At 35.8% G+C, this 144,179-nt stretch overlaps 1 long non-coding RNA gene across 3 annotated transcripts; it reads left to right on the top strand.

Moving 5' to 3' along the window:
- The first annotated feature begins 50,523 nt into the window (after positions 1 to 50,523).
- On the top strand, positions 50,524 to 53,276 carry LOC139897867 (uncharacterized). Of its 3 annotated transcripts, XR_011776820.1 has the most exons (7): positions 50,524 to 50,631; positions 50,895 to 50,978; positions 51,150 to 51,683; positions 51,841 to 51,924; positions 52,007 to 52,161; positions 52,892 to 53,076; positions 53,159 to 53,276. It is a non-coding gene; the product is annotated as an uncharacterized lncRNA (long non-coding RNA). The 3 variants fall into 3 exon arrangements; XR_011776819.1 differs by lacking the exons at positions 52,892 to 53,076; positions 53,159 to 53,276 and having other exon boundaries at positions 51,150 to 51,251; positions 51,615 to 51,683; positions 52,007 to 52,880; XR_011776818.1 differs by lacking the exons at positions 52,892 to 53,076; positions 53,159 to 53,276 and having other exon boundaries at positions 52,007 to 52,880.
- Positions 53,277 to 144,179: the final 90,903 nt, after the last annotated feature.

Below are 144,179 nucleotides of genomic sequence, written 5' to 3'. Positions count from 1 at the left end.
AATGTCATAATCTAGTAAACTTAAAAGACAATGAAACATTAACACACATAGGTTTGCTTAAGTCTAAAATTAAGTTTATGAATAAGTTTAAACTTGATTAACTTGATGTCTTGTAACATGTTTAATTGTTATTACTTGCTTAATTTGTCAATACATCATTAATACGCTTAATTAATTATGAACAAGTTCAAATTTGAATACTAGCATGCTTTATGATTAAAGTAGGTTTGTGTCATCAATGACATGTTGATCAACCAATAGAGATTTAGCAAATGTGTTAATTACAAATAAATTATTATGACAAAACTTAGATTGCCTCAAATGCTTATCATGACTTGTATCTAAGAATGTTAAACTCTCCACTTTGAGCATGATAAGTCACTATCAAGGCAATACATCCAAGGCAAATGGACATTTAATGTATATAGTACTTGTATAGGATGTTGGGTATCTTTTGCACGTGTTAAATGAAGTAAAGTGTCCAAAGAGTGAAGTCCAAAACTGATTCAAATGACTATACAACAGATAGGTTATTTGGACTGCACCGCATGCGGTCGACCCATGGTCGATCGTGGTCCAAGCTGTAGAAGTGGCTGACTTTTTATCTCTCTATGTAAATAGCAAGGCTTAGAGAACTTTAAAGAATTGGACCTCTTGCATGCTAGAACTCAAAATCATCAGAAAATCACAAGAACATAACACATCTACATATGTTTGTGATTAACAAGAGAAGTTTTATAATCTCATAGATTATAAAAGGGGTCTTTGTAAACTTACTTTCAAATTCTTATCTTTGTGAGTTTACATAGTGTTGTATTAATCCTTAGAATTGTCTTAGGATTGTCATCAGTGAAAAAGGGAGAGTCTTTATACTTTGTAATTAGAAGCATATATTAGCTTAGCTATCATCTCCTTAAAGGGAACTAGGGAGTTGATTAATCTCATTGGGGTTTAATACTTGTCCAAGGTGAAGACAAGTTGATCTAAGTTAGAGGCAATCCTTCAAAGGGATAGAAGGGTTAGGTTTGTTGTCTAAGGAAAAGTACAAGGCTTGTAAATCAGATCTCCACCGGATTTGGAGAAAGGTGCTTAGTGAAGCAAAAATCCCGATTAGTGAATTGGGGAGTGGATTAAGGTGGATTAGTTAACATCCACCCGAACCACTATAAATACTTGTATTTATGTTATTTACTTTACATTTCGCATTTTTACAAACATAAACACACCACACATTAGTTTGAGTTGATTAAGGTGATCAAGTATTGTTCAAATCTTATTGATCACCGAAAAAGTTTTAAAAATCATATTAAGTAACTATTCATCCCCCCTTCCAGTTACTTACATTGTCTTTTTGACCATTCATTCCGGTAAGACTTAAAATTTTCTTTATCAAGTGTGATTTTTAACTCATAAAAACCTCATTTTATTAGCAATTCCTTAACAATTTTCAAAATAATTATCTTGGGTTTTTAATATAGTGAAAAATTCACCCCTCCCCCACACTTAAGATGGTGCAATTCCCTCACTTGCACGAAATCGGACTACAACAATAAAATAAAATAAGACAAAAGTAAAAGTAAAAGAGAGCGAAAACATCATCGGGCTGATGAGCAGTAAGCCAAAATTTGTAGAAGGTTGATCTCGAATATCCGTACATTTCAGTCGAAGACTTTATTAACGAATCATAAGCTTGACTCATCCCCATATTAACATTTTCTTAGTGAGGTCTAACTTCCCCCACACTTATCGAACGACATATAAAATCAGTGGAAAATGTTCCACGAATTAGTAAGGTTAACCAGTCATTAACACCTCGGGTTGAATATATGTAGTTCGAAAGTTCTCCTTTCTCTTTCGCGTAGAACCATGGTATAACCCTACTTTTGGAATTCGTAGTATACTACCGGGATACCCAAATGTACCCCTCAGTTATGCTAATATCAAATTGATCACTATAAACCATATTCTCTAAACTATATACCTTTGACGTCCACTCGCATACGAACAATCAATTATCTCAACATCGGGAACCTCAAAATGTACAGTTGAGCCGCTATGATTTTCTTTAATGTTGTTGGAGTCAACCTCTATCCTTAATTCAGCTAGTTCCTCAGTCGTAGGCTTATAACCATTAGCCATCAAAATAGCTAACAAATCCTCTTCTTTATCCATAACAACCTCATCTATACCATTAAGCGAGCAAGTTTGTAACTCGGGAAATTCTTCTAAATGTTCAGAAAGTGGATCTAAATGACTAGTTTCTTTAACAACCGGTGAATCTATCCTTAACATGGCAACAGTTTCCACTAACCTAGTGTTTTCTAGCAATCCGCACACCTCAAAATTAATATAAGAATCATCTTCTTCATCATCAGAAGAATCTGTGATGCCCCGTACAAAACCATCGTGTACGAATCATCATCAACAGGATCATTACAAGGTTAAGTACTATATGCTGTAATTAAAGAAGTTTCATTCACGATAAAAAGGTGATGTCATAACCGACATCAAATGTTTTACATTTCAAAAGCATGCTTCACTAAGTAGAAGCAAATAATAAGTGTATGTGACCACAATGGTCGTTACAAGTCATAGTTCAAAAGTACGAATGTTTGAATGCAAAATAAAGTAGTTCATGCGATGACAACTCTAAGCAGCGGGTGTCTACAGCACAACAAGTAAGACAGCGGAAGCAACCTCAAGCACCTGAGAAATACATGCTTAAAAACGTCAACACAAAGGTTGGTGAGATATAGTTTAAGTATAACAGTATGTAAGGGAGGCCACGAGATTTCAGTGCTACAAAGAGCGTTTCAAAACAGTATGATAAAGTATATGTTAACCGTGGGCACTTGGTAACTAACTTAACGTTTATACCCCCTGAAAGTACACTTGGCAAGTGCGTATATCTACGAAGTATTAAACACTCGTTAAATGCTAGCGCGACTAGCCCGAGTGAGGATGTCAAACCCTATGGATCCATATCTAAGATTCGCGTTCACGGTTCAAAAACCAATGATTAAACGTTACCGAGCTAAAGGGAATGTTTATGCCGTTGTATAACCCACACATATATAAGTTTAAGTACTCGTGCCTAGTATGTAAAACGTAAAATGCGCATGTATTCTCAGTTCCCAAAATAAGTTAAAGTAAAAAGGAAATGCTATAACTCACAATGATAATGTAGTCGTAAAGTCGGTCCGGTAAAGGTGTGCAAGTAAACGGTCCGAAAGTCCTCAACCTAAGTCAAATAGTACTAAGTCAGTAAATCGTCTTAATAGGTTTAAAAGTATGTATTTAAGGTCTTATGGGTCATCATCATTCATCATTAAACAAAAGGCGTAAGGTAGGTTTCGTTTATGAAAGTAGTTTAAAACAAAGTCTGACTTCAGTCAGTCACCACGGCTTCTACCCTTACTGAATTAAGGTGAGACCAGTGGCCATGGCTCCGTATATGAGTCCCTTAAGTGTGGTAAAGTTTACAAAAGCAAACTCATCTTCGTTTGACCGTGGCAACAGTCTAAGTGCGAGTAGGTCAGAAATTTCTGCACAACGTTAAAGGACATAGTAACGATCGGAGGGCCATAAATCCTAAACCGTAACTCGGATTAAGACGAGTCCTATATGAAAAGTTATCTACTCGAAAAGATCTATCTAAAAATCAAGGTTAGAATAGCCCAGGTCTACTGGACTGTTACAGTATCACCAGACCAGTAGCTTTTGGACAGAACATTGAGTTTAAAAGGGTTCCGGTGGTCTTGGTGTTTGATGTTCATCATGGTTCTCATCCTTGATGCATATAGCTTCAAGTGTACAACTCATTGATGTATCTACATCATCTTAACCAAGTCTTGACCATCATAACCCATGTGCAAGTCTAAGACATGAAGCACAACTCACTTAAGAGTTGTATGAAGTTTGATGAACCAAAGTTGCATCAGAGTCTTAGATCTAACACATACATGGACTTTAAAGCTAATAACAAGTTACAAACTTGAAAGTAAACTAACTAATCAAGATCATAAGTAGTAGAACATAGTTCTTAGTTTGATCTTGAAGATCCAAGACTCAAAAGTCTAGATCCAAAGTTATATTTAAAGAAAACTTATTTGTGTGTTCTTGAACTTTCAAAGTTAACTTAATTTGTTCAAGAGATATGAGATCAACACTAACTTGTAGTACTTGACCATATGAACTAACTACATGAAATTAAAGTGCATAAAATGAAGAAGTAAACTAAGTAAACAAGTGATTTGTTCATGGTTGTTCATACTTTAAAGATTCAAACCAAGGTTTGATCGTTAAGAAAGTAAACTTTTAAGTTTACTTCATGAATCACAAGTATGGTTTGCAACACATGAACTCTAAATCTTTCGAAACAATAAATGTAGAATCATAAACTAGTAAGTTTACGTTCTTGTGTTCTTGATAAATACAAGATATTATGGAGAATCAAACTAAAGAGTTTGATTCTTAAACATGTAAATAAGTAATAACAAGAACAAGTAACAAAGTAACAACAACTAGTAAGTCTTAAACAACAAACAAAGAACAAAAGATGATGATGATATGCATGTAAGTAATTTGGTTTTAAGACAAAAGAAAGAAGAAGAAAAACTTGAACAAGCTACTTACAAGTTGAGAGAAAAAGAGAGAAAACTTGGAAGTATTTTTGTGTGTGTGTTTGAAGGAGAGAATGCAAGTGAAGAGATGATACAAAAATGAATCAAACACTCCCACCATGGCCTTCTAGGCCACGGTTCTACAGCAAAAAAGGGAGGGGGGAGTAGTTCTTTGGTTACTAGCTTGTAAAGTTCATTAAAGTTGGATATTAAGGTGTTAGTTCATGGGGAAGATGTATAACTAGATTCCATGCAAGTTGACTAACTAGTTACAAATTAAAGTGATACTTACATGAAGTGGAATGGGCTAGTTAAGTCCATGTATGGTGTAGGGTGGGCTCTTTAAGTCCATGTACAAATATAAAGCCCAAGTTCCAAGTTATTAACAAATAAATCCAATTAAAGCCCAAGTAACTAACTAACAACTTTAGTTAATTAAAATGATTAATAAAACTTAATCATGAATGCAAATAATACTTGAAAATATTATTCGTGCAAGTTTCGTGTGTCACAAAGACGTTTCGGGCACTTAAAAGTCAAGTACGGGCAATCATGGTAACATGTAAATGTGATAACATACATTCGTTTAATCACACGTATTAATAATAATAATTATTAATAAATAAACGTTGGAAATTCCAGGGTCGTTACATTACCCACCTGTTAAAGAAAATTTCGTCCCGAAATTTAAGCTGAGGTAGATGGAGGAGTCGGGAAAAGGTGAGGATACTTCCGCATCATTTGATCCTCTCGCTCCCAAGTAAACTCGGGTCCTCATTTGGCATTCCATCGTACTCGTACAATCGGAATCTTGTTGCGTTTCAAAGTTTTGATCTCACGATCCATAATCTCAACTGGTTCCTCCACAAAGTGGAGTTTGTCGTCAATCGTAAGTTCCTCAAGTGGTATGATAAGTTCAGGTGCAGCAAGACACTTCTTCAAGTTTGACACATGGAAGGTAGTATGAACTGAGATCAATTGTGCTGGTAGATCCAAACGGTATGCAACGGGTCCAACACGTTCCAAGACTTCAAAAGGACCAATGTATCGTGGGTTCAACTTTCCACGTTTTCCAAAACGGATCACACCTTTCCAAGGTGCAACCTTCAACATTACACGATCACCAACATTAAATTCAAAGTCCTTACGTTTAAGATCAGCATAACTCTTTTGGCGATCACGGGCAGTCTTAAGTCTAGCTTGAATCTGAGCAATCTTCTCCGTCGTTTCGTGGACTACCTCGGGTCCGGTGATTTGCTTTTCGCCTACTTCGGCCCAACAAATAGGAGATCGGCACTTACGACCATACAATGCTTCAAAAGGTGCAGCATTAATGCTAGAGTGATACCAGTTGTTGTACGAGAATTCGGCGAGTGGCAAATGTCTTTCCCAAGCCTTTCCAAAATCAATGACACATGCACGCAACATGTCTTCCAAGGTCTGAATCGTTCGTTCACTTTGCCCGTCAGTCTGAGGATGATAAGCAGTACTCATGTCAAGACGAGTTCCCATGACTTCTTGCAAAGAACGCCAAAATCTAGAAGCAAAACGGGGATCGCGATCGGAGATGATCGATAAAGGTACATCATGACGAGATACAACCTCTTTGAATGGAAATGGGAGATGATCGCGATCAGAAACCATCAGGTCTACTTCAACAACCCGAAATCCCAGAATGGAAATGGGAAAACATTACCATGGATTTCATCACTAAATTGCCAAGGACTGCAAGTGGTTTTGATACTATTTGGGTAATAGTTGATCGTCTCACCAAATCAGCACACTTCCTGCCAATAAGAGAAGATGACAAGATGAAGAAGTTAGCACGACTGTATTTGAAGAAAGTCATCTCCAGACATGGAATACCAATCTCTATTATCTCTGATAGGGATGGCAGATTTATTTCAAGATTCTGGCAGACATTACAGCAAGCATTAGGAAATCGTCTAGACATGAGTACTGCCTATCATCCACAAACTGATGGGCAGAGCGAAAGGACGATACAAACGCTTGAAGACATGCTACGAGCATGTGTTATTGATTTCGGAAACAGTTGGGATCGACATCTACCGTTAGCAGAATTTTCCTACAACAACAGCTACCATTCAAGCATTGAGATGGCGCCGTTTGAAGCACTTTATGGTAGAAAGTGCAGGTCTCCGATTTGTTGGAGTGAAGTGGGGGATAGACAGATTACGGGTCCGGAGATTATACAAGAAACTACCGAGAAGATCATCCAAATTCAACAACGGTTGAAAACCGCCCAAAGTCGACAAAAGAGCTACGCTGACATTAAAAGAAAAGATATAGAATTTGAAATTGGAGAGATGGTCATGCTTAAAGTTGCACCTTGGAAAGGCGTTGTTCGATTTGGTAAACGAGGGAAATTAAATCCAAGGTATATTGGACCATTCAAGATTATTGATCGTTTCGGACCAGTAGCTTACCGACTTGAGTTACCTCAACAACTCGCGGCTGTACATAACACTTTCCACGTCTCGAATTTGAAGAAATGTTTTGCTAAAGAAGATCTCACTATTCCGTTAGATGAAATCCAAATCAACGAAAAACTCCAATTCATCGAAGAACCCGTCGAAATAATGGATCGTGAGGTTAAAAGACTTAAGCAAAACAAGATACCAATTGTTAAGGTTCGATGGAATGCTCGTAGAGGACCCGAGTTCACTTGGGAGCGTGAAGATCAGATGAAGAAGAAATACCCGCATCTATTTCCAGAAGATTCGTCAACACCTTCAACAGCTTAAAATTTCGGGACGAAATTTATTTAACGGGTAGGTACTGTAGTGACCCGAACTTTTCCATGTTTATATATATTAATTGAGATTGATATTTACATGATTAAATGTTTCCAACATGTTAAGCAATCAAACTTGTTAAGACTTGATTAATTGAAATATGTTTCATATAGACAATTGACCACCCAAGTTGACCGGCGATTCACGAACGTTAAAACTTGTAAAAACGACATGACGATATATATATGGATATACATATGGTTAACATGAGATTATGATAAGTAAGTATCTCCATAAGTATATTAACAATGAGTTATATACATATAAACAAGACTACTAACTTAAGGATTTCGAAACGAGACATATATGTAACGATTATAGTTGTAACGACATTTAAATGTATATATATCATATTAAGATATATTAATATATCATAATATCATGATAATATAATAATTTAACATCTCATTAGATATAATAAACAATGGGTTAACAACATTAATTGAGATCGTTAACTTAAAGGTTTCAAAACAACACTTACATGTAACGACTAACGATGACTTAACGACTCGGTTAAAATGTATATACATGTAGTGTATTTAGATGTATTAAAATACTTTTGGAAGACTTCAAGACATATATCAAAACACTCATACTTAACGAAAATGGTTACAGTTACTTTCCCATTCTTTTCTTTCATCAAGAATTCTAGTCGTATTCTTACCCGTATTATACACAGCTTCAAAACGTACTTACTATGGGTATATACCAATAGGAACTAGCATGGGATTCCACTCTTGATTATGTCATGTATGACTAATCAATTTTAACTTCTACCATGAGCTAGTCAACTAACTAGAACTCCTTTTAACCCCACTCACCACTCACCAATTACCACTCATCATTCACTCCATTTCACTTCCAATTCTCTTTCTAATTCTCTCTCAACACACACATACACTATTATGAACGTATTTTTCCAGTAGTTAATCATCATCTTCATCAAAAATCACTTCAAGAATCAAGCTATAATCATCATAGGAAGAACACTTCAAGAACACTTCAAAAATCCCTTCAAGTTTACTAATTTACTTCCAAGCTTTCTAATCCATTCCAAGTAATCATCTAAGATCAAGAAACCTTTGTTATATACATTAGGTTATCTTTCTTATTCAAGGTAATATTCATATTCAAACTTTGATTCAATTTCTATAACTATAAACTATCTTAATTCGAGTAAAAATCTTACTTGAACTTGTTTTTGTGTCATGATCCTACTTCAAGAACTTTCAAGCCATCCAAGATCCTTTGAAGCTAGATCATTTCTTGTCACTTCCAGTAGGTTTACCTACTAAACTTGAGGTAGTAATGATGTTCATAACATCATTCGATTCATATATATAAAACTATCTTATTCGAAGGTTTAAACTCGTAATCACTAGAACATAGTTTAGTAATTCTAAACTTGTTCGCAAACAAAAGTTAATCCTTCTAACTTGACTTTTAAAATTAACTAAACACATGTTCTATATCTATATGATATGCTAACTTAATGGTTTAAAACCTGGAAACACGAAAAACACCGTAAAACCGGATTTACGCCGTCGTAGTAACACCGCGGGCTGTTTTGGGTTAGTTAATTAAAAACTATGATAAACTTTGATTTAAAAGTTGTTATTCTGAGAAAATGATTTTTATTATGAACATGAAACTATATCCAAAAATTATGGTTAAACTCAAAGTGGAAGTATGTTTTCTAAAATGGTCATCTAGACGTCGTTCTTTCGACTGAAATGACTACCTTTACAAAAATGACTTGTAACTTATTTTTCCGACTATAAACCTATACTTTTTCTGTTTAGATTCATAAAATAGATTTCAATATGAAACCATAGCAATTTGATTCACTCAAAACGGATTTAAAATGAAGAAGTTATGGGTAAAACAAGATTGGATAATTTTTTTCATTTTAGCTACGTGAAAATTGGTAACAAATCTATTCCAACCATAACTTAATCAACTTGTATTGTATATTATGTAATCTTGAGATACCATAGACACGTATACAATGTTTCGACCTATCATGTCGACACATCTATATATATTTCGGAACAACCATAGACACTCTATATGTGAATGTTGGAGTTAGCTATACAGGGTTGAGGTTGATTCCAAAATATATATAGTTTGAGTTGTGATCAATACTGAGATACGTATACACTGGGTCGTGGATTGATTCAAGATAATATTTATCAATTTATTTCTGTACATCTAACTGTGGACAACTAGTTGTAGGTTACTAACTAGGACAGCTGACTTAATAAACTTAAAACATCAAAATATATTAAAAGTGTTGTAAATATATTTTGAACATACTTTAATATATATGTATATATTGTTATAGGTTCGTGAATCAACAGTGGCCAAGTCTTACTTCTCGACGAAGTAAAAATCTGTGAAAGTGAGTTATAGTCCCACTTTTAAAATCTAATATTTTGGGATGAGAATACATGCAGGTTTTATAAATGATTTACAAAATAGACACAAGTACGTGAAACTACATTCTATGGTTGAATTATCGAAATCGAATATGCCCCTTTTTATTAAGTCTGGTAATCTAAGAATTTGGGAACAGACACCCTAATTGACGCGAATCCTAAAGATAGATCTATTGGGCCTAACAAACCCCATCCAAAGTACCGAATGCTTTAGTACTTCGAAATTTATATCATATCCGAAGGGTGTCCCGGAATGATGGGGATATTCTTATATATGCATCTTGTTAATGTCGATTACCAGGTGTTCACCATATGAATGATTTTTATCTCTATGTATGGGATGTGTATTGAAATATGAAATCTTGTGGTCTATTGTTACGATTTGATATATATAGGTTAAACCTATAACTCACCAACATTTTTGTTGACGTTTAAAGCATGTTTATTCTCAGGTGAATATTAAGAGCTTCCGCTGTTGCATACTAAAATAAGGACAAGATTTGGAGTCCATGTTTGTATAATATTGTGTAAAAACTGCATTCAAGAAACTGATTTCGATGTAACATATTTGTATTGTAAACCATTATGTAATGGTCGTGTGTAAACAGGATATTTTAGATTATCATTATTTGATAATCTACGTAAAGCTTTTTAAACCTTTATTTATGAAATAAAGGTTATGGTTTGTTTTAAAAATGAATGCAGTCTTTGAAAAACGTCTCATATAGAGGTCAAAACCTCGCAACGAAATCAATTAATATGGAACGTTTTTAATCAATAAGAACGGGACATTTCAGTTGGTATCCGAGCGTTGGTCTTAGAGAACCAGAATTTTGCATTAGTGTGTCTTATCGAGTTTGTTAGGATGCATTAGTGAGTCTGGACTTCGACCGTGTTTACTTGAAAAATGATTGCTTAACAAATTTTGTTGGAAACTATATATTTTTAACATGTGAATATTATGTGATATATTAATCTCTTAACACGTTTGATATTATGTGATAGATGTCTACCTCTAGAACAAGTCCCATTGACTCACCTAATAATAATGAAGAGTCAAATGTAAATTGGAATGATTCGTGGACTGATTCACAAGTTCCCGAAGAGGAACCGGAAGAAGAGTCGGAACCAGAAGAAGAATCGGAACCGGAAGAAGAATCGAAACCGGATGAAGAAATAGAACCGGTGGGGGAAATAATAAAACGGTTAAGTAAAATAAAATCCTCAACCAACCGACCAAGGTTAATTATGGTCAATGGTGTTTCCGCTAAGGAAGCAAAATTTTGGGAGGATTACCAATTCTCCGATGAATCGGATTCTGACGAGAATTCCGATGATGTTATAGAAATTACCCCAACTGAATTTAAAAAGGCAAAAGAAAATAATAAGGGAAAGGGCATAAAAATAGAGAAATCTAATTCCAACCCCGATGAACTTTATATGTATCGTCAACCTCCGAAGTCCTTAAGTTGTAACAATGACCCGGGAACCTCTAAACCACCAGGTTTTTCTAAACCAATGTGGATAACGACGGCTCGTATTAGGGGAACATCATATATCCCTAGAAACTTGGCAAAACGAACCAAAACCGAAGAAGAAGAAACAAGCGAGTCGGAATAAGATAGTTGTATTCGTGTGGTGTAATATATGTAATATAGTGTGCTTATGCTTTATGATATATGTAAAAATTGCTGGTATTAATAAGTATTTTTTTATGAATCTAACTCTTGTCTATTTTACAGTATAAAAACACAAAATGGATAGACAACCCAATATTTTAAGAGACCTACCCGGAGACATGATTGATGAAATCTTGTCTAGAGTCGGTCAGAATTCTTCGGCACAACTATTTAAGGCGAGATCAGTTTGTAAGACATTCGAAGAACGTTCCAAGAATGCCTTGGTTTATAAAAGGCTTTCGTTCGAAAGATGGGGGATATCACATTGGGAAATCCATAAGTTACGATGTGTTTACTTTGACGCATATATTGCGGGGAACCCAAATGCTATTTTACGCAATGGGTTAAGAAATTATTTTGACTCAATATATCCGAATATTGGACTTCGTGATTTAGAAAAAGCGGCTAACATGCAACATAAAGAAGCATGTTATGCTTACGGATTAGTAATGTTTGCTTCTCACCAAAGTGAGAACAAGAACATTGGCCTACAACTATTAAACAAAACGTTCCCACAAGTGACGGAGTCGGTAATTGGGTTAAGAAATGAGGTTTTTAGATTATTACGGGACTGTTGGACATTACGTAACCCTCGTCCCTTTGACGACGTTACAACACACTGTCTTATCAATGGCCATAACGGTTATGTTCCACAAGACCAAGGATGGGAAGTAGTCCTAGTAAAACCAGAATGCATGACTTGTTTCTGGACGTATGAATTACGTGTCTTTATTGCCTTTGCTGAACGACTTGTGTACTAGCTAGAATTATCTTCACAACTATCTTGTATCAAAGTTATTGTGTGCTATATTTCATGCTTTATGTAAAATAAGCGGTATTGTAAGTTTGTAAAATATTGTATAAAAGTTTGAACGCGAAATATTATTATAATCAGTTTTTCATATAGAATTGTAGTAGTTGAATTGTATATTAGCTACTAAGTATGAACTTAACGGGTAGGTACTACCCTAATTTAAACTTATAAAACGCTAATATGAAGAAAAAGCTTTTATAAATGAGTTCATATTATGCTACGAAATACTATTAACTACTCTTAATATTCTGTATGATTAACTTGTTCCATTTGACTATTTTGAAGGAAATGGCACCGACTACTCGACACACCGTGAATATGAATGAAGAGGAATTCCGTACTTTTCTAGCTTCAAACATAGCCGCAGTACAGGCTGCGCTACATACCAACAATAACCTTGGATCTAGCAGTACAGGAAATCGTGTAGGATGCACCTACAAAGAATTCACTGCCTGCAAACCTTTGGAATTTGATGGAACCGAAGGACCGATCGGATTGAAACGGTGGACCGAGAAGGTCGAATCGGTGTTTGCCATAAGTAAGTGTACTGAAGAGGACAAAGTAAAGTACGCTACGCATACCTTCACAGGTTCTGCGTTAACATGGTGGAATACCTATCTAGAGCAAGTGGGACAAGACGATGCGTACGCACTACCGTGGTCAGCATTCAAGCACTTGATGAACGAGAAGTACCGTCCCAGAACCGAGGTCAATAAGCTCAAGACAGAACTTAGAGGGTTACGAACCCAAGGATTTGATATTACCACGTACGAAAGACGATTCACAGAATTGTGCCTATTGTGTCCGGGAGCATTCGAAGATGAGGAAGAGAAGATCGACGCGTTTGTGAAAGGATTACCGGAAAGAATCCAATAAGATATAAGTTCACACGAGCCCGCCTCCATACAACAGGCATGTAGAATGGCTCACAAACTAGTGAACCAGATTGAAGAAAGAATTAAAGAACAGACTGCAGAAGAGGCCAATGTGAAGCAAGTCAAAAGAAAGTGGGAGGAAAACGGTGATAAGAATCACCAATACAACAACAACAGCAATTACAATAATAATCGCAACAATTATCCCAACAATCGCAACATCAATCGTAACTACAACAAACGGCCCAACAACAACAACAACAACAACAACAGCAACTACAACAATCATCCCAACAACAATAATAACCGCAACAACAACAACAATCAGAAGCAGCTATGCCAAAGGTGTGAAAAGTATCACTCGGGGTTCTACACCAAATTTTGCAACAAGTGTAAAAGAAATGGTCATAGCGTGGCGAAGTGTGAGGTCTACGGACCAGGGGTTAATAGAACGAAAGGAACAAATGGTGTCGGAACGAGTAATGGCGGAGCAAGTAGTGTCGGAGCAAGTTATGCCAATGTAGTTTGTTATAAATGTGGAAAACCGGGCCACATTATTAGAAATTGCCCGAACCAGGAGAACACGAATGGACAAGGCCGCGGAAGAGTTTTCAATATTAATGCGGCAGAGGCACAGGAAGACCCGGAGCTTGTTACGGGTACGTTTCTTATTGACAATAAATCTGCTTACGTTTTATTTGATTCGGGTGCGGATAGAAGCTATATGAGTAGAGATTTTTGTGCTAAATTAAGTTGTCCATTGACGCCTTTGGATAGTAAATTTTTACTCGAATTAGCAAATGGTAAATTAATTTCAGCAGATAATATATGTCAGAATCGAGAAATTAAACTGGTTAGCGAAACATTTAAGATTGACTTGATACCAGTAGAGTTAGGGAGTTTTGATGTGATAATCGGTATGGACTGGTTGAAAGAAGTGAAAGCAGAGATCGTTTGTTACAAAAATGCAATTCGCATTATACGAGAAAAAGGAAAACCCTTAATGGTGTACGGAGAAAAGGGCAACACGAAGCTACATCTTATTAGTAATTTGAAGGCACAAAAACTAATAAGAAAAGGTTGCTATGCTGTTCTAGCACACGTCGAGAAAGTACAAACTGAAGAAAAGAGCATCAATGATGTTCCCGTCGCAAAAGAATTTCCCGATGTATTTCCGAAAGAATTACCGGGATTACCCCCACATCGATCCGTTGAATTTCAAATAGATCTTGTACCAGGAGCTGCACCAATAGCTCGTGCTCCTTACAGACTCGCACCCAGCGAGATGAAAGAACTGCAAAGCTAATTACAAGAACTTTTAGAGCATGGTTTCATTCGACCAAGCACATCACCGTGGGGAGCTCCTGTTTTGTTTGTCAAGAAGAAAGATGGTACATTCAGGTTGTGTATCAACTACCGAGAGTTGAACAAACTTACCATCAAGAACCGCTACCCACTACCGAGAATCGACGACTTATTTGATCAACTACAAGGCTCGTCTGTTTATTCAAAGATTGACTTACGTTCCGGGTATCATCAAATGCGGGTGAAAGAAGATGATATTCCAAAGACTGCTCTCAGAACACGTTACGGTCATTACGAGTTTATAGTCATGCCATTTGGTTTAACTAATGCACCAGCTGTGTTCATGGACCTTATGAACCGAGTGTGTGGACCATACCTTGACAAGTTTGTCATTGTTTTCATTGATGACATACTTATTTACTCAAAGAATGACCAAGAACACGGTGAACATTTGAGAAAGGTGTTAGAAGTATTGAGGAAGGAAGAATTGTACGCTAAATTTTCAAAGTGTGCATTTTGGTTGGAAGAAGTTCAATTCCTCGGTCACATAGTGAACAAAAAAGGTATTAAGGTGGATCCGGCAAAGATAGAAACTGTTGAAAAGTGGGAAACCCCGAAAACTCTGAAACACATACGCCAGTTTTTAGGACTAGCTGGTTACTACAGAAGGTTCATCCAAGACTTTTCCAGAATAGCAAAACCCTTGACTGCATTAACGCATAAAGGGAAGAAATTTGAATGGAAGGATGAACAAGAGAAAGCATTTCAGTTATTGAAGAAAAAGCTAACTACGGCACCTATATTGTCATTGCCTGAAGGGAATGATGATTTTGTGATTTATTGTGACGCATCAAAGCAAGGTCTCGGTTGTGTATTAATGCAACGAATGAAGGTGATTTCTTATGCGTCTAGACAATTGAAGATTCACGAGCAAAATTATACGACGCATGATTTGGAATTAGGCGCGGTTGTTTTTGCATTAAAGACTTGGAGGCACTACTTATATGAGGTCAAAAGTATTATATATACCGACCACAAAAGTCTTCAACACATATTTAATCAGAAACAACTGAATATGAGGCAGCGTAGGTGGATTGAATTGTTGAATGATTACGACTTTGAGATTCGTTACCACCCGGGGAAGGCAAATGTGGTAGCCGATGCCTTGAGCAGGAAGGACAGAGAACCCATTCGAGTAAAATCTATGAATATAATGATTCATAATAACCTTACTACTCAAATAAAGGAGGCGCAACAAGGAGTTTTAAAAGAAGGAAATTTAAAGGATGAAATACCCAAAGGATCGGAGCAGCATCTTAATATTCGGGAAGACGGAACCCGGTATAGGGCTGAAAGGATTTGGGTACCAAAATTTGGAGATATGAGAGAAATGGTACTTAGAGAAGCTCATAAAACCAGATACTCAATACATCCTGGAACGGGGAAGATGTACAAGGATCTCAAGAAACATTTTTGGTGGCCGGGTATGAAAGCCGATGTTGCTAAATACGTAGGAGAATGTTTGACGTGTTCTAAGGTCAAAGCTGAGCATCAGAAACCATCAGGTCTACTTCAACAACCCGAAATCCCGGAATGGAAATGGGAAAACATTACCATGGATTTCATCACTAAATTGCCAAGGACTGCAAGTGGTTTTGATACTATTTGGGTAATAGTTGATCGTCTCACCAAATCAGCACACTTCCTGCCAATAAGAGAATATGACAAGATGGAGAAGTTAGCACGACTGTATTTGAAGGAAGTCGTCTCCAGACATGGAATACCAATCTCTATTATCTCTGATAGGGATGGCAGATTTATTTTAAGATTCTGGCAGACATTACAGCAAGCATTAGGAACTCGTCTAGACATGAGTACTGCCTATCATCCACAAACTGATGGGCAGAGCGAAAGGACGATACAAACGCTTGAATACATGCTACGAGCATGTGTTATTGATTTCGGAAACAGTTAGGATCGACATCTACCGTTAGTAGAATTTTCCTACAACAACAGCTACCATTCAAGCATTGAGATGGTGCCATTTGAAGCACTTTATGGTAGAAAGTGCAGGTCTCCGATTTGTTGGAGTGAAGTGGGGGATAGACAGATTACGGGTCCGGAGATTATACAAGAAACTACCGAGAAGATCATCCAAATTCAACAACGGTTGAAAACCGCCCAAAGTCGACAAAAGAGCTACGCTGACATTAAAAGAAAAGATATAGAATTTGAAATTGGAGAGATGGTCATGCTTAAAGTTGCACCTTGGAAAGGCGTTGTTCGATTTGGTAAACGAGGGAAATTAAATCCAAGGTATATTGGACCATTCAAGATTATTGATCGTGTCGGACCAGTAGCTTACCGACTTGAGTTACCTCAACAACTCGCGGCTGTACATAACACTTTCCACGTCTCGAATTTGAAGAAATGTTTTGCTAAAGAAGATCTCACTATTCCGTTAGATGAAATCCAAATCAACGAAAAACTCCAATTCATCGAAGAACCCGTCGAAATAATGGATCGTGAGGTTAAAAGACTTAAGCAAAACAAGATACCAATTGTTAAGGTTCGATGGAATGCTCGTAGAGGACCCGAGTTCACCTGGGAGCGTGAAGGTCAGATGAAGAAGAAATACCCGCATCTATTTCCAGAAGATTCGTCAACACCTTCAACAGCTTAAAATTTCGGGACGAAATTTATTTAACGGGTAGGTACTGTAGTGACCCGAACTTTTCCATGTTTATATATATTAATTGAGATTGATATTTACATGATTAAATGTTTCCAACATGTTAAGCAATCAAACTTGTTAAGACTTGATTAATTGAAATATGTTTCATATAGACAATTGACCACCCAAGTTGACCGGCGATTCACGAACGTTAAAACTTGTAAAAACGACATGACGATATATATATATGGATATACATATGGTTAACATGAGATTATGATAAGTAAGTATCTCCATAAGTATATTAACAATGAGTTATATACATATAAACAAGACTACTAACTTAAGGATTTCGAAACGAGACATATATGTAACGATTATAGTTGTAACGACATTTAAATGTATATATATCATATTAAGATATATTAATATATCATAATATCATGATAATATAATAATTTAACATCTCATTAGATATAATAAACAATGGGTTAACAACATTAATTGAGATCGTTAACTTAAAGGTTTCAAAACAACACTTACATGTAACGACTAACGATGACTTAACGACTCAGTTAAAATGTATATACATGTAGTGTATTTAGATGTATTAAAATACTTTTGGAAGACTTCAAGACATATATCAAAACACTCATACTTAACGAAAATGGTTACAGTTACTTTCCCATTCTTTTCTTTCATCAAGAATTCTAGTCGTATTCTTACCCGTATTATACACAGCTTCAAAACGTACTTACTATGGGTATATACCAATAGGAACTAGCATGGGATTCCACTCTTGATTATGTCATGTATGACTAATCAATTTTAACTTCTACCATAAGCTAGTCAACTAACTAGAACTCCTTTTAACCCCACTCACCACTCACCAATTACCACTCATCATTCACTCCATTTCACTTCCAATTCTCTTTCTAATTCTCTCTCAACACACACACACTATTATGAACGTATTTTTCCAGTAGTTAATCATCATCTTCATCAAAAATCACTTCAAGAATCAAGCTATAATCATCATAGGAAGAACACTTCAAGAACACTTCAAAAATCCCTTCAAGTTTACTAATTTACTTCCAAGCTTTCTAATCCATTCCAAGTAATCATCTAAGATCAAGAAACTTTTGTTATATACAGTAGGTTATCTTTCTTATTCAAGGTAATATTCATATTCAAAATTTGTGTATGAAGAGGAAGAAAAAGATGATGAAATTTTGATCAGAATTCGGTTGGCTTTATAGCCAGAGTTGAATTTTGGGGCTCCGCGACTCGCGGCAAAATGCCCTTCAAAGGGAGGATTGTAACATCCGTGTTACATCCGTCCCACATCGGTTGGAGAGGGGAACGAAACATGCCTTATAAGGGTGTGGAGACCTTTCCTAGCATGACGCGTTTTGGGACCACAAGCACAGCAGATCCCATGAGAACTCTGCAGTTAAGCGTGCTCAGGCAAGAGCACTACCAGGATGGGTGACCTCCTGGGAAAGTGCTCGTCATGTTTGGTCGCCAAGAAAAATCCGTGAGCAACCTACGGGGGAGACAAGGGTACGTCCCTATCTCTGCAAAGCGGACAATATCATGCTACGGGGAACGTTTTACCTGGGGTGTTACAGATGGTATCAGAGCCAGGCCCCGGACCAAACGTGCACAGCGAGGACGCTGTGTCCCATTAGGGGGGAGGATTGTAACATCCGTGTTACATCCGTCCCACATCGGTTGGAGAGGGGAACGAAACATGCCTTATAAGGGTGTGGAGACCTTTCCTAGCATGACGCGTTTTGGGACCACAAGCACAGCAGATCCCATGAGAACTCTGCAGTTAAGCGTGCTCAGGCAAGAGCACTACCAGGATGGGTGACCTCCTGGGAAAGTGCTCGTCATGTTTGGTCGCCAAGAAAAATCCGTGAGCAACCTACGGGGGAGACAAGGGTACATCCCTATCTCTGCAAAGCGGACAATATCATGCTACGGGGAACGTTTTACCTGGGGTGTGTGAGAACTCATCCCACATCGGTGGGGGAGGAGAACGAAACACCCCTTATAAAGGGTGTGGATACCTCCTCTAGTGGACGCGTTTTGAGGGTGAGTCCCGAGAAACAAAACCGTGAGCCACCGTGCGTCGGGGCAAAGCGGACAATATCCACTACGGGTTGTACTCGGGCTGTTACAAGATGGTATCAGAGCTAGGGCCCGCATCGATGTGCACTGCGGGGACGCAGTGTCCTGAGTGGGGGAGAGTGTGAGAACTCATCCTGTAACATCTGTGTTACATCCGTCCCACATCGGTTGGAGAGGGGAACGAAGCATGCCTTATAAGGGTGTGGAGACCTTTCCTAGCATGACGCGTTTTGGGACCACAAGCGCAGCAGATCCCATGAGAACTCTGCAGTTAAGCGTGCTCAGGCGAGAGCACTACCAGGATGGGTGACCTCCTGGGAAAGTGCTCGTCGTGTTTGGTCGCCAAGAAAAATCCGTGCGCAACCTACGGGGGAGACAAGGGTACGTCCCTATCTCTGCAAAGCGGACAATATCATGCTACGGGGAACGTTTTACCTGGGGTGTTACAGAATGGTATCAGAGCCAGGCCCCGGACCAAACGTGCACAGCGAGGACGCTGTGTCCCATTAGGGGGGAGGATTGTAACATCCGTGTTACATCCGTCCCACATCGGTTGGAGAGGGGAACGAAGCATGCCTTATAAGGGTGTGGAGACCTTTCCTAGCATGACGCGTTTTGGGACCACAAGCGCAGCAGATCCCATGAGAACTCTGCAGTTAAGCGTGCTCAGGCGAGAGCACTACCAGGATGGGTGACCTCCTGGGAAAGTGCTCGTCGTGTTTGGTCGCCAAGAAAAATCCGTGCGCAACCTACGGGGGAGACAAGGGTACGTCCCTATCTCTACAAAGCGGACAATATCATGCTACGGGGAACGTTTTACCTGGGGTGTTACACATCCCACATCGGTGGGGGAGGAGAACGAAACACCCCTTATAAAGGGTGTGGATACCTCCTCTAGTGGACGCGTTTTGAGGGTGAGTCCCGAGAAACAAAACCGTGAGCCACCGTGCGTCGGGGCAAAGCGGACAATATCCACTACGGGTTGTACTCGGGCTGTTACAGTAGGTTATCTTTCTTATTCAAGGTAATATTCATATTCAAACTTTGATTCAATTTCTATAACTATAAACTATCTTAATTCGAGTAAAAATCTTACTTGAACTTGTTTTTGTGTCATGATCCTACTTCAAGAACTTTCAAGCCATCCAAGATCCTTTGAAGCTAGATCATTTCTTGTCACTTCCAGTAGGTTTACCTACTAAACTTGAGATAGTAATGATGTTCATAACATCATTCGATTCATATATATAAAACTATCTTATTCGAAGGTTTAAACTCGTAATCACTAGAACATAGTTTAGTAATTCTAAACTTGTTCGCAAACAAAAGTTAATCCTTCTAACTTGACTTTTAAAATTAACTAAACACATGTTCTATATCTATATGATATGCTAACTTAATGGTTTAAAACCTGGAAACACAAAAAACACCGTAAAACCGGATTTACGCCGTCGTAGTAACACCGCGGGCTGTTTTGGGTTAGTTAATTAAAAACTATGATAAATTTTGATTTAAAAGTTGTTATTCTGAGAAAATGATTTTTATTATGAACATGAAACTATATCCAAAAATTATGGTTAAACTCAAAGTGGAAGTATGTTTTCTAAAATGGTCATCTAGACGTCGTTCTTTCGACTGAAATGACTACCTTTACAAAAATGACTTGTAACTTATTTTTCTGACTATAAACCTATACTTTTTCTGTTTAGATTCATAAAATAGAGTTCAATATGAAACCATAGCAATTTGATTCACTCAAAACGGATTTAAAATGAATAAGTTATGGGTAAAACAAGATTGGATAATTTTTCTCATTTTAGCTACGTGAAAATTGGTAACAAATATATTCCAACCATAACTTAATCAACTTGTATTGTATATTATGTAATCTTGAGATACCATAGACACGTATACAATGTTTCGACCTATCATGTCGACACATCTATATATATTTCAGAACAACCATAGACACTCTATATGTGAATGTTGGAGTTAGCTATACAGGGTTGAGGTTGATTCCAAAATATATATAATTTGAGTTGTGATCAATACTGAGATACGTATACACTGGGTCGTGGATTGATTCAAGATAATATTTATCGATTTATTTCTGTACATCTAACTGTGGACAACTAGTTATAGGTTACTAACGAGGACAGCTGACTTAATAAACTTAAAACATCAAAATATATTAAAAGTGTTGTAAATATATTTTGAACATACTTTAATATATATGTATATATTGTTATAGGTTCGTGAATCAACAGTGGCCAAGTCTTACTTCTCGACGAAGTAAAAATCTGTGAAAGTGAGTTATAGTCCCACTTTTAAAATCTAATATTTTGGGATGAGAATACATGCAGGTTTTATAAATGATTTACAAAATAGACACAAGTACGTGAAACTACATTCTATGGTTGAATTATCGAAATCGAATATGCCCCTTTTTATTAAGTCTGGTAATCTAAGAATTTGGGAACAGACACCCTAATTGACGCGAATCCTAAAGATAGATCTATTGGGCCTAACAAACCCCATCCAAAGTACCGGATGCTTTAGTACTTCGAAATTTATATCATATCCGAAGGGTGTCCCGGAATGATGGGGATATTCTTATATATGCATCTTGTTAATGTCGATTACCAGGTGTTCACCATATGAATGATTTTTATCTCTATGTATGGGATGTGTATTGAAATATGAAATCTTGTGGTCTATTGTTACGATTTGATATATATAGGTTAAACCTATAACTCACCAACATTTTTGTTGACGTTTAAAGCATGTTTATTCTCAGGTGAATATTAAGAGCTTCCGCTGTTGCATACTAAAATAAGGACAAGATTTGGAGTCCATGTTTGTATAATATTGTGTAAAAACTGCATTCAAGAAACTGATTTCGATGTAACATATTTGTATTGTAAACCATTATGTAATGGTCGTGTGTAAACAGGATATTTTAGATTATCATTATTTGATAATCTACGTAAAGCTTTTTAAACCTTTATTTATGAAATAAAGGTTATGGTTTGTTTTAAAAACGAATGCAGTCTTTGAAAAACGTCTCATATAGAGGTCAAAACCTCCCAACGAAATCAATTAATATGGAACGTTTTTAATCAATAAGAACGGGACATTTCAATTGTGATCCTTTCCCACTTCCATTGTGGGATTTCCGGCTGTTGAAGTAACCCAGAAGGTCTCTGATGCTCGGCTTTAACCTTCGAGCAAGTCAAACACTTACCAACATAAGTCGCAATGTCCTTCTTAAGATTCGGCCACCAATACTGTTCTTTAAGGTCGTGGTACATTTTGCCCGCACCGGGGTGAATCGAATATCTCGATTTGTGTGCTTCATCAAGTATCAGGTTTCGTAGATCTCCATAATAAGGTACCCAAATTCTTCCGGCATAACATCGGAGTCCAGACTCCCTAACCTCGAATCGAGAGACAAGTATGTTCAAATGTTCGTGCGATATATTCTCCTCCTTGAGAGCCTCAACTTGGGCTACTCTGATCTGGCTGTTGAGGTTCGAATGGATGGTGATGTTCAGAGCCCTAACACGAAGAGGTGCCGTCCTCTCCTTTCGGTTTAAAGCGTCAGCTACAACATTGGCCTTGCCAGGGTGATAACGGAGTTCACAATCGTAGTCGTTGAGCATCTCGATCCATCGACGTTGTCTCATATTCAGTTGCTTCTGATCAAAGATGTGCTGGAGACTCTTGTGATCGGTGAAGATAGTGCTCTTAGTTCCATACAAATAATGTCTCCACAATTTAAGCGCAAAGACAACGGCTCCAAGTTCAAGATCGTGAGTAGTGTAGTTCTGCTCGTGAATCTTTAATTGGCGGGAAGCATAGGAAATAACCTTTGATCGTTGCATCAGTACACAACCAAAACCACTCTTCGATGCATCAAAATAAACAACGAAATCGTCACTGCCTTCGGGAAGCGATAGAATAGGTGCGGAGGTTAACTTCTTCTTCAAAGTTTGAAATGCTGATTCGTGTGCGGGTTCCCAAATGAACTTCTTGCCCTTGTGAGTCAGTGCGGTCAAAGGACGCGCAATCAGAGAAAATCCTTCGATGAATCTTCGGTAATAACCGGCGAGACCTAGGAATTGGCGAATGTGAGTTGGAGTAGTGGGGGTCTCCCACTTGCTGATGGCTTCAATCTTGGTGGGATCAACTTTGATACCCTGGTCGCTCACAACATGACCCAAAAACTGTACTTCCTTCAACCAAAATTCGCACTTGGAGAATTTGGCGTAAAGTTGCTCCTGTCTTAAGAGTTCAAGCACTAATCGGAGGTGTTGCTCATGTTCTTCTTCGCTCTTAGAGTAGATGAGGATATCATCTATGAAGACGATAACAAACTTTTCCAAGTAAGGCTTGCAGACACAATTCATGAGATCCATGAACACGGTAGGTGCATTTATCAAACCGAATGGCATCACGAGAAACTCATAATGACCAAAACGGGTTCTGAATGCAGTCTTCATCACGTCACTTTCCTTCACCCTCAACTGGTGATAGCCGGATCGCAAATCGATCTTTGAATAAATGCTCTATCCTTGTAGTTGATCAAAAAGATTGTCAATTCGTGGAAGAGGATACCGATTCTTGATTGTCAATTTGTTGAGCTCACGGTAGTCGATACACATACGAAAGGATCCATCCTTCTTCTTCACAAACAGAACAGGTGCGCCCCAAGGCGAGAAACTTGGTTGGATAAATCCTCGGTCAAGTAGCTCTTGTAGTTGACTCTGTAATTCTTGCATCTCGGAAGGTGCGAGTCTATAAGGTGCGCGAGCTACAGGTGCAGCTCCTGGCACTAAGTCAATCTGAAACTCTACTACTCTCTGCGGCGGCAATCCAGGCAATTCCTCTGGGAAGACATCGGAAAATTCTTTCACAATTCGAACGTCGTTCACGCTCTTCACCTCAGTTTCTACCGCTTTCACATGTGCTAGGAAAGCAAAACGTCCCTTCTTCATAATCTTTTGCGCTTTCACGCAACTAATGAGGTTTAACTTCGAGGTACATCTCTCTCCATAGATAACCAGTGGTTCGCCATCTCCTTGTGGTATGCGAAGTGCTTTATCTCCACAGATAATATCGGCCTTTATCTTGCTCAACCAATCCATACCAATTATCACGTCAAAGCTTCCCAGTTTGATAGGTATTAAATCAATTTCGAAATCTGCACCAGCTATGTTGATAATAGCTCCACGACTAATATGGTCAACCTTTTCAAGTTTTCCATTTGCGACCTCGACAAGCATACTATCTTTTAACGGGACTAATGACCAATTAATCTTATCGCAAAAATGTCTACATACATAACTTCTATCCGCACCAGTATCAAACAAGACAGAAGCTAAAAGATTGTTGATTGTGAATATACATGTCACCAAGTCGGGGTTATCGCGTGCATCCCTTGCATTAACATTGAAGGCTCTACCTCGGGGTGGTCCTCCGTCTTTTCGCTTGTTGGGGCATGCGTTTCTGAAATGGCCCGTCTGTCCACATTCGTAGCACTTGTTCGGCCCATTGGTGTTCAGCTTCCCATTCAATGTGGTGACCTTGCAGTCTTTTCCGATATGCCCAGCCCGTTGGCAATTCTCACAGACAACATTGCAATATCCAGTATGGTGTTTGTAACACCTCTTGCATTGTGGTAAGGTTCCTTTGTAGTTCGGGTTGGTGTTGGTGTTGTTGTTGGGATTAGGGTTTCCACCGTTGTTGTGCCTCTTGGCGGGGGTTTGATCGTAGTTTCTCCCCCTGTTGTTGTTGTTGTTGTTGTTGTTGTTGTTGTTGTTGTTGTTGTTGTGGTTGTTGTGGTTGTTGTGGTTGTTGTCCCATTTCCTCTTTTCGCTACTACCAGCCTCAAACTTAGCCTTCTCCGGCTCATCAGTAAGAATCTGATTCATGAGAGTATGCGCCATGCGCATTGCTTCGGGAACAGTCGGTGGTTTGGATGAGGTGACATTCCCCTTGATGGACTTAGGGAGTCCCGAGAAGTATTTCTCCATGCGCTTGAATTCGGGGGTGACCATGGTCGGACACATTAATGCTAACTCCAAAAATCTACGATTGTAACTGTTAAGATCGTTTCCCACGGCTTTCAACTGCATAAATTCGATCTCCATCTTTTGTATTTCGGTCCTTGGATAGTATTCCTCAATCATAGCACACTTAAACTCTTCCCAAGGCGTAGCATACGCCTCATCAATCCCTTTTGCTTGAGCTAATGTGTTCCACCATGTTAGCGCGCCGTCAGATAGCGTGCAAGATGCAAACTTGGTCTTATTGTCCTCCGAACAGTTGCTAACTCGGAATACTGATTCAAGTTTCTCGAACCATCTGGTGAGACCAACTGGTCCCTCGGTGCCGCTGAAGTTATGCGGTTTGCAGCTCTGAAATTCCTTGTATGTACACCCATTTCGAACGGGTGGAATAACCGGTGGTGGTGACGGTGGAGCTTCGAGATTTCTTTCTGCTAGGGCTGCAGCGACCCGTTCGTTGATCATGTCCTCAATCTGGGCGGCGGTAGGTGTGGATCTTCCGTTAGCCATGGTATTCTAAACAAAATTTTTGACTCAAGTCAAAATCTAGTATGCAAGTAGTAATAATACAGTATATAGTGACCAACATGGAATCAAAACATCACATGTTATTAAATAATGCATCTAGGTACAAATACCACAGAATCATCGTACAGCAATGTAAATAGAACATCGTGCAAGAATTAAATAACGCAAAGTTCCATTCATTAATAATAATAAGTTTCATACATCTGAATAAGTTCGTACAATACATATGAAATACATGAAACTACAACTAGATTACATCATGAAATCTAAATACAAGGTCCTACGGTGAAGGCGGGTGAACTGCTCCTCGAGCTCAGTGACTCGAGCTCGGAGAGTCTCAATCTCCCTCATCAGTTCCTCGTTAGAGGGAGCTGGTGGGGCAGGCGGTGCAGGTGGGGCGGGTGGTGCGGGTGGTGCCGGTGGTGCTGATGTAGATGGTGCGGCTCCGGATGTAGACGGTACGTCCCTAGATGTAAGTGGTCCGTATCTAAATCTAGGTGGTACGGTTCCAGGAATAGTCAATACATAACGGGGAACCTTACGTATCTGTGGGTCAGCAGGGTATGGCACAACTCGTTTACGAGCAGTAACCCTACGATGATGGCCAAATGCGTCAGTAAAAGCACGACCTCCATTCACCCCTGGAATGACGGTGCCGTCGAAATGGTACCGCTTCTTCGGCGGGGTGGAGGGTGCCTGAATAGGTCTATCAGCAGGATCCTCATCATCGCTGGAGTCGTCTGATGATGAAGAATCGGCGGATGATGAGTCATCTGAATCGTGTGGTGGTGACACTGGTGGCTGAGCTGGTAATCCGAAGCGTCCAAGGCGGCCAACATCTGTCTGTGTCTGCCTGGCGAAATCACGACTAAACGTCCATCGGGAGTGCGTCGGCAAGGCGTGCGCATGTGGTTACAAAACGGCCCTTCCCCGAACTCCGCGGGGATCTCAATACCACCAATACGGGGCTGTGACCTCGAGGGTCCGGGAGCAGACACTGGGGCAGGTGCACTAGTACCAGCTCCGGAAGTAGAAGCGCCGGGATCACTAGTGGGTGTCGGGGCCGGTGTATCGGCAGTAGCAGCAGCAGGTGTAGCAGTAGGTAGGGCGACGAGGTCTGAGTCTGTACTGCCCGAAATGCCAGCAGGTGGAACATCCGACATCTGAACACGGAAAAATAAATTGTATGTCATAAAGCAAGCAAATAATAGGCGAACAGTTTAAATCATGTATAACAGTAACTAGCATGGCAATAACAGCAATTCGTATGAAAGTAGCATGCAATCAAAAGCAAGTAGCATCATGCAGTAGTGATATCATGTAGTAGCATACGGCATATAGCGGTAAAAGTAAGCAGTAGCATGCAGTAAATTCAGCGGAAACAAGTAAACTAGCAAGTTGTAGATTAGTCCTATTAGTGAATCCTACTCGGGTCGGTCTTAGACTCACTAATGCAACCTAATTCCCTACAACCAATGTTCTGATACCAAATGTGATGCCCCGTACAAAACCATCGTGTACGAATCATCATCAACAGAATCATTACAAGGTTAAGTACTATATGCTGTAATTAAAGAAGTTGCATTCACGATAAAAAGGTTATGTCATAACCGACATCAAATGTTTTTCATTTCAAAAGCATGCTTCACTAAGTAGAAGCAAATAATAAGTGTATGTGACCACAATGGTAGTTACAAGTCATAGTTCAAAAGTACGAATGTTTGAATGCAAAATAAAGTAGTTCATGCGATGACAACTCTAAGCAGCGGGTGTCTACAGCACAACAAGTAAGACAGCGGAAGCAACCTCAAGCACCTGAGAAATACATGCTTAAAAACGTCAACACAAAGGTTGGTGAGCTATAGTTTAAGTATAACAGTATGTAAGGTAGGCCACGAGATTTCAGTGCTACAAAGAGCGTTTCAAAACAATATGATAAAGTATATGTTAACCGTGGGCACTTGGTAACTAACTTAACATTTATACCCCCTGAAAGTATACTTGGCAAGTGCGTATGTCTATGAAGTATTAAACACTCGTTAAATGCTAGCGCGACTAGCCCGAGTGGGGATGTCAAACCCTATGGATCCATATCTAAGATTCGCGTTCACGGTTCAAAAACTAATGATTAAACGTTACCGAGCTAAAGGGAATGTTTATGCCGTTGTATAACCCACACATATATAAGTTTAAGTACTCGTGCCTAGTATGTAAAACGTAAAATGTGCATGTATTCTCAGTTCCCAAAATAAGTTAAAGTAAAAAGGGAATGCTATAACTCACAATGATAATGTAGTCGTAAAGTCGGTCCGGTAAAGGTGTGCAAGTAAACGGTCCGAAAGTCCTCAACCTAAGTCAAATAGTACTAAGTCAGTAAATTGTCTTAATAGGTTTAAAAGTATGTATTTAAGGTCTTAAGGGTCATCATCATTCATCATTAAACAAAAGGCGTGAGGTAGTTTTCGTTTATGAAAGTAGTTTAAAACAAAGTCTGACTTCAGTCAGCCACCACGGCCTCTACCCTTACTGAATTAAGGTGAGACCAGTGGCAATGGCTCCGTATATGAGTCCCTTAAGTGTGATAAAATTTACAGAAGCAAACTCGTCTTCGTTTGACCGTGGCGACGGTCTAAGTGCGAGTAGGTCAGAAATTTCTGCACAACGTTAAAGGACATAGTAACGATCGGAGGGCCATAAATCCTAAACCGTAACTCGGATTAAGATGAGTCCTATATGAAAAGTTATCTACTCGAAAAGATCTATCAAAAAATCAAGGTTAGAACAGCCCAGGTCTACTGGTGTAGTGACCCGAACTTTTCCATGTTTATATATATTAATTGAGATTGATATTTACATGATTAAATGTTTCCAACATGTTAAGCAATCAAACTTGTTAAGACTTGATTAATTGAAATATGTTACATATAGACAATTGACCACCCAAGTTGATCGGTGATTCACGAACGTTAAAACTTGTAAAAACTATATGATGACATATATATGGATATATATATATAGTTAACATGATACTATGATAAGAAAACATATCATAAAGTATATTAACAATGAACTACATATGTAAAAACAAGACTACTAACTTAATGATTTTTAAACGAGACATATATGTAACGATTATCGTTGTAAAGACATTTAATGTATATATATCATATTAAGAGATTTTTATACATGATAATATCATGATAATATAATAATTTAAAATCTCATTTGATATTATAAACATTGGGTTAACAACATTTAACAAGATCGTTAACCTAAAGGTTTCAAAACAACACTTACATGTAACGACTAACGATGACTTAACGACTCAGTTAAAATGTATATACATGTAGTGTTTTAATATGTATTTATACACTTTTGAAAGACTTCAATACACTTATCAAAATACTTCTACTTAACAAAAATGCTTACAATTACATCCTCGTTCAGTTTCATCAACAATTCTACTCGTATGCACCCGTATTCGTACTCGTACAATACACAGCTTTTAGATGTATGTACTATGAGTATATACACTCCAATGATCAGCTCTTAGCAGCCCATGTGAGTCACCTAACACATGTGGGAACCATCATTTGGCAACTAGCATGAAATATCTCATAAAATTACAAAAATATGAGTAATCATTCATGACTTATTTACATGAAAACAAAATTACATATCCTTTATATCTAATCCATACACCAACGACCAAAAACACCTACAAACACTTTCATTCTTCAATTTTCTTCATCTAATTGATCTCTCTCAAGTTCTATCTTCAAGTTCTAAGTGTTCTTCATAAATTTCAAAAGTTCTAGTTTCATAAAATCAAGAATACTTTCAAGTTTGCTAGCTCACTTCCAATCTTGTAAGGTGATCATCCAACCTCAAGAAATCTTTGTTTCTTATAGTAGGTTATCATTCTAATACAAGGTAATAATCATATTCAAACTTTGGTTCAATTTCTATAACTATAACAATCTTATTTCAAGTGATGATCTTACTTGAACTTGTTTTCGTGTCATGATTCTGCTTCAAGAACTTCGAGCCATCCAAGGATCCATTGAAGCTAGATCCATTTTTCTCTTTTCCAGTAGGTTTATCCAAGGAAATTAAGGTAGTAATGATGTTCATAACATCATTCGATTCATACATATAAAGCTATCTTATTCGAAGGTTTAAACTTGTAATCACTAGAACATAGTTTAGTTAATTCTAAACTTGTTCGCAAACAAAAGTTAATCCTTCTAACTTGACTTTTAAAATCAACTAAACACATGTTCTATATCTATATGATATGCTAACTTAATGATTTAAAACCTGGAAACACGAAAAACACCGTAAAACCGGATTTACGCCGTCGTAGTAACACCGCGGGCTGTTTTGGGTTAGTTAATTAAAAACTATGATAAACTTTGATTTAAAAGTTGTTATTCTGAGAAAATGATTTTTATTATGAACATGAAACTATATCCAAAAATTATGGTTAAACTCAAAGTGGAAGTATGTTTTCTAAAATGGTCATCTAGACGTCGTTCTTTCGACTGAAATGACTACCTTTACAAAAACGACTTGTAACTTATTTTTCCAACTATAAACCTATACTTTTTCTATTTAGATTCATAAAATAGAGTTCAATATGAAACCATAGCAATTTGATTCACTCAAAACGGATTTAAAATGAAGAAGTTATGGGTAAAACAAGATTGGATAATTTTTCTCATTTTAGCTACGTGAAAATTGGTAACAAATCTATTCCAACCATAACTTAATCAACTTGTATTGTATATTATGTAATCTTGAGATACCATAGACACGTATACAATGTTTTGACCTATCATGTCGACACATCTATATATATTTCGGAACAACCATAGACACTCTATATGTGAATGTTGGAGTTAGCTATACAGGGTTGAGGTTGATTCCAAAATATATATAGTTTGAGTTGTGATCAATACTGAGATGCGTATACACTGGGTCGTGGATTGATTCAAGATAATATTTATCGATTTATTTCTGTACATCTAACTGTGGACAACTAGTTATAGGTTACTAACGAGGACAGCTGACTTAATAAACTTAAAACATCAAAATATATTAAAAGTGTTGTAAATATATTTTGAACATACTTTAATATATATGTATATAGTATTATAGGTTCGTGAATCAACAGTGGCCAAGTCTTACTTCCCGACGAAGTAAAAATCTGTGAAAGTGAGTTATAGTCCCACTTTTAAAATCTAATATTTTTGGGATGAGAATACATGCAGGTTTTATAAATGATTTACAAAATAGACACAAGTACGTGAAACTACATTCTATGGTTGAATTATCGAAATCGAATATGCCCCTTTTTATTAAGTCTGGTAATCTAAGAATTAGGGAACAGACACCCTACTTGACGCGAATCCTAAAGATAGATCTATTGGGCCTAACAAACCCCATCCAAAGTACTGGATGCTTTAGTACTTCGAAATTTATATCATATCCGAAGGGTGTCCCGGAATGATGGGGATATTCTTATATATGCATCTTGTTATTGTCGGTTACCAGGTGTTCACCATATGAATGATTTTTATCTCTATGTATGGGATGTGTATTGAAATATGAAATCTTGTGGTCTATTGTTACGATTTGATATATATAGGTTAAACCTATAACTCACCAACATTTTTGTTGACGTTTAAAGCATGTTTATTCTCAGGTGAATATTAAGAGCTTCCGCTGTTGCATACTAAAATAAGGACAAGATTTGGAGTCCATGTTTGTATGATATTGTGTAAAAACTGCATTCAAGAAACTGATTTCGATGTAACATATTTGTATTGTAAACCATTATGTAATGGTCGTGTGTAAACAGGATATTTTAGATTATCATTATTTGATAATCTACGTAAAGCTTTTTAAACCTTTATTTATGAAATAAAGGTTATGGTTTGTTTTAAAAATGAATGCAGTCTTTGAAAAACGTCTCATATAGAGGTCAAAACCTCGCAACGAAATCAATTAATATGGAACGTTTTTAATCAATAAGAACGGGACATTTCAGTTGGTATCAGAGCTTTGGTCTTAGAGAACCAGAAAATTTGCATTAGTGTGTCTTATCGAGTTTGTTAGGATGCATTAGTGAGTCTGGACTTCGACCGTGTTTTCTTTAAAAATGATTGCTTAACATTTTTGTTGGAAACTATATATTTTTAACATATGAATATTATGTGATATATTAATCTCTTAACGTGTTTGATATTATGTGATAGATGTCTACCTCTAGAACAAGTCCCATTGACTCACCTAATAATAACGAAGAGTCAAATGTAAATTGGAATGATTTGTGGACTGATTCACAAGTTCCCGAAGAGGAACCGGAAGAAGAGTCGGAACCGGAAGAAGAATCGGAACCGGAAGAAGAATCGGAACCGGATGAAGAAATAGAACCGGTGGGGGAAATAATAAAACGGTTAAGTAAAAGAAAATCCTCAACCAACCGACCAAAGTTAATTATGGTCAATGGTGTTTCCGCCAAGGAAGCAAAATATTGGGAGGATTACCAATTCTCCGATGAATCGGATTCCGACGAGAATTCCGATGATGTTATAGAAATTACCCCAACTGAATTTAAAAAGGCAAAAGAAAATAATAAGGGAAAGGGCATAAAAATAGAGAAATCTAATTCCAACCCCGATGAACTTTATATGTATCGTCAACCCCCGAAGTCCTTAAGTTGTAACAATGACCCGGGAACCTCTAAACCACCAGGTTTTTCTAAACCAATGTGGATCACGACGGCTCGTATTAGGGGAACATCATATATCCCTAGAAACTTGGCAAAACAAACCAAAACCGAAGAAGAAGAAACGAGCGAGTCGGAATAAGATAGTTGTATTCGTGTGGTGTAATATATGTAATATAGTGTTCTTATGCTTTATGATATATGTAAAAATTGCTTGTATTAATAAGTATTTTTTTTATGAATCTAACTCTTGTCTATTTTACAGTTTAAAAACACAAAATGGATAGACAACCCAATATTTTAAGAGACCTACCCGGAGACATGATTGATGAAATCTTGTCTAGAGTCGGCCAGAATTCTTCGGCACAACTATTTAAGGCGAGATCAGTTTGTAAGACATTCGAAGAACGTTCCAAGAATGTCTTGGTTTATAAGAGACTTTCGTTTGAAAGATGGGGGATATCACATTGGGAAACCCATAAGTTACGATGTGTTTACTTTGACGCATATATTTCGGGGAACCCAAATGCTATTTTACGCAACGGGTTAAGAAATTATTTTGACTCAATATATCCGAATATTGGACTTCGTGATTTAGAAAAAGCGGCTAACATGCAACATAAAGAAGCATGTTATGCTTACGGATTAGTAATGTTCGCTTCTCACCAAAGTGAGAACAAGAACATCGGGCTACAACTATTAAACAAAACGTTTCCACAAGTGACGGAGTCGGTAATTGGGGTAAGAAATGAGGTTTTTAGATTATTACGGGACTGTTGGACATTACGTAACCCTCGTCCCTTTGATGACGTTACAACACGCTGTCTTATCAACGGCCATAACGGTTATGTTGCACAAGACCAAGGATGGGAAGTAGTCCTAGTAAAACCAGAATGCATGACTTGTTTCTGGACGTATGAATTACGTGTCTTTATTGCCTTTGCTGAACGACTTGTGTACTAGCTAGAATTATCTTCACAACTATCTTGTATCAAAGTTATTGTGTGCTATATTTCATGCTTTATGTAAAATAAGCGGTATTGTAAGTTTGTAAAATATTGTATAAAAGTTTGAACGCGAAATATTATTATAATCAGTTTTTCATATAGAATTGTAGTAGTTGAATTGTATATTAGCTACTAAGTATGAACTTAACGGGTAGGTACTACCCGAATTTAAACTTATAAAACGCTAATATGAAGAAAAAGCTTTTATAAATGAGTTCATATTATGCTACGAAATACTATTAACTACTCTTAATATTCTGTATGATTAACTTGTTCCATTTAACTATTTTGAAGGAAATGGCACCGACTACTCGACACACCGTGAATATGAATGAAGAGGAATTCCGTACTTTTCTAGCTTCAAACATAGCCGCAGTACAGGCTGCGCTACATACCAACAATAACCTTGGATCTAGCAGTACAGGAAATCGTGTAGGATGCACCTACAAAGAATTCACTGCCTGCAAACCTTTGGAATTTGATGGAACCGAAGGACCGATCGGATTGAAACGGTGGACCGAGAAGGTTGAATCGGTGTTTGCCATAAGTAAGTGTACTGAAGAGGACAAAGTGAAGTACGCTACGCATACCTTCACAGGTTCTGCGTTAACATGGTGGAATACCTATCTAGAGCAAGTGGGACAAGATGATGCGTACGCACTACCGTGGTCAGCATTCAAGCACTTGATGAACGAGAAGTACCGTCCCAGAACCGAGGTCAATAAGCTCAAGACAGAACTTAGAGGGTTACGAACCCAAGGATTTGATATTACCACGTACGAAAGACGATTCACAGAATTGTGCCTATTGTGTCCGGGAGCATTCGAAGATGAGGAAGAGAAGATCGACGCGTTTGTGAAAGGATTACCGGAAAGAATCCAAGAAGATATAAGTTCACACGAGCCCGCCTCCATACAACAGGCATGTAGAATGGCTCACAAACTAGTGAACCAGATTGAAGAAAGAATTAAAGAACAGACTGCTGAAGAGGCCAATGTGAAGCAAGTCAAAAGAAAGTGGGAGGAAAACGGTGATAAGAATCACCAATACAACAACAACAGCAGTTACAACAATAATCGCAACAATTATCCCAACAATCGCAACATCAATCGCAACTACAACAAACGGCCCAACAACAACAACAACAACAACAACAGCAACTACAACAATCATCCCAACAACAATAATAACCGCAACAACAACAACAATCAGAAGCAGCTATGCCAAAGGTGTGAAAAGAATCACTCGGGGTTCTGCACCAAATTTTGCAACAAGTGTAAAAGAAATGGTCATAGCGCGGCGAAGTGTGAGGTCTACGGACCAGGGGTTAATAGAACGAAAGGAACAAATGGTGTCGGAACGAGTAATGGCGGAGCAAGTAGTGTCGGAGCAAGTTATGCCAATGTAGTTTGTTATAAATGTGGAAAACCAGGCCACATTATTAGAAATTGCCCGAACCAGGAGAACACGAATGGACAAGGCCGTGGAAGAGTTTTCAATATTAATGCGGTAGAGGCACAGGAAGACCCGGAGCTTGTTACGGGTACGTTTCTTATTGACAATAAATCTGCTTACGTTTTATTTGATTCGGGTGCGGATAGAAGCTATATGAGTAGAGATTTTTGTGCTAAATTAAGTTGTCCATTGACGCCTTTGGATAGTAAATTTTTACTCGAATTAGCAAATGGTAAATTAATTTCAGCAGATAATATATGTCGGAATCGAGAAATTAAACTGGTTAGCGAAACATTTAAGATTGATTTGATACCAGTAGAGTTAGGGAGTTTTGATGTGATAATCGGTATGGACTGGTTGAAAGAAGTGAAAGCGGAGATCGTTTGTTACAAAAATGCAATTCGCATTATACGAGAAAAAGGAAAACCCTTAATGGTGTACGGAGAAAAGGGCAACACGAAGCTACATCTTATTAGTAATTTGAAGGCACAAAAACTAATAAGAAAAGGTTGCTATGCTGTTCTAGCACACGTCGAGAAAGTACAAACTGAAGAAAAGAGCATCAATGATGTTCCCATTGCAAAAGAATTTCCCGATGTATTTCCGAAAGAATTACCGGGATTACCCCCACATCGATCCGTTGAATTTCAAATAGATCTTGTACCAGGAGCTGCACCAATAGCTCGTGCTCCTTACAGACTCGCACCCAGCGAGATGAAAGAACTGCAAAGCCAACTACAAGAACTTTTAGAGCGTGGTTTCATTCGACCAAGCACATCACCGTGGGGAGCTCCTGTTTTGTTTGTCAAGAAGAAAGATGGTACATTCAGGTTGTGTATCGACTACCGAGAGTTGAACAAACTTACAATCAAGAACCGCTACCCACTACCGAGAATCGATGACTTATTTGATCAACTACAAGGCTCGTCTGTTTATTCAAAGATTGACTTACGTTCCGGGTATCATCAAATGCGGGTGAAAGAAGATGATATTCCAAAGACTGCTTTCAGAACACGTTACGGTCATTACGAGTTTATGGTCATGCCGTTTGGTTTAACTAATGCACCAGCTGTGTTCATGGACCTTATGAACCGAGTGTGTGGACCATACCTTGACAAGTTTGTCATTGTTTTCATTGATGACATACTTATTTACTCAAAGAATGACCAAGAACACGGTGAACATTTGAGAAAGGTGTTAGAAGTATTGAGGAAGGAAGAATTGTACGCTAAGTTTTCAAAGTGTGCATTTTGGTTGGAAGAAGTTCAATTCCTCGGTCACATAGTGAACAAAGAAGGTATTAAGGTGGATCCGACAAAGACAGAAACTGTTGAAAAGTGGGAAACCCCGAAAACTCCGAAACACATACGCCAGTTTTTAGGACTAGCTGGTTACTACAGAAGGTTCATCCAAGACTTTTCCAGAATAGCAAAACCCTTGACTGCATTAACGCATAAAGGGAAGAAATTTGAATGGAATGATGAACAAGAGAAAGCGTTTCAGTTATTGAAGAAAAAGCTAACTACGGCACCTATATTGTCATTGCCTGAAGGGAATGATGATTTTGTGATTTATTGTGATGCATCAAAGCAAGGTCTCGGTTGTGTATTAATGCAACGAACGAAGGTGATTGCTTATGCGTCTAGACAATTGAAGATTCACGAACAAAATTATACGACGCATGATTTGGAATTAGGCGCGGTTGTTTTTGCATTAAAGACTTGGAGGCACTACTTATATGGGGTTAAAAGTATTATATATACCGACCACAAAAGTCTTCAACACATATTTAATCAGAAACAACTGAATATGAGGCAGCGTAGGTGGATTGAATTATTGAATGATTACGACTTTGAGATTCGTTACCACCCGGGGAAGGCAAATGTGGTAGCCGATGCCTTGAGCAGGAAGGACAGAGAACCCATTCGAGTAAAATCTATGAATATAATGATTCATAATAACATTACTACTCAAATAAAGGAGGCGCAACAAGGAGTTTTAAAAGAGGGAAATTTAAAGGATGAAATACCCAAAGGATCGGAGAAGCATCTTAATATTCGGGAAGACGGAACCCGGTATAGGGCTGAAAGGATTTGGGTACCAAAATTTGGAGATATGAGAGAAATGGTACTTAGAGAAGCTCATAAAACCAGATACTCAATACATCCTGGAACGGGGAAGATGTACAAGGATCTCAAGAAACATTTTTGGTGGCCGGGTATGAAAGCCGATGTTGCTAAATACGTAGGAGAATGTTTGACGTGTTCTAAGGTCAAAGCTGAGCATCAGAAACCATCAGGTCTACTTCAACAACCCGAAATCCCGGAATGGAAATGGGAAAACATTACCATGGATTTCATCACTAAATTGCCAAGGACTGCAAGTGGTTTTGATACTATTTGGGTAATAGTTGATCGTCTCACCAAATCAGCACACTTCCTACCAATAAGAGAAGATGACAAGATGGAGAAGTTAGCACGACTGTATTTGAAGGAAGTCGTCTCCAGACATGGAATACCAATCTCTATTATCTCTGATAGGGATGGCAGATTTATTTCAAGATTCTGGCAGACATTACAGCAAGCATTAGGAACTCGTCTAGACATGAGTACTGCCTATCATCCACAAACTGATGGGCAGAGCGAAAGGACGATACAAACGCTTGAAGACATGCTACGAGCATGTGTTATTGATTTCGGAAACAGTTGGGATCGACATCTACCGTTAGCAGAATTTTCCTACAACAACAGCTACCATTCAAGCATTGAGATGGCGCCGTTTGAAGCACTTTATGGTAGAAAGTGCAGGTCTCCGATTTGTTGGAGTGAAGTGGGGGATAGACAGATTACGGGTCCGGAGATTATACAAGAAACTACCGAGAAGATCATCCAAATTCAACAACGGTTGAAAACCGCCCAAAGTCGACAAAAGAGCTACGCTGACATTAAAAGAAAAGATATAGAATTTGAAATTGGAGAGATGGTCATGCTTAAAGTTGCACCTTGGAAAGGCGTTGTTCGATTTGGTAAACGAGGGAAATTAAATCCAAGGTATATTGGACCATTCAAGATTATTGATCGTGTCGGACCAGTAGCTTACCGACTAGAGTTACCTCAACAACTCGCGGCTGTACATAACACTTTCCACGTCTCGAATTTAAAGAAATGTTTTGCTAAAGAAGATCTCACTATTCCGTTAGATGAAATCCAAATCAACGAAAAACTTCAATTCATCGAAGAACCCGTCGAAATAATGGATCGTGAGGTTAAAAGACTTAAGCAAAACAAGATACCAATTGTTAAGGTTCGATGGAATGCTCGTAGAGGACCCGAGTTCACCTGGGAGCGTGAAGATCAGATGAAGAAGAAATACCCGCATCTATTTCCAGAAGATTCGTCAACACCTTCAACAGCTTAAAATTTCGGGACGAAATTTATTTAACGAGTAGGTACTGTAGTGACCCGAACTTTTCCATGTTTATATATATTAATTGAGATTGATATTTACATGATTAAATGTTTCCAACATGTTAAGCAATCAAACTTGTTAAGACTTGATTAATTGAAATATGTTTCATATAGACAATTGACCACCCAAGTTGATCGGTGATTCACGAACGTTAAAACTTGTAAAAACTATATGATGACATATATATGGATATATATATATAGTTAACATGATACTATGATAAGAAAACATATCATAAAGTATATTAACAATGAACTACATATGTAAAAACAAGACTACTAACTTAATGATTTTTAAACGAGACATATATGTAACGATTATCGTTGTAAAGACATTTAATGTATATATATCATATTAAGAGATTTTTATACATGATAATATCATGATAATATAATAATTTAAAATCTCATTTGATATTATAAACATTGGGTTAACAACATTTAACAAGATCGTTAACCTAAAGGTTTCAAAACAACACTTACATGTAACGACTAACGATGACTTAACGACTCAGTTAAAATGTATATACATGTAGTGTTTTAATATGTATTTATACACTTTTGAAAGACTTCAATACACTTATCAAAATACTTCTACTTAACAAAAATGCTTACAATTACATCCTCGTTCAGTTTCATCAACAATTCTACTCGTATGCACCCGTATTCGTACTCGTACAATACACAGCTTTTAGATGTATGTACTATGAGTATATACACTCCAATGATCAGCTCTTAGCAGCCCATGTGAGTCACCTAACACATGTGGGAACCATCATTTGGCAACTAGCATGAAATATCTCATAAAATTACAAAAATATGAGTAATCATTCATGACTTATTTACATGAAAACAAAATTACATATCCTTTATATCTAATCCATACACCAACGACCAAAAACACCTACAAACACTTTCATTCTTCAATTTTCTTCATCTAATTGATCTCTCTCAAGTTCTATCTTCAAGTTCTAAGTGTTCTTCATAAATTTCAAAAGTTCTAGTTTCATAAAATCAAGAATACTTTCAAGTTTGCTAGCTCACTTCCAATCTTGTAAGGTGATCATCCAACCTCAAGAAATCTTTGTTTCTTACAGTAGGTTATCATTCTAATACAAGGTAATAATCATATTCAAACTTTGGTTCAATTTCTATAACTATAACAATCTTATTTCAAGTGATGATCTTACTTGAACTTGTTTTCGTGTCATGATTCTGCTTCAAGAACTTCGAGCCATCCAAGGATCCATTGAAGCTAGATCCATTTTTCTCTTTTCCAGTAGGTTTATCCAAGGAAATTAAGGTAGTAATGATGTTCATAACATCATTCGATTCATACATATAAAGCTATCTTATTCGAAGGTTTAAACTTGTAATCACTAGAACATAGTTTAGTTAATTCTAAACTTGTTCGCAAACAAAAGTTAATCCTTCTAACTTGACTTTTAAAATCAACTAAACACATGTTCTATATCTATATGATATGCTAACTTAATGATTTAAAACCTGGAAACACGAAAAACACCGTAAAACCGGATTTACGCCGTCGTAGTAACACCGCGGGCTGTTTTGGGTTAGTTAATTAAAAACTATGATAAACTTTGATTTAAAAGTTGTTATTCTGAGAAAATGATTTTTATTATGAACATGAAACTATATCCAAAAATTATGGTTAAACTCAAAGTGGAAGTATGTTTTCTAAAATGGTCATCTAGACGTCGTTCTTTCGACTGAAATGACTACCTTTACAAAAACGACTTGTAAATTATTTTTCCGACTATAAACCTATACTTTTTCTATTTAGATTCATAAAATAGAGTTCAATATGAAACCATAGCAATTTGATTCACTCAAAACGGATTTAAAATGAAGAAGTTATGGGTAAAACAAGATTGGATAATTTTTCTCATTTTAGCTACGTGAAAATTGGTAACAAATCTATTCCAACCATAACTTAATCAACTTGTATTGTATATTATGTAATCTTGAGATACCATAGACACGTATACAATGTTTTGACCTATCATGTCGACACATCTATATATATTTCGGAACAACCATAGACACTCTATATGTGAATGTTGGAGTTAGCTATACAGGGTTGAGGTTGATTCCAAAATATATATAGTTTGAGTTGTGATCAATACTGAGATACGTATACACTGGGTCGTGGATTGATTCAAGATAATATTTATCGATTTATTTCTGTACATCTAACTGTGGACAACTAGTTATAGGTTACTAACGAGGACAGCTGACTTAATAAACTTAAAACATCAAAATATATTAAAAGTGTTGTAAATATATTTTGAACATACTTTAATATATATGTATATATTGTTATAGGTTCGTGAATCAACAGTGGCCAAGTCTTACTTCCCGACGAAGTAAAAATCTGTGAAAGTGAGTTATAGTCCCACTTTTAAAATCTAATATTTTTGGGATGAGAATACATGCAGGTTTTATAAATGATTTACAAAATAGACACAAGTACGTGAAACTACATTCTATTGTTGAATTATCGAAATCGAATATGCCCCTTTTTATTAAGTCTGGTAATCTAAGAATTAGGGAACAGACACCCTACTTGACGCGAATCCTAAAGATAGATCTATTGGGCCTAACAAACCCCATCCAAAGTACTGGATGCTTTAGTACTTCGAAATTTATATCATATCCGAAGGGTGTCCCGGAATGATGGGGATATTCTTATATATGCATCTTGTTATTGTCGGTTACCAGGTGTTCACCATATGAATGATTTTTATCTCTATGTATGGGATGTGTATTGAAATATGAAATCTTGTGGTCTATTGTTACGATTTGATATATATAGGTTAAACCTATAACTCACCAACATTTTTGTTGACGTTTAAAGCATGTTTATTCTCAGGTGAATATTAAGAGCTTCCGCTGTTGCATACTAAAATAAGGACAAGATTTGGAGTCCATGTTTGTATGATATTGTGTAAAAACTGCATTCAAGAAACTGATTTCGATGTAACATATTTGTATTGTAAACCATTATGTAATGGTCGTGTGTAAACAGGATATTTTAGATTATCATTATTTGATAATCTACGTAAAGCTTTTTAAACCTTTATTTATGAAATAAAGGTTATGGTTTGTTTTAAAAATGAATGCAGTCTTTGAAAAACGTCTCATATAGAGGTCAAAACCTCGCAACGAAATCAATTAATATGGAACGTTTTTAATCAATAAGAATGGGACATTTCAACTGGTCTGTTACAGAATCACCAGACCAGTAGCTTTTGGACAGAACAGTGAGTTTAAATGGGTTCCGGTGGTCTTGGTGTTTGATGTTCATCATGGTTCTCATCCTTGATGCATATAGCTTCAAGTGTACAACTCATTGATGTATCTACATCATCTTAACCAAGTCTTGACCATCATAACCCATGTGCAAGTCTAAGACATGAAGCACAACTCACTTAAGAGTTGTATGAAGTTTGATGAACCAAAGTTGCATCAAAGTCTTAGATCTAACACATACATGGACTTTAAAGCTAATAACAAGTTACAAACTTGAAAGTAAACTAACTAATCAAGATCATAAGTAGTAGAACATAGTTCTTAGTTTGATCTTGAAGATCCAAGACTCAAAAGTCTAGATCCAAAGTTATATTTAAAGAAAACTTATTTGTGTGTTCTTGAACTTTCAAAGTTAACTTAATTTGTTCAAGAGATATGAGATCAAGACTAACTTGTAGTACTTGACCATATGAACTAACTACATGAAATTAAAGTGCATAAAATGAAGAAGTAAACTAAGTAAACAAGTGATTTGTTCATGGTTGTTCATACTTTAAAGATTCAAACCAAGGTTTGATCTTTAAGAAAGTAAACTTTTAAGTTTACTTCATGAATCACAAGTATGGTTTGCAACACATGAACTCTAAATCTTTCGAAACAATAAATGTAGAATCATAAACTAGTAAGTTTATGTTCTTGTGTTCTTGATAAATACAAGATATTATGGAGAATCAAACTAAAGAGTTTGATTCTTAAACATGTAAATAAGTAATAACAAGAACAAGTAACAAAGTAACAACAACTAGTAAGTCTTAAACAACAAACAAAGAACAAAAGATGATGATGATATGCATGTAAGTAATTTGGTTTTAAGACAAAAGAAAGAAGAAGAAAAACTTGAACAAGCTACTTACAAGTTGAGAGAAAAAGAGAGAAAACTTGGAAGTATTTTTGTGTGTGTGTTTGAAGGAGAGAATGCAAGTGAAGAGATGATACAAAAATGAATCAAACACTCCCACCATGGCCTTCTAGGCCACGGTTCTGCAGCAAAAAAGGGAGGGGGAGTAGTTCTTTGGTTACTAGCTTGTAAAGTTCATTAAAGTTGGATATTAAGGTGTTAGTTCATGGGGAAGATGTATAACTAGATTCCATGCAAGTTGACTAACTAGTTACAAATTAAAGTGATACTTACATGAAGTGGAATGGGCTAGTTAAGTCCATGTATGGTGCAAGGTGGGCTCTTTAAGTCCATGTACAAATATAAAGCCCAAGTTCCAAGTTATTAACAAATAAATCCAATTAAAGCCCAAGTAACTAACTAACAACCTTAGTTAATTAAAATAATTAATAAAACTTAATCATGAATGCAAATAATACTTGAAAATATTATTCGTGCAAGTTTCGTGTGTCACAAAGACGTTTCGGGCACTTAAAAGTCAAGTACGGGCAATCATGGTAACATGTAAATGTGATAACATACATTCATTTAATCACACGTATTAATAATAATAATTATTAATAAATAAACGTTGGAAATTCCAGGGTCGTTACAGAATCCCATTTGATCGGATGGAACTCATCATCGTCTTTGTTATCTGAAGGATCCCAATCTATACCTGGTGATTCTTCATCTAAAATTTCATCGCTAAATATACTATCCGGGATTACTAACATAGGTGGTGAAATGGTAGGTTGTGGAGTTATGGGTTGTGATATTGAAATCGATTATGTCATAATTATTATTCTAGGTATGAATCGGTAGGTAGTTGTGTATTAGATGAGTTACTTGAGTGTTTTACGTCTGGATTTGTGCAACATTGTAAAGAACCATATAAACATGGGCAAAATCCCTCGACAAACATCCTCTCTTCTATCGACATGCTTCTAATACTAACCCCAATACCTTCTACTTCATCTGCCATAATAAAACTGGTGAATTTCCCAACACTTTGCTCGGTTGGCGGTTCATTCAACATTTGCCTTGCTATGTATTCCCCCAAAGAACTCGGCTTCATAATACTTGCTATCAACTATTCATTATTCTCATTTATTATCCTTTGATATTCTTTAAAAATTGGAGAATCTTTTATTGTCATATTAGTGTAAAACATTTTTCCGCAACTAAAAAACAGGAACAAATTACAAGCACCGACTCTAAACAATAATATTTAATAGATGTATGGAAGGAATTTAAGGTTTCGTAGGATTTAGATTTTCAGATTTAGATTTTAGGATTTAAGATTTTGATTAGGAAGAGGATTAAGATTTCAGGGAATTAAGATTCTAATTTAATATGGAAGGAATAAATAAACTAAGATTTAATATTATATTAAAATTCTAAAATTCAGTTACTTATTAAATAATTATTATAGTAGCTATAAATATAAATTTTAATATTATATATATATATATATATATATATATATATATATATATATATATATATATATATATATATATATGTATATATATATATATGTATATATATATATATGTATATATATATATATGTATATATATATATATATGTATATATATATGTATATATATATATATATATATATATATATATATATATATATATATATAACAACTTTTATCGCTTAGCAACAAATAATCAAACATAAATCAGATTATTGAATCTTTTAATACTTAAGTGACCGTCAACGTCTAGGTTCAAGCATGAGCCTTTAAATCGGAACCCCAACAACCATCTCCTAAAGGAGGACCGTCATCACTTGTTTTCAAGAAATATTAATAACCAAAATATATACAATTTTCGTATTTACCGTGCTCCCCGGCTGCGGCGCCAAAAAGTTGATGTGCAAAACTGTGCAGTGCTTAATTTGCCTTTTCAAACTTTTAAATTTATATAACCTTTATTTAATACACTTTTAACACCCTAACGAGCAACAAGACTCGATCGGATGTAGTATTTTAGGTTATCATCTCAAGAGAACGTAGATGCGGTTTTAAGTTGGTTTATTATATAACTTAGTTCTTTTTAAAGAAGTAGAGATAGATTTTTATTTATTTTTAAGTTGTTGAAACTTATCTCTAAGGAAAGAGATAATTAAAGTTATGATTTTAATGATTAAAATAACAAATTCTCAAGAAATAAAAAACAATTAAAATATAAAAGTAGTTACATGAACGAATATCTTCTAAGAGAATCATATTAGGCAAGTTTCATAGCTTATATTAACATAAAGCAAGATAATAATCATAGACCAACTATTATCCCTAAATGGGTTAAGCTAAGTGTTGCATATCATTCAATAAGTAGGACTTAAAGCATATGTCAAACAAGTGATGTTCAAGGCTAACATCTCAATTCTTAGTATTCAATTCAATTACATGATACATATCAATTTAATCTTATGATGAGGATTAATTAATATGCAAATAGATTGACAAATAAATAAACTATTAAACATCAAGTAGATCAACTCAAGTTACTAGCTGAAAATTAATCTTTACCCAGTTCTCATGCAATCATTAACCAAACACATCCAAACAGAGGATCTTCGACTAAGCCTAATAATATGAAACTTTATTATATAAGCGTGATTCAAGTTCAACAGATTTATCACTACCAATGTTGTTTAACTTAATTGCATGCAATCCAATTTAACAAGTTTGATTTACTAGATCTAAACAAGTAGCATGAATCGAATAATAGACTGTTGAATTAAGTGTTAATCAATCCTAAAATCAAGTTATTTAATCATTAAGCATGGCAGCCAAGTATATTAAAACATAGTAGATTCAAAACAGTTTAAATAATCATCACAGAAACTCAGTTTATACATATAGGGAAAAACCAGAAACTGCACAAAATTAAATATGAAGTCGACGACTTTGTTCCACTCAAGCTGGTTGCTTGAACTGGTGAAGCCGGCGACTTCATCTGATTCCCAGATAAATTTGATTTCGTCCACGCAACCACTATGAACGTTTAGTTCATAATGGTAGACGAACAGTAACTAAAAACTGTAAAATAAATGCAATAACAAAAGTAATATAATAAAGACATGTACCTTAAAAGGTAAATTGAAAGATAAACTTGATTGATAACTTTATTACAACTTGGAGCTTTGAATAAAAAAACTAAAACTAAGACTTTTTTCATTTTTTTGGTGAAAACCCTAAGAGAAAACTGAAAGTACATACAAAACTGATACAAATGACCTATATTTATAGTCTTCTGAATTGGTGGCCCCAGCCGGTGGCTTCAGGGTGAAGCCAGCGGCTTCACTTGGTCGGTTACTCCTTCCCCAAGTTTAACTTAATTCGTAAGTTGAAAACGCGTATCCGTATTTGGCCAAGCCGGAGGCTTCATTGTCAAGCCAGCGGCTTCAGTGATCTGCAATCTTTTTTATTTCATTTCCTTTGTAGCTATATGTTGGGCTTTAAGTAAACGAAATTGGCCTAAACCGGCGGCTTCAGTAGTAAGCCGGAGGCTTTACTGCTATATCATGAATTCTGGTGTTTTCTGGAATGTTCTGGAACGTTCTGAGTTTTGTCACCTAAGCCGGCGGCTTCATACCTTCATGCCAACGGCTTCATCTGTTATTCTGCAACTTTTTCCAAGTTACTTGGTCGCCAAGTTTCTTCCATAAACGGCTCCATAGCCGCGGCTTTGGATGGGAAGCCGGTGGCTTCTATTGATCTAGCCGGCGGCTTCATTTCTTCAGCCGACGGCTCTTTATGCTTTTCCAAGTTCTTCGATTTTTGGATTTTCTGGAATATTCTCGAACTCTGTACTTTAGTCGGCGGCTTCCTTGTATCCATCTGGCGGCTTTGATCAACTTTTCTCCTTTTTCCTGTTTTTTGTCCTGTTTTAACACATTTCTCAAACAAAATATTAGAAATACATTTTTCTTGATTTTATCCATTTTTGTATGTTAGAGTATTTAAAATGATCTTAAACACCAAGATAACTCCTAAAAATGTGTCTAAATATATGTATAATTTTGGAGTTATAAGAAGGTTTGTAATCCACTCTAATTATGTTGTTTGTTTATGTGATAAATGGAGTAGGCACTTTCCATTGACGGTTACGGTTTTGGCATTTGCATTCATCAAGGCTACAAGGTGAGTGTAAATATATTATATGCATATGTATGCGTAGGATGGGTGCGGGTGGGATAGAGTGATCCTTGTGCGTTTAGGTTCACTTTACATGTGTATGTGGGAGAATGGACCCCGTGAGTTTCGGGTCCATGTTGCACGTTTGGGCGTTTTGGGTTACCACCCTTGGGGTAGTGAATCTCGTGTGTTTTCGAATTCACATTGGCGAGAGTAAGACAACCCCGTTGATGTTGTTGAGGTGATTTGAGAAGTGAATCGCGTGTGGTTTCGGACATTCCCATTGTTGTTGTTATGGCTTAGGGTAGTGAATCTCGTGTGACTTCGGATTCACTGGGCGCGTGTGGTTTCGGCCAACCCCAGTTGTGGTTGAGATGAAGGTAGTGGATCGCGTGTGGTTTCGGATTCACTAGGGCGTGTGTGGTTTCGTCCAACCTTCATGTGTTTGAGGTTAAGGGGTTACCATGGGATAATTGTGTGTGTGTGTGTGTGTGTTTGTGTGTGTGTGTATATATATATATATATATATATATATATATATATATATATATATATATATATATATATATATATATATATATATATATATATATATTGTTGTGTTGTAGCTAATCCTGCGGATTAGACATTGTAGTACATAGCGTATAGCTTGCTTAGTTATACGTGGGCATGGTATGTGTTTATTACTTGTGTTGGTGATACGTATTCATTTTTATGTATATGTATGGATGTATGGATATAGTATGTTTACATTCACCACTACAAGAAAATGGTTATCTTAGGACCCCAAAAGAGTCCTTATAAGTCCATTTTTAGGACCTTTGGCCTAATAGGACCCTCAAACTAGTGGACCTATAGGTGGGCGTCCTATTAATCAAAAAGGGTCCTAACGGTCATAGGACCTTTTTCATGAGTCCTATTAACAACATAGAAAGGGTCCTTATAGAGTGACATATTAGGATCCTTTATAATATATATGACACATAAATTTGTATTGTTAGAACATATTAAGACTCCAAAAAAATGTACTAGTATAATTTAGTACCACAAAAGGGTCCTAATATAACTAGATGTTAATTAAGTACCACAAAAAGGGTCTTAATATAATTTAGTACCACAAAAAAGGATCCTAATATAATTTAGTACCACAAAAAAAAGGATCCTAATAAAACTAGATATTAATTAAATACCACAGAAAAGGGTCATAATATAATTTAGTACCACAAAAAATGATCCTAATATAACTAGATGTTAATTTAGTACCACAAAAAATGGTACCTAATATAACTAGATGTTAATTTAGTACCACAAAAAGGGTCTTAAGTACCACAAAAAGGGGTCCTTATATAAGTAGATGTTTGTTTAGTACCACAAAAAAGCGTCCTAAGAGTTTCGAATATCCGGTTCGGATATTCGGGTCCATTTCGGGTTTTGGGCCTGGTTATGGTAATTGGACCTTTCGAGCCCAGTTCATACAATTGGGCCTTTTAGGTCTGGTTTTGCTAATTAAGCCTCTCGGGCCCGGTTCGACTACAAAACAAATATGAAATAAGATATATTTCAATATCAAGTAATCTCAAAACATAAATATCACTAAACATTAAAAGTTCATGAGTAATTCAACATATAAAGACATCGAATAACACTTGACAAGAATTTAAAATCAACGACAAGCATCACATAACGTGTCGAGTCATCATCTATCTTTCTCAGTTCTCTTTCTCAAAATCTGCTGCTCAATATCTTGAAGCTTATGAGTTGTATCTTCATATGTGGCGGCACAAACAGCTTTGATCGTATACGATGTTGTTTTGAAAAAAATGAACCTGAAAGCATAAGAAAAAAAAATCAATAGAAAGTCCTGTGTGTTTTAAGTTTTAGCGCCTCGTGGTGGGGTGGTGGTGGTCACCACTCCCAGTCCCAGTGCTCTTAAATCATTTGAGAATTTTTGATTGATAAAAAAAAAAAAAAAAAAAAAAAAAAAGATTAATTATAAAGTTTTAAGATTGGGTGGACACATTGCCTCCATTTCACCCCAAATTTTTTAAATTTCATCTTCTCATTTTCGGTTTGTTTTGGGTACTGCTAAATCTACCCAAAAAGAAATATAAATTTTTCATTTTAATTAGGTACATTTTCCAATGCAACATTTAGCTTTTTTGTCAATTTTCATGTACCCAACTTTTTTCTCAGTTTATATGTATTTTTGGTCATCTCTTTTTATACTTTCTAATTAAATTATATAATAATAATATAATAATAATAATAATAATACTCGTAAGTCGTAAGTTACTAATACTCCGTATATTTGTAGGATAGACTGTTTTTATATTTTATCTATTTTAATATCATCAAATTAGTTAAATTATATTGTGTACTAGATTATTATGGAGTAGATTAGATGTAGCGTTAGTGGTTTTTTTTTTTTTTTTTTTTTTTAATCCTATTACAAATTTATCCTACACTATATACTAAAATTTAGATACATAATACCATAACTTGAAAATATAATACAAAAAAATTTAGTTTTGTAAATAAAAAGGTTGAGTGCGTACATTTAGGGCTGTTAAAGAACCGAGCTTTTAACGAGCTACTCGAGTTCGAGCTCGTTTATTTCGAGTTCGAGCTTTAACGAGTTCGAATTCGAGTCGGGTTCGAACAAAAAATATTGTTCGATTAGTTTCACGAGCCGAGTATTAAAAAAATTAATATTCAACTTGAAAAAGAAATTAATATTCGAACGAGTTAGTCGAGCTTATATAGCTCGAATACTTCGTATACTCGTTTATGTTTAAACAAACTATTTTATGCTAATTCTAAATTAATACCGTATAACAAATTTACAATTGATCCACTCTGACTCCTAAGTGTCAAAACACGTATTTTACTAAATTGTTTCAAAACATGTGTATCGGCAGGGACATGTTAGCCCTGTGTTGACTTTGTCAACCCATCCAGCGATCCCCGGTAGCCCACTGGAACCTGGCGAAACACCATCACCCATTTACCCACAACATGTCAGGCCCGATGAACGAACCTGCATTGTCATTGTTTCAATCTTCGCATGCGTTGGACCAAGGGATCATTTGGGCCCGGTAAGAATGGTTTTTGATCCAATTATTTGGAAAATCCTCACCTAGTGGGAATCGAACCATCACCTCTCCTAAGGAAGAGTGAGTCATTCACCACTAGGCTATTGGCCCATTCTTTTACTAAATGTATACGTATTTTACTAAATGTATATGTATATTCATGATAGATAAATAAAGATATATAATAAATAAAATAATTAAAAAAACATAATGATTACAGTTATGATAAGTAATAAATATAATAAATATTATAATTATAATAATTATAATTATGTAATGATTATGCTATTTTTAGTAAAATTGGATAGATCTGGTAAAAAAATTGGGTAGATTTAGACTCACCCTTTGTTTTAACTTTTTTCCTACCACCTGCTATCGTCAATTTGAAATTCAAAATGAAAATTAAAATAAATTTCAATTCAAATTTGTAGAATTATTATAACCTATAATTGGAGTAGGTTAAAACATACGACGACGGCGAAACTGAACAAGATGATTAATTATAACCAAAAATTGGAGTAGGTTCGGGTGTTTCTTATACGCACGTGACATGTATATGTATAATTCAACCTCTTCTTCTCTTCAATTTCATTCATCTTCATATTCTTCTTCCTTATATACTTGTTCTTCGCGATTTAAAACATAATTAGGGTTTTTCAAAGTCAACGAATTCGAAAATCAATTTTGATTCTTGGATTCTTGACGAAATTGAATATGATTTGAAACATAATTAGGGTTTTTCATAATTGAATATGATTTGAAAATCAATTTTGATTCTTTGACTCTTGTATTGAATCCTAATAGTTGGCCATTTAAAACAGGTTGAAGATCTTTCAATACAGCCACGAGCAGAACGTGAGTTGATGCTCATTAAGGCCAATGCAGAACCAGGCTACCGTTTGGAGGTATTTATGCTTATTTCATCATGTTTTTGCATCATGCTATAACATACTGCGCATCCGATTTATCGTTGTGTACATATGCTGGTTTGCAATTAAGAGGGTGTTTCTATTTTTCTTTTCAACCGTCCATATCTCAAAAACTAGCATGTACTTATATAAATTAGTGGCAATCAGGGATTAAATAATGAATGTGACATAAGGTTGAATAAAACTTACATCCATGATGAGGTACAAGAGGACGTTATCAAGTAATGGTGGTTTTGATAGTTTGTAGAGGTATGCTTGTCGTTAGTAAGTTTGGTTGGTTTTCCGTTTATTTTATTTTCTTGTGATTGTAGTTGTGTAGTTTGTGTGTTCATGGCGAGGCTCGGTTTTAGTTAGCTCTAGATAGGGTTTGGTCTCTTTTTGTGTTTGTTTACTACTCTCGAGCCTCGTCCATGTTTCATTTCTTTTGTATCTTGTTTTATTCGTCTCTTTCCGAGAATAAAACTTACTATCGAAGGGTTAAAGTGTTTACTTAAATTTTGTGAAAATACTTGGAAGAGACACTATAAATTTTAATCACTACTTAAATTCAGTCAACAATTTGGTATGAGAATCTCTTTTCTCTACATTTACATTAAATTTCTTGATTTCAAGGTTAAGTGGTTAGCGGACAGCTTTAGAGCTAAAATTGTTGATATTTCGCAGGAGTCATCAACATTTGAGGTGATGGAAGTTGAAATTTTTAACTTTACTATTATTTGTGCAACTTATATGGAATGAGTTTTGGATCTCCATGAGTTTGTTAGGTGACGTATTTTGATTTGCATTTGTTTCATTAACTTATTAATAAATGTAGATTTGTTTACTCAATGGAATCTAGGTAACAGTTGATCTAGGATAAATGGTTGTGGTGCAAAGAAATTGAAGCAAATTTGGGATTTGAGAAGTTGCTAGGACAGGGAAGGTAAGTAATCAGTTAAATCTTTTGACCGTTTCTTATTATCTTTTTATTACAGTTGTAATATGTTAACTTTGATGCGTCATAGATTGCTTGGAGAAGAGAAAAATGGGTGAAGATGCTCCTTTTTGGTGGTTTTAAGCAGCCTCGTATCCAAACCTTGAAGGAATCAAAACAAGAACACCCGTTCAGGCCAAAAAGAGAACAAAATACCAGGAAACTAATACGTCTATTGGGCTAAGGGTGTGTTTGTTTGCCTCTTAATGAAATGGTTCAGCGCTGAATGCTGAACTATTCAACATTCAGCGCGTTTGTTTCTGACTTCTGAATAACATATGGCGCTGAATGGTTCAGTATTCAGTACTGAATCATTCAGAGTTGAAACACTTTCTTAACCATTAAGAGGCTAAATTTTTTGTAATATTCTTCTCAAATTATATACTGAACACTTAATTAACAAGTATATTGAATTTTTTATTCATGTTACACATTAATAAAATAATTCTACTCAGTTCATATCGTTCATTCTAAATGATTATCAAACAGCTTATTTTCATTCAGAACTAACTTTATTCAGAGGCTTTGAATCATTCAGATTCTGAACCATTCAGCGCTAAATCATTCAGTTTTATCAAACGCATCCTAAGTTTTGTTATTTTCTCTGAATCTGAAGATGGGAATTTCAGCCCATTTACATAGAATGGATTGATTCAGGTCATACTTTACCTCTAATGCGTTATATAAGAATTTTAAAAATGGGGCAACACAAATGGGTCGAAGTTAACCTGATGTAAAATATTATCATTATCATATAACAATTAAGATTAATGACATACAACATGAAAACGTGCTATCTCATACTTTACCTCTATAGGTATATTTCTATTTAGTTACTATTGTTATTCTCCATGTTAAAAATATTTATAGTCTACCTAAAGAGCATTAATAATCCTATCCCGATTGTTGCAAAAAGGCTTGCTTCGTAGTTTAGACCCACTAAAAGTGGTTGGAGGAATAGAGATTGGTCCAGGCTGGGGTGAAGTAAATGTTCAAGTCGCAATAAAAAGTGATGAAGCAGTCATAAGACCATTTGAACTTGTTACTATAATGATATAGGCTACCGGTGTCGCTATTGCGTGGTCAACTTCTTTACTCTCGGTATGCCATTGTTAAATTGTTGATGTAATTCGTTTTAATAACTTTGGAAGCTTATGCTTATACATAAATTATTTATTTGTAGGTTGTGACACAGGATTAAGATCGCATGATTCGCGGGGACTTATGCTTGATGATGTTGCTGCTCTTTTTTTTTAAAAATGTTTGATTACATTTCTGTTGAATGTTTTTTTAAGTGTGTCACTTATTTATCCTTTGTTCAGTTGCAACACTATTATGTATTTCATTTTTATTTTATTAATGGATCTTATTAATTGCATGTCCATATTTGTAAACAAAGCTTTATATGAATATAATAAATATAATAAATATATATAAATATAAATACATATTCCATTGAGATCATTGTGATGATAAGCAAATGATAGAATATAGTTTTAGGACCCTTTTTGAGTGTACTAATTAGTATATCGTTGCCATTACATATTCCATTTTATAGGACCTTTTTTGGGAGCACTAATTAGTATATCGTTGCTTCTTATTATCATGGTTATGATATGAAAATTACGAGTACAAAATATATTTTTAGGACCCTTTTTAGAAGTCCTAAATAATCACATTAGTTTAGGGTTTCATATTGATATCATGACCATTACAGGATATTTATATTAGGACCCTGATCGGTCGTAATATAGGGTCCCAAAAATGTTTTTTAGGACCAATTTTCTTCGTAATAAAGGGTCCCGATATGTTTTTAAGGACCAGTGTCCATTGTAAAAAAGGGTCCCAATTAGTTTTTAGGACCTTCAATAAAGGGTCCCAAAATGTTTTTAGGACCCTATTTACTAACGTAGATTGTCACTTTATTGAACCTTTTTTGGGATCCTAATAGGTCATTTTTTTTGCGACCCTTTTTAGCTTTTGGTACGGTTTATCTAGTAACCAAGTGCAAAACGATTCTATGAGCGAAATGGTCCCAATATATCACATATTAGGACCCTTGTGGGGGGTCCCGAAAGGTCATTTTTGTTGTAGTGACTCTAAATCAATGCTTAAACTAAGCATGACTCGAACCGCCACCACAACCGAATACACCTTGACTATCGAGTGCGCCAATAAAATCTCATCTCTTTGCTTATGTCAAACAAACAGTAGGCTAACAAAGCCATTAACATAATTAATCGGGAGTCCTCGTATCTATTCAGTGGCAATGAAATACCCATGTCACACGCCATGCACCCAATTACATTTAAAAATCCCATATTCGATACATGACCATTTTTAGAGATAAAATCACATAAAACACAAATTGTACCATCCCATTTACCCACCATTTTCGAGATGTGATTCCATATCATTTCTTCTCCACCTCATTATGAGGAATATGTACGTTAAAGTTAAGAAACATCAACATTAGAAGGTACGAAAGTGAGTGAGTAAAGTGGCTAACCAATTCCGTCATTGAAAGTTGTCTTTAAGTTTAAAACAATCGTCACTCCATGTTGACACTAGGCCTCCCGATTTACTCCATTCTTCCTCTATCATTATTCCTGAGTCCCCTAGTATTCCACGTTGCTATCTTCATTGCTTTGTTTTAGAAGGTCGTTCGCTACTATCGAACATGCTTTCTAAGAAATTGCCAAAGACCTCCATATTACTTTTGCCCTTAAGACCTTTCTTTGGATTTAAAATCTTCCCGCTAACTTTAATCGGCTTTCTAGTGAAATTCACAGATTGTGCAACATGAGTGACCTCTTCTTCTTCATCATCTGATCTCACATACGATCCAGCTTCCACTACATCATTTAATTCTCTAGTCTTCAGCTTTTTACGCTTATGCTCTTTTAAAGGGCTACGATGGGAACCTACACTCACTTCTTTTTTGGAAAGAGCCTTTGTCTTTTGAGCGTTTTTTTTTTTTTTTTTGTAAATGGAAAACGCTGATCGACAGTCTTCATTAAGGCATCCATTTAAAGCTTGTTTTTCATGAGAAAATCTAGCTTGATGAAAAAACCTTGGTGCAGAAGGAGGTGTAACGTCAACCTTAGAAGCATTCTGGGCCTTTCCAACATTAATGGGCTTACTTAATGGACTTATGTTATCAATAATTAAAGTGGAATTGGGCATATTAGTTGTAGGGTTGCCAAAATTACTATGTACAACTTTATTGGGTACAGAAGAGTCATGCTCAGCCTCCCTAAAAGTGTCTTCAAGATTGACTTTTAAGTCTACAGGTATTCTTTCATCAAAGGGTCTATTCCCAGCCAACTTTATAGGCACACTGCTCGATCCTTTCATCAAAACCGATCCTTTATATTTTTCATACACTTCTAAATTCAAATTTGAATTTGGATTGCTACTATTATCCATTAGTCCAAGATTAAAACCCGTTTGAAAAGCTGACTCGTCCAAGTTTGAGTGACCATCGCCGTTAACGTCTTGAACCTGCCGTGTAGGTGTTGCCGGCTCTTTTTCCGGTGACATCCACCCATCGGGACCTTCATCTTCCATGACTGGAGATTGAATATCTTCAGCGTTCATGTTTCCCATGTCCTGACTTCCATTAATGGCGTTATTTATGCTATCCATGAACTCCTCATTGTCATTGAAATCAATGTGTTCAAGTGGATTGAAATCACCAGCCATTTCATGAATCCATAATTTCACTTTTTGCTTGTCTTTAAGCTCAACCAATATTATATTTCTTTATCAATATTTTTTGCCTCTTTAGTCTCCACAAAAGCATATAGAAATTCAGCTTCAGTTAGATCATATGATTTCTTGGACATATAGAGAGTTTTCCCAATTTCACTAATTACCGACGTCACATTTTCCATACACCCATAATCAACCGGGACACCTCTAATTTCGATCCAAGTAGCTCTTGAAAACCTTCCTCTTCTATCACCCATAGGGATCACCTTCAAAAAGTCACCATTGTTGCTCCTATGGATTGGACCACAACAAATGTTATTGAAATTGTCACTATCGACGCATCCCACAATCACCCCATATTTACCCCATTGAGAACATTTATCGATCCTGGCATTATGCTCTATAAGCCACTCAGCAAGTTTTGGTTTTGAAAACTCAACTTTGTCGATAATCAGAGATGTTCGTATCATGCCGTTACTAATATCTTCATTCAGTTGGAGTTGAATCGGCGTGTGTATATGGTCCCTCTTTGGATGATATGACCCAACTCTTGTGTACGTTTGTCTGTAATTCTTCGAAAATCGGTTACCTTTCCTCTGGTGCGTTGAGTCTTTGTCAAATTTTGCATACCCTGTTCTCAAACAATTGCCCTGTAGCATTCTTCCATTCATGTTATGTTGGGAAATTACGGTCTCACTAATTCCCACCACCCAACCCAACAATAATAGTAAAGAAATAAGAACAATACACAACACAAGATTTAACGTGAAAACTCCAAAACAGGAGAAAAATCACCGGCCTCCAAAGAGAGAAATACACTATATCACAAATTGTTACAATGATATAGACGACTCTCTTAAGCCAACTACACTCTCCAAAATATTTAACTAATACAACTCTCAAACAAGGGTAAGAAAGAAAGAAATAATCAAATACTTAAAGTGTATTGATTAGTACAATTTGGAAGTGAGGCTTAACACTCCTTTTATAACCAAGTCACCCCCTCCCACTTCTTCCTCCCACCTATGTAGGATAACATCCATTCACAAATACAAAGCAACCATATCCATTTCTTCTAACCAAAACTATAACCAACAAATCTCCACCTTTTGGATAGAAGAAGATAAACATGCTTCCATATTGCAAGGATAACCGATGTAGACGCTTCCTCGATGACAACTTCAAGATCCTCATCTTCATGCCGCTGACATTATCTCCCAAGAGACAAAACTTGCATCTTCATCGAACATTGTCAAGACCCGACAATCATTGTCATAATAGACAATCATAACTCTAAACAGAATTATCATACCCCACCATAAAGAGTATCACACTTAGAATATCACATTCCAAGCATTTCACCTCGGCACATGTTGTATAACCAGCTGAACAGTTATGGTGCAACTTCCTGTTTGGCTTTCCCGAAAGTCCCATCAGCTACAACATCAGTTTCCACCACACAACCTGCATCAACACCAAACCAATGCCCATGTGTAATTGTGGAACTGCTAACGAACATCCCTTTCCATGGTGGCGCGGACACACCATGAGGATGACGTGACTTCAGAGGAATTCGTCACTCTCCGTAACAACGGAGACATCATTAGCACCTTTGAAGCCATTTACCGAATTAGCTCCACCTGGACAATTAACCCTTACATGTCCAGTTTTCCCGCACTTCCAGCATACCAGATTCTTTCCGGAGTTTCTCTTCCGCCTATCTGAACACAACGGTACCGTACTTTCTGATGACGAGACCCCGTTACCTTCCAGTCTTTTCTCCTCGGATAAGAGCTTGCTAGTAACATCTTCAAACTTCAGAGTTTCTTTCCCATACATCAAAATAGGTTTCATGTGTTCATAAGACGATGACAAAGATAATATCAACCTCAAAGCTTTATCTTCATCATCCATTTTAACTCCAATAGCCTCCAGTTCCGAAACAATACCATTAAAAATACTCAGATGATCTGAAATCTTTGAACCCCCATCCATACGCAAAGTATGAAACTGTTCTTTAAGACACAACCGATTTGAGATGCCCTTGCCCTGGTACAACTGCTCTAGTTTAACCCAAAGCTCATTTGCCGTTGATAACCCGTGCACATTTGCAAGCACGTTCTTTGTAAGACACAAACGAATCGCACTTGCTGCCCTCAAATCCATATCATCCCATTCTTCTTCATCGAACTTACTGCTAGAATCACTGCCGGAAACAAAGGTGGGTTTACCTTTCAATGCCTTGTGTAACCCGGACTGAATCAACACATCCTTGACTTGAACCTGCCACAAGCCAAAATTGATCCTCCCATCAAATAGCTCTACATCAAACCTCATCGGACTGATCTTCGACATCGTATCCGTATCCTATAAACAACACTTTATCTGATTTTGCTCATGTTTCGAATAGCCAAAAGATGTAGCAGGTAGCCAGGACCCTTTAAATCGGAAATCCACAACTCGCCACTAACAAATCCAACTATTACTACGAATCAGAAAAAATATTGTCTAACCAGATACCCTATACGATCAATAGAACTCGTTTCTGATGTGGACGATCCACTCCCGTGGCAACCACAGAGCATACTCCGACTCCTATAACCGAGACCCCCATCAAACCTGACGCTCTGATACCAGTTGTTGGGAAATTACGGTCTCACTAATTTCCACCACCCAGCCCAACAATAATAGTAAAGAAATAAGAACAATACACAATACAAGATTTAACGTGGAAACTCCAAAACAGGAGAAAAACCACCGGCCTCCAAAGAGAGAAATACACTATATCACAAATTGTTACAATAATATAGACGACTCTCTTAAGCCAACTACAATCTCCAAAATATTTAACTAATACAACTCTCAAACAAGGGTAAGAAAGAAAGAAATAATTAAATACTTAAAGTGTATTGATTGGTGCAATTTGAAAGTGAGGCTTAACACTCCTTTTATAACCAAGTCACCCCCCTCCCACTTCTTCCTCCCACCTATGTGGGATAACATCCATTCACAAATACAAAGCAACCATATTCATTTCTTCTAACCAAAACTATAACCAACATGTTATTGATTGCAGGAGCAGCTTGATTAAAAGTTGCAAACTTTAAAAATGCAAATTTTCTTCCATTCCTCCAAGAAATATTCTGAATCCAACCGAATTTCTATAACTCATCACTACTAACGTACAAGTTACTTTTTTTAATAAAAATTTTTGTTCCCAAATCATCAATGTACGATTTAAATATACTTCGTAAAAGACAACTTTCATTTTGGCGGACTATTTTCCCTCTTCATCACTTCATCCAAAAATTTCTAGATCTACTTTTTATATCAAAAATTTTAGCCAATCCCAACCCTTGATTAACCCTACCCACCCATTTACTGAATGTTAACACCTATTTCCTTATGAGGTAAGGCTTAGTGTGTTAGCACAATACTAGAAGTGATCTAGCTAAAGGTGGGGGAGTGTTGCCGATTGATTTTTACCCTCGGAAAATAATCCCTGCAGACCTGGTTCACAAGTATAGAAACTTGTGGGGTGGCTTAATCAATCTTTTGTCCGCTGAGCGCTAAGCTACTAGCCGGATGACTTCTAGTGAGAGAAAGTACTATGAGAGAGAAAAGTGAAGCCTCTGCTCACAAGTAGTCAGAATTTCTGAATGTGTAAAATGACGACCCAAGGGTCTATTTATAGTGACAGATCCACCGGATTGTTCGGGGACACGTGTCAGATGATGATACGTTCCATTATTCGTGATCCGAAGTTTGCGCTGAATGTGGCGCTCTCCGGCCAGGGCTTAAGCGCTAGGTGGCCTTCAGGGCTTATGCATGACGGAAGCAGCCTGCACAACGGAGAACGCTTGATGGACAGTTTCACAAAACCATTGTTCTCAGTGTTCCTGATGCTATTTTCATGCGAATATTGTGCATTTATGCGTGTATACGATAGGATACACCATTAAGTCCCCCAGTTTAATGACTTAAGCATTTGAAAAATGATTAAGTTGTTAAACTTCTGCCAACGCATGCCAAACAAGTCTTCACATTTGCCATTTGCATCGGGAAAAACGTTACAGGCATTAATTGCAGACGAAATTTACTGACGCTGTGATAATTAATTTTAAATGGTTGAGATTCTCCACGCGCCTCCAGCTAGAAACAGTGTTACTTCGTACCCCACATTTAAACTTGCCCGTACACGTGTCGCAATCGTGTCCATAAAAATTGCATTGATGTACTCCTATATAAACCGTCATAACCCTTTTACCTTCACTTTTTTACCTTTGCCAAGATCCAAAAAGCACATTCTTGCCCAAATCTTCATCATTTTCTTTAAGCTTTTCTTTCAACTTTTTAAGGCTTTTCATCTTTCAAGGTCAGTTACTCTTCATCTTACTTGTTATTCTTTAATTGTTGTTTTCGTTTTACTTTATTATCACGGCTTCTGCACCGAGTACTGGCCAAGAACACGTTGAGGTTTCTTCTTCAGAAACCACTGATCTGCCTGAGGTTAGCACAATGGCATCATCATTATCGGTGAGCCATTTGGACGGCTTGAAGATTGCTTTTCGTCATCTTAATCAATACAACCCTATTCTTCCTACCAACAGGCAAACTGCCAACGATCCTCCTGTCGGAAAAATTTCTTTATATGCTTTACAACTTACTCACGGCAATCTCCGTGTTCCTTTTACTAAATTTCTCCTCCGCATCCATAGATATTATAAAGCCTGCCTTAGCCAAATGTATCCCCATGGCCTTCAAAAAATTATCCTGAAAGATCTCTACCTTCCGCCCAGATCATATGAAAAGTATGAGGGGATTCTTGTGTTGTGCAGAGTAAGCCAGGAATGGCCAACTACTTCTGTGCCAGTACACCATCAGAAAAACAAGGGTAGGATGTGATATGTGAAATGTCCCGTTCTTATTGATTAAAAACGTTCCATATTAATTGATTTCGTTGCGAGGTTTTGACCTCTATATGAGACGTTTTTCAAAGACTGCATTCATTTTTAAAACAAACCATAACCTTTATTTCATAAATAAAGGTTTAAAAGCTTTACGTAGATTATCAAATAATGATAATCTAAAATATCCTGTTTACACACGACCATTACATAATGGTTTACAATACAAATATGTTACATCGAAATCAGTTTCTTGAATGCAGTTTTTACACAATATCATACAAACATGGACTCCAAATCTTGTCCTTATTTTAGTATGCAACAGCGGAAGCTCTTAGTATTCACCTGAGAATAAACATGCTTTAAACGTCAACAAAAACGTTGGTGAGTTATAGGTTTAACCTATATGTATCAAATCGTAACAATAGACCACAAGATTTCATATTTCAATACACATCCCATACATAGAGATAAAAATCATTCATATGGTGAACACCTGGTAACCGACATTAACAAGATGCATATATATAAGAATATCCCCATCATTCCGGGACACCCTTCGGATATGATATAAATTTCGAAGTACTAAAGCATCAGGTACTTTGGATGGGGTTTGTTAGGCCCAATAGATCTATCTTTAGAATTCGCGTCAATTAGGGTGTCTGTTCCCTAATTCTTAGATTACCAGACTTAATAAAAAGGGGCATATTCGATTTCGATAATTCAACCATAGAATGTAGTTTCACGTACTTGTGTCTATTTTGTAAATCATTTATAAAACCTGCATGTATTCTCATCCCAAAAATATTAGATTTTAAAAGTGGGACTATAACTCACTTTCACGGATTTTTACTTCGTCGGGAAGTAAGACTTGGCCACTGGTTGATTCACGAACCTATAACAATATATACATATATATCAAAGTATGTTTAAAATATATTTTCAACACTTTTAATATATTTTGATGTTTTAAGTTTATTAAGTCAGCTGTCCTCGTTAGTAACCTACAACTAGTTGTCCACAGTTAGATGTACAGAAATAAATCGATAAATATTATCTTGAATCAATCCATGACCCAGTGTATACGTATCTCAGTATTGATCACAACTCAAACTATATATATTTTGGAATCAACCTCAACCCTGTATAGCTAACTCCAACATTCACATATAGAGTGTCTATGGTTGTTTCGAAATATATATAGATGTGTCGACATGATAGGTCGAAACATTGTATACGTGTCTATGGTATCTCAAGATTACATAATATACAATACAAGTTGATTAAGTTATGGTTGGAATAGATTTGTTACCAATTTTCACATAGCTAAAATGAGAAAAATTATCCAATCTTGTTTTACCCATAACTTCTTCATTTTAAATCCGTTTTGAGTGAATCAAATTGCTATGGTTTCATATTGAACTCTATTTTATGAATCTAAACAGAAAAGTATAGGTTTATAGTCGGAAAAATAAGTTACAAGTCATTTTTATAAAGGTAGTCATTTTAGTCGAAAAAACGACGTCTAGATGACCATTTTAGAAAACATACTTCCACTTTGAGTTTAACCATAATTTTTGGATATAGTTTAATGTTCATAATAAAAATCATTTTCTCAGAATAACAACTTTTAAATCAAAGTTTATCATAGTTTTTAATTAACTAACCCAAAACAGCCCGCGGTGTTACTACGACGGCGTAAATCAAGTTTTACGGTGTTTTTCGTGTTTCCAGGTTTTAAATCATTAAGTTAGCATATCATATAGATATAGAACATGTGTGTAGTTAATTTTAAAAGTCAAGTTAGAAGGATTAACTTTTGTTTGCGAACAAGTTTAGAATTAACTAAACTATGTTCTAATGATTACGAGTTTAAACCTTCGAATAAGATAGTTTTATATATATGAATCGAATGATGTTATGAACATCATTACTACCTCAAGTTTAGTAGGTAAACCTACTGGAAGTGACAAGAAATGATCTAGCTTCAAAGGATCTTGGATGGCTTGAAAGTTCTTGAAGTAGGATCATGACACAAAAACAAGTTCAAGTAAGATTTTTACTCGAATTAAGATAGTTTATAGTTATAGAAATTGAATCAAAGTTTGAATATGAATATTACCTTGAATAAGAAAGATAACCTACTATATATAACAAAGGTTTCTTGATCTTATATGATTACTTGGAATGGATTAGAAAGCTTGGAAGTAAATTAGTAAACTTGAAGGGATTTTTGAAGTGTTCTTGAAGTGTTCTTCCTATGATGATTATAGCTTGATTCTTGAAGTGATTTTTGATGAAGATGATGATTAACTACTGGAAAAATACGTTCATAATAGTGTGTGCGTGTTGAGAGAGAATTAGAAAGAGAATTGGAAGTGAAATGTAGTGAATGATTAGTGGTAATTAGTGAGTGGTGAGTGAGGTTAAAAGGAGTTCTAGTTAGTTGACTAGCTCATGGTAGAAGTTAAAATTGATTAGTCATACATGACATAATCAAGAGTGGAATCCCATGCTAGTTCCTATTGGTATATACTCATAGTAAGTACGTTTTGAAGCTGTGTATAATACGGGTAAGAATACGACTAGAATTCTTAATGAAAGAAAAGAATGGAAAAGTAACTGTAACCATTTTCGTTAAGTATGAGTGTTTTGATATATGTCTTGAAGTCTTCCAAAAGTATTTTAATACATCTAAATACACTACATGTATATACATTTTAACTGAGTCGTTAAGTCATCGTTAGTCGTTACATGTAAGTGTTGTTTTGAAACCTTTAAGTTAACGATCTCAATTAATGTTGTTAACCCATTGTTTATTATATCTAATGAGATGTTAAATTATTATATTATCATGATATTATGATATATTAATATATCTTAATATGATATATATACATTTAAATGTCGTTACAACGATAATCGTTACATATATGTCTCGTTTCGAAATCCTTAAGTTAGTAGTCTTGTTTATATGTATATAACTCATTGTTAATATACTTATGGAGATACTTACTTATCATAATCTCATGTTACCCATATGTATATCCATATATATATCGTCATGTCATTTTTACAAGTTTTAACGTTCGTGAATCGCCGGTCAACTTGGGTGGTCAATTGTCTATATGAAACATATTTTAATTAATCAAGTCTTAACAAGTTTGATTGCTTAACATGTTGGAAACATTTAATCATGTAAATATCAATCTCAATTAATATATATAAACATGGAAAAGTTCAGGTCACTACAGTACCTACCCGTTAAATAAATTTCGTCCCGAAATTTTAAGCTGTTGAAGGTGTTGACGAATCTTCTGGAAATAGATGCGGGTATTTCTTCTTCATCTGATCTTCACGCTCCCAGGTGAACTCGGGTCCTCTACGAGCATTCCATCGAACCTTAACAATTGGTATCTTGTTTTGCTTAAGTCTTTTAACCTCACGATTCATTATTTCGACGGGTTCTTCGATGAATTGGAGTTTTTCGTTGATTTGGATTTCATCTAACGGAATAGTGAGATCTTCTTTAGCAAAACATTTCTTCAAATTCGATACGTGGAAAGTGTTATGTACAGCCGCGAGTTGTTGAGGTAACTCAAGTCGGTAAGCTACTGGTCCGACACGATCAATAATCTTGAATGGTCCAATATACCTTGGATTTAATTTTCCTCGTTTACTAAATCGAACAACGCCTTTCCAAGGTGAAACCTTAAGCATGACCATTTCTCCAATTTCAAACTCTATATCTTTTCTTTTACTGTCCGCGTAGCTCTTTTGTCGACTCTGGGCGGTTTTCAACCGTTGTTGAATTTGGATGATCTTCTCGGTAGTTTCTTGTATAATCTCCGGACCCGTAATCTATCTATCCCCCACTTCACTCTAACAAATCGGAGACCTGCACTTTCTACCATAAAGTGCTTCAAACGGCGCCATCTCAATTCTTGAATGGTAGCTTTTGTTGTAGGAAAATTCTGCTAATGGTAGATGTCGATCCCAACTGTTTCCGAAATCAATAACACATGCTCGTAGCATGTCTTCAAGCGTTTGTATCGTCCTTTCGCTCTGCCCATCAGTTTGTGAATGATAGGCAGTACTCATGTCTAGACGAGTTCCTAATGCTTGCTGTAATGTCTGCCAGAATCTTGAAATAAATCTGCCATCCCTATCAGAGATAATAGAGATTGGTATTCCATGTCTGGAGACGATTTCCTTCAAATACAGTCGTGCTAACTTCTCCATCTTGTCATCTTCTCTTATTGGCAGGAAATGTGCTGATTTGGTGAGACGATCAACTATTACCCAAATAGTATCAAAACCACTTGCAGTCCTTGGCAATTTAGTGATGAAATCCATGGTAATGTTTTCCCATTTCCATTCCGGGATTTCGGGTTGTTGAAGTAGACCTGATGGTTTCTGATGCTCAGCTTTGACCTTAGAACACGTCAAACATTTTCCTACGTATTTAGCAACATCGGCTTTCATACCCGGCCACCAAAAATATTTCCTGAGATCCTTATACATCTTCCCCGTTCCAGGATGTATTGAGTATCTGGTTTTATGAGCTTCTCTAAGTACCATTTCTCTCATATCTCCAAATTTTGGTACCCAAATCCTTTCAGCCCTATACCGGGTTCCGTCTTCCCGAATATTAAGATGTTTCTCCGATCCTTTGGGTATTTCATCCTTTAAATTTCCCTCTTTTAAAACTCCTTGTTGCGCCTCCTTTATTTGAGTAGTAAGGTTATTATGAATCATTATATTCATAGATTTTAATCGAATGGGTTCTCTGTCCTTCCTACTCAAGGCATCGGCTACCACATTTGCCTTCCACGGGTGGTAACGAATCTCAAAGACGTAATCATTCAATAATTCAATCCACCTACGCTGCCTCATATTCAGTTGTTTCTGATTAAATATGTGTTGAAGACTTTTGTGGTCTGTATATATAATACTTTTGACCCATATAAGTAGTGCCTCCAAGTCTTTAATGCAAAAACAACCGCGCCTAATTCCAAATCATGCGTCGTATAATTTTGTTCGTGAATCTTCAATTGTCTAGACGCATAAGCAATCACCTTCGTTCGTTGCATTAATACACAACCGAGACCTTGCTTTAATGCGTCACAATAAATCACAAAATCATCATTCCCTTCAGGCAATGACAATATAGGTGCCGTAGTTAGCTTTTTCTTCAATAACTGAAACGCTTTCTCTTGTTCATCATTCCATTCAAATTTCTTCCCTTTATGCGTTAATGCAGTCAAGGGTTTTGCTATTCTGGAAAAGTCTTGGATGAACCTTCTGTAGTAACCAGCTAGTCCTAAAAACTGGCGTATGTGTTTCGGAGTTTTCAGGGTTTCCCACTTTTCAACAGTTTCTATCTTTGCCGGATCCACCTTAATACCTTCTTTGTTCACTATGTGACCGAGGAATTGAACTTCTTCCAACCAAAATGCACACTTTGAAAGCTTAGCGTATAATTCTTCCTTCCTCAATACTTCTAACACCTTTCTCAAATGTTCACCGTGTTCTTGGTCATTATTTGAGTAAATAAGTATGTCATCAATGAAAACAATGACAAACTTGTCAAGGTATGGTCCACACACTCGGTTCATAAGGTCCATGAACACAGCTGGTGCATTAGTTAAACCAAACGGCATGACCATAAACTCGTAATGACCGTAACGTGTTCTGAAAGCAGTCTTTGGAATATCATCTTCTTTCACCCGCATTTGATGATACCCGGAACGTAAGTCAATCTTTGAATAAACAGACGAGCCTTGTAGTTGATCAAATAAGTCATCGATTCTCGGTAGTGGGTAGCGGTTCTTGATGGTAAGTTTGTTCAACTCTCGGTAGTCGATACACAACCTGAATGTACCATCTTTCTTCTTGACAAACAAAACAGGAGCTCCCCACGGTGATGTGCTTGGTCGAATGAAACCATGCTCTAAAAGTTCTTGTAATTGGCTTTGCAGTTCTTTCATCTCGCTGGGTGCGAGTCTGTAAGGAGCACGAGCTATTGGTGCAGCTCCTGGTACAAGATCTATTTGAAATTCAACGGATCGCTGTGGGGGTAATCCCGGTAATTCTTTCGGAAATACATCGGGAAATTCTTTTGCAATGGGAACATCATTGATGCTCTTTTCTTCAGTTTGTACTTTCTCAACGTGTGCTAGAACAGCATAGCAACCTTTTCTTATTAGTTTTTGTGCCTTCAAATTACTAATAATATGTAGCTTCGTGTTGCCCTTTTCTCCGTACACCATTAAGGGTTTTCCTTTTTCTCGTATAATACGAATTGCATTTTTGTAACAAACGATCTCTGCTTTCACTTCTTTCAACCAGTCCATACCGATTATCACATCAAAACTCCCTAACTCTACTGGTATCAAATCAATCTTAAATGTTTCGCTAACCAGTTTAATTTCTCGATTCCGACATATATTATCTGCTGAAATTAATTTACCATTTGCTAATTCGAGTAAAAATTTACTATCCAAAGGCGTCAATGGACAACTTAATTTAGCACAAAAATCTCTACTCATATAGCTTCTATCCGCACCCGAATCAAATAAAACGTAAGCAGATTTATTGTCAATAAGAAACGTACCCGTAACAAGCTCCGGGTCTTTCTGTGCCTCTGCCGCATTAATATTGAAAACTCTTCCGCGGCCTTGTCCATTCGTGTTCTCCTGGTTCGGGCAATTTCTAATAATGTGGCCCGATTTTCCACATTTATAACAAACTACATTGGCATTACTTGCTCCGACACTACTTGCTTCGCCATTACTCGTTCCGACACCATTTGTTCCTTTCGTTCTGTTAACCCCTGGTCCGTAGACCTCACACTTCGCCGCGCTATGACCATTTCTTTTACACTTGTTGCAAAATTTGGTGCAGAACCCCGAGTGATACTTTTCACACCTTTGGCATAGCTGCTTCTGATTGTTGTTGTTGTTGCGGTTGTTATTGTTGTTGGGATGATTGTTGTAGTTGCTGTTGTTGTTGTTGTTGTTGTTGTTGTTGGGCCGTTTGTTGTAGTTGCGATTGATGTTGCGATTGTTGGGATAATTGTTGCGATTATTGTTGTAATTGCTGTTGTTGTTGTATTGGTGATTCTTATCACCGTTTTCCTCCCACTTTCTTTTGACTTGCTTCACATTGGCCTCTTCAGCAGTCTGTTCTTTAATTCTTTCTTCAATCTGGTTCACTAGTTTGTGAGCCATTCTACATGCCTGTTGTATGGAGGTGGGCTCGTGTGAACTTATATCTTCTTGGATTCTTTCCGGTAATCCTTTCACAAACGCGTCGATCTTCTCTTCCTCATCTTCGAATGCTCCCGAACACAATAGGCACAATTCTGTGAATCGTCTTTCGTACGTGGTAATATCAAATCCATGGGTTCGTAACCCTCTAAGTTCTGTCTTGAGCTTATTGACCTCGGTTCTAGGACGGTACTTCTCGTTCATCAAGTGCTTGAATGCTGACCACGGTAGTGCGTACGCATCATCTTGTCCCACTTGCTCTAGATAGGTATTCCACCATGTTAACGCAGAACCTGTGAAAGTATGCGTAGCGTACTTCACTTTGTCCTTGTCAGTACACTTACTTATGGCAAACACCGATTCGACCTTCTCGGTCCACCGTTTCAATCCGATCGGTCCTTCGGTTCCATCAAATTCCAAAGGTTTGCAGGCAGTGAATTCTTTGTAGGTGCATCCTACACGATTTCCTGTACTGCCAGATCCAAGGTTATTGTTGGTATGTAGCGCAGCCTGTACTGCGGCTATGTTTGAAGCTAGAAAAGTAAGGAATTCCTCTTCATTCATATTCACGGTGTGTCGAGTAGTCGGTGCCATTTCCTTCAAAATAGTCAAATGGAACAAGTTAATCATACAGAATATTAAGAGTAGTTAATAGTATTTCGTAGCATAATATGAACTCATTTATAAAAGATTTTTCTTCATATTAGCGTTTTATAAGTTTAAATTCGGGTAGTACCTACCCGTTAAGTTCATACTTAGTAGCTAATATACAATTCAACTACTACAATTCTATATGAAAAACTGATTGTAATAATATTTCGCGTTCAAACTTTTATACAATATTTTACAAACTTACAATACCGCTTATTTTACATAAAGCATGAAATATAGCACACAATAACTTTGATACAAGATAGTTGTGAAGATAATTCTAGCTAGTACACAAGTCGTTCAGCAAAGGCAATAAAGACACGTAATTCATACATCCAGAAACAAGTCATGCATTCTGGTTTTACTAGGACTACTTCCCATCCTTGGTCTTGTGGAACATAACCGTTATGGCCGTTGATAAGACAGCGTGTTGTAACGTCGTCAAAGGGACGAGGGTTACGTAATGACCAACAGTCTCGTAATAACCTAAAAACCTCATTTCTTACCCCAATTACCGACTCCGTCACTTGTGGGAACGTTTTGTTTAATAGTTGTAGCCCGATGTTCTTGTTCTCACTTTGGTGAGAAGTGAACATTACTAACCCGTAAGCATAACATGCTTCTTTATGTTGCATGTTAGCCGCTTTTTCTAAATCACGAAGTCCTATATTCGGATATACTGAGTCAAAATAATTTCTTAACCCGTTGCGTAAAATAGCATTTGGGTTCCCCGCAATATATGCGTCAAAGTAAACAGATCGTAACTTATGGATTTCCCAATGTGATATCCCCCATCTTTCGAATGGAAAGCCTTTTATAAACCAAGGCATTCTTGGAACGTTCTTCGAATGTCTTACAAACTAATCTCGCCTTAAATAGTTGTGCCGAGGAATTCTGACCGACTCTAGACAAGATTTCATCAATCATGTCTCCGGGTAGGTCTCTTAAAATATTGGGTTGTCTATCCATTTTGTGTTTTTATACTGTAAAATAGACAAGAGTTAGATTCATAAAAAAAAATACTTATTAATACAAGCAATTTTTACATATATCATAAAGCATAAGCACAATATATTACATATATTACACCACACAAATACAACTATCTTATTCCGAATCGCTCGTTTCTTCTTGTTCAGTTTTTGGTTCGTTTTGCCAAGTTTCTAGGGATATATGATGTTCCCCTAATACGAGCCGTCGTTGTCCACATTGGTTTAGAAAAACCTGGTGGTTTAGAGGTTCCCGGGTCATTGTTACAACTTAAGGACTTCGGGGGTTGACGATACATATAAAGTTCATCGGGGTTGGAATTAGATTTCTCTATTTTTATGCCCTTTCCCTTATTATTTTCTTTTGCCTTTTTAAATTCAGTTGGGGTAATTTCTATAACATCATCGGAATTCTCTTCGGAATCCGATTCATCGGAGAATTGGTAATCCTCCCAATATTTTACTTCCTTGGCGGAAACACCATTGACCATAATTAATCTTGGTCGGTTGGTTGAGGATTCTCTTTTACTTAACCGTTTTATTATTTCCCCAACCGGTTCTATTTCTTCTTCCGGTTCCGATTCTTCTTCCGGTTCCGATTCTTCTTCCGGTTCCGACTCTTCTTCCGGTTCCTCTTCGGGAACTTGTGAATCAGTCCACGAATCATTCCAATTTACATTTGACTCTTCATTATTATTAGGTGAGTCAATGGGACTTGTTCTAGAGGTAGACATCTATCACATAATATCAAACACGTTAAGAGATTAATATATCACATAATATTCATATGTTAAAAATATATAGTTTCCAACAAAAATGTTAAGCAATCATTTTTAAAGAAAATACGGTCGAAGTCCAGACTCACTAATGCATCCTAACAAACTCGATAAGACACACTAATGCAAATTTTCTGGTTCTCTAAGACCAACGCTCGGATACCAACTGAAATGTCCCGTTCTTATTGATTAAAAACGTTCCATATTAATTGATTTCGTTGCGAGGTTTTGACCTCTATATGAGACGTTTTTCAAAGACTGCATTCATTTTTAAAACAAACCATAACCTTTATTTCATAAATAAAGGTTTAAAAGCTTTACGTAGATTATCAAATAATGATAATCTAAAATATCCTGTTTACACACGACCATTACATAATGGTTTACAATACAAATATGTTACATCGAAATCAGTTTCTTGAATGCAGTTTTTACACAATATCATACAAACATGGACTCCAAATCTTGTCCTTATTTTAGTATGCAACAGCGGAAGCTCTTAGTATTCACCTGAGAATAAACATGCTTTAAACGTCAACAAAAATGTTGGTGAGTTATAGGTTTAACCTATATGTATCAAATCGTAACAATAGACCACACGATTTCATATTTCAATACACATCCCATACATAGAGATAAAAATCATTCATATGGTGAACACCTGGTAACCGTCATTAACAAGATGCATATATATAAGAATATCCCCATCATTCCGGGACACCCTTCGGATATGATATAAATTTCGAAGTACTAAAGCATCCGGTACTTTGGATGGGGTTTGTTAGGCCTAATAGATCTATCTTTAGAATTCGCGTCAATTAGGGTGTCTGTTCCCTAATTCTTAGATTACCAGACTTAATAAAAAGGGGCATATTCGATTTCGATAATTCAACCATAGAATGTAGTTTCACGTACTTGTGTCTATTTTGTAAATCATTTATAAAACATGCATGTATTCTCATCCCAAAAATATTAGATTTTAAAAGTGGGACTATAACTCACTTTCACAGATTTTTACTTCATCGGGAAGTAAGACTTAGCCACTGGTTGATTCACGAACCTATAACAATATATACATATATATCAAAGTATGTTTAAAATATATTTACAACACTTTTAATATATTTTGATGTTTTAAGTTTATTAAGTCAGCTGTCCTCGTTAGTAACCTACAACTAGTTATCCACAGTTAGATGTACAGAAATTAATCGATAAATATTATCTTGAATCAATCCACGACCCAGTGTATACGTATCTCAGTATTGATCACAACTCAAACTATATATATTTTGGAATCAACCTCAACCCTGTATAGCTAACTCCAACATTCACATATAGAGTGTCTATGGTTGTTCCGAAATATATATAGATGTGTCGACATGATAGGTCGAAACATTGTATACGTGTCTATGGTATCTCAAGATTACATAATATACAATACAAGTTGATTAAGTTATGGTTGGAATAGATTTGTTACCAATTTTCACGTAGCTAAAATGAGAAAAATTATCCAATCTTGTTTTACCCATAACTTCTTCATTTTAAATCCGTTTCGAGTGAATCAAATTGCTATGGTTTCATATTGAACTCTATTTTATGAATATAAACAGAAAAGTATAGGTTTATGGTCGGAAAAATAAGTTACAAGTCATTTTTATAAAGGTAGTCATTTCAGTCGAAAGAACGACGTCTAGATGACCATTTTAGAAAACATACTTCCACTTTGAGTTTAACCATAATCTTTGGATATAGTTTCATGTTCATAATAAAAATCATTTTCTCAGAATAACAACTTTTAAATCAAATTTTATCATAGTTTTTAATTAACTAACCCAAAACAGCCCGCGGTGTTACTACGACGGCGTAAATCCGGTTTTACGGTGTTTTTCGTGTTTCCAGGTTTTAAATCATTAAGTTAGCATATCATATAGATATAGAACATGTGTGTAGTTAATTTTAAAAGTCAAGTTAGAAGGATTAACTTTTGTTTGCAAACAAGTTTAGAATTAACTAAACTATGTTCTAATGATTACGAGTTTAAACCTTCGAATAAGATAGTTTTATATATATGAATCGAATGATGTTATGAACATCATTACTACCTCAATTTTAGTAGGTAAACCTACTGGAAGTGACAAGAAATGATCTAGCTTCAAAGGATCTTGGATGGCTTGAAAGTTCTTGAAGTAGGATCATGACACAAAAACAAGTTCAAGTAAGATTTTTACTCGAATTAAGATAGTTTATAGTTATAGAAATTGAATCAAAGTTTGAATATGAATATTACCTTGAATAAGAAAGATAACCTACTATATATAACAAAGGTTTCTTGATCTTAGATGATTACTTGGAATGGATTAGAAAGCTTGGAAGTAAATTAGTAAACTTGAAGGGATTTTTAAAGTGTTCTTGAAGTGTTCTTCCTATGATGATTATAGCTTGATTCTTGAAGTGATTTTTGATGAAGATGATGATTAAATACTAGAAAAATACGTTCATAATAGTGTGTGTGTGTTGAGAGAGAATTAGAAAGAGAATTGGAAGTGAAATGTAGTGAATGATGAGTGGTAATTGGTGAGTGGTGAGTGGGGTTAAAAGGAGTTCTAGTTAGTTGACTAGCTCATGGTAGAAGTTAAAATTGATTAGTCATACATGACATAATCAAGAGTGGAATCCCATGCTAGTTCCTATTGGTATATACTCATAGTAAGTACGTTTTGAAGCTGTGTATAATACGGGTAAGAATACGACTAGAATTCTTGATGAAAGAAAAGAATGGAAAAGTAACTGTAACCATTTTCGTTAAGTATGAGTGTTTTGATATATGTCTTGAAGTCTTCCAAAAGTATTTTAATACATCTAAATACACTACATGTATATACATTTTAACTGAGTCGTTAAGTCATCGTTAGTCGTTACATGTAAGTGTTGTTTTGAAACCTTTAAGTTAACGATCTCAATTAATGTTGTTAACCCATTGTTTATTATATCTAATGAGATGTTAAATTATTATATTATCATGATATTATGATATATTAATATATCTTAATATGATATATATATACATTTAAATGTCGTTACAACGATAATCGTTACATATATGTCTCGTTTCGAAATCCTTAAGTTAGTAGTCTTGTTTATATGTATATAACTCATTGTTAATATACTTATGGAGATACTTACTTATCATAATCTCATGTTACCCATATGTATATCCATATATATATCGTCATGTCGTTTTTACAAGTTTTAACGTTCGTGAATCGCCGGTCAACTTGGGTGGTCAATTGTCTATATGAAACATATTTCAATTAATCAAGTCTTAACAAGTTTGATTGCTTAACATGTTGGAAACATTTAATCATGTAAATATCATTCTTAATTAATATATATAAACATGGAAAAGTTCAGGTCACTACAATATGATCATCCTAATATACATAAATGTCTGTCTACTTTATGTTATTATTGCTTATATTGCTATTTTTGTCTTTGTTTAATTTTTGCAGCAAATTCCGAGATGCTTGTTCGTTCTGCTATCTTATCCCTCGATCTTGAGGATGATGTGGAGATCACTGCCCGTGATAAGACTCCTGCTGAGCTAGAGACAGAGAGGGTTGCAGCTGAGGCTAAGGCTGCTGCTGCTGCTGCTAATGCTGAGAAGGGTGAAGAAAGCAGTGGTGACAGCTCAGATAGTGAGTCCGAGTCTGAACGGACAGATACTGAGCGGACGGCGGAGGACACCACCACCAAGCAGCAAACATCAGGCTCGGTTGATATTACTGGTGAAAACTTCCCAGCTCTCCTCCAATCAAAAAGACTCACAGGAAGAGTATAGGTTCCAAGAGAGCAAAAATCACTGAGGGAAGCCCAAAGCTGAAACGTATAAGAAGTATGCCCACTTTGTCCTTTCTTGATACTGCATATATCTTTGCTTATAACTGTAATATTTGTTCATAATGCTAATTTGTTTATGGTAGTGATTTTAGCAGATTCTGATGATAGCCAAGGAAAGGCTGCTGAAGGTGGTGAGCAGAGGCCGGAGGAGAACCTTGAAAGTTAAGGAGATAAAGTTCTGAAAACTCCTGAGCAGAATTTTACTCGATTTGATGAATCTGAATTCCATGAGCAGAGGTCGGAGGACGACGCCTCCTATCATTCTCCACTTCCTAGCACCACTATCCCTCCGATCACATCATCAGACGTTCAAGAGCCATCCATTCCTGCTTATGTGAGCACGCTGCAGGCGTTCATTGATAACCCTGCCACCAAGGGGAAAGATTTTTCGACTCTTCTTCAGGTATTAATGAAAAAATATCTTGCAATTATGTGCTTGCATTCTTTTTACATGAATTGTCAATATTGATCATCACATTTTTTATTTTGCAGGGTTATGCTATCCCTGAACTAAAACCACATTTCAACGCTCTCCGCTCTGATCAACTTAGGGAATCAACCGCTGCAACTACTGTATTGTTGATTAATCACCTAGAATCTTCTCTGCAACTGCAGAAGCATCAGGAGTCTGTTCTTGCCATAGCCTGTACTGAGATGGCTGAAGGTGCAAATGCTCGCAAGAGAGCTATTGATGCTGAACGTGCCTTGACTGATGCTCAGAGAACGCTAAAGGCTAAAGAAATTGAGCTAAAAAGTGCTCAAGATGCTGCTACTGCTTTACAAGAGGAGAAGGATAGAGTGGTGGAGGCTGAAAAGAAGAAGGTTGAGGAGGAGCAGGTGAAGGTTAGTGAGCTGGAGAAGCAACTGAATGCTGAGAGGGAAAAGTCTACTGAGCTTCTACGGAGGGCGGAGGCCGGTGAGGGTAATTTTGCAGAGCTAAAAAAGGGAATACCGGGTATGATAGCTAAGGTTCTTGGATCCACTCTTGTGGGGAATCCCTACAATGATTATGTTGATGCTATTCGCACCCATTCCATTTCTGATGTGACTGACAAGATAACCAAACGCCTTGCCCCAAACCAGACTCTTCCTCCTGCCATTACTAACCTTATGCGTCCTGGAACCCTAGAAAAGGTTGAAGAAGCAAAGGACAAACTGATAAACCTGAAGATAGATGTTTTTGATGAGGTGTGTAACAGGGATGAATCGTCTGCCAAGGATGTCCTTGGCGTAGAGTTTTCATGAATTGTGTAAAAAATTTCTGAACAATGCTTGTAATAAACTTTGCTATTTTTGATGTCATAAACATATACTATTTGAATGATTATGTTTGTTTGTATGCTTGCTCCAAATATTTTGATGTTGCTTTAAAACAAATCTGCTATGCACATATCATAAATTTTTTATGTACAATTGTATATTGTATAACGGAACAAAGCATTTGGAAAAGTGTTTGAGGTAATTTTTTTTGTGGATGCCTTGCATTGTTAACTTCTGCTGAATTAATAATATCTAACTGAAATTACACTTCTGCAAAGATCATGCCTTCAAATAATTTGTAGGACATCAGAGTGCATCATACGCATTGATGATGACCAATTATGGAATATTTTTGGTTAGTGATTATAAATTAATAATCTTCCCTCCATACGCCTTCCGTCATAAAGTTTATGAGGAATAGTTTTGAAGTATTTTTAAATAGTGGTTATGAATTAATAACATGTCCGTCATACGCCTTCCGTCATAAAGTTTATGAGGAAGAATTGTGAAATATTTTTGCCTTCATATAATATAGAAACTTCTTTCGTTCTGTGAAGTAAGTTTTTTATAATGTTTGTCATGACAAGTATCTGATTTTTGTATTTTGCCTCGGTGCGTTCTAGTAAAACTTTAACGTTTTCTGGCCGATCCCTTGTGCCTTTTGCTGGCCGGCACAAAAGCTTCCGCCATCGGAGGTATAAAAATACTCTCCTTCTGTGGGCAGGATATAAATACAATGTTTTACATTTGTCACAGGCAGCACTTTGCACAAGAAAAATATAAAATTTTATTGATCGATACTGTGCAGTACATAAACAATTAATGACGAATTTAGATGGATCAAGCCTAATTAGTACATCATGAACGTTTAATGTATGCTATTGAAAACATAGGCACTGTAAAATAACCACAATGGTTTACAGTAAATTGATAAACTTTGCTCTTCAGAAAGTGCTAACAAACTGGTCTTCACACGCCAAGCGCCCAGCGCTGTCCGGCTTGAAAGTTTGATCATGGTATGAAAAATTCCTGAACTTCATCCTCTCTGAACAACCGATTACGCCTTCTCTGATTTGCGCTGCCGTCTGGAAAATTTGCAAATGTGGATCGTTCCCTAGTTGGTGCCACATACTGTGAATGTATGGCAGCTACTCCATTAGGAGTTGGGAATCTGATCTCTGCATGAGCAGTTGATGTAATTGCTCCAAATTTAGCCAACGCTGTCCTTCCAAAAAGGACATTAAATCGAGAATTTCCATCCAGAATAGTGAAATCGATTGTTTCAGTTCTTAGTAATAGGAATGTTCCCATAACAACCTCTAAACGAATTCACCCCATGGCGTTCACCGGTGCTCCCGTTAATCCTGAAACCTTCAAACTCATCCGCCTAGCTCTATCCTGCACATGCCTTGGAAAAGTCCTCAAACAATGCCAATAAATGATATCAGCTTCACTACCGGTATCCGTAGAGATACGGCCGATGAACTTGTTTGCAGTTTCTGCTGAAATGACCACTGGCTGAACGGACAAGGCCCAATTTTAAATTGGTTGAAAAATGATTGGAGCATATCTCCAGCTATCAACATTGTTATCCGACCGCTCACCGTCCTCATAGTGACTACCATTTAACCACACCATTTTGATTACAACATCTGGAGTTGGCTTCACACTCCGTGATCTGGTCTTCGTACTGGTTTCTGTTATCTCTTCCGCCATGCTCTTCCCTTCTTCTGTTCTCACCTCGACGACCTCTTCCACCATCATTCTTCTGCCATGCAAATTTCCTGCGAGGATCATTTCTCCTGTATTGTTTGCCTGGCAACAAGTGGTTTAACTCTCCTGCTTTGATCTTTGCGGTGATTTCTCTCATCAGAGATTTGCAATTATCTGTATCATGACCCCATGCCTCATGAAAGTCACACCATAGTTCACTTTTTGGACCCTCTCTTTCCTCCATAGGTGCTGGAGGATTGAAAGTAGTCCGGATTGGCTCAGCGAAAAGAATCTCTTTTGGAGTTTTAGTCAGCGCCATTATCAACGGATGCCTCTCTATTGGCCTTCTGTTGTGATGAAAATCATTGGGATGATTGTTGCCTCTCCATCCACCATTGGAATTGTCATTCCTCTTCTGATTTCTGTCAAAGTACCGCCCTCCGTTGTGCGGTTTGCTACTGCTGCTACCAACAAACTTGTTTAGCCCTCGCTCACCAGCTCGAACATGTTTTTGTAAAACTTCCAACGCCTGATGCAGTGTTTTTGGCAAGTCATACCTTAATGTATGAATAAGTGCACTAAACCTTCGCTGATCCAAACAGAAAATGAAACCGGACACTAACTGCGACTCTGGACAATCAGGTATCTTTTGTGCTTCAAGCGAGTATCGCTTCATGAAATTACTCAAGGACTCATTATGATGCATCGTTATCTCATGTGCATCAAGATGTGTCAAAGTGCAGCTACGAAGATTTTGATATTGCATAACAAACTTTGCATGAAGATCCAAATAACTTGTAATACTCCTTGACGGTAAACTTGCAAACCATTCCCTTGCCATTTTCTGCAACACCATGGGAAACATATGACAAGCTACCTCGTCATTCCAATGCTGCAACCTCATTGCGCCCTCAAACATTATAAGAAAATCTTCAGGATCTGAAGTGCCATCATAAACTCCAATTGCCGGTATGCCAAGATTTCTGAGTAACGGATGTAACACTGGCCATTTTTTTTTAAATACACAGCGGAAGTGATGTTTCGCGAGGTGTATATAAAATAGCTATTAATTTTAGCAGGAAATACTATTAAATACGATACAATTTTACACAAGATATTTATTTATTTATAGAATGGATATACTTAAACCTTGCTACAACACTTATAGGCAGTGTACCTAATCGTACAGTAGTGTAGTTTTTAGTAAGTCCGGTTCGTTCCACAGGGAAATCTTTAAACAAAGCTCAACGCTATATTAGTTTACTTTTATAAAAATACAAATATATATATAAGTAATATTATTATTATAAATGGGGGTTTTTACCGTTTAATGACCGGTTTGTAGATTTTAAAACTTTAGTCGCAGTTAAAACCAAATGTAAAATAATAAATAAATACAAGACTTAATTTAAAGCGTTAAGTAAATAACGATAATGAAATTGCGAATAATAAAAGTGCGATAAAATAAACTTGCGATAATTAAAAAGTACGATAATTAAAAGTGCAATTAAATACAATAACAATAAAAATACGATAATTAGAAGTGCAATTAAATATAAAATAAAGGAAATTAAATATGAAATAAAAGAATTATGCTTATTTAAACTTCCGTAATCATGATGTTTGACGTGTTGATTTTAGTTTTATGCCCATGGGTTAATTGTCCTTTGTCCTGGATTATTTAATATGTCCGTCTGGTTTTTGTCCATAACAGTCCATCAGTCATAAATATAAAGTGCGAGTATCCTCGTCAAATTATCCTTATACCCGAAGTTAAATATTCCAACTAATTGGGGACTTAAACTGTAACAAGATTTTAATACTTTGTTTAATAATTACACCAGGATGTCGACTGAGTGTAACCCAAGGTTTTAATATTTTGTTATCAATTATACCAAGTGTCCTTGTACATAATTTCACCCCTGTTTTAATTATTCTAGTGGCTATTAATCCATTCCCGTGTCCGGTTAAATGAACGATTATTCGTACATATAAATACCCTGCCCATCGTGTCCAATCGAGTGTATATGGTGATTTATAGGGACGCCCAATTGTAAATCTTTATATTAACATTAACAAACTATCATTTAGTTAAACAAATATAAAGCCCATTAATAGCCCATAGTCTAATTTCCACAAGTGTCGTTCTTTTGTCCAAACCCCAATTATGGTACAAAGCCCAATTACCCAATTTTAGTAATTAGCCTAACATCATGATTACTTCGGATTAAATAAGCATAATAATAACTTAGCTACGAGACATTAAATTAAAAAGGTTGAACATAACTTACAATGATTAAAAATAGCGTAGCGTTACACGGACAGAATTTCGACTTACACCCTTACAATATTCGCTAACATACCCTTATTATTAGGATTAAAAATTAAAATTAAAATTAAAATATAAATTATATATATATTTTTACGTATATATTGAGAGAGAGATAGATATTAGATGATGAAAAATGATCAGAATTCGGCTGGCTTTATAGGGAATTGCAGAATTTGGGGCTCCGCGACTCGCGGCCATTTTTGCCTTCAAACTCCGCGAGTCGCGGAGTTTGTAAATACAGCTCACACAATTTGGAGTCTTTCTTGCCGACGGTTTTTATTTATTTATATAATATATAAATAATTATAAGAATTATTTAAATATTATATTATATTATATTTATGTGCATAGTTGACTTGTAATTTTTAGTCCGTTGCATCAAGCGTTGAGAGTTGACTCATGTCCCGGTTCCGGATTTTCGAACGTCCTTGCGTACAATTTAATATCTTGTACTTTGCGTTTTGAATCTTGTACTCTTGTAATTTCGAGACGTTTCTTATCAATAATTGGAACCTCTTTGATTGTCTTTTGTACTTTTGAGCTTTTTGGTCGTTTGCGTCTTTAATTCGTCGAATCTGTCTTTTGTCTTCACCTTTTATTATTTAAACGAATATCACTTGTAAATAGAACAATTGCAACTAAAAGCTTGTCTTTCTTGAGGAATAATGCTATGAAATATATGTTCATTTTTAGCATTATCAAATATTCCCACACTTGAGCGTTGCTTGTCCTCAAGCAATATCGTCTTGAAATACTAGAATCACTTCTTTATTCTTCACACTTTGTACATCAGTGATTTCTATACGGCGGTATAAACAATGGTAGTAACGATATGGTTTACAGTCCCACATGACTATAAAAATTTAGATCCATTAAGGAAATTGGATCTTTATGAAAACATTTGATCTTTTGAAAATTAAATCTAGTTTTTACCCTAGATAAGTTTTCCGGAATAACCCTTTACCGGTGTTTGCAAAATATTTTTGTGGGTTTGGTGGGTTTCAGATTTGAAAATTTTAGCTCAAAACTTGCGGTTTTGTGTCACCCACTTGCTAACCTTGTATTTGGAAAGCAACACATCCAGTTTACTTGTCCCGTATATTACCTTTCGATAAACTACCGTCCGGTTGTAAAGGAAAGCGTTGAACAAGCAATTGTTAAGGCAATGTCCCCTGACATGCTTTTAATTATGGTCTATAACGTGTCGGACGCAATTACTATCCTTGGTAGGAGCAATAGTAAAGCTCACCCTTATAATTTTTCGTTCTGGCACAAGGTCCTGTCTTTGACCACTATGCAACCACCGTTCTTACGGTTGACACCCGATTTAGTTCAGGTGACCTAATGAATTCCAGGTGAATTCCTAGGATTTCACGTTCAATGGTAATGAACGCATTGAAAATAGGGTTTTCAGAAAACAAATCGGTTTGTAATTTTGATCAAAATATTTTCTCGTTCAAGCTCGAGTTTAGATATCATTGAATTTCATGAGTTTGAATTCTCAATCTTTAAGGTCAATCTCAAGGATTGAGTAATATCAGTCTTAAAAGCTGATTTTTAATCTTTAAGGAGATTATCCTTTCTGGGGATCTGATTCATTAGTCTTATCCAGCTAATTTTCATGGTGCCCCCCATTGTACGAGATAAATCCTTCTCATGGTTAGGATAAATCTGACCACTTGGCGACCCTGTTTGATGCTGAGGTCCGTGGATTTCCTACTGATTTTAGTGATGACTTTTCTAGATTTTTCGTCAACCTACAGCTGGTCTGGACGACAACTTCATGACCTAAATCAAGAAGCGCGTGTCTTTTTCGAAAGACTTTACTTCCTTTTAATGATGGAATTGATTCATCGTATAGATCCATCTTTCTTACAGTAAATCAGGTAAAACTTTTTAGTTTAGTCCAAAGCAAAAGTATTTTCAGTTATTTGTACAAAAATATGTGATATATGTTTTGAATAACTTGGAAAATTTTCCCACACTTGGCTTTTATTTTCCTTTTTATCGTCCTCTATTCCATTTTAAATGAATTTTAACATTTTGGTTTGTTTCTCAATTTATGTCCTTTCCGAGGTAACAATAATTTCGGTGTTAAAACCTAGTTTTATCGTTCATAAATATGTATAAACATGATTTTGAGTTCATTTAATTGAAAATTTTGAAAAATTTTACTAGAATTGGGTAGTCAGTATATAAGACTAGGGCTGTTCTTTATTATCAGAGAGCACTAGATTCTAATACAATTACTGCTTTACTAGTATTTTTAATGGTAACCAAGTGTTTAAGATAAAAAATATAAAATCCGAAAGAATTTAACCCCTTCCCACACTTAAGATCTTGCAATGCCCTCATTTGCAAGAAATCAGTAACAATTTAAATTATTGAAGGTAATTTGTGTGAAAATGATTAAATTTTTACCAAAGTTTCCAAATATATTGGCGTTTGTTTGCTGAATGATAAATGGTGCACATCATTTGTTCATTCCGTCTTGTTGTTATTTCACATATATTTTGCATCTTGTCGTCAAAATTAGTTGCTTTTGCTGAACTTAATGCCAGTCTTTGAAAATACGTTGTTTTACCCTGTTGTGTACATAAGATAAACTGCAAACATATATACATATTTTTGAAGTTTGGTATATTACCCCACATTCAAAAATTATTAAAATCTAAGAATAAAAGTTAGAAAATTATAAAAACTATTACAATATTAACATAAGTATTAAACGTATCAACAATACAAATTACAAAATAAATAAAACTTAGTAGACTAGGGATGATACTGATACCAATAGGGGTTCCAAGCATAACCATAGGTACTATAAAATGCTTCGGCAGGGTTATACGTAGGATACGGTGGTTGCATCTCTATTGACCAGGGAGGGAATATGGGTTTTGGTGTAGGAATATAGTTTCTACCTATATGTTGGCAATGAGCTATGATTTGGTTCTGATGAACTTGCCAATCTTCAAATGCTCTCTGTCTAGCATTTTCGTACTCCTGTGAAGCTATAAACCTTTGCATTTCTTGCATCTCATTTCCCCCTCCTACATTACCTTGCTGTTGGTTTCTCTCAACCTGTGGATGTCTACCATGGTATTGTACTGCGGCGTTATTTCGCCTCTTCAAAACTTTCGCACCATGGTATACATTTAAACCTATAGTATCGCGGGGTTCTGGTTCTTCGACTAATAATCCCCCCCGACTTATATCCACACCGAGATATTCAGCAATCAAAGTAATAAAAATACCACCTCCTATTATGCTATGCGGTCTCATCCCCCTAACCATAGCTGATAAATAATAACCCACACAATAAGGTATACTTACAGCGCTTTGTGGATCTCGAATACACATATGGTAAAACAAATCCTGTTCATTTACCTTTTCCTTGTTCTTACCTCTTTGTGTAATCGAATTAGCTAAAAACCTATGAATCACTCTTAATTCAGCTCTATCTATATCCAAATAAGAGTAATTTCCCCCTTTGAATCTGTGATGGCTTGTCATTTGACTCCATACACCGTGTGTATCAAAATTTTCATCTATCTTTCTACCATTTAGTATCAACCCTCTACAATCGGCAGATGCTAACTCCTCAGGCGTATATATACGTAAAGCCTGAGCCATGTCTAGTAAAGACATGTGGCGCATCGAACCTCCTAACAAAAATCTAATAAAAGATCGATCGGTTAAACTAGCTACCCGATCATTTAATTCTATACTACACAACAATTCTTCACACCATACTTTATATACAGGTCTACGCATGGTGAATAAACGTACCCAGTCATTAAAAGTAGAATTACCATACCTCTGTGCAAGTAATTCCCTAATTGGCCCGGCCAATTCTACAGCTTCTAATGGTCCCCATTCTATGACCCTAGGTACCTCAACAACTTTAGAATGAAGAGTATGCAACCCCCTTTGATACTTTGGATAATCTATCCAAAGTCTGTCAAATCTCAGGTTCGGGTGCAAATCTTCCAAGTGCATATCAGAAAATGTCATGACTGGATGAGGTATATCCTGCTTGTAGTAGTTATCCACCTCCTGTTGTTCCGCATTCTCAGCAGGAGCATTGCGAGCTTGGGATGAAGATTCACCCCTTTCAGTATGCAAAACACATCAAACACAATTTTTGTGCATCCAAATATACATTAGTGTCAGCAAAATCATCAATCAAAATAATTACAATGACATGATCAATTTATATCAAACTTAAGCTCATTTTCATATTTTTATCAAATCTACACTTTTTCAAATAAGCATATACGAAAATGTTCGCCAAGTTCATAAGCATTCAACTCAAATAATATGTCAAAATAATCATTACTAGCAATTAAACAAGTTTCAAATGGCATTATCTCTCAAAAATCAAGTTCATGAATTTTAGACTTGAAAAAGTCCACTTTAATTCTCAAAATCATGTTTAGGCTCAAAGTTTGGATCATTTAACTACTTAAACATGTTACACTACTTAATTTAGCAACAATTCATGACAAAAATCGACCATAACCTGTTTATATCAAAAAGCCCCAAATTTGCTCAAGAACACAAACCCTAGATTACTCAAAATTTGAAGTTTAAGGCTTCTAATCATGTTAAATAGCATCAATCTAGGTTATACAAGCATAATACATAAACAATTTAAGCATAATTACACTAAAAAGCATCAAAATCAAATTGGGAAAAAAATTGCTCAAGAACACTAATTTTCGGATTAAATGGTGTTTAGGTGTAGAAATTTACCGTTTTTCTTGAGTAATTCCTTGATAGCATCCTTCTCAACATGATTTTAGTAAAAGATTTGATGATTAACGGTTAAAAATTGTGATTTTGGGGGTGTTTTTCGTGTTTTTTCGCGCAGGTTTTTCGCAGTTTTTTTTTTTCTGTGTTGGGACTGATCAGTTCGATCAGTATATATTTTTATTCTGGTTTTTTCATCCTCCGCGAGTCGCGGTGGATTTACCTTTCAAACTCCGCGACTCGCGGAGTTTGTATTTTTTTTTTTAACATCTTATATTAATTAAAACAATTAAGTAATTAAATTTAAAATTTTGTTTCCCTTGTTATTTAGGACGAGGTCGTTTCGGATCGATGTCCAAGTCCGTCCTTCGACAAAATTTTAAAATTTGTCTTTTTGTAGCGATTGTTTTAAAAGCTAAGATTTTTGGGTTTTTTTAATGTTTTTGGCATACTTTAATTCAATAAGATTAAAAATAATGATAATAAAAGTTCTCGTCCCTCCCTCGGGTAAAGCAATTTCGGTTCAACGACCTAGTCTTCAACTTACGACGAATTTTAAAAATCATATTTTTAACTTAATGAGATAAAGTAAATTTTTGTTTTTAAATTCACACAACTTAAATATAAAATTCAAAATTAATATTAAAAATTCACACCAAACTTACAATTTAAAATGCATAAAATTAAAAATTCATATTTTAATAATTAAAAATTTACACCAAACTTAATTTAAAAATTCATATTATAAATTCACACCAAACTTATATTAATTTTTCAAATATTTACAATTTTAAATATATTGTTTTTACAAAGTTTACAATATTAATTTAAGATTTATATATTAATTTTAAAAAACATGGTAAAAATAAAATTAAAAATCTTTTTGGCTTTTTATCCCACTTTAATCAATCAAATATTATCAAAAATATGCGCCCATCTTTTCGGTAAAGTAATTTCTGTTCCAAGACCTAATTTAACTCATGACGAATTTTTGAAATATTTTGGGTTGATTGATTAAAGATATTTATACCTTAAGAATAAACGTTAAATTTCGCAGTGATGTAATAAATTTTTGTATGATATCAAAAATTTCGGTCGCCAAACCTAATTTTATTCAATACCAATTTAATACTTTATAGCGAACAAATTAGCATTTATTATCAAAAGGTTAAAAATAAAAAAATAAAAACTGTACAGACATACCTGTGAAATAGATTTCTTAGTTATATGATCTATCTCATTCATAAGATAGTCGGTTTAATTGGTTTTCCATAGCTACATAGGCGTAACCTCGAGCATTCAGTGTCTTTTCTTCTAAACATATGAACGGTCCGTCTTTGCATAAAGTAACAAATTCGGTGTTTGAATAGGTTTGATTATTTGAATATTTACCTCCATGTGACCATTTTTCGCATTTGTGACATCTTTCTAGGTGTCGTGCTCTTCTTTTCGCTGTGGATTTTGATTTTCCTTTACCAAATTGTAACTTATTATCTTCGCATCTGGATTCTTTTCTAACTCCGTCCATTCTTTCTCTGATTACTGATACTATTTCACTCGGTAGGGTGTCATTATTACGTTTAGTGATCAAAGCGTGTAGCATTAGACCATGGTTTAGTTCACAAGCAGTCTTCATTTTGTAAAAACCTAAAAAAAATAAAAATTCATAATGGGGGGAGAAGACTAGTTCTTTAGGGTCTGCTAGGGAAAGACCATTCAGGTTCCATTTTCGAGAACTACACGAAAACAGACAATCTAACTCTAACAGAAATACATATTATCCTTTAAAGACTTGATTCTCCCCACACTTAGTTAGCTGTGGTGTCAAAATTGTGATTAACTTCATTGTCGACTTCCATCGGACTATCTATATAGTGTTTAACTCTGTGACCATTAACTTTAAATTCAATCCCATTTGAATTTATTAATTCTATCGTTCCGTATGGGAAAACTCTTTTAACTATGAATGGTCCAGACCATCTTGATTTCAATTTTCCAGGAAATAGCTTGAATCGTGAATTGAAAAGAAGAACTCTGTCTCCTTCCTTAAATTCTTTTGAACTTCTGATTCTTTTATCATGCCATTTCTTCGTTCTTTCTTTATAGATTAACGAATTATCGTATGCTTCATGTCTTAATTCTTCTAATTCGTTTAGTTGACTTAATCGTAGACGTCCGGCTTCATGTAAATCAAGATTACATGTCTTCAAAGCCCAAAATGCTTTGTGTTCAATTTCTACTGGTAGATGACATGCTTTTCCATAAACAAGTCTAAAAGGTGTGGTTCCAATTGGAGTTTTGTAGGCTGTTCTAAAAGCCCAGAGTGCATCCTCCAATTTAATGGACCATTCCTTCGGATTTGATCCTACGGTTTTCTCTAGAATACGTTTTAAAGCTCGGTTGGTATTTTCAACTTGTCCACTTGTTTGTGGATGATATGCGGTGGAGATTTTATGAGTTACTCCATATCTTTTAAGAACTTTCTCAAGTTGATTATTACAGAAATGAGTACCCCGATCACTTATTAAAGCTTTCGGTGTTCCAAACCTTGCAAAAAGACGTTTTAAAAAGTTGACTACAACTCAATCATCGTTAGTTGGGAGAGCTTGTGCTTCCGCCCATTTAGATACATAATCAATGGCTACAAGTATATATAGATTATTATGAGATTTTGGAAATGGACCCATAAAGTCAATACCCCAAATGTCAAATACTTCACATACTTGGATGACATTTTGTGGCATTTCATCACGTTGACTTATTTTTTCGGCCCTTTGACAAGCATCACAGGATTTGCAAAGAAGGTGTGCGTCTTTGTAAATTGTAGGCCAATAGAATCCAGCATCATAAACTTTTCTTGCTGTTAGTTGAGGCCCATAATGCCCTCCTGTTGGTCCTGTGTGACAATGGTTTAATATTTTACTAGCTTCATCTCCAAATACACATCGGCGTATTATTCCATCGGGACAACTTTTAAACAGGTGTGGATCTTCCCAAAAATAGTGTTTTATATCACTGAAGAATTTCTTTCGTCTTTGGTACGATAATCCTTTTTCAAGGAATCCACAAACTAAGTAGTTTGCATAGTCTGCAAACCATGGAATTTCTTTATAATCTATCTTCAATAGATATTCATCAGGAAAGTTGTCTTGTATGACCGATTCATTTAGAACTTCTAACTTAGGATTTTCAAGACGAGAAAGATGATCAGCGGCGAGATTTTCTGCTCCTCTTTTATCTCGGATTTCAATATCAAACTCTTGTAAGAGTAAGATCCAACGGATTAATCTTGGTTTAGCATCTTGTTTTGAAAATAGGTATCTAAGAGCAGAATGGTCGGTATAGACCACCGTTTTTGCTAGAACGAGATATGATCGAAATTTGTCAAAAGCAAAGACAATAGCAAGGAGTTCTTTTTCAGTAGTTGTATAGTTCGTTTGTGCTCCTTGTAACGTCTTACTAGCATAATATATAGGTTGAAATCGTTTTTCAATCCTTTGTCCTAAAACGGCTCCCATTGCAAAATCACTTGCATCGCACATTAGTTCAAATGGTAAATTCCAATTTGGTGTTATCATGATTGGCGCATTAGTGAGTTTCTCTTTAAGAATATTAAAAGATTTGATACACTCATCTGAAAAGATGAATGGAGCATCCTTTTCTAGGAGTTTATTCATAGGAGTGGCAATTTTAGAAAAATCTTTTATGAAACGTCGGTAAAAACCGGCATGCCCTAGAAAACTCCTAACTCCTCTAACATTGGTGGGATGTGGAAGTTTAGCAATTACATCTACTTTAGCTCTATCCACTTCAATTCCTTCTTTTGAAATTTTATGACCAAGAACGATGCCTTCTTTAACCATGAAATGGCATTTCTCCCAATTAAGTACTAGATTTGATTGTTCGCATCTAATAAGCATTCGTTCCAGATTAACTAGACATGATTCAAATGTATCACCGAAGACTGAAAAGTCATCCATGAAAACTTCCATGCATTCTTCTATCATGTCGTGAAAAATCGCCATCATACACCTTTGAAAGGTTGCAGGGGCGTTACAAAGTCTAAATGGCATGCGTTTGTAAGCAAAAGTACCATAAGGGCACGTGAATGTGGTTTTCTCTTGGTCTTCGGGTGCTATTGGAATTTGAAAATATCCGGAAAATCCATCTAGGAAACAATAGTAACTATTTCTGGCTAATCTTTCCAACATTTGATCAATGAAAGGTTAGGGAAAGTGATCTTTTCTGGTGGCGTCATTTAATTTTCTATAATCAATACATACACGCCATCCTGTTACAGTCCTAGTAGGAATAAGCTCATTTTTCTCATTTGTAATGACAGTCATGCCACCCTTCTTAGGCACGCATTGAACTGGGCTTACCCATGGACTATCAGAGATTGGATAAATTAAACCTGCATCTAGCAGTTTAATAATCTCTTTCTTAACTACATCTTGCATATTAGGATTTAGTCTTCGTTGGCGTTGCACATACGTTTTATGACCTTCTTCCATAAGGATTTTATGTGTGCAATACGAAGGACTTATTCCTTTAATATCATGAATCTTCCATGCAATGGCTGGTTTATGAGCTTTCAACACAGAAATGAGTTGTGATTTCTCATTTTCAGTAAGAGAAGACGATATTATTACAGGTAATTCAGATTCACCATGTAAATAAGCGTATTCCAAATGGTTTGGAAGTGGCTTTAACTCTAATTTCGGAGGTTCTTCTATCGATGATTTGTATCGATATCTGTCTTCTTCTTTTAGCATTTGAATTTCTTCTGTTGTTGGTTCATATCCATTAGCTATAAGTGTAGCTAACATTTCAGCTTCATCAATTGGTTCATTACCTTCTCCTAAAGAACATTCTCCTGTTCCTTGTAATTCTGAAAATTCTTCTAATAATTCTGCATGTGCATCTATAGTTTGAATATAATAACATGTATCATCTGCAGATTGCGGTTGTTGCATTGCTCTATCAACTGAAAAGGTAACACTCTCATCCTCTATACTTAGGGTCAATTTCTTACCGAACACGTCTATCATTGCTTTAGCCGTATTTAAGAATGGTCTTCCTAATATGAGAGGAACTTGAGAATCTTCTTCCATGTCCAGAACAACAAAATCTACTGGAAATACTAAAGTACCAACTTTAACTAGCATGTTCTCCATTATCCCTCTAGGATATTTTATTGATCTATTGGCTAGTTGTATGCTTATTCTGGTTGGTTTCAATTCTCCAAGGTCTAGTTTAGCGTATAGTGAATATGGCATTAGATTTATACTAGCACCTAAATCTGCCAATGCTTCTATTGAACTAAGACTACCCAGAAAATATGGAATTGTGAAACTTCCTGGATCAGATAATTTTTCTGGTATCTTATTCAACAGCACTGCTGAACAATTAGCATTCATAGTAACAGCCGAGAGTTCTTCCATTTTCTTTCTATTTAAGATTAGATCTTTCAAGAATTTTTCATATCTAGGCATTCCTGAAATCACATCAATGAAAGGAAGATTTACATTTATCTGTTTAAACATATCCAAGAATTTGGATTGCTCGGCTTCAAGTTTCTCTTTCTTCATTTTACTCGGGTAAGGAAGTGGTGGTTGGTATGGTTTAACATAAGGTTTAGCCTTAACTGTGTTATCTTCATTAACCTTTTCAACTACCGGTTCTTTTTCCTTATCTTGATCAGGTTGTGGTTCTTGTGAAGTAGGAATAGCTTCATCAGAAGTTACAGGTATTTCAGGTGGTTTAAGTGTTGTACCACTTCTTGTGGTAATGGCTTTAGCTGTTTCATTCCGGGGGTTAGCATTTGTATCACTAGGTAGACTTCTCGGTTTTCTTTCACTTATTAACCTTGCTAGGTTACTTACTTCTTGTTCCAGATTTTGAATGGAAGCTTGTTGATTTCTAAATGCTTGAGCATTTTGTTCATTGGTTTGTTTATGAGATGTGAAAAACTGTGTTTGAGTTTCAACTAGCTTTGTCATCATATCTTCTAAATTTGGCTTTTTATCATCGGTTTGTTGTGGTGGTTTGTTTTGAAAATTAGGTCTTTGCTGATTGTAATTATTATTGGATACTTGTTGATTGCTAGGACCTTGTTGGTTGTTGTATGGAATATTTCGGTTATAATTCTGGTTTTGATTGTAAATCGGTCTTGGCGGTTGATAATTATTCTGATAATTATTTCCAGGCCTTTGGTTTATGTATGAAATATTCTCTCTTTGTTCCATTGTTAATTCAATACTGAGACAATCTTTTGTCAAATGTGGTCCTCCACACTGCTCACAACTAATTCGTATTGAGTGAATATCCTTAGTCATCTTTTCCATTCGTCTCTCGACAGCATCTATCTTTGCGGAAATGGAATCTAAGTCATGGCTAGAATCAGCTCTAGCTGCTTTAGATGATCTAACGATATCTTTTTCTTGGTGCCACTCATGTGAGTGGGAAGCAGTGTTATCAATAATTTTGTAAGCATCAGTTTCGGTTTTCTTCATAATAGAACCACCAGCTGCTATATCTATGTCTTTCCTTGTAGTGATGTCGCATCCTTGGTAAAATATTTGTACTATTTGACAGGTGTCTAAACCATATTGCGGACATCCTCTTAACAACTTTCCAAATCTTGTCCACGCCTCATATAGAGTTTCATTCGGCTTCTGTGTAAACGTAACAATTTCTGCTTGAAGTCTTACGGCTTTAGATGCAGGAAAGAATTGTTTAAGAAATTTGTCAACTAAAACATCCCATGTATCAATCGCCCCTTCAGGTAACGATTCCAACCAATCTTTGGCTTCTCCCTTTAAAGTCCAGGGAAATAACATGAGATATATCTGTTCATCCTCCACTTCTCGGATTTTAAATAGTGTGCAGATCCTATTAAAGGTACGTAAATGTTCATTTGGATCTTCCTTCGGCGCACCACTAAATTGGCATTGATTAGTCACCATGTGTAGAATTTGTCCTTTGATTTCATAATCTGGCGCATTAATGTCTGGATGAGTAATTGCGTGACCTTGGCCAGTGCGTTTAGCTCTCATTCGGTCTTCCATACTTAAAGGTTCCAGATTCTCCATAATTGAATTTGTTGAATCGGAATCACTAGAGGATTCTGATTTAATGGTTCGTTCCTTAACAATCTCTGTTTGAATGATTGGTGGTTCCGGAGGAAAGTTTAGTGGTTCAGGATCTACGAATCGTCCCTGAATATTTTCCGGATTCTCAATTGTGAGGTCGGGTTCAAAAAATGGATTATCGGAAATTTGAACTGGAGTACTTGGTCGACTGGATGACGATTCTAAAGAAAAATCAACGGCAGTAATATTTGCTAAATGTCTTGATCTAGTTACAGGTGGTGAACGTACAAAAGGTGGTGAACGTCTTGCTCGGTGCATTCACTGAATATCCTATTAGTTTTTAAAAGGAAAGAAAAATTATAATAAGTTATCCAATCAATAGACTTTTCTGATTTTGCCCACGTTTCGAATAGCCAAAAGATGCAGCAGAGGGGCAGGATTCGTTTGGTCTCAATATAATTGAGAACTGTTTGGCTCCAATAACCCGGTCCACGTACAAATCCAACTATTATTACGAACCAGAAAATTTTGATGTCTATTAATTTAACCACTTAAAATAAATTTTCGTAATTTTAAGAAATTTAGATAAGAAGTAGAATAAAAATCTATGTCCTAAAACTAGAATAGCGAGAAATAAGAAAGAAAAAGAGTTCGTCGGAAAAAGGTCGAAAAAGAAAAATGGTTGAAAAATAAAAGGTGACGGAAAAATAAAAGAAACTTATAAAACTTAAAAACAATTGACTAACCTAACCTTATTACTACAACTAACTTAAAATTATAATCGCAAATTGAGATTACTAATTGGAATGATAATTGATACATAGGTAAAAGTCGTCTAAAAATATTAAAGCTTACAGGAAAAACTATATCCCAAATGGAAATAACTTAAAAAGAAACTAAAACTTAAAAAGGCGTCGCAAAATTCTAAAGCACCTAAATCTTAGTCTAAAGAAAAAGCACTTAAGGGATTTTACGGCAAAGCCTAAAAATCTAGAAATAAAAATAACTATGGTAAAAAACTAAGTTTAAAACGAAATATGAGCGAAAAATACAAATATTATGCTAAAACGATTAAAAAGGGACAAAATATAAAAATATACAAAAAGTTGTAAAAAGTTCAATTTTTATAAAAATATTATTTTTTATAATAGTATTAATTTTTATATATAAATAAAACTAATTAAAATTTAATATTACAAATTAATTAAAAACTTAAACTAAATAATATTATATATAAAACCTAATTAGGTTTAATAATAATAATAATAAATAATTAAAACCTAAATCGTATTAATTGCTGGACCAGGTTCGTGTCAGACGGCTCCGCGAGTCGCGGTTCCCGAAGCTGTAAACCCCGCGAGTCGCGGGGTTCCAGAATTCAACTCTGGTACAGTTTGAAATTCGACGTTTTTTTTTTTATATTATGTTTAAATAAAAATATTTATATAATAAAAACTTATATTTTAAAAACTAGAATAAAAAATAGAACTACTTTATAATTTTAAAAATAAAAATCGTAAAACTAGATTTATATATATATTTTATTTTTTTATTTTTTTTGTTTTTTTTATATGTTTTAAATGAAAACAAAATACTTAAATAAAACTTATATAAAAATAAAGAAACTTTATAAAACTTAAATATTTAACAAAATCTTAAAAATACTTATATTTTTGTTTTTGTTTTTATATTTTTGAATATTTAAAACGTATTTTTATAAAAATAACTTTTAATAAAAGTAAACTAAAAAATTTTTATTTATTTTTTATTATATTAGCGTTGCGCTTCCGGCGTTTAAGAGTTCCCCGGCAGCGGCGCCAAAAATATACTTGTTGTTTCACGAGGTGTATATTAAATAGCTATTAATTTTAGCAGGAAATACTATTAAATACGATACAATTTTACACAAGATATTTATTTATTTATAGAATGGATATACTTAAACCTTGCTACAACACTTATAGGCAGTGTACCTAATCGTACAGTAGTGTAGTTTTTAGTAAGTCCGGTTCGTTCCACAGGGAAATCTTTAAACAAAGCTCAACGCTATATTAGTTTACTTTTATAAAAATACAAATATATATATAAGTAATATTATTATTATAAAGGGGGGTTTTTACCGTTTAATGACCGGTTTTTCGATTTTAAAATTTAGTCGCAGTTAAAACCAAATGTAAAATAATAAATAAATACAAAACTTAATTTAAAGCGTTAAGTAAATAACGATAATGAAATTGCGAATAATAAAAGTGCGATAAAATAAACTTGTGATAATTAAAAAGTACGATAATTAAAAGTGCAATTAAATACAATAACAATAAAAATGCGATAATTAGAAGTGCAATTAAATATAAAATAAAGGAAATTAAATATGAAATAAAAGAATTATGCTTATTTAAACTTCCGTAATCATGATGTTTGACGTGTTGATTTTAGTTTTATGCCCATGGGTTAATTGTCCTTTGTCCTGGATTATTTAATATGTCCGTCTGGTTTTTATCCATAACAGTCCATCAGTCATAAATATAAAGTGCGAGTATCCTCGTCAAATTATCCTTATACCCGAAGTTAAATATTCCAACTAATTGGGGACTTAAACTGTAACAAGATTTTAATACTTTGTTTAATAATTACACCAGGATGTCGACTGAGTGTAACCCAAGGTTTTAATATTTTGTTATCAATTATACCAAGTGTCCTTGTACATAATTTCACCCCTGTTTTAATTATTCTAGTGGCTATTAATCCATTCCCGTGTCCGGTTAAATGAACGATTATTCGTACATATAAATACCCTGCCCATCGTGTCCGATCGAGTGTATATGGTGATTTATAGGGACGCCCAATTGTAAATCTTTATATTAACATTAACAAACTATCATTTAGTTAAACAAATATAAAGCCCATTAATAGCCCATAGTCTAATTTCCACAAGTGTCGTTCTTTTGTCCAAACCCCAATTATGGTACAAAGCCCAATTACCCAATTTTAGTAATTAGCCCAACATCATGATTACTTCGGATTAAATAAGCATAATAATAACTTAGCTACGAGACATTAAATTAAAAAGGTTGAACATAACTTACAATGATTAAAAATAGCGTAGCGTTACACGGACAGAATTTCGACTTACACCCTTACAATATTCGCTAACATACCCTTATTATTAGGATTAAAAATTAAAATTAAAATTAAAATATAAATTATATATATATTTTTACGTATATATTGAGAGAGAGATAGATATTAGATGATGAAAAATGATCAGAATTCGGCTGGCTTTATAGGGAATTGCAGAATTTGGGGCTCCGCGACTCGCGGCCATTTTTGCCTTCAAACTCCGCGAGTCGCGGAGTTTGTAAATACAGCTCACACAATTTGGAGTCTTTCTTGCCGACGGTTTTTATTTATTTATATAATATATAAATAATTATAAGAATTATTTAAATATTATATTATATTTATGTGCATAGTTGACTTGTAATTTTTAGTCCGTTGCGTCTAGCGTTGAGAGTTGACTCATGTCCCGGTTCCGGATTTTCGAACGTCCTTGCGTACAATTTAATATCTTGTACTTTGCGTTTTGAATCTTGTACTCTTGTAATTTCGAGACGTTTCTTATCAATAATTGGAACCTCTTTGATTGTCTTTTGTACTTTTGAGCTTTTTGGTCGTTTGCGTCTTCAATTCGTCGAATCTGTCTTTTGTCTTCACCTTTTATTATTTAAACGAATATCACTTGTAAATAGAACAATTGCAACTAAAAGCTTGTCTTTCTTGAGGAATAATGCTATGAAATATATGTTCGTTTTTAGCATTATCAGGAAGTCTTTAATAATAAACACAATATAAGTCATGTCATTACATTAAACCGTATAATTAAGTTTAAGCTTACACAACAGTGTTACGTTATTACAAAACATTATTTAAACAAAAGTCCACATCAGAGTAGGGTTGTCAAACATGTCTTCTGCATCAGCACCTGTCCCGACTAGCAGTACCTAAACCTGCAAGGGGAGAATATGTGGGGGATTAGCGCACCGCTAAGTGAATGGAATCTATCTAACAGATATAGCTTAAGCCACACACAAGCTATATACATCAACAGTACCTGCTAACTACCAACTAGCATACAATAAGACAATACGAGGATCGGCGGCTTGTACGAGCACACGACTCTCAGCTGACCGGGCCTGAGTCTACCAAAGTGCTCAAGATCAATGTTTAAGGATTAGGGTTTGGTAGATGGGAGGGATGAAGGTACGGTGTGTTAGAGAATTTTCTAGAAATGGAAAGAAAATACATTACACTAGTCACTTAGTTGGGTTTAATTCTCACACTGTACAACACACGGGTATTTACCAGTTATCTGATATCTTACGCACAAGATTAGGTAACCCAAACGAGGTCCAAATAAAATAAACAAACCTGTTCTGGGACCCTTGTCACAAATTGGTCACAACACAAATATAATAAAACACTAATAAAATAATTAAAATAAAAGCACTTAAGACTAAGCACAAACCCTAAGGGCAAAATAGACAACTTACAACTAACCCGGGTTTCAGTCTGTTACAACGGATAGTTAGCAATTCGATCAATGAAGCACTGAGTAGATTCTGCCGTAGCTGGTGGCTTTGTAGCTTGCTCTCCAGTAATTAGAGCGAAAAAATTATCCACAGCCACAGCACGGACGGCGGGCTGCGCTAAGCGTTGCTTATATTTTGCCGGAGCTGTCTGCTTAAGGATGTCATTTAAAAGCAATACTGCCTGCTTCTCAGACATGAACTCATCTTTGTCATCAATCTCATCGTCAGAATCATTATTAATATAGCTCAAGTGATTATCATCCTTAGAGTCATCAATAAGACTGCCCAGTTTGTCAAGTAGTCTGGATAACTTGTACTTTGATATAGATTGCTTTTTCATGATTTGCTTGTCTTTGCCATCCGCCATCCGTCGAAAAGGTATAAATGATGGACATCGTCTTGGTTGCATCAATGGTCGCCTCTCTGGATTAGTAACAAGATTTGGAAGCCTTTCTGCACTTTTGTTTGTTGTTTCTTCGATTACTGGCCTTTTCTCTGAATTAGTTGCCAAACGCTTAAGCCTTTCTGCAGTTTCAGCAACTGTTTCTTCAATCGTACCGTCCGGTGGCGGAACAGGTACATCTTCTTCAGTTATCATGTCCTCAGTTAATGGATTGTTGACTGCTTCAAGTACATTTGTGAATGGAGCTTCAGTTGTTTTTGTTCCTTTTTCGTTTCGCGTGTTCTTTGCATTAGTGGATGGTGCCATTGTTAACACCTATTTCCTTATGAGGTAAGGCTTAGTGTGTTAGCACAATACTAGAAGTGATCTAGCTAAAGGTGGGGGAGTGTTGCCGATTGATTTTTACCCTCGGGAAATAATCCCTGCAGACCCGGTTCACAAGTATAGAAACTTGTGGGGTGGCTTAATCAATCTTTTGTCCGCTGAGCGCTGAGCTACTAGCCGGATGACTTCTAGTGAGAGAAAGTACTATGAGAGAGAAAAGTGAAGTCTCTGCTCACAAGTTGTCAGAATGTCTGAATGTGTAAAATGACGACCCAATGGGTCTATTTATAGTGACAGATCCACCGGATTGTTCGGGGACACGTGTCTGATGATGATACGTTTCATTATTCGTGATCCGAAGTTTGCGCTGAATGTAGCGCTCTCCGGCCAGGGCTTAAGCGCTAGGCGGCCTTCAGGGCTTATGCATGACGGAATCAGCCTGCACAGCGGAGAACGCTTGACAGACAGTTTCACAAAACCATTGTTCTCAAGGTTCCTGATGCTATTTTCATGCGAATATTGTGCCTTTATGCGTGTATACGATAGGATACACCGTTAATGAACAAACAAACACTGAATTATCACATAATCCAATTCGGATCCGATTCAGGAATTAAAAACACATTTACCACATTTACGTTCTTCTCTCATACAACAGTTTTGCCCTAAATATTATCACATAATCCGATTCAGATCTCGTGTAATTGTGGATGCTTATACCAACTTAAGGTCCTTTAAACTCTAAATCTTGTAGTCGTCCCGCAAATTATGGCCCGGTAAAGAAAGTGAAATTGATTGATTAAAAATTGAAATTGATAAATTTGTTATATACGGATAACGATGGCATGATAATGTTCAGACGAATTTTGGTTTTGGCCAAGGATTTGTTCTTTTCGACGGTCATTCTTCTTTTGAAAGGTAATTTAAACATTGTTATAGGTTTAGCTGTTAAGTTTTTTTTTTTTTTTTTTTAATTGTAGGATAAATAAGTTATTGAATAATTGATTATGTTAATTTTATTTGTAGAAATAAATAACTAAATTAAAAATCAATGTGGAGTCTGTAATTGTTGATGGTGATGGAATTATACATCTATTATTTGATTATTTGATATCTTGTTGTGATTGATATATCTGTCTAGGTACATGATTTGGTATACAAAACTCATGATTTTCTGAGTGACTGATTACTAATGAGTGTGAAATTGATTTGAATTTGGTAGGCAAGAAGAGAGAAGATTAATGCTAAGATGAAGCTTCTTCAAGACCTGGTCCCTGGTTGTAATAAGGTTAGATATATTCAAATTAGGTACTTGCGTTGCTTACTTGTACTGTACAAATGAAAAATGCATTATAGAATTAGGATAATGCAGCTTTAATTGACTTGTGAACTTGTGAATCTGAGATTTCTATAAACAAAAAAAAAAAAAAAGAGCAGTTTGTTAGTACATTTGTGATTATTAGCATTGGTTTTGAACTTTTAGTTACTTTGGAAGTTAATTATGTAAGATATTGTAAATGTAAAATAATAAAGTACTACGTATTTGTTTTGTCGAGTACTGGGTCAAAAAGGGTACTATTAATAAGAATGAATACAAAGTCAGCACTCATGTAACTTTATATCCGAAAGACATGATGATTTGGAATGATATAAGTTGCCTTTCATTAGTATCCTTTTTGTCCCAATAGTCCAATACAACCTGAGCATTTTGTTTGTTTTAACTCATTATGCAAACTCTATTTTGATTCTATTTATGTTACTTGTTTCAGAGTTTATGTGCTTTTGGTTATCACTACAGGGATTTTAATGAGGGTAATTTAAACTGTTGCAGTCAACCAAAGTCAAAGATGTATGATTTACATGTTGTCTGCTTCTATCGTTATCCTTATTTGATGGTTTCTCAACCTTTGTGGATCGTAGACTCAGGAGCAACAAACCATGTAGCTAATGACAGAGACACCTTTGTAGAATTTTGGCGAGTTTCTCATGGAACTATGTGAATTTATGTGGGAAACAACTCAAGAGTTCCAGTTGAAGGGATCGGGTCATGCAAGTTAGTCAGGCGTGAAGGAAGAACCCTAATCCTACATGATGTTTTATATGCTCCTTCATAATCAGTAAGGGGGGGGGGGGGGGGGGGTGTTAATAGTTACTTAATACGTTTTTAACACTTTCTCGATCCATCACTAAATTCGATTATCTATGATCAACCAATTCAACTCAAACTTGATGTGTGCGGTGTGTATGTTCAATATGATGAATGAAGTAATGTAAAGAACATAAACACAAAGATTTATAGTGGTTCGGGTGGATGTTAACTAATCCACCTTAATTCACTCCCCGATTACACTAATCGGGATTTCTTGCTTCACTAAGCACTTTTCTCCAAACCCGATAGAGATCCGATTTATAAGTCTTCAACTTCTTTGGTAGACAACAAACCTAATCTTTCTATTCCTTTGAAAGACCAATTCCAACCTAGATCAACTTGTCTTCACCTTGAATAAGTATTAATCTCCAAATGAGATTAATCAACTTCCTAAGTCCTTTTAAGGAAGTAGATCACTAAGTTAGCCTATGCTTCTACTAATTGAAGTTATAAGACTCATACACTTTGCAATGATAATCCTAATATAATAATAGGACATACATTACACTAAGTAAATTCACAAGATAAATGATTTTGATTAGTAAATTTACAGCAACCAAATTCTATATCTATAAGATCATAGATTCTTCTCTTGCTTGATCACATTTGAGTAGTAATTAATGCACTTGTGATCTCTGGAAATAAGCCTTTTAAATATGCAAGAGAGTCAGCTTCAAATGCTCTTCAATGCTTGCCTTTTATAGTGAGATTTAAAAAATAGCCGTTGTTACACGGTTGCCAGCACGGTCGACCGTGGTTCGACCGTGCGTGCTCCAGTCCAAAATATGTATCCGTTGTATGAACGTGTGACTCAGATTTGAACACCACATTTTGGAACCTTTACTCCATGTAGCACCTGTAAAAGAAACCCAACATCCTATACAAGTACTATATGCATTAAGTGTGTGAGATTTGGTCTTATTGAGTGAAAGTGACATAACACTCCAAGAGTGGCAAACCCAACATTCTTGGAGAAGTGTCTTGATTGATATTTTGGAAAATCTCAGTTTGGTCAAGACTTAGTTAGTCACATTAATGCATTTGATTCAATCCTAAAGATTAGTCAATATGTCATTAACTTCCTAGTTTCAATTAATCACAAATCATATTCATTTCAAGGTTAAATAGAGATTAATTGAATGATGTCTTTCTAAGGTAATCACTAAGTGTGTAAAGACATCAATATCAAGTCATACATGAATAAATAATCACAACTTGTTACTTAGACAAGATCAAATAGACAATTGACCATTATTCCTTTGTGAACTATTTTACACTTAATTTATTGGAGTAGACTAGTTGATAGAATTCTAGTGTTCTAACTAGTGAGCACATAGCAAGCACATTAATCAAGTTGGCAAATTGATGAGTATTAAACATATTAGCAAGTAGCAAGTAATACTAGCAAGCGATAGTTAATCTAAAATCAATCATATAGATATTTGCACAATATTTTAATCTAAGCTTTTGGCAAGCTTACTTGCAATATAACATATTGCATGATTAATGTGTAAGCACACATTAATGTTCAACACATGCACAAGGTAAGAGCAATCTCTAGTTGGGACTTGGTGACCATCCTAAATGTATCTAAGTGTATTTTAGGTTTACAAGTCTTTGCTAGTTACACTTGAAAGCATTGTTCTTCATTTAGCCTTAATTAATCACTAAGTCATATTTAATTGAAATTAATATCCTAGTGACATTAGCTTACGTGTGTTGGTACTTGGTGATCATATTAAAGATATCTAGATAAGTTTTAAGATCGCAAGTTATTGATTAACACTTATGTGTAACACTTATGTGTTATGCCTAATCATGGTTAATTTGTCATTAAGAAGTAATTAAGCGTAATTAACCAAGATTAGTGTTTTTATGACCAAGACTCAATTGAGTATGGAAAGGACATCTATTCTAAGCGTGTTAAATAAGGTTTCATGAATTATAGATGTCGGGAACTAGTCAAACTAAATTTGGTCAAAAATGGTGACAGTGAAAAACTGCGGTCGCACTTCGGTTGATCGTGGTGGCGACCGTGCAACTTGTTTTCACAAAACTGCGTTGAAATTCAGTTTGGGCTTCTACGGTTGGGTATGCGGTCGATCGTAACTTGACCGTGTATTTTGCTGATCTTTTATTTCCATTCTTTAAGTTTTGTTTGACTTGGTCATTTGCAAGATAAAGTATGGATTAGTGACCTTGCGTGTTTTATGTTAAAATGTCGGTCATCACTTATGCATATGTATGTGTCATCATCAAAACATATTCTTTAGTTAATCATCATACTTAACTTTGTCGTTTAGTTCATTAACCAACATTCAAACAACATTCTCCCCCTTTTTGATGATGACAAACATACAAGTGATGAGGGACATTTTGCTATAAATATACAAGTGTTAACAATCACTTGTATCCATCTTTCTCCCCCTTTTGTCGAAGCAAAAATGTTAGCTCTCCCTAGAACTATGCTCGCCCTTAGAGCAAAGCTCCCCCTTAAATTGTGCATGATGAAAAATATTCATTAAAACATAACAAGCACGCATTTTTTTCATAGCAGACATGAAACATAGATATGCATATATGAAATTTTGCATAGAGAGTACAACAAGTCGTCCCTAGTCTAAGATGCTTGTAAGCCACACTCAATGGAGTCATGTATGAGTGATAATACACTTGTTCCCAGAAGAAGATGTAGGAGTCAATGCGTTGAGGTGTTTGAACCCTTTTTAAAAGAGATAGTAATAAACTAAGAAACCAACGTTATTAAAGAGTAGCTCATTATTTTACTTATATAGTTTTATTTTATTTTAACTTGGATGAGAACTTTATAAATCTTGAGCCAATAGCAAAAACAAGCAGGTGGTCAGCCGCGCGTTGCGGCGGCAAGACTGCATTCAAGTTGCGGTCAACAAAATTCTCTATGTTACGTATTGTAATAAGCTTTTATGTTGTTTACATACTGCCCGACGACGTTTCCTACATAATCGTACAATGTCACAAAGATTAGTCTTGAAAAACAGTTAGTAGACATTTTCATTAGGCATATAACCAAATAAAAGCCAGAAAAAAGTAGTCTTACATCAATAAAATGAGCATTGAATGCCTTGAATCTCAGAAAGACATACAGACGATGTTTTATGATAACACCTACACCTTACCGATGTTAACAACTAATGTACAAAACGGATAAAGAAAAAACATTAAAAAGAAAGACAAAAAAGAAAGCGTAGAAACTACTAAGCAACTCATATATCAGCACACCCAAAGACGAACGTGTCAGACACATACGTGCACTACTGGAGTCGCCCAAGTCTCGTCAAAGTCAGTAACACCTACACATAAAAGTAAAAGTGTGCAAATTAAACAACACTCAGAATTAGTGAAATGTAAAGCGGATACGATCTCAGCAGCTATGATTTCATAAACAAACACACAATATAATGGTGTATCCTATAGGATACATGCATAACGACATCATTTTCATACAGAAAACTCGATCAAAGAGCACAAGACATAATGAAATTTGGCAGTTTTCAGAGTTTGCCGCCCAGCGTTTATCAGGCCGCCCAGCGTCAAGCATAAGCCTTGCAGGCAGCTTCTATGCATAAGCCCTTTAACTCAGCGCGTGAACGGCACGCAGCCACATCAGCACACGCCACCGACATTCCGGATACTTCACGTAACAGAACCATTCAGTGATTGACACGTGTATCCCGTGAATTTCGGACATTCTACGCCTATAAATAGACCCCCTGGGTCACCACATTTCACATCATTCTGATCTGAACTTCAGTCAGGGAGAAGTACACTTTCTCTCTCACACAGTTCTTTCTCACTCTAAAACAACATTAGCCGCTTAGCAGCAGTACGCTAGTCGGATCATCACAGATTGATCGAGGCCACCCCACAGATCTTATATCTGTGTTCCGGGTCTGCAGAGATTATTTCTCGAGGGCAAACAATAATCAACAGTATACGCCACACACTGAGCAGCTAATTTTCTGTACTAGTACCTTACAACCGCTATACGGAAAATCGTACTAACGGATGGCGCCATCCGTTCTAAAGAACCACTAAACTTTCAAGAGCACCAGAAGGCATAATTGTCAGATAGCACCCATTGAAGCAAACATGATACATTCATGGCAAGCCGGACAGCGGAGAAAAGCAGAAACATTAGAAGACTGGAAACAAGAAATGATTGCTTTTCCTTCCATATTTAACACCAATCCATCTGACGCTCCTGTAGTTATTGAAGCTCGAATTGAAAATTGTGTTGTTGGAGGAATATATACTGATACCGGAGCAGGAGCAGATATCATGTATGCACATTGTTTTATACAACTACCGGACAGAGTTAAGGAAAAACTAAAGGACACATTTGTTCCCTTAGCAAGTTTTGCTAATGATCCGTCATGGTCAGAGGGAAGCATAGTTTTAGAAGTAGTATTGGGAAAAACGCCATTTAAAAAACTGCTCATATTGAATTTTTGGTTGTGAAAGCAAATTCGCAGTATAATGTCATTTTAGGACGATCAGCCATGATGGCATTTGGAGCTGTGACGTCAACGGTACACGGAATGATGAAATTCCCCACACCGGCTGGCATCGCCACACTGTACGCTGAACGGAGAAGACCAATAGAATGTGTACAAATAAACAGAACAGCTGTTAACCCAATCATTCATGAAGATGGGTCAATATCACCAAATCCAGAGTTTCCAGATCAGAAAATCATAATTGGAAACACAATAACAAAAGAAACAAAAGAAAAGCTTTACAAAATCTTAGCCACAAATTTGGATGTTTTTGCATGGCAAGATTCTGATATGACTGGAGTACCACGTCATGTAGTTGAACATAAGCTTGGTGAGAATCCTAATATTCCACCAGTGTGTCAAAAGAAAAGAGGCATGGCTCCTGATCGAACAAAATTTCTCAAAGAAGAAGTTAAAAAATTGGTGGATGCTGGAATATTGAGGGAAGTAAAATACCAGACATGTGTAGCAAACCCGGTTATGGTAAGAAAGCCAGATAATTCATGGAAGATGTGTGTAGACTTCACAGATTTAAATAAAGCATGTCCAAAAGACAATAATCCTTTACCAAAAATCGATTGGAAAGTGGAGTCTGTAAGTGGGTATCAGTTTAAATCCTTTTTGGATGCATTCAAGGGATATCATCAAATCCCAATGGCAATACGTGATCAAGATAAAACAGCATTCCACACACCAGATGGAATTTTTTGCTATATCATGATGCCTTTCGGATTAAAGAATACAGGGGCAACTTACCAGCGCGTAATTGATAAAGCATTTAAATATCAAATAGGTAAAAATGTAGAAGCCTATGTTGATGACATTGTTATCAAGAGCCATACAGAAGACAGTATGCTCAGAGATACTCTTGAAACGTTTGAATCATTACGAAAGGTCAATATGAAATTGAATCCTAAGAAGTGCACTTTTGGTGTAGAAGAAGGCAAATTCTTAGGTTATATTTATACAGAGAGGGGAATCAAGGCTAATCCAAAAAAGATTCAAGCAATTGAAAATATGGTATCTCCTAAAACAAACAAAGAAGTTCAAAGCCTGAATGGAAGATTGGCAGCTTTAACAAGGTTTCTATCAAGGGCAGCAGATCGATCATTACCATTTATGAAGGTTTTAAAGAGCTGTTTGAACAAAAAATATTTTAAATGGACAGAAGAAGCAGAAAAAGCTTTTTAAGATATTAAGCAACTCTTGAAAGAATTACCTACTTTAACTGCACCAATAGAAGGAGAAACGTTAATTTTGTATTTGGCTGCTTCGCAGAGGCCATCAGTTCGGTCTTGATCGCAGAGCGAAAGGGAATACAAATGCCTATATACTTTGTCAGTAAAGTATTGCAACAAAGTGAAGTTAATTATCCACCAATTGAAAAATTGGTGTATGCTTTAACACACACAGCTAGGCGACTCAGACGATATTTTCAGGCACATTCAATCCTGGTAATGACAGACCAGCCGATAAAACATATTTTGAGATATCCAGAGTCATCAGGACAACTAGCAAAATAGGCAATTGAATTGGGAGAATATGAAATAAATTTTTCGCCTCGACATGCAGTCAAAGATCAAATTTTGGCAGATTTTTTATTAGAAAAAACAGAAAAGATCGATTATCAGCAAAACGGTAAAGCTCGCAATCATGTTTGGGAGTTGCATACTGATGGTGCATCAAGTGAGGAAGGTGTTGGTGCAGGGTTAGTACTTACTAGTCCAGAAGGTGAAGAACATAGTATGCATTGAAGTTTTGTTTCTATGCATCTAACAATGAAGCAGAATATGAAGCATTGCTTTCCGGCCTCCGCATAGCGTCAGAAATGGGAATAAAACATTTGCATGCATATGTTGATTCTCAAATTGTAGCACAGCAGGTTAATGGAGGGTTTGAAGCTAAAGATGTCTCTATGAAACAGTATTTTCAATTAGTTGAGAAAATATCAAAAAAATTTGAGACCTTAGAGGTCGTGCAAATACCAAGAAATAAAAACAAGAAGGCAGATGTTTTGAGCAAATTAGCAACATTAACATTTGATCATTTGCACAAGAAAGTTTTGGTGGAAGTCTTAAAAGATAAATCGGTTGATGAAAAGGTAGTGGTTGCAACAGTTGAAGAAAGGGAATCATGTTGGATAACCCTCTATGTGAAATATTTGCAGAACGGAATACTGCCAACAGATACCATGGAAGCAAGACGGATAAGAGTTAGTGCCCCACTTTACATTCTGGAAAACGGAATACTTTATAGAAAATCCTTCAGTGGACTAAATTTAAGGTGTTTAACACCACAGCAAACAATTGATGTAGTCAAGGAAATGCATGAGGGATTATGTGCACAGCATTCCGGTTATAGAACTATAGTTGGACGGATTATGCGACAAGGGTATTATTGGCAGTCAATTTACAAAGATACGGCAGACGTAATTAAGACATGTGATGCCTGCCAGCGGCATGGAACCGTACATCGCTTACCCAAGTATGATTTAATTTCAGTATCATCGGCATGACCATTTTGTAAATGGGCAATTGACATAGTAGGCCCCTTTCCAAGAAGTGTAGGAAATGCAAAATTCTTGGTTGTTGCAATTGATTTCTTCAGTAAGTGGGTTGAAGCGAAGGTATTGGCAAAAATAACTGGGGAGAATAAAAAGAAATTCGTGTGGAACGATATTGTGTGCAGATATGGATTATCAAATGAAATTGTCAGTGACAACGGAAAACAGTTTGCAGATAACCCCTTCAGAAGTTGGTGTAAAGAGCTAAACATCAAACAAACATTTACATCAGTTGCTCACCCACAGGCCAATAGGCAGGTTGAGGTAACAAACAAAGAAATTGTAGCCGGCATAAAGGCTAGGTTGGGTTTGAGTCAGACTAAGTGGGTAGATGAAGTGCCATATGTATTATGGGCTCACCGCACAACGCCAAAACGGAGCACGGGTGAAACACCATTCAGTTTGGTATATGGCACTGAGGCAGTGATACCAGCTGAAATCCGTGTTCCAACACAAAGGATTTTGGCATTTGATACAGAAAATAATTCATCCATCTTACGTGAAAACTTGAATTTATTGGAAGAAAGGCGAATCATGGCCGCCATCAGTCAAGCGGATGCAAAACAGAAAATGGCAAAATATTATAACAAGCGAGTCAGATGTGTGCAATTCAAAGAGGGGGATTTAGTGTTACGAGATAATGAGGCAAGTAGGCAGGAAAAGCAAGGGAAGTTAGGACCACATTGGGAAGGCCCATATAAAGTCGTAAAGGCACATCCTAATGGGTTATACACCCTCTCAGCGCCCTCCGGCGAAGAAATTCCACGAACATGGAATGCAATGAGTTTAAAGAAATTTTATGCGTAGTATTGCATGTTCGAATAGCTTGATCAACTATTTAGAGCATGAGATGCAATCATAAATGTAAAATTTTCTTTAAAAGAAATAAGAATTCAGAAAAATTTCTTATGACATATTATTCATAATGTTTATCCTGCCAAGGATTTTAATCAGATGTCACAAAGCTGTGTGTCATCCCTGCCCGCAAAAGAGAAGTTTTTCCCTCGGTGGCAGAAGTTCAATCATAAACAAAAGATTGAAATGGCAGCGGATAACGTAGAACTCCGCTGAGCATCCAGGCAATAGAATGTATCTACAACCGTCATGACGTAAAAATTATACAAACAGTATATGACTAGTCATAATTTTGATTGTTCAAATCAAACATATAAAGCTTTGGCAAAATCATCAGCAAAGTAAAAAAACATTTATATACATTATATAATTAATAGATAACACAAGCAATACAGATTATAACTACAAATTTAGGACATCGTCTACCGATGTAGCAGCATTATTACACAAATTCTCTAATTCAGGAAAAGACAGATGTTCTATTTCATCACCAAGCACTTTAAGTCTATCTTCTGCATTTGGCTTCAATTGAGATATAAGAGATTCCGGCAATGACTTTGAAAAGTCAGGTATATCATTTTTCAATCTCTCAAGAAACCAGTATCCGGTCAGCGTCCAGTGCAACAGTTATAAATTCGTTGAACGGCTTAGTTAACTTCTCAGAAGTGAAAGCACTCTTCACAATTTTCGGAACACCTTCAGTCAGATGCTTGGTTTCACTCTGGATTGATTCCAATTGTTCTCTTAATGATGATTCGGATTGAGTTAATGTCCCAATCTTGTGAAGATACCATTTTTCTTTGGCGGCCAATTCAACATAACGAGCCTCAGCAGCATTCTTTGCAGCAATAGCAGCATCTAACTCAAGCTCTGCAGCTTTCAGGGCCTCTGTGTTTTTCTCAATTTTTTTCAGATTTGTCACGATGCACTTGGTCAGAACGCTCTAAACGCCTTAGATTATTGAATTCAGATGCAATATTCCAAATAATGCCTTGTGCTTGACATTTTCGCATCACCATCAGATAAACTCTCAAAGAATTTAATAAGTGAAGGCGACAGCATCGTTTCAAGATACTTCATAAAATCTTCATAATTACCAGGAGGACCAGCTAAGAGAGTTGTTAAGCCAGTAGTATCTAAGTTGGGAATGCTTATTTGTGAACTGCTTTCCCCTATTCTGCTACGCTGAGCGGGAGGCGGAAGAGCAAGTTTCTTCTGTGCTTCTTCTTTCGCTGCCAGGGCTGAATTAAAATAACAGTTGTTATTCAAGAAGTTTTTCCAATCCAGAAAAGAAGATTCACAATTCAATATTGCATATTTATTAGGATCAACATTATAATAGCCACCATTGCTAGGCATATGGAAAAAGCAATAAAGGTTTTCTTCTGCTATTGATTCAAAAGAGAGGTTACCAGCAGCACGACGTTTCCTCGAATTTGCTCGATTTATGTAACATCCCAATTATTTAAGGTATTATTTTATGTAATTTTTTTTGTGGATATTTATATTGTTGGTATGATTTTGTATTAAATAAATGGATAATATTTAAAGTTTGTTAGTTAAGTTGAAAGGGGACTAGTGATGCAAAGTTAGAATTAAGGACCTCCCTTATTAGAGTTTTGGTGGGGAGGGTAGAAAGTGAAAATAGAGCAAAGTTAAATTAATAAAAGATGAAAAATACTGAAAATAGATATCAGTTGTTAAAAAAATAAAAGCAGAGTGTGTGTGTGCTTGTGTGTGCCGACCCAAACAAGAGGAAGAAGAAATCTTCAATTGAAGAAATTGAGTACATGCAATTGGAAATTTGTGAAATCTATGGTACTCTAATCATCCTAGCAAGTTTTAATTCTTCAAATTCTTCTCCATTGTGCACAATTAGGGTTCTTGAATCCCTAAAGACAAGGTATGAATGTTTATAACTAAGTATCACTAAAATTGGGTGTTGTAGATGAATCTCTAGCTCAAAAGTTGTTGTATGTTGAAAATGTGCACACTTGCATGATTAAAAACGAATTTGTTATTGATATTGGAAGTAAATTCATGTATGAACTTGCTAATTGAGTGCTTGTTGTGAATAAGATGGAGTTGATGTAAATTATAGCTTAGAATCAAGTCATGCACACTAGGTGTTTGATGAAATGCCTCAATGAAAATGTTTATGTGATTTAGTTAAAAATTGTAAAGGAGAAAGTTTATATGTGAATTGTTGTTATTGTTGTAAGTAATGAAATTTGGATAAATGATGATTTAGGGTTGCTAGTAGTAGAAATGGGTTTATGCACATTTGATGTTTGATGATATATTTGAAAGAATTGCAAATCATAATTGTAAGGGATGAACTAGAGAAATTGTGTAATTAAGGAAATGATGTTGGTATGACAATGTTGTTATATTGGAGAAGATAAGTTAAACATGTTATGTGTGTAAGTGTATGAAAGTGTTGAAAGCTTTTGAAAGTTGTGATTTGGTTAAGATTATGTTATTGATGAAATTAGCTCATGTATAGGTGCTAATCAAGGCATAGGAGCTTTAAGTGATCAAGGAACCTCGTTTAATCAAGGTGAGTTTATAGGGGGTAAATTGGGCGGGTCAAGAGTGGCTTAGTGTTCTCGGATTGCATCCGTGCAAGAGAGTAACGACTAAGTGCACTAGTTGGATAGCTTAGATAGAATTATTAGGTTCACCTAATAATTGTATCTATGGTTGATGAATAGCTTAGGCAAGATTAATAAGCTTATTTAGTAATCTTGCCTATGGTATGGTTTAGCTTAGACACTTTGGGTGTCTATGTACATATGTATGAATGCAATGTGATTAAGGTAGCTTAGGCGTATGTATATGTCTATGGTTGTGTTTAGTTTAGACATAATTACTAGGGTTGGCCTTAGTAAGTTATGTCTATGGTAAGTAATGGGTCGGATCCGAAAGTAAGTAAGCAACCATTTGGTTGAAGGACAAAGTGATGTAATGATTATGCCCAATATTGTATGCTTTATTATTCGCCTATAACTCACTAAGCGTAAAAGCTTACCCCTCATGTTGTTTTATGTTTTATAGGAACGAAAGGACACCGTGAAGGTAAGGAGCCTATGTGAGGATAGCGGAGCTTTGGGTTTTAGTAAGTGGTAGTGCAAGTCCCTATTTTGAATCTAGCTCTAATGATACCGCTTATCAACGTCAAGTCTTTTGTATTTGAAAATTATGTTTCTTTTAAGTTTTGGGACCAAATGTTATATTTAAGATGTGTAAAAACGTTGCATCATGATTAAAGGATTTTCGTAACGTTTGACGATGTAAGAAACTGCTTAAATTAAGTTTGTTTATGTGTTATGTTGTTAAAACAGGTTGGAACGGAGTTGTTATGCGTTGATAGTCAAACGGGTCACAAGTATTAATTTGGTTGAAAACTACCATGTCAGGGCCTAATCCTGGAATGGGATTAAAAGATCCCAGAATGGGATCAAAGGTGATTTTCAAGAAATCTGATCGGAACCTGATCCCATAGTGGGATGATGGGATCCCATAGTGGGATCTAAAAAAAAAAAAAAAAAAAAAAAGTTATCGTTTAAGGGCGTCAAAATTTAAAGGAGCATCATCATCGTCCTGAAGCTCATTTTCACATAAACTATTTTCGAGCGTATGATCAACCAATTTTTCAGATCTAAATTGCAGTTCATTAAATCTGGTGTAACGCAGAGCGGCGAGCGGAGTAATCACTAAAAAGCATAAGAATACAGTAATTATTATACAGATAATAACAATAGATAACCAAATTGTAATTAAATTATACCTTTATTTTTCACCATAACAATGGCACAGCCACGTGTTTCTGCATCCCATTCAGCATTAAGGGAGCATAGAGAGAGCATATGTTCTGGATAATGACGATTGGGAATCTTCTCTTTTTTTAATCACATTTAATACTTTTCGTTCCTCAGATGTTAACCTTGGATGAATAACTTTGGGAGGATCAAGCGACGTACGCCAATAGCTAGCTTGCAGGCAATCATTGGGGATAACTTCGCTATTAATAAAGAAGAATGTACTCTGCCAATTCTCATTTGTCTCACCAGAATTAAGCAAAAACCCATCCAGAAAAAGACAAAACCATCCTTTATCATAACGTTTTATGGTTGCAAGATTACAAAAAAGACGAACAGAAGGGGTAATATCTCGAGCCATACAATACATCTCGAACAGCATGATTTTACGAATGGACATAGGCTCAAATTATCCAACGCTAACACCATAAAAACAGCAAACGTCCAGGTAAAATTTTGTAAAAGGAATACGAAGGTGAGAAAAGTATAAAGTACGGCCGTAAATAGCAACCTTTCTAGAAGGAGGGTGACAGGCACGATCATGTGGGCCTGGAACAACATCGGCACCAAAAAATTTGGGAAAAGCAACTCTGACACGATCGAGGTAGATTGAAGAAATTCTACTTGGAATATCTTTAACATTAAAAATAGCCATTGATTGAGAAGTTAAGAAAAGAATTTTGTGACAGAAGTTTAAGGTGGATGAAGGAAATAAATTCAGATTGAAGTAAATATGACACAGTAAAAATTGGGTATTAAATAGCAAACAGAAGATGAACAATTGATGGTTAATCGCAAGGTTGATGTGCTACCACGTGTCGGATGTACAAAAATGCGGGAGAAGTAACTTTAATTGAAAATGGAATTCAAATTTCAAAAAGGTACTTTCTGCAGGTCATGATCAAAAAGTAACTGACATAGCAGAAAAAGTTCGGCTACAGCAGATTCTTGTTCCCGAGGAAAAGGCATTACTTATTTTTTAGTTTAATGACTTTATTTTTTACAAAAATAAAGACATCAAACTGGGGGGACTTAATGGTGTATCCTATAGGATACACGCATAACGACATCATTTTCATACAGAAAACTCGATCAAAGAGCACAAGACATAATGAAATTTGGCAGTTTTCAGAGTTTGCTGCCCAGCGTTTATCAGGCCGCCCAACGTCAAGCGTAAGCCCTGCAGGCAGCTTCTATGCATAAGCCCTTTAGCTCAGCGCGTGAACGGCACGCAGCCACGTCAGCACACGCTACCGACATTCCGGATACTTCACGTAACAGAACCATTCAGTGATTGACACGTGTATCTCGTGAATTTCGGACATTCTACGCCTATAAATAAACCCCCTGGGTCACCACATTTCACATCATCATTCTGATCTGAACTTCAGTCAGGGAGAAGAACACTTTCTCTCTCACACAGTTCTTTCTCACTCTAAAACAACATTAGCCGCTTAGCAGCAGTACGCTAGATGGATCATCACAGATTGATCCACAGATTGATTGAGGCCACCCCACAGATCTTATATCTGTGTTCCGGGTCTGCAGAGATTATTTCTCGAGGGTAAACAACAATCAATAGTATACGCCACACGCTGAGCAGCTAATTTTCTGTACTAGTACCTTACAACCGCTATACAGAAAATCGTACTAACACAATACAATATAATGTGTACACAAAGTTAAAAGAAACAAAATCAGAAGAGTACCTCCCAAGATTAGAACTCGATAAGGAAGCTACAAAACCATCAGTGTACATTGTGCTTGAAACAAAAGTATTACTTGATGCATCATAAAAATAACTTCCAAGAACATTAGTAGACGTTGTTGTAAAATTTAACATGAGAAGAGTATACTAAACGTAAATTAAAATGAAACATGGTATTCAACAAAACACATGTGTGACTCTAAAACGGTGCAAATTATAGGAAAAAAAAATCAACAAATTAAACCATCAAGTTACGGCTCTATTGAGTCGACAACAATCATCAATTTATTGGCGACTTGACTGACTCTTAGAGCCTAAATTAAATTTCAGTCAAGATTTAAAACCCGTGAAAATTTGATTCTACCATTTTCATGGCGTCTAATTATTTTTATTTTATATTTTTAATTTTTTAAAAACTTTTTCCTACTTAAAGGCCAGAGGTCCTCTCGGAAGCAATCTCTTTATCCGTCGAATACAGAGAGGGATGACTTCCTCTACTTTTGAGAGTGTTTGACTCTGGGTGGAGAAATAACTTGTCTTTATTCTCGGATAGGGGAAGGATTGTCTACATCACACCTCCCCATACACCACTTATGTGGTATTGGGTTTTGTTGTTGTAAACCATCAAGTCTCACATATACGACCTATGCCTATACTGCTAGTCTAGACGACAACATGCTAAAACATTCGAGATGGTATATAGATAACAGAAAAGGGAAACAGTAACCTTGATCTATTAACACATGTTTTTGTTTTTGTAATTAAGGTAAATGTTTCACCAAGTTGATTCGTAATACTTGCACAAAAAAGTTATGAACCAAAGTAAGAAAACCCCCACCTCTCCCCTTGTTACCTATTTACCTACATTACCTAAAAGATATTTCATTTTTTATCGTAAGATCGGGATGAAATATTTGCACAAGACATTTTTTTAATTGGATCAAATCAATCTACCATATTACCTGGGATAGCTCCTCATACAATTTTTTTAATCTTCCAGAAGGGATAACATATGTATATTACACAACATATATCAGTTCAAAATAAGTTTAGATAGTAATGAAACATAAAACATAGACTATTATATTGAAGTAATAATTTCATATAATCATACGAATACTAAAAGTAAGGAAAAGCAAAGCAAATAATAAATGAAGAAGCTAACCTTTAGCAACCGGCAATTAGTTGTATCCTCTAAAGACGCACTCGTATTTAGGAACTAAAAACTGTACCACAAAATATAGCAACTACATATAGATCATACATGCATAGTCCAATCGGAAATGGAATAAGCACATAGTAACAACAGTACGAACACGAAATAAAAGTTAACAATCTAAATACAATGAAATCGACAACTCTCGGCACCATAGTATTAGAACCCCCAAAAATCGAAGAAGTTACACACCTACCGCCTTTGTCAATTGAAATATTTCAAATGTATACATTACAGGCGGGAAAGAAAAACTTGCTTACCTATTGCAAAATCAAGCAACAAACCTGTTATCTGCAGAAGTGCTCATATTTCTGCATATACGATTATTATACGGAGCACTTCTATTAATTAGATCACACGGCTTGTGCATTATCGTTTCTGATACGACTTTAGAACCATCAGTTATGTATTCGGGTCTGGTAATTCGGCAAAAACGAATCTGACAACATGTGTGTCGACACCTTAATGGTCAGAAAAATCTGAAACCCCTGAACAACCAAAAACATCCAGGAAAATTTAAACATAAAGTGAAACATATTTGTAAAAAAGATGCATACAAAACAAATGAAATGATAATCGTAAAAACACATTCAGTTATAAGTCTTGTAGAAAGCGTCCGTTTTACAGTCTTAAAAGGTTATCTGCTGCAAATCGAATAAGAGAACTATCATTTTAGAGTAACAATATAAACAGCCTAACATCAAAGGAATAAACTTTAAATAACTATGGGAACATACATACGACATTTGATGATCCAATTGACGAAGAACCATGTTCTTAAGAATCACCAAGCATAACAGAACCGACACACCCAAATTCTGATTTCAAACACTCTTCCCTAAAAATGTGATCAAACAACTATCATCTCCAACAGTTAAATTCTTGAGACATCTCTTTTTTGTCGTATCTTGGTCATTTGTGTATGTTGTCAAAAATATTAAACTAAATTTCACATTGTTAATGTCGTAACAAATAAGCTCTACCAAAATAAACAGGCATATTTTGAATTTTAACCAAAACGTTGGTACAGCTCATACCAATCAAACAAATAGCAGCTGATCATTGATTACAAATTAGAAAATAATTACTTACAAAATGGAAGAAACAGTATCTGATTGTTGGTTACAAAAAAACAAACTTACTGGACAACGTCGTAATGACAGGTAAAGAAGTAAGCAACAACAGCAAACCGCAACACCCCCTGAAAATCTAAAGACAATAACGTTTAATAAAAACCCACAATATTCTACAAAGAGCGCTAACAAAAACACAATTGTTGAAACGCTAACGAAGATAACAAACAGCAGAAACCTAGAATAAAAGAAAGAGGGTTTTAATACCAATATCGGTAACCATTTTTATCAATAAGTCAAGTTATTATATGTTGCCAAGAGTTACACAATTGCTTTGATAAATTAAAAAAATAACCACAATCGTGCTTCAGCGTAAAAAAACACCTCGCAATCAGTTACGCTTACTTTCATTTATAGCTGCGATTTGACGTGCCTAAATGGTGACGGTGAGTTTGTTTTCGTCACAAACCAATTGTAAACTACAAAAAAATAATCACTAAAATTAGTGAGTTTGAAGACATATATACGAATTTCATTCATGTAATTTTTTTTACTGTTTTAAACAAAGGGAAACCCTAATAATAATACGATTTAGGTTTTTGAAATCAAAGCCAATAATAAATCTCTAAATGAAAGTGAAACAAACAATCTTACCTTATCAATTTCAGACAAACAGGAGCCGATGGGGAAAAGTGTGGCGGATGATAGTGGATGGTGCCGGTGGTAACAGCAGCGTCAGCGGTGGAGGAAGAGATGGTAGCAGCGGTGACCTCACGTATGAAAGTCTTTGGGGGTTCTGGAGGTGAGTGAGAGTTTAGATGGAGAATGTGGTTGGGTGAAAGATCTGGAGAATGGAACTGGAGTGTGTAGAAGGGTTTAGAAGGACGTTGTATGTAGGGATAAATATATTTTATCGGAAATGATAAAAATGACCTTACTGTTGATGAATAGTGAAAAAATTTGCTCAAATGTAATGTAACTAGTGTTCGAGCCCTCGCTTCGCGGCGGGGTTCGATTTTCAATGTATTTTATTGCGTTTAGTTTGTAAAATCATTTTGTGGTTAACGATGATGTCGTTGAAGCGCAACTCGAGTCGAACTAAAAGGTATAACCCGTGAAAGATTTAAATATTATTTTAAATTAACAATATATGTGCATCTCCGCGTTTCGCTTTGGAATTGTTGACTTTTAAAAATTTAACGGAGAATTAACATGTATTAAAAGTACCCCAAATATTTAGCGTTTTTTAAAAAGCATCTGTTTTGCGTATAGCTAGTGACATTGTGTTCCTAAAATTATTTCGAGTTTAACGATGGTGGCGGAAAAATTTAACTCGTTGCGAGCGCGAAGATATGGCCCGTTGAATATTTGGATGGAGTTTGTTTAAGATTTTTTATGAGAATGGGTATTTGACACTGTATCCCCCTGTTTGGGGGTTGGTTTGATTTTTTGGATAAAGTGTGGGGGTTTTGTTGTTCAATTTGAAAAAAAAATGCGAAAAGTTTAAAGTACCCCTGAGTACTATTCATTTACCCTATGTCTTTTAGATATATGTATAATATAATAATATGTATAATACCTATTCTGTACTAATTATTTTTCGATCACGGGATAAGCTGACCCAACCTGCAGCATACTAGATCCCTCATGCTTTTATGGGCCTCTTGTAAGACCCAAATATTTATTGTACATAATGTATTTATGGTGTACGATGCGTGTATGAAGTGTACGCAGCATGTACGTGTTGCTTGCTCGAACGTCGAAGGAAACTGGACGTTGTCTGAAGTGACAAGGTGTGTACGTATCTTTTCAACCCCAAATAAAGTTTGTGTTGACGTTTCAAAGCCTTACCATTGGAAAGAAAATCTTATTACGTTTCCAACGATATTTGATTCATCAAAAACGGAGCTACGGTCAAAAAGTTATGGCCAAAACAAGTTACTGAAAACTGACCTGAAGGTTGGAGCGGCGCTCCACCTTATGGAGCGGCACTCCGATTGCGTCTGATGCAATTTTCAGCATTTTTAAAAGGTTTAAATGAGGGGTACTTTGGTCTTTTCACTTGGGGTCGATTTGGGGTCATCAAAACTGATCCATTGATCATTGTGGATCACATTTCACCTCTTTTCACTCATCAACACTCTCATCTTCAAACCCTAGAGAGAGAGGAGAGATTTAGAGAGAGAGCTCCAATTGGAGAAGAAGAAGAGTGTTTCGGGTCAAACCTCATGTATTAAAGTTGTTCATCTCATCAACGGCATCATTTTGGCGGTATTGGTAAGTTCAAACTCCGAATTTCATTGTTTGATTTGAGATTCAATGTTAGGGTTTGAGATTGTTAGTTGTAAAACTCATTTAGTTGATGAAGAGGGTTTATGGAAACTTGCTATTTTGATATTTGGCGGGTTTTGAGTTGGTTAATGATTTAACCATGTTTAAGACTTGCAAATGGTGTATAATCACTAGTATTAGTGATTATTGATGTTTGGAGACCATTAGGGTTTTTGTGGTTGACTAATTTTGACTAGAGTCAAAATTAGGGTTTGTTGATGATTATGACTCAATTGTCGATTTAATAAGGTTTATAAACTTAAAATGGATTAAATTGAAGCATAGAACCGAGTTAAATATGTTTTGGTATCAAAACTTGCTAATGGTGCGATGTTGACTCCTTATGGGTCAAAATTAGGGTTTAAGTGTCATTTTGGGCAAGATAGGTGTTTAACACCTATGATTGGGTCTAATTGGCGTATTAGGACCATTCTCACTTGCGTTAGTGATTATTGGTTAATAAGGGTGCGGTTTGTACTTGGAAGTGCATTTGGGTCAAAATTGCACTAGTTGTCAATTTGGGTTGATTTGTAAATCCACCCTAATTGTGTTATTGTATTTGTGATAAATGGAATAGGTACATTCCATAGGCGATTGCGGATTTTGGTTTGGCATCCATGTCATAACCCGTCCTTAACCATAAGAACGTGTTAGATAACGTATGATTTCATTGCGAGGTATTGACCTCTATATGCGACATTTTTAAAAAGGAAAACTGCATATATTATACATTACAAACCAAACCATTATTTTTGTTACAAGCTTTAGACAATAAAAAAAAGATGATTATCGTTTAACGATAATCTTCGACTTACAAACTTTACAAATGATAATAACAACACGATTTCTAGCATATTTTACAACACACGTCCTCGGATATGCAGTTTTATTTTTGACACAAATATGAGTACGCATGATCCTGCTTAGATTCAACATAATGCAGCGGAAGCTTTAATTATCACCTGAGAATAAACATGTTTCAACATAAAGTTGGTGAGATATAGGTTTAGTGCGCAGCAATATATATATATATAGACCACAAGATTTCGTATATAAACATTTCAATAAAAATATTCTAAGTGGTTGAGCACTTGGTAACCATACTTAACATTTTCACGTCGCATATTCCCTTTAATATGAAATCTTACTACACCGTACCAAGTGTAGTTACAAAACGAAGTACTGTGCAACCGTTGAATACTGGTCGTCCAGTCCGGTTGGGGTTGTCAGGCCCGATAGATCTATCAACAGGATTCGCGTTTACAATACCGCTGTAAATATTAGTTACCAAGCTACAGGGAAGTATGCCAGTGGTACAACTCAACGTAGAATATATTTTTCAGTTACTTGTGTCCATAACGTAAAACATAAAATACATGTATTCTCATCCCGAAATATTTAGAGTTTAAAAGTGGGACTATATACTCACTCTTGTCTTGATGATATATATATTTTGACTCGGTCTTCCGGTTGATATCACGAACCTATCCATATATAATATATCAATATGTTTTCATTTTTAAACAAACGTTATAAATATATACTTGTTATACTTTTAATACTTTGAATAATTCCTTAGTCCGTAGTTAGCAGTCCGATGTTAGTAATTCAATTTTAATGGTTCATTTTTAGATGTTTAATATACCCGCAATGAAATAAATAAAACCCCCAACGAAATCAATAAAACCCCATCGTATATGTGTTGGTCGAGATTAATCTTGACCCATGGTACCGGTGTTGTCAAATGACGTGTTGCGTACATAAAGTACCGGTGTTGTCAAATGACGTGTTGCGTACAAACATGGGATCTTATGATTAATCTTCTCGTATTGTTTACGGGTGATCCTGAACCATATAAAATTGAATTATAAGTACATATATATAAAATATCATGTTATCTTAGAAATATGTGATTTATATCATTTTTTTCCAATTGATCCCGTAGTTGAAATGATCTAGGATAACCAATTTTGTTTCGGTCATAGTTTCTTCGTTACAAATCCGTTTTCGTTGATTCAAATTGCCATCTTCTTGGATCGAGTTCTTCTTTAAGACTATGAACTGTAAATACCTTGGTTTGTATTCAAAATCATACGGCATAAGTGAAACATTAGTGAAACATATGAAGTTAAACATTTTTGTTACAACAAAATCATTTAATGACCATTTTTCTAAAAATACTTATACTTTGAAAAACCAAGTTTTACCTTGTTAAATTAGTATATACATAAGTTATATTACAGGTCTTGAAGTATTTTAAAAGTTAAGTTAGAAGGATCTATTTAGTTTGCAAACAAGTTTGAAAACATTCAAACTATGTTCTTGTTGTTAAACTTTTGTACCACAAAATAAGATAGCTATATATATATGAATTGAATAAGATTATGAACATAGATTCTACCTCAAGTTCCTTGGATAAGTTTGCTGTAAAAGAGGAGTAAGAAGCTAGAATCAAAAGGGTGATAGAAGTGGATGAAAGATTGGAAGTAAGTTGGTGTTCTTGGAGGGTTTTCTTGAAGTGTTTTTGTATGGTTTTCTTATGGTGTTTTAGTATGGTTTTTGAAGCTAGATCTTCAAGGTAAGTTGCTGAATTGTTATGGAGTTTAAGACTCTTGAATGTGTGTGTGTTTTTAGCTAGAGAATGGAAGTAAAAATGAACTAAAATGATGATACATATATACACCATAAAAACGTGTTTCATGGGCATACATGGACAAATTTTAGTTTGTAATCTTGCTAATTAGTCTTGCAATCATACAAAAGTAATTACCTAGCTCTAAGGGCATGAATAATGGCTGGTTAGGTGGTGATTTTGATGTGTATTTACTATTAGTAAATACGTATAGGAGCTAGGTATGATACGAGTACAAATACTCTAGGTATACGTATAGAAATTTTGTGAAAAATGAAATGAGGATTCAAATATAGCTATCTTTTGTGAATACACTTATATGGTTTTATGTATTTAAGTTCTTTAAAAGTAATTAAATACATTACTTATACAATATATGTATAACATTATAAGTCTTAAGTATATATGTCAAATAACGTTACGTATTGTTATCGTTTTGAAAACTTAAGTTAGTAGTTTCAAAATACACATATAACTTGTTGTTATTAATATAAAATGAGGTATTAAATCATTCTTTAATCATGTTAAATATGTATATATACATATATATACACAGACGTATAATTATCATATATTGTATAGTTCGTGATATCATCGGTCAAACTAGACGGTCAAACGTTGTATAAAACTCTTTTCGGAAATATAAGTCTCAACAATTTGGATTACTTATCATGTTGGTAAGGTTTAATTTATGTAAATATCAATCTTATAAGTATAGAACGATCGAAAAAGTGCGGGTCGTTACATTACCTCCCCGTTAAATAAATTTCGTCCCGAAATTTTAAAATTGTACCTATTTTGCGTTATTGAGAAACAAGTGCGGATACTTTCGTTTCATCTGATCCTCGCGTTCCCAAGTAAACTCGGGACCTCTTCTAGCATTCCAACGAACCTTAACAATCGGTATATTACTCTGTTTGAGCTGTTTAACTTCACGGTCCATGATTTCGATTGGTTCTTCGACGAATTGTAGTTTCTCGTCGACATGGATTTCTTCAAGAGGAATGGTGAGGTCTTCCTTTGCAAGACACTTCTTAAGGTTTGAGACGTGAAAGGTATTATGTACTCCGGCGAGTTGTTGTGGTAACTCGAGTCGATAAGCTACCGGTCCAATGCGTTCGATGATCTTAAACGGGCCTACGTATCTTGGGTTCAGTTTACCCCTTTTGCCGAAACGTATTACACCTTTCCAAGGTGACACCTTTAGCATAACCATGTCCCCGACCTGAAACTCTAATGGTTTCCTTCGAACATCGGCGTAGCTCTTTTGGCGACTACGGGCTGTTTTCAATCTCTCCTTGATTTGCACTATCTTCTCAGTCGTTTCATGTATGATCTCGGGACCAGTTAAATGTCGATCTCCTACTTCATTCCAACAGATAGGAGATCTACACTTCCTTCCGTACAATGCTTCGAATGGCGCAGCTCCAATGCTCGCATGATAACTATTATTATACGAGAATTCTGCTAACGGTAGATATTTATCCCATCCGTTTCCAAAATCGATCACACATGCCCTGAGCATGTCTTCGAGAGTCTGAATCGTTCTCTCACTCTGTCCATCGGTTTGTGGATGATATGCGGTACTCATATCCAACCGAGTTCCTAGTGCCTCCTGTAGTGATTGCCAGAATTTTGAGGTAAATCTACTATCACGATCGGATATAATGGAAATAGGTATTCCATGCCTTGAAACTATTTCCTTTATATATAATCGTAATAATTTCTCCATTCTATCTGTTTCCTTTATAGGCAAGAAATGTGCAGATTTGGTAAGACGATCAACAATTACCCAAATGGTGTCGTATCCCCAGGCAGTCTTTGGTAACTTCGTGATGAAATCCATGGTAATACCATCCCATTTCCATTCTGGGATTTCTGGTTGTTGAAGTAACCCTGACGGCTTTTGGTGTTCTGCTTTGACTTTGGAACAAGTTAAACATTCCCCAACATATGTTGCAACGTCTGTCTTCAAATTAGGCCACCAATAATGCGTCTTAAGATCTTGGTACATCTTTCCAACTCCAGGATGTATCGAATATCTTGTCTTATGTGCCTCGTTCAATATCAACTTCCTTAATCCACCCAACTTCGGTACCCAAATACGATTTGCAAAATATCGAATTCCATCTTCCCGCATAACGAGTTGCTTCTCATACTTCTTCATTATTTCATTTCCTATATTTTCTTTAGTAAGTGCTTCTCGTTGAACTTCTTTGATTTGTGAGTTGAGATTCATGCGAATTTTTATGTTCATCGCTCGTACTCGAATTGGTTCTCGTTCCTTTCTGCTTAGAGCATCGGCCACCACGTTCGCCTTCCCGGGATGATAACGAATTTCACAATCATAGTCGTTTATCAGCTCGACCCACCTACGTTGCCTCATGTTCAGCTGTTTTTGATCGAAAATATGTTGAAGGCTTTTATGATCAGTAAACACAGTGAATTTAACCCCATACAAGTAGTGTCTCCACATCTTCAATGCAAACACGACTGCTCCTAATTCTAGATCATGCGTCGTATAATTTCGCTCGTGAATCTTCAATTGTCGGGATGCGAATGCAATAACTTTCTTCCGTTGCATAAGAACACAACCAAAACCTTGTCGCGAAGCGTCACAATATATTTCGAAATCATCGTTCCCTTCTGGTAACGATAATATAGGTGCCGTAGTTAACTTCTTCTTCAGTATTTGAAATGCGTTCTCCTGCTCCGAGGTCCATTCGTATTTCTTCCCTTTTTGCGTTAATGCTGTCAACGGCTTAGCTATTCGAGAAAAATCTTGAATAAACCTTCTATAATAACCGGCTAAACCCAAAAATTGGCGTATCTGCATTGGTGTCTTAGGAGTCTCCCATTTTTCAATGGCTTCAATTTTTGCTGGATCAACCTGAATTCCTTTGCTACTAACAACGTGGCCAAGAAATTGTACTTCTTTCAACCAGAAAGCACACTTAGAAAATTTAGCATATAGCTGTTCTTTTCTCAACAACTCTAATATCAACCTTAAATGCTGCTCATGCTCTTGCTCACTCTTGGAATAGATAAGAATATCATCAATGAAAACGATAACAAACTTATCTAAATACGGACTACAAACTCGATTCATGAGGTCCATGAATACAGCTGGCGCATTCGTCAATCCAAACGGCATAACCAAAAATTCGTAATGACCATAACGTGTCCGAAAAGCAGTTTTCGGAATGTCCTCTTCTTTGACGCGTAGTTGATGATAGCCCGATCTTAAGTCGATTTTTGAATAAACACATGATCCTTGCAATTGATCAAATAAGTCATCAATTCTCGGTAGTGGATACCGATTCTTGATAGTTAACTTATTTAATTCACGATAGTCTATACACATCCTAAAAGATCCATCTTTCTTCTTAACAAACAAAATTGGAGCTCCCCACGGTGAAGTACTCGGTCGTATGAATCCACGGTCCAGTAATTCTTTTAACTGACTTTGAAGTTCTTTTAACTCGGACGGTGCAAGTCTATATGGAGCACGAGCCACTGGTGCAGCTCCTGGTACTAAATCTATTTGAAATTCTACCGATCTAAATGGAGGTAATCCCGGCAATTCTTCCGGAAAAACTTCAGGAAAATCTCTTGCCACAGGCACGTCGTTGATGCACTTTTCTTTCTTTTCGACTTTATTAACATGTGCTAAAATAGCGTAACATCCCTTTTCTAAACACTTCTTGGCTTTCAAACAGCTAATGAGTTTTAGCTTTGAATTATCCTTCTCTCCATAAATCATCACTGGCATTTTATCCTTACCAGGAATACGAATTGCCTTCTTGGCACAAACAACTTCCGCTCCTATTTTGGACATCCAGTCCATGCCGACTATTACATCAAAACCTCCTAATTCTACGGGTATTAAGTCGATTTTAAACGTTTCTCCAGCTAGATTTATTTCACAATCACGACAAATTTTATCGGCTTTAATTAGCTTACCATTAGCTAACTCAATCAAGTACTTAGCATCTAGAGGTAATGATGAACAATTCAATTTAGTGTAAAAATTTATACACACGTAACTTCTATCGGCGCCAGTATCAAATAAAATAGATGCTGATAAGTTATTAATGGTAAACGTACCCGTAACAAGTTCCGGGTCTTCTCGTGCCTCTCTAGCATTAATAACAAACGCTCTTCCACGTGCAGGTCCGCCATTCTGATTCGGGCACTGGCTCTTATAATGACCTTGTTTTCCACACCCAAAACAAGTAATGTTAGCCAAAGCAGTTCTATTTGCGTTGGTGGCAGGAGTCTTGTTGCCATTTGTAACGAGAGCCTTACAATCTTCCGCAAGATGACCTTGTCGATTACACTTGGTGCATAACACACTACAGTAACCAAAGTGATGTTTGTGGCAACGGTTGCATAAAGGATTTTGTCCTTTATAACCAAAGCTTAAACCACTACCCGCACCTTGCGTGTTTTCTTGTTTCTTAAAAGATTGTTGTTGGTTACCTCGATCATAATTTCCATTCCACTTTCTTTTGTTACCTGATACCTTCACATCAGTATTGGATACTTTCTTATCCATGATGACCTGATCCATTAGCTCGTTTGCCATGGTTATAGCTTCATGAATTGTCTTAGGTTTCGATGCTGTAACATTTGCCTTGACCTTTTTGGGCAAACCAGCTTTGTACATTTCAATCTTCCGTTCTTCGGTTGGAACCAATTCAGGACATAGCAAAACTAATTCCATGAATCGCTGGTTGTAGTTGGTGATTTCAGTACCAACCACCTTCAAACTTCGTAACTCATCTTCTAACTTAATAACCTCATTCCTTGGACAATACTCGGTGATTATCATTGCTTTGAATTCTTCCCATGGAGTATCATAAGCTACATCTCCTCCTACCGCCTTCACATAATTCTTCCACCATGTGAGTGCACTATCTTGTAAAGTGCACGATGCAAACTTGGTCATGTCTTTTTCATCACAACCGCTGATTTTGAACACCGTCTCCATCTTTTCTATCCATCGGGTTAAACCGATAGGTCCTTCCGTTCCACTGAATGATGATGGCTTGCAAGCTTGGAACGTCTTGTAGGAGCATCCTACACGAGGATTTGGATTAACTGCAGCAGCTCTTGCAGCCTCAACCCATAACATTCTGTCGTTCACTCGCTGGTTGATGAGTTCCTCGAGTTCTTGTTCCGTCATTCGATTCAATCGCGCCATTTCCTAATGAAAGAAAATAATTATTCACATGGATTATTATAGATGTAGTGTGTATTTATAGTACATTATAGCTTATTAATAATATGAACTAGGTATTATTATAAAAGCCTTTTCTTCTTATTAGCGTTTTATAATTATATCTTGGGTAGTACCTACCCGTTAATGTTCATACTTAATAGCTTAGTACAGAATCAATTACTACAATCTAAATAATACTTAACCATGGAAAATTATTGCATTTCATACTTCAATATTTTACATATGCTTATCTTACATCGAACATTAAGCAAACCACACTATTAATATTATACAAAACATTATTCGGTTCCATGGTTTGACACAGCAGCGCATCGTTTGATCTATTTTCTAGGACGTTTAGACACAAAGATTTGCTTAACGCTTATCCTAACTGTCTGCCTATATTTTGGCTGTGGGACTGAAGAACTGGATGCCGGGACAGAACGAATAGGAATAGCGGGGATAGGGGTGGTAGTGTTGAGTGGAATTGGTGCCACATCATTCTCATTAAACTCGGGATTTGGATTTTCTAATTCATTAGCCTTTCGTTTCTTTCCTAGTTCGAACTCGTCTTTTGTAATTTCCTGTATTTCTTCCTCGGGTTCACTTTCCTCCTCGGGTTCACTTTCCTCCTCGGGTTCACTTTCCTCCTCGGGTTCACTTTCCTCCTCGGGTTCACTTTCCGGGTTCTCTATAGTTGGTTCATCCGGAAATTGTGAGTCTTCCCCAAGGATATCATTTTCGTCATCGGACAGGTTAATGACTGGAACGCCATCTGAAGATTCTGATTCGGAGTCGTTGATTGTGATAACAATTTTTGAGCTCAACATCTATCACACAACAACTAACCCATTAGTACTTATATAATATTTACATATAAATTTTAACCAACAGTGATAAGCAATGGTTTTTTTTTTTAAATTAGACCCGGTCAAAGTCCAGACTTACTAATGTATCCTAACGGCTTCTCGGTTAGACACACTAATGCAGACCTGGTTCGCTAAGACCAACGCTCTGATACCACATGTCATAACCCGTCCTTAACCATAAGAACGTGTTAGATAACGTATGATTTCATTGCGAGGTATTGACCTCTATATGCGACATTTTTAAAAAGGAAAACTGCATATATTATACATTACAAACCAAACCATTATTTTTGTTACAAGCTTTAGACAATAAAAAAAAGATGATTATCGTTTAATGATAATCTTCGACTTACAAACTTTACAAATGATAATAACAACACGATTTCTAGCATATTTTACAACACACGTCCTCGGATATGCAGTTTTATTTTTGACACAAATATGAGTACGCATGATCCTGCTTAGATTCAACATAATGCAGCGGAAGCTTTAATTATCACCTGAGAATAAACATGTTTAAAAACGTCAACATAAAGTTGGTGAGATATAGGTTTAGTGCGCAGCAATATATATATATATAGACCACAAGATTTCGTATATAAACATTTCAATAAAAATATTCTAAGTGGTTGAGCACTTGGTAACCATACTTAACATTTTCACGTCGCATATTCCCTTTAATATGAAATCTTACTACACCGTACCAAGTGTAGTTACAAAACGAAGTACTGTGCAACCGTTGAATACTGGTCGTCCAGTCCGGTTGGGGTTGTCAGGCCCGATAGATCTATCAACAGGATTCGCGTTTACAATACCGCTGTAAATATTAGTTACCAAGCTACAGGGAAGTATGCCAGTGGTACAACTCAACGTAGAATATATTTTTCAGTTACTTGTGTCCATAACGTAAAACATAAAATACATGTATTCTCATCCCGAAATATTTAGAGTTTAAAAGTGGGACTATATACTCACTCTTGTCTTGATGATATATATATTTTGACTCGGTCTTCCGGTTGATATCACGAACCTATCCATATATAATATATCAATATGTTTTCATTTTTAAACAAACGTTATAAATATATACTTGTTATACTTTTAATACTTTGAATAATTCCTTAGTCCGTAGTTAGCAGTCCGATGTTAGTAATTCAATTTTAATGGTTCATTTTTAGATGTTTAATATACCCGCAATGAAATAAATAAAACCCCCAACGAAATCAATAAAACCCCATCGTATATGTGTTGGTCGAGATTAATCTTGACCCATGGTACCGGTGTTGTCAAATGACGTGTTGCGTACATAAAGTACCGGTGTTGTCAAATGACGTGTTGCGTACAAACATGGGATCTTATGATTAATCTTCTCGTATTGTTTACGGGTGATCCTGAACCATATAAAATTGAATTATAAGTACATATATATAAAATATCATGTTATCTTAGAAATATGTGATTTATATCATTTTTTTCCAATTGATCCCGTAGTTGAAATGATCTAGGATAACCAATTTTGTTTCGGTCATAGTTTCTTCGTTACAAATCCGTTTTCGTTGATTCAAATTGCCATCTTCTTGGATCGAGTTCTTCTTTAAGACTATGAACTGTAAATACCTTGGTTTGTATTCAAAATCATACGGCATAAGTGAAACATTAGTGAAACATATGAAGTTAAACATTTTTGTTACAACAAAATCATTTAATGACCATTTTTCTAAAAATACTTATACTTTGAAAAACCAAGTTTTACCTTGTTAAATTAGTATATACATAAGTTATATTACAGGTCTTGAAGTATTTTAAAAGTTAAGTTAGAAGGATCTATTTAGTTTGCAAACAAGTTTGAAAACATTCAAACTATGTTCTTGTTGTTAAACTTTTGTACCACAAAATAAGATAGCTATATATATATGAATTGAATAAGATTATGAACATAGATTCTACCTCAAGTTCCTTGGATAAGTTTGCTGTAAAAGAGGAGTAAGAAGCTAGAATCAAAAGGGTGATAGAAGTGGATGAAAGATTGGAAGTAAGTTGGTGTTCTTGGAGGGTTTTCTTGAAGTGTTTTTGTATGGTTTTCTTATGGTGTTTTAGTATGGTTTTTGAAGCTAGATCTTCAAGGTAAGTTGCTGAATTGTTATGGAGTTTAAGACTCTTGAATGTGTGTGTGTTTTTAGCTAGAGAATGGAAGTAAAAATGAACTAAAATGATGATACATATATACACCATAAAAACGTGTTTCATGGGCATACATGGACAAATTTTAGTTTGTAATCTTGCTAATTAGTCTTGCAATCATACAAAAGTAATTACCTAGCTCTAAGGGCATGAATAATGGCTGGTTAGGTGGTGATTTTGATGTGTATTTACTATTAGTAAATACGTATAGGAGCTAGGTATGATACGAGTACAAATACTCTAGGTATACGTATAGAAATTTTGTGAAAAATGAAATGAGGATTCAAATATAGCTATCTTTTGTGAATACACTTATATGGTTTTATGTATTTAAGTTCTTTAAAAGTAATTAAATACATTACTTATACAATATATGTATAACATTATAAGTCTTAAGTATATATGTCAAATAACGTTACGTATTGTTATCGTTTTGAAAACTTAAGTTAGTAGTTTCAAAATACACATATAACTTGTTGTTATTAATATAAAATGAGGTATTAAATCATTCTTTAATCATGTTAAATATGTATATATACATATATATACACAGACGTATAATTATCATATATTGTATAGTTCGTGATATCATCGGTCAAACTAGACGGTCAAACGTTGTATAAAACTCTTTTCGGAAATATAAGTCTCAACAATTTGGATTACTTATCATGTTGGTAAGGTTTAATTTATGTAAATATCAATCTTATAAGTATAGAACGATCGAAAAAGTGCGGGTCGTTACAATCCATCAAGACTTCAAGGTGAGTGTTAATATCCTATATGCATATGTATGTGTAGGATGGGTGCGGGTCGGGTGAAGTGGTTCTCGGTTATAGAGCTCACTTCACATATAGGTGGATTTGATGGACTTGTGTACATGTCCAATTGGCACGGTTGTGCGTTTTGGTTGACCACCTTTGGCGAGGTGCACACTTCGTGTGTACATTATCACATGGGCTCGTGAGTGGAATAATTATATATGTATGTATATGATTTATTTACTTGTGGGGTATGGGTTAAAGTTCGATGTTGACGATACCATATCCTAGAGTAATTTGTTGGTTCGTTTTGATGAGGGTTTAAGTTCGATGTTGACGATACCACGTGTATGGATTTAAAGTTCGATGTTGACGAAGCCATACCGCTATTGTAGTGACATTCGATGAGGGTTTAAGTTCGATGTTGACGATACCTCATATGTGGGTTTAAGTTCGATGTTGACGATACCACATTTATTAGGACGAATGGGAATTAAGTTCGATGTTGACGATACCATTCGTTGGGCTAGCCTTGGGATTTGAATACTAATGGATGTTGTGAACATCAATGCGTATGTATTGTGTTGTAAGCGCGAGCATATTATATTGTTCAAGTTATATATATATATATATATATATATATATATATATATATATATATATATATATATATATATATATATATATTGTATACGTATAATGTTGTATTGTCGTGATGTAGCTAACCCTCCGGGTGTAGTTTATTGGCGTTGTTCACATCGACGTTGGTGAACTTATCTTATTGATGGTATTATTAGCTTGTTGCTTATTGATCGTACGGTATGCTTAGATTAGCTTGCCTTTACGCTTGAATGCTCCGGTATGCGGTATTTGTTTAATTATGTGGCGTGTCCATTTTATGCATATATATATATATATATATATATATATATATATATATATATATATATATATATATATATATAGTATATTTTTACTCACTAAGCGTTAGCTTACCCTCTCGTTGTTTACTTTTTTATAGATTTGCTTGGATGAGGTGGCTCGGGTAAGCGTGAAAACTAGTGGCTCGCGTAGTTGCTTTAGAAGGCTTGCTTTTGGATTAATTAGGATTGGGTAGCGTATCCCCAATCGCCATGCTCGGCTCTTATTTTGTGTTTAAAATTGTGGGATCGAAACTTGTACTTTATACTTAAAGGGTAAATTGGGTCAATATGGGCCCCGCATCGTAAAACTTATTTTATGAATGGAACGTGTTAGTTTTTTATATATGAATATGTTGTGAAAAGCGTTTTGTCTAAATACGTCGGGAAGTGGTCGAACATTTTCGCTAAGTTTGATTTTTGGGACAGGCCGAAATGGAGCGCCGCTCCAGGCCAAAATGGCGTGCCGCGCCACTATGCTGTACAAGAATTTTTTTTAATTGATATTTCCGCGTGATCGTTTGTATATCGGGTTGGGTTGTTACAAGTGGTATTGATGATGTAGCGTGAGGTACGAAATAGTATTATTTTTAATACAAAATACTACAAAATATGACACAAGTTTTATTAATTTACGGATGGGATATACCTAAACCTTGCTACAACACTATAGGCAGTGTACCTAATCGTAGAGTAGTGTAGTTTTTAGTAAGTCCGGTTCGTTCCACAGGGAGCTGGTGATACTTACTATATTTTTAACTATATTTATACAAAATATATATAATTATATAAGTAGTAATATTATTATAAAAGGGGGGTTTTACCGTTTAATGACCGGTTTGTCGATTCTATATTTTAAGCGTAAAGATAAATGACGATAATTAAAGTGCGTAAAATAATGACAATAAATGAAATGACAGTAAATAAAATTGCAAGTAATAAAATGACAGTAAATAAAGATACGATGAGAAATATAATAAAAGAATTATGCTTATTTAAACTTCCGTAATCATGATGTTTGACGTGTTGATTTTAATTTATTACCATGGGTTAATTGTCCTTTGTCCTGGTTTATTTGATACGTCTATCTGGTTTTTGTCTATAATAGTCCATCGGTCATAAAAATAAAGTGCGAGTATCCTCGTCAAATTACCCTTATACCCGAAGTCAAATATTCCAACTGATTAAGGATTTAAACTGTGACGCAGTTATCACTTCTGTCAACAATTACACCAGTTATCACTGTATGTAATCCACCCCTGTTTTAATTAGTTTATGAATATTAATTCATCCACTTGATCAGAACGAATAATCAATTACCCAACCCAATTGATTAATTAAATGATTATAACAGATTCCATATGAACATCACTAAATAGGACAACCATAATCATTATTAATTATTAGGCTAATTAATTTGAAGATAGGTTCGACAGACTCCAATGAGTTGTCACTCAATTAGACAATACCCCCCATCTATTAATAGTCAATAGTTCAATTTCCACAAGTGTCGGTCTTTTGCCCAAACCTTAATTATGGTCCAAAGTTCAATAACCCCTTCTTAATATTTTAGCCCAACATCACGATTACTTCGGCTCAAATAAGCATAATAATAACTTAGTTACGATACATTAATATAAAAAGGTTGAACATAACTTACAATGATTAAAAATAGCGTAGCGTTACACGGACAGAATTTCGACTTGCACACTCAAACGATCTCTATCATAAATCTTATTATTATCATAATTTAAAATTAAAATTAAGATTATTGTTATATCTTATTAAGTTAACATTATGATAGAGATATAGAATATAGATATTGATAATTGATATTGATAAATAAGAAAAAGATAGAAAAAGGTGTGTTTTTACATTACGATTACAAAGCCTTTTATAGGCGAATTTAGAAATTGAATTTTCACTTATGACCCCTGAACTATGCTCAATTAACAACTTTTTATTATTTAATATTATTCTTATTATGAATTATTTAAATATTATATTTTATTCTTGTGCATAGTTGACTCGTAATTTTTACACCGTTGCGTCGAGCGTTGAGAGTTGACTCTGGTCTCGGTTCCGGATTTTCGAACGTCCTTGCGTACAATTTTATATTTTGTACTTTGCGTTTTGTAACTTGTACTCTTGTCATTTTTAGACGTTCCTCATCAATAATTTGAACCTTTTTGATTGTATCTTGTACTTTTGAGCTTTTTGGACCTTTGTGTCTTCAATTCGTCGTTTTCGCCTTTTGTCTTCGCACTTATTTAAAATAAACGAATATTACTTGAAAATGGAACAATTGCAACTAAAATCTTGTCTTTCTTGGGGGATTTTGCTATGAAATATATGTTCCTTTTTAGCCTTATCAATATCCCCACACTTGAGCGTTGCTTGTCCTCAAGCAATACAGTCTTGAAATAATATAATACATCACACGAATCACTTCTTTATTCTTCACACTTTGTACATCAGTGATTTTGATAGAGCGGTATAAACAATGATAGTAACGATATGGTTAAAGGTGGGTGTGTCATCCACAGTTGCCTTGGGTTTAGGACAACGACACTTGCAATCAAATAGCCGATTTACTTTCGGTTTCCAAAGCAAAGTGCACATTTGAAAGGCGGTTTACAGTCCCACATGACTATAAAAATTTAGATCCTTTAAGGAAATTGGATCTTTATGAAAACATTTGATCTTTTGAAAATTCAAGCTAGATTTTACCCTAGACAAGTTTTCTGATTTGATCCATCATCGGTGTTGCAAAATATATTTGTGGATCAATATTTTGGCTAAAACTTTTAGGTTCGTGTAATCCACTGCTATCCCGGTATCGGAAAGTACACATCCAGTTTACTTGTTCCGTATATTATCTTTCGGTAAACTACCGTCCGGTTGTAAAGGAAAGCGATGAACAAGAAACTGTTAAGGCAATGTCCCGTGACATGCAGATGATTATGGTCTTTTAACGTGTCGGATGCTAGAACTATCCTTGGTAGGAGCGATAGTAAAGATCATCCTATGATTTTTCGGTCTGGCACAAGGTCCTGTCTCTGACCATGCTATGCAACCACCGTTCTTACGGTTGACACCCGATTTGGTTCAGGTGACCTAATGAATTCCAGGTGAATTCCTAGGATTTTACGTTCAATGGTAATGAACGCATTGAAAATGGGTTTTCAGAAAACAAATCGGTTTGTATTTTTGATCAAAATATTTTCTCGTTCAAGCTCGAGTTTAGATATCATTGAATTCCATGAGTTTGAATTCTCAATCTTTAAGGCCAATCTCAAGGATTGAGTAATATCAGTCTTAAAAGCTGATTTTTAATCTTTAAGGAGATTATCCTTTCTGGGGATCTGATTCATTAGTCTTATCAAGCTAATTTGCACGGTGCCTCCCCATTGTACGAGATAAATCCTTCTCATGGTTAGGATAAATCTGACCACTTGGCGACCCTGTTTGATGCTGAGGTCCGTGGATTTCCTGCTGATTTTAGAGATGACTTTTCTAGATTTTTCGTCAACCTACAGCTGGTCTGGACGACAACTTCTTGACCTAAATCAAGAAGCGCGTGTCTTTTTCGGAAGACTTTACTTCCTTTTAATGATGGAATTGATTCATCGTGTAGATCCATCTTTCTTTCAAATATATTACAGTAAACCGGGTAAAACAGTTAATTTAGTCCAAAGTAAAAGCACCTGCAATAACTTTACAAAAACATGTGATAGATAGTTTTTAATTGAATAACTTGGTACATTCTCCCCACACTTAGCTTTTTTCATGTGTCTTTTTATATCTTAATAAATAAATTCAAGCGTTTTAGTTGTTTCTCAATTTATGTCCTTTCCGAGGTAACAATAATTTCGGCATTAACACCTAGTTTTATCGTTCATAAATATGTATAAACATGATTTTGAATTCATTTAGTAAAAAAATTTTAAAATTTTCATAATATTTAGAAAATAAGCCAAGTATAAACCCGAGAGAATTTATAACCCTTCCCCACACTTGAGATCATGCAATGCCCTCATTTGCATGAAATCAGACTATAATTATAAATTCATGAGGGTGATTAGTGTAGGAAAGTGATTAAAAATACCCAGTTTGTAATTACAAAGCTCGTCGAATGATAGATGGCGCGCCTCATCGTTCATTCCTTCATTTATTATATCACATTTGTTGTTTTGCATCTTGTCGTCAAAATTAGTAGCTTTTGCTGAACTTAATGTTAGTCTTTGAAAGTGCGTTGTTTTACCCTGTTGTTTACATGATAAAATACAAACATATATACATATTTTTAAAGTTGGGTATATTACCCCACGTTCAAAAATTTATAAAATCAAATATATATATATATATTTTTTTTGCATACTTTAAATCAATAAAATTAAAAATAATGATGACAAAATGTTTCGCCCCGCCCTCGGGTAAAGTAATTTCGGCTCAACGACCTAGTCTTCAACTCACGACGAATTTTAGAAATCATTTTTTTTTTCAACTTAATGAAATAAAGTAAATTTTTGTTTTTAAATTCACACAAAACTTAAAAAGAAAACATATTAATTTCATATAAAACCTAAAAAACAAAAAAAATTCAGAATGGGGGGAGAAAACTAGTTCTTTAGTGTCTGCTAGTGGAAAAGACCAATCGGATTCCATTCTCGGAACTACACGAGAACAGAACAAATAACTTTAGACAGCATTATCTTTTTAGAACATTCGAATCTCCCCACACTTAGGTAGCTGTGGTGTTGAAATTGTGATTAACTTCATTGTCAATTTCTCTTGGTCCATAATCAACTTGCCTATCTGTGACTTTTTCTTTAAGCCAGTGCCCGGCTTCTTCCGTAATATCCACAAATTCAACTAGCTTCGCCTTTTCTTTAGGCGACAGATTGGATACTAACCGGTTATATAACCTAAAGTTTCCCTTACTTTTAGCATCAATAGCCCGTTTAAAAAGTTTCTTCATTGAACTGTTAATAACGGGGTTATTTAATTTCGTATCAACTATGGGGTTCTTTATTATCAAGTCATCATTAGGTGTTACTTCATTTTCCCCACACTTAGGCGTTCTATTATTGTTAAGCATTACCGTTGGAGTTGGTAAAACAACATGGTTCTTACCAATCATTTTTGTCGGTTCAACGGTTTTGGTTTGTGGATATTTAGACTTTCGAATCATAAAGGTGATCGATTTCTCATCATTACTAAGTGTCATTCTACCCTTTCTTACATCAAATAACGCCCCGGTGGACGCTAAGAATGGTCGACCTAAAATTAGAGGAACGTTTGAGTCCTCTTCTATGTCAATGACAATGAATTCGACTAGAAAGGTTAAATTACCTACTTGAACGGGTAGGTTGTCAGCAATTCCAACTGGGTGCTTAATGGTTTGATCAAGGAGTCGAACACTCATATCCGTTGGAGTTAACTCACCTACACTTAATCTCTTATATAATGAAAGAGGCATAACACTCACACTTGAACCTAAATCTGCTAGTGCATCATACATGACACAATCACTAAGTAGACAAGGAACAATAAATTCACCCGGATCACCTACCCTAGGTGGAGGATTTGGTGGAACTGTCTTCACCGGGTTTACTTCTACTGTTTTTGTTTCTTGCACTTTTTTATTCTTCTTCTTCTTCTTTCCAGAGGTATCACAAACTTTATTACCTATTACTTGCTCATACTCAACTCCTTTTCTTGGAAACGGGATGGGTGGTCTGTATGGTGCCACCACTGGCTTTACATACTCGGGTGGTGGTGGTGGTGTAACTTCTTCATTGTTACTTACATCTAAAACTTTCCCATCTTCTGGTATTGGTTTTTCAGAATTTGTTGATATCATGTTAACATTTTCATTCCGAGGATTTACTTCATTATTACTCGGTAGCTTTCCTTGTTCCCTTTCACTCATCAATCTAACAAGAGTACCTACTTGTTTTTCTAGATTCAAAATGGAAGCTTGTTGAGTTCTAAATGACTGCTCAAACCTCTCATTCGTTTGGGTTTGAGTTTCAATAAATTGTGTTTGAGATTCAACTAGCTTAAATACCACTTCTTCCAGATTTGACTTCTTCTCGTCGGTTGGTTGTGGTGGTTTATACAAGCCAGGTCTTTGTTGATTGAAAGTGTTGTTTTGAGTTGGTTGGTTATTCGAACCTTGTTGGTTATACGAGTTATTGTCGGGTCCTTTTGGATTGTAAAGAATGTTTTGATTTCGATTGAAGTTTGGCCTTGGCGGTTGATAATTATTCTGATAACTATTTTCCAGCCTTTGGTTCATGTAGACAACATTCTCACGTTGTTCCATCGTTTGTTCAATGTGACAGTCTTTCATTAAGTGTGGTCCACCGCATTGCTCACAACTGATTCGTATTGCGTGAATATCTTTATTCATCTTTTCCATTCGTCTTTCGAAAGCATCTATTTTTGCGGAAACGGAATCAAAGTCATGCCTAGAATCGGCTCTAGCCGCTTTAGATGATCGAAAGATATCTTTTTCTTGATGCCACTCATGTGAGTGGGAGGCTGCGTTATCAATAATTTTGTAAGCTTCAGTTGCGGTTTTCTTCATAATGGAACCACCAGCTGTTATGTCGATGTCTTTTCGTGTATCAACGTTGACACCTTGGTAGAATATTTGTACTATTTGATAAGTGTCTAAACCGTGTTGAGGACATCCTCTCAACAACTTTCCAAATCTTGTCCACGCCTCATATAGAGTTTCATTTGGCTTTTGCGCGAACGTAACAATTTCTCCTTGAAGTCTCACGGCTTTGGATGCCGGAAAGAATTGTTTAAGAAATTTTTCAACTAAAACATCCCATGTGTCAATCGCCCCTTCAGGTAACGATTCTAACCAATCTTTGGCTTCTCCCTTTAAAGTCCAGGGAAACAACATGAGATAGATCTGCTCATCTTCCACTTCTCGGATTTTGAATAGTGTACAAATTCTTTTAAACGTACGAAGGTGTTCGTTAGGATCTTCATTCGGTGCACCACTGAATTGGCATTGGTTAGTTACCATGTGTAGAATTTGTCCTTTGATTTCATAATCTGGCGCATTAACTTCTGGCTTAATAATGGCGTGACCTTGGCCCGCGCGTGTGGCTCTCATTCGATCTTCCATACTTAGAGGTTCCGTTACTTCCATAATTGAATTTGTTGAATACGAATCACTAGAGGATTCTGATTTAATGGTTTGTGGCTCAGGAGGAATAATTAGTGGTTCAGGATCTTGGAATTGTCCTTGAATATGCTCCGGGTTCTTAATTGTGAAGTCGGGTTCAAAAGATGGATTATCGGAAATTTGAGTTGGAGTTCTTGTTCGACTAGATGACGATTCTAAAGAAAAATCAACGGCGACAATATTTGCTAGATGTCTTGATCGAGTTACAGGTGGTGAACGTATGAAAGGTGGTGAACGTTTTGCTCGGTGCATTCACAGAATATCCTATTAGTTATAAAAATAAGAAAAACTTATATAAGTTGTCCAATCAATAGACTTTTCTGATTTTGCCCACGTTTCGAATAGCCAAAAGATGAAGCAGAGGGGCAGGATTCGTTTGGTCTCAATATAATTGAGTACTGTTTGGCTCCAATAACCCGGTCCACGTACAAATCCAACTATTACTACGAACCAGAAAATTTTGATGTCTATCAATTTAACCACTTAAAATAAATTTTCGTAATTTTAAGAAATTTAGAGAAGAAGTAGAAAAAAATCTAAGTCCTAAAAACTAGAATGGCGAGAAATAAGAAAGAAAAAGATTGCGCGTCGAAAAAGGTCGAAAAATAAAAAGGTCGAAAAATAGGCGTCGAAAAATAAAAATAAGAAAGTAGTGCGAAATACGGCGTCGTAAAATTCTAAAGCACCTAAAACTTAATCTAAGGAATAAGCACTTAAGGGATTTTACGGCAAAGCCTAAAAATTCTAGAAGTAAAAATAACTATGGCAAAACTAAACTTAATACTAAAAGTTGCGACTATAGTCTAAAAATCTAAAGGTAATAAAACTAAAAAAAACAATTTTTTTTTATAGACAAAACCTTAAAAAATATATATTTTTTTTTTAATAATTTTTTTTTTTTTACGTTTTTGTTTTTTTTTTTTTTTTTTAAGTTTTTTTTTTTTTTTTTTTTAAAAAACGAATTTTTTTTCTAAAAAAAAAAACGTTTTTTTTTTACAATTTTTTTTTTTTTTTAAAAAATGATTTTTTTTACAAATTAATACTTTTTTTTATAATTATTATTTTTTTTTCAAAACTTTTTTTTAATTCATTTACTATTCATGAATAGTAAATGAAAAGAAATTAATTAATTTACTATTCACATGAAAGCGACATGATACAAATTATTAATTAAAATTTACATAATATACCCCTGAAGTATTTAATAAATACGACTTTTTAAAACTTTTACGATTCAAAATATATTCTAAAATATTATTATATTATTATATTCTATTTCAATATTATTATATTATTATATTCTATTTCAATATTATTATATTATTATATTTTATTTCAATATTATTATAATTAAAAATATAGCGTTTTAGCGCTCCCCGGCAGCGGCGCCAAAAACTTGATGATGTAGCGTGAGGGTACGAAATAGTATTATTTTTAATACACAATACTACAAAATATGACACAAGTTTTATTAATTTACGGATGGGATATACCTAAACCTTGCTACAACACTATAGGCAGTGTACCTAATCGTAGAGTAGTGTAGTTTTTAGTAAGTCCGGTTCGTTCCACAGGGAGCTGGTGATACTTACTATATTTTTAACTATATTTATACAAAATATATATAATTATATAAGTAGTAATATTATTATAAAAGGGGGGTTTTACCGTTTAATGACCGGTTTGTCGATTCTATATTTTAAGCGTAAAGATAAATGACGATAATTAAAGTGCGTAAAATAATGACAATAAATAAAATGACAGTAAATAAAATTGCGAGTAATAAAATGACAGTAAATAAAGATACGATGAGAAATATAATAAAAGAATTATGCTTATTTAAACTTCCGTAATCATGATGTTTGACGTGTTGATTTTAATTTATTACCATGGGTTAATTGTCCTTTGTCCTGGTTTATTTGATACGTCTATCTGGTTTTTGTCCATAATAGTCCATCGGTCATAAAAATAAAGTGCGAGTATCCTCGTCAAATTACCCTTATACCCGAAGTCAAATATTCCAACTGATTAAGGATTTAAACTGTGACGCAGTTATCACTTCTGTCAACAATTACACCAGTTATCACTGTATGTAATCCACCCCTGTTTTAATTAGTTTATGAATATTAATTCATCCACTTGATCAGAATGAATAATCAATTACCCAACCCAATTGATTAATTAAATGATTATAACAGATTCCATATGAACATCACTAAATAGGACAACCATAATCATTATTAATTATTAGGCTAATTAATTTGAAGATAGGTTCGACAGACTCCAATGAGTTGTCACTCAATTAGACAATACCCCCCATCTATTAATAGTCAATAGTTCAATTTCCACAAGTGTCGGTCTTTTGCCCAAACCTTAATTATGGTCCAAAGTTCAATAACCCCTTCTTAATATTTTAGCCCAACATCACGATTACTTCGGCTCAAATAAGCATAATAATAACTTAGTTACGATACATTAATGTAAAAAGGTTGAACATAACTTACAATGATTAAAAATAGCGTAGCGTTACACGGACAGAATTTCGACTTACACACTCAAACGATCTCTATCATAAATCTTATTATTATCATAATTTAAAATTAAAATTAAGATTATTGTTATATCTTATTAAGTTAACATTATGATAGAGATATAGAATATAGATATTGATAATTGATATTGATAAATAAGAAAAAGATAGAAAAAGGTGTGTTTTTACATTACGATTACAAAGCCTTTTATAGGCGAATTTAGAAATTGAATTTTCACTTATGACCCCTGAACTATGCTCAATTAACAACTTTTTATTATTTAATATTATTCTTATTATGAATTATTTAAATATTATATTTTATTCTTGTGCATAGTTGACTCGTAATTTTTACACCGTTGCGTCGAGCGTTGAGAGTTGACTCTGGTCTCGGTTCCGGATTTTCGAACGTCCTTGCGTACAATTTTATATTTTGTACTTTGCGTTTTGTAACTTGTACTCTTGTCATTTTTAGACGTTCCTCATCAATAATTTGAACCTTTTTGATTGTATCTTGTACTTTTGAGCTTTTTGGACCTTTGTGTCTTCAATTCGTCGTTTTCGCCTTTTGTCTTCGCACTTATTTAAAATAAACGAATATTACTTGAAAATGGAACAATTGCAACTAAAATCTTGTCTTTCTTGGGGGATTTTGCTATGAAATATATGTTCCTTTTTAGCCTTATCAGGTATCAGAGCATGGTCTAAGGGATTTAGGTGACTTGAGATAGGTGCCTAGACTTAGACTTTTGTATACGCTAAATTTTGTGCGGGACTTGCAGGATTACGGGTCGGAATGGGTTATAGTTAGTGCCTTGTTGTAGGTGGACTAACGTTTATATTAGTAATGCGGATATTATTAATATATTATTGTGTTGTGATAATAATTCTCGCGTGTGTTTATATCGCGTAGAATTTTGTTTGTGTTTGTTTATATCATCGAGTGAGGCGGTCGTTGTACTAACGAGTCGATACGGCGTGTGCGCGTAATAAGGACTTGCAAACCTTATTACGGGTGCAAATCGTGTCTAACAAGTGATGTACAACGAGTGTTTAGTAAGATGGGGGGTGTGTGTGTGTGGTTTTATACGTTCGTGATCTAATCGCTTTGCGTTCCTTAGAATGGCGACGGGAAACGGGATCGAGACGAACGATTTGGAGTTTAACGCTAGAGTTGCAGTCGCCGTTGCGGAGCAAATGAGTGAGTTTCAAGAAGAAATGGATAGGAAGTATTCCAAATCCAGGGGTAGTGGTGAAATGGAGCGTTGTCTTAAGAGCTTCATGAGGACTAAACCCCCGATGTATGACGGGAAACCGGATCCTTTAGTGAGCACAACTTGGATCTCGGGTTTCGAAGGGTGTTTTCGCACTATTGAATGCCCTCCCGAGAAGAAGACGAGACTCGCTACTAGTTTTTTGCGGGGTAGGGTGAAGGATTGGTTGAATGGTAAGATTGATCTTGTCGGTGGTGAACCGTTTATGACTTTATCGTGGGACGAATTTAAGGAGGAATTCTTCGAGGAGTTCCGGACTTCAGCCGATTTGGGGGAGTTGCGTAATGAGTTGCAAAATTTGCGACAAGGATCTATGGATTTGAATACTCTCAAGACGACCTTTGTGGGGAAGGCTCGCCTTTGCCCGGAGTATTTGGGGAACGATCGTTTGTTGATGGGGGATTTCTATCGGACCTTGAATGATGACTTGAAGGATAAAATTTGCCGGGGTCAAGCGAAATTGTTTTCGGAATTATTCGACTTGGCTAGGAGTTTCGAGTCGTACTCGCAATTGAATATAAGTGAGCCTTCAAGTGGGAGAAGGGTTGTTTCGTATGGTGCTCCAAGTAAGAGGACTAAGGGTCCGAGTGCGAGCACGGGTGGTACACGGACGGGTATATCGGACTCTAGTACGCCTAAGTGTTACAATTGTGGCGTGAGGGGTCACAAGTCTTGGGAATGTTCGGTGCCAAAGGGTGATGGCATGGTGTGCTTCGTTTGCCAAGAGGAAGGACATCGTAAGTCGGAATGTCCCAAGTTAGCGGGGACGGGTGCGACAAGGAGACGTTAAGGTACGTTTCGTTTTAATAAATATGTCCTTTGATTATTATTATGTGTCATTGAGTTTGAGTTGGTTGAATGCATGGTGTTGTGCATGTTATTGATATGGGTGACGTTCCTAATGGAAGTACCCTATGGTGACGTTTTGATTTATGGGCGAAGGGCGTAAGACTTGGTGCAACCAAGGGTATTGGAAAATGTTTCTACCAAGCCATGTGTGTGGGCTTTGGTGTTCGGATGTTAGAGCGTGTTCGCTCTTGTGTTGAAGTTGATGAACCGTGAGGTTCGTCAGGTGGATGAAACCTTTGAGATCGAGTGTTTGATCTCGATGTATGTTGGTAAAGGAGTCTACGTGACGCGACATTAGGTGCCTCTTTTATACCTACTAGCGTGGTGTTTGACTCCGATTATGTTGCGGTTACATTGTACTTAGGGTACCAAAGTGAAACCCTTAGTTACATGAGTGACTGGGTGAAGTTTGACAAGCTATAGCAATTTGATGATTACGAGAGTAGAGTTGTGTAATTTTCGGTACACTTTTCGTTCGAAGTGTTTAAGGATTGGTTGAAATCCTTCATGTGCTCAAGATTGGAGCAAGATGTAGTGATGGGTCGTGTGAACTCAATTGTTAGTAAAGTCTACCCTTGGTAGTGTTGTACATGTGTACAAATTGTGGCTATGGGACGTAATTCCAAGTGGGAGAGTTACACTCTTGCACGAGGAGGTTTTGGTGGGAGATTTCGGATGACGCTTTTAGTAAATCTGAAACTTGTGTTGGGACCTAGTTTTGGTCGATTTGTGGTAGAGTACAATTTTGGTTAAATTGTACTTATGATTTTTGGATTTGGAAATTATCACCGAGGTGGTAATGTGGTAAATCTCGTTGAGAGATAATGGACGTGTTTGGCGAGCAAGGTGAAATCCCTCGGTTAAGGGATGTGTGTGCCGGATTCTCTTTTAGAGAATTATTGTTTTCTACCTATGTTTGATATAGGTGGTTCTTGCTCAATTGTGTGGATGGTTAGTGGTATCCGTAAGGGTTCACTATAGTGTAGCAGAGCACGATGTTGCACTACTCGTTGTTCGAGGCCAAAAGTGCGTATGTGATTGGTGAAGCATGACCGTTCGGGGTCTGCTGACTTCATCATGGGAGTAGTGATATATCGGTGAAGCATGACCGTTGACGGGGTCCGCTGACTTCATCCGATGTTGAGTGATCTATCGGTTGTTTTATACATCGATGGTGGGGTCGTAAGGACCGTACGGTGTGATCTATCGGTTGTTTTATACACCGATGGTGGGATCGTGAGGACCATGTTGTGTGATTAGTGATGCGATAGCCGTGTTTCGCTCACATGTTGTTACGGGTGTGACAATAGTCGATTTTGTACACCTTAGGATTAGCGTTGCCATAGTCGTTTTGGGCGCTTTTGGTTTTAGCCATTGCTTATGATGTTAGGATAGTGGCGTATTGGTTGTATTGCGCATTACAAAGGATGTTTAGTGGTAAGTGTAATCCATAAGGATTCATGTGGTTCGATCTTCAACGTTCGGATTGTTGACTTTAGGTTGAGACTTGGTCGCTTTTAGCGTTGTCCTTGGTAAAGGTACGCTAAGGAATTGATATCTCGGTACGAGATTGGTTGAGTTTTTCCCGATATGGGGAATTGAGCAGGTTAGTGCTCGGATTGTGGTTTTGATAAATCGCGGGTGACGATTTTAGTTGTTAAAGGTGATTCATTGGGAAGAATTGTCTAGGAAAGTTCGGATTGGGACTTATGATTGAGGACTGTTGAGTAGGTCCGGATTGGTTAAGTGGAAAAGATCACGAGGACGTGATCGAGTTTAAGTGGGAGAGAGTTGTAAGACCCAAATATTTATTGTACATAATGTATTTATGGTGTACGATGCGTGTATGAAGTGTACGCAGCATGTACGTGTTGCTTGCTCGAACGTCGAAGGAAACTGAACGTTGTCTGAAGTGACAAGGTGTGTACGTATCTTTTCAACCCCAAATAAAGTTTGTGTTGATGTTTCAAAGCCTTACCATTGGAAATAAAATCTTATTACGTTTCCAACGATATTTGATTCATCGAAAACGGAGCTACGGTCAAAAAGTTATGGCCAAAACAAGTTACTAAAAACTGACCTGAAGGTTGGAGCGGCGCTCCACCTTATGGAGCGGCGCTCCGATCGCGTCTAATGCAATTTTCAGCATTTTTAAAAGGTTTAAATGAGGGGTACTTTGGTCTTTTCACTTGGGTTCGGTTTGAGGGTCATCAAAACTGATCCATTGATCATTGTGGATCACATTTCACCTCTTTTCACTCATCAACACTCTCATCTTCAAACCCTAGAGAGAGGGGAGAGATTTAGAGAGAGAGAGCTCCAATTGGAGAAGAAGAAGAGTGTTTCGGGTCAAACCTCATGTATTAAAGTTGTTCATCTCGTCAACGACATCATTTTGGCGGTATTGGTAAGTTCAAACTCCGAATTTCATTGTTTGATTTGAGATTCAATGTTAGGGTTTGAGATTGTTAGTTGTAAAACCCATTTAGTTGATAAAGAGGGTTTAGGAAAACTTGCTATTTTGATATTTGGCGGGTTTAGGGTTGGTTAATAATTTAACCATGTTTAAGACTTGTAAATGGTGTATAATCATTAGTATTAGTGATTATTGATGTTTGTAGACCATTAGGATTTTTGTGGTTGGCTAATTTTGACTAGAGTCAAAATTAGGGTTTGTTGATGATTATGACTCAATTGTCGATTTAATAAGGTTTATAAACTTAAAATGGATTAAATTGAAGCATAGAACCGAGTTAAATATGTTTTGGTGTCAAAACTTGCTAATGGCGCGATGTTGACTCCTTATGGGTCAAAATTAGGGTTTAAGTGTC

This window comes from Rutidosis leptorrhynchoides, chromosome 3 (genome assembly GCF_046630445.1).
Source record: "Rutidosis leptorrhynchoides isolate AG116_Rl617_1_P2 chromosome 3, CSIRO_AGI_Rlap_v1, whole genome shotgun sequence".
In the NCBI taxonomy this organism is placed as follows: Eukaryota; Viridiplantae; Streptophyta; class Magnoliopsida; order Asterales; family Asteraceae; genus Rutidosis; species Rutidosis leptorrhynchoides.
This window is presented reverse-complemented; position numbering and strand designations above follow the sequence as displayed.